The sequence below is a fragment of the Meriones unguiculatus genome, chromosome 21 (assembly GCF_030254825.1).
Source record: "Meriones unguiculatus strain TT.TT164.6M chromosome 21, Bangor_MerUng_6.1, whole genome shotgun sequence".
NCBI lineage: Eukaryota > Metazoa > Chordata > Mammalia > Rodentia > Muridae > Meriones > Meriones unguiculatus.
In genome coordinates, this window is record NC_083368.1 from 57279809 (window position 1) to 57421091 (window position 141283).

Sequence of the window (141283 nt, forward strand, 5' to 3'; positions counted from 1 at the left end):
GGTCATGGCTCGTGGGTCTCTCGGGGCCTCGGCGTGCTCGCAGGGGCGCCCGACGGCAGGCAGCGAGGCCCGGGAAACGTCCGTGGCCGGGCGGGAGCGGGCTTCCCGCTTCCGAGCCCCGCGGCCCCAAGAGGCCGGCGCCCGCCCGGGCCCCTGCGCGGCAGCGACCATGTCGGGCCGCCGCGGCCGCCATCCGCCCGCCCGGCCCCGCCGCGCCCCCACCGCCGCCGCCGCCGCGGCCCCCTCCCCGGGCCGCCCGGGCCGCGCCGGCCGGCCTCGCCATCATGGCGGCCTCCGGGCGGGGAAGCCGGGCCGTGCGTCGCGTGCGTGCCCCCTCCCTCCCCTCCCCCTCCTCGGCGGCGGCGGCGGCGGCAGAGGCGGCAGCGCTCGCCATTGCCGCTGGTGGCAGGAGGCTGCGAGGAGCCGGCGCGGTCGCAGTCTCCACGGCGCAGGCCCACGGTAGCGCAGCCGCTCTGAGGTGAGTGCCCTACCGCGCAATCTCCAGCTATTTCAGCCCCGGCGCAGCCGCAACACGCCGCCCGCCCGCCCGCCGGCCGGCCGGCCCGCCCCGCAGCCGGCGCCCCGCCGCCCCCCGGGCTCGGGGCCTGGGCCCGCGGCGGGTCCGGCCGGCCTGGGGCGGGGGGCCCGGGCCGGGCGCAGCCAAACCGCCACCCCGAGGATGCGCAGGCCGCACTAGGCCCCGGGCGTCCTGGCGGGCTCCCGAGAGCGCCGGGGTTCCGGCCTGGCGGCCTCGGGCCGGCCGGGCCGCGGCCTCCTCCGCCGCCTCCGCGCTGTGGAACCCGGGGCCCGGCCTTCCCGCCGCGGGCGGCCCGGGAGAGCGCGCCGGGCCCGGGAGGCGGGTGGGCTGCGCGGGGCGGCCGGGCGCTCGGCTCCCGGCGGCTCCCGGCGGCGCGGCGCGGCCGGGCGGGGCGCGGCTGGCTCTGGCGGGAGAGCGGCTGCAGCTCGGCCGGGCGACCTCCGCCGCTTCCCTCCCGCCGCGCCGGCGTGGGCCGCTCACCCGGGAGGACCGGGGGGCGCCGAACATGGCGCGCTGCCCACCTTCCTGCAAGTTGTGAGGAGGCGCCTGGGCGGCAGTTCCAGGAGGAGGGCGCAAAGTCCTTTTGTACGCGCCGGGAAGGAGCGACATTGTGTCTCCCTCCACGGCGGACACGGCCGCCGAGGGGGCCTGGCTTCTCCCCGGGCCTGGCGTGCTGGTCCCCGGGGCGCGGGGTGGGGGTGGCGCACCGCTCGGGAAGAACGGAGCCCCGACCGCGTCGAGACGGGGGTCCGGGATGGCCTTTTGCTCGACACCGGCCCGTGTCCCCGGGCTTTCGCGGGTTCGAGGCTTTGCCGTTGCGTGCTCCGGCGCGATGGCCCCTGTGTTCCTCACCTGTTGGGTCCTTGCTGCTGGTCCCAAACTTTGTGCGGTGCGTGTGACTGCCCCCCCAGAACTTGCGATTGTTACTCGCAGCTTAGTGTTGTTAGGGCTTCAAAGGGTTGGAGGAGCTGGGAACAGGTCACCATCTTCCCAGCCATTAAAATATCTGTCCTGATTGTTTACGTTGGAGTTGGTTATCGGTTGGGCCGAATTCTTTCAGTACTCAGAGCAAGAGTCACATTTTACTAAGCGTTTAAACGCCACGTTTTGGGAGGAAGCTAGTGGGAGTGAAACTGTCAGTTGGGACAGGGCTCTGTAGGGGAATGGGTGCAGCTTTTGTCCTTCTTGGAGTTGTCCTTTTTCCAGTCCTCAGCCGGTCCTCTTAAAAATTTATTTTTCCTTTGGTCTTGAACAGTAAGTTACTTGGCTTGTTCCTCAGGGGAAGAGAAGAGGGGAAAGTTGGAGATACTTTATATGTGTGTTGGTTTTGGTTTTGTCATTCAGTTGTGTCCTGACTCCCGAACATTGTTCGAAAGTTCTTGACCCCCTATAAGGTAGTAAGAATACGATTAGTTATGAGTACGGAAGGAAATTTATGGTCATCATGTGGAATGTGGTGTATTGACTTTGAATTTGGGTGCATATTTATTGCAGTTCATTGTGTACAGATTTTTTTTGGGGGGGTGTCAAAGAGCTTTTTGTTTTTATTTTTGGGCTGTGCTGGGGATTTGACCTAGGGCATTGGACTTGGAGACCATTTGCTGCTGAACTACACTGGCAGCCAGCCTTTGTTGTTGTGTTTGCTTGTTTGTTTGTTTTTCCTGATAAGGATTTAGACTGCTGCTTTCAGTTGTGTACTTGACCCAAACTGAAAGAAAATAATCAGATTAAGAGTCTTTTCGCCCACTTCATTTAAAGTTTTGATTTCATTATAATCTCAAACTCAACATACAGAAGGGAAGATGAATTTTTTAATTTAATTTTATTTTTTGTTTTTTTTGCCTAGTAGTGAGTGGTTCATAATCTCATTTAACCAAAACCAGTCAACTCAAGCTAGGTATTTTCACAAAAATGTTGTTCTGGGAAACTGCAGGATTATAGAACAACATTCATATATATTTCAGTGGAACCTAGATTGTGTTTTATTAAGTCATAATTATGCTAATTGAGTTAGGGAGGTGAAGGCCAACATGATTTAAATGCATGAATTGTCATTGCTGGTTTACTATATGTTTAACCAGACCTCTGGGTTGTCTGGGTTCTTGCAGTTTAGAATTACAGTTTTGTAATATCTGTATGGCCTTGGTTGTCCTTTAGCTTGCTGTATGCATCAGGCTGGCCTCAGGAGCTGCCTACCTCTGCCTTTAGAGTGATGGGATAAACATATGTACCACCGTGCCCAGCTGACATTTTTATCTTTCTGTTTTTGGACAGGATTTCTCTTCAGCTGTCCTGGATTTATTTTATAGACCAGGCTGGCCTTGAACTCGCAGAGATCTGCCTGCCTCTTCCTCCTGAGTGCTGGATTACAGGCTTGCACCACCACGCCTGGCCATTTTCATGCCTTTTATTTGCCTGAAGACATTGAGTAAATGTTGGAATAACTGAGAATGAACGTCAGTTGTTGAAGTTGGATTTTGTTTCAGGACAAAGTCAGCATAAAAAGGCATGGTGATATGTTTTTGTTTGGGATGGGGAGATAGGCTGTCAGTCTTTAGAAGCACACTCTTCAACGTCTGTGTTGCCCAGCGTCTGTTAGACAAGCGCGGTGCTCTGTGATGAAGCACACTTGCTCACCTACTCAGACTTGGAAGTGAGGGAGCTCCGAGTGCTGCTTAGATCCCAGAAGTCCACACTGCCCTCCAGACTTGAGATGCCCATCTCTCCCGAAAATGACATCTCTTACTTTAGCTGTCTGTCTGTGTAGAATGCTCATTCTATGTACACCTATGTGTATGTACGTGTGCATATAATTGGAGAGATCAGTTGCACACCAGTCTGTAGTCCGTGACTGTTAGTTGTTTGTGCTTTCATGGTTTCATTAGGACATAAGTCAGCATTTTTTTTCAGCCCAGGCTTACCAAATACAGGTTTCCACCATCCCTTTGTAAATCAGCAGTCAGAAAGGCCCGTGTTTGTAAATGCTGCGCTGTTTGGGGGCTGGTGGCATGGATCACTAGGGGAGTACACACTTGGCTTGAGCAAAGGGCTGGGTTCAGTCTCTAATTAAAAAAAAAAAAGAGAGAGAAAGAATGAGCAAACACGTTGTTTGGATCAAGTCTGGTGATTTTTGTTCCTGTGTGCTAATTTAAAAAAAAAATTTTTCTTTTATGTATGAGTATTTGGCCTGCATATGTTTGTGTGCTACTTGCATGCCTGTAGCTGGTGAAAGCCAGAAGAGGGCATCACATCCCTTAGAGCTGAAGTTACCGGTGCTTGTGACCTACCCCACAAGAGTAATGGGCTGGGAACCAAACCGGACCTCTGGGAGAGCAGGAAGTGCTCTCACTGAGCCATCTCTCCAGTCTGTTTTTGTTTGGTTGGTTTTTGAGGTAAGGATTTGTGTGTCCCTGGCTGGCTGAGAACTTGCTGTGTAGCTGAGGTTGGCACTGAACTTCTAATTCTTGCAGGGTGTAGTGGTGCGCACTTTCAATCCCAGCTCTCAGGAGGCAGCAGATCTCTGTGCGCTGGAGGCCAGCCTGGTCTACAAGGTGAGTCCAGGACAGCCAGGGCTACACAGAGAAACTGTCTTGGAAAACAGACAAACAAAAGAACTTGTAATTCTTCTGCTACCGCCTTCCAGATGCTGGGTTTAAAGGGCATGCACCTTTTTGATGGGTGAGGAAGCACTTTCAGCCACCGAGCTACGTGCTAGGTCTTCGTTAGTACTACCCATTGTTGTTCTGAGTGAACAGGCTAGGGGGAAAAGAGTAAAAGGAGTTGAGACAAACCGCCAACAGGCATTCTCAGACCACAGCTACCTTAACTGTTGGAAACTTAATCTTGTAGCAGTAAGAATGCTTTGAAGTTAATGTGATATGGTAAAAACTGGGAAAGTGAATTTTTGACTACTCCAGAAAAATAAATGGCTTACGAGTGTCTTGTGTTATCTCCCCTCAATACAGTTCAGAATTAGACTAATGTGTTTCAACCTCTTCTCAGTTTACTTTAGTTATCAAGATATCAGAGGCTTCAGTTTGTAGTCTTTATGCCTTAGCTGTCCTAATGCTTATATGACATTAAACTGCTATTGAATTGAAGAAAAACCAAAAATGTAACTTTCTGGAGATACTCAAACACATTAAAGACAAAGCAGAGCCGGTTCCATCCGGGCTACCGCGCTGCATGCTGTTCCTTAAGACGCATCTGTATCGCGCACTCATCACAGTCGCTCCGAGGATCACCCTAACTGAGCGCTCTCCTGAAGCCCAGGCTGTAGTGTGCTAAAATCCCCGCTGTTGCTGCAGTGTCAGTAGTTAACTGGGGTAGCCATATCTAATAAGGTGTGTATTTGCGGGTATGTGTGCATGCTTCGAATGATCACTGATTTGGGGTAGGGATAATATTTTTTCAAAGAAGCTCCAGGAGCTATTCTTTGTATGAGTCATCTGGTGATCTCAGCTACTTGTGGAGATTGTGTTTCTCAGTATGTAGAAGTATATAATTCAGGATTGGGCCAACAAGGTGGCTCATAAGCAGATAAGTAATACTTTTTGTTTGTTTTTTAAGTTTAGTCTAGCTGATACCCTTGGTTTCATATGTGAGTTTGATAATCTAAGATGTCTGTTGGATAAACTACCCTGGGCCTCTTCCAGAATGCTTTTGAGGAGTGAGCTTCATATGCATATACGCAAAGACTTTTTTAAGGAGCCCATGTTTTACTGTTGGCAATCGTAAGCTTTCCAGAACTTAAGTGAGCACTGCTGCTCCTGAATGTTAATGTGGTTAGGCTGGCAGCTAACCTCCAAAGAGGAGGAGGAAGTGAGGAGACTTCTGTGAAACATTGCTTAAAGCTATTTAAGCTGTAGGCCAGGACCAGGAGCAGGAAACAGCCCTATTTTTGTTTTCTGTTTAAGAGCAGGTAAGGCATACCCTCCTTGAGTGCGTCCTCACCTTAAGAGGTTTGCGTTTGTTCAACATTAAACACTGATTTCTCGGCCCACGGGAGTTACAAACCTTGGGCCTTCTCTAGGAGGAAAAGATGAGCTCAGCTCTTCTGCAAGTTGTGGAAACTGAGACAGGTTAAGATGGTGCGGGAATAGGAGTCATTTGGGGCAGGGACCATGGGGAAGGGAAAACAAATGAGGGAAGAGTGCATGTTAGGTAGGTTTGAGAAGGATGGACAGGCTAGACGGAGGCTAGCAGCAGCTGAGAAACTGGGTGGATTTTACTTGTGCTTGACATTGGATTGGGAGAGATTGGGAAGTTGGTAATCGGCCCTCACACAGTATGGGTTTTATTCTGTCGGCTTCCAGGGGCTAAGGTGGTCAGTAGATGGGGCTTGGTGGTGCTGAGTACTAAGTCCCAAGCCGGTGGATGTGCCGATCAAGCACTGGACCATTGGATAACATCCCCAGGGTTCACTGTTGTTTTAAAGATTAATGTATGAATATTGCTTTAGAGACGTCTGAGGCTTTTGGGCTCCTTCCCTCCTTCCCCCTCTTCCTCCCTCCCGTCTTTCCTTCTTTCTTAAGACGGTTTCTCTGTATAGCTTTGGCTATCCTGGACTCGCTTTGTAGACTAGGCTGGTCTTGAACTCACAGCCTGCCTCTGCCTTCCAGAGTGTTAGGATTGTAGTCAAAGGATACCAGGCGGGGATTATGTGATTTATCTGTCCATTGACTGTAAGGAGTTAAGGTCTGTGCTAAGTGGACTGATTATGATGCCTTTAAGATAGGGACTATGGAGGAAGAACAGCATCGGTGAGAGAGCCTATGTGTGTTGAGTTCTATGGGGATGGATTGTAACTCAAGGAAATTGGGGGGTGGAAGAAATTTTCATTCATCAACTAATGTCATATAGAATTGTGAAATGTACAATCAGGAGTGAGGGAAAATCTTTTTGAAAAGATTTACACGGTGTGAGTGTGTGTGCCCTATATATTTACATAAATGCCCCCAGAGGTGTCAGGTCACCTGGAACCTGTGACCCTGTGAGCCCTGCCCGGTGTAGGTGTAGGTGCTAAGACCTGAGCCCATGCTCTCTGCAGTGGTGGTAAGCACTTAGCCAGGAGTAAGGAAGAACCATAGGCAGCTTTGGGGAGCATCTCCAGTCTGAAGGTGACTGGAAGAAGAGGGAGGACTGAGGGAACCTGGAAAGGAATAATTAAACAGTTAGGAAGATGGTAAGAACAGAAGCTGAGAGGGATTGAGAGTCTCAGCCATGGAAATTCTACAGAGAATTCATTGGGATAAGCGCAGGATTTGGCATTTCAGAAGAGGTTGGGTTGATGAGATGGCTCAGCACGGAAAGGCGCTTACCCAAGCCTAACAGCCTGAGTTCAATCCCCAGGACCCACGTGGTGGAAGGGAGAGCTGGGTTGCGTGCCCCTTGTTCTACTCAGTAAATTAGTAAAAAATTTGGGAGGTAAAAAGTCTCTGTATATATATGCGTTATTTTACCCCACATCTCGTAAAACACAAATTCATCTTGAGTTTTGAAGATTTATGCTATTAGTATGTTAAATACATTCTATAAAGTTTTTATGTCTGGAGTTTAAGGATGCATTATAGCTGCGTGACTCTGAATCTTAAAATCACATGCAAAGTTTTGTGTTTGTGCCTATGGAATACTTTAAGGTTTAAGGGAAGGGCGCAGTCTCACTTTCTGAGATTCTCAGGGCTCTTGACACATAAGAGTCAGGGGCCTTTTCAGCAATGTCAGTGATGAAATCTCAGGTTAGTTGTCTGAAATAAGTTCCAGGGAGGAATTTGGGGTGGGTGTCTTATGTGAGCTTTCCTATGAAGCACCTCTAAGAGATGGCATGGGAAAACTTAGTGGGGGAGGAGGAAAACCAGGGCAAAGCTTAGGCAGCCGCAGGTCCTTTTGGTTTTTTAGTCTTAGTACTCAACTCTAGTCTTGACTGTTCACGCACAATAGACACAGCACTCTGGGGAGGGTCAGTACTATTTTAAGGGGAAAAAAAAACGATTTTAAAGGAAAATTGTGTTCAGAGGAAAAATATCCTCCCCCCCCCCCTTTTTATTTCATTTTTTGTTTGTTTTTAGAGGCAGGGTTTCTGTGTGTAGCCTTGGCTGTCCTGGGACTCATCCTATAAACCAGGTTGGCCTTGAACTCACAGAGATCTGCCTGCCTCTGCCACCTTGATTAATGGGATTAAAGGTGGTGTGTGCCATTACTGCCCAGCAAGAATTGCTCACAACAGCTAGGTTTGGTGGCACACACCTTTATTCCCAGCGCCTGGATCTCTGGATTCGAGCCCAGCCTAGTCTACAAAGTACAGGACAGCTAAGGCTACACAAAACAAAAACAAAAAAGCTGTTTATAGCTTAGAAATTTTCTAAAGTATATAATTTTTTTGGTTTAGTGATAATGGCAAGATATTTGCTCTTCTTACCTAATTTCTGTGATCATGAAATGAAATACTATTCTGTTTTGTTAGGGTTTTTTAGACATGACTGAAGAATAGAATACTTTGATATTCAAGACAGCTTAATGCTAGGACATTGCCTAGGGTTCATGTTTTTAAAGTCATGAATAGAATTTATACATTCAAACACATTTACAAATAAATATTCCAAGCTGGGTATGGTGGCACACGCCTTAAGAGGCAGACACAAGCAAATCTCTGTGGGTTTCAGGACAGCCAAGGCTATATAGAGAGGCCCTGTCTAAAAAAAAAAAAAAGACAAAAAAGTAAAGAAACAAACCAATAAATATCTGCTTGGTTCCCATAGTAGTTCATTCTGAAATTTTAGATAATTTTTACTCAAATCTTTGGCCTTTGGAGACAGTTTTTAATCAGTTCCTAGTTTCTGGGTGGTAATTTGTATACATTCATTTTACTAATTCATTCATTTGGTGGTACTGGGAGATTGAACCCAGAAGACTGTCTTTGCTAGTAGATACTTCTACCCGTAAGCCACAGCCTAGCCCCAGTCTTCACACTTGATGGCCATGCTCAAAAATAACTATTACTGGTTGACAGTACAGGCTGCCAGGCAGAAATACGGGTGAATACAAGAATAGGGGACAGATAAATAATGCTGAGTAACCTTAGAACATTTACACTCTGTACTGCTTCACTGAGTTGGTGATCAGTTTCTGTTGGCTACTTTTAAATTTGACACAGAATTCTACTTACTAGGAATGTAGTCGTATTGACTTAAATGTAAACAGTGTATACTATTTCAATCAGGGTAGTTAGCACATTCAGCACTGTGAACGTTATGTTGTAAAATTTTTCCTACCTGTTAATTATGGTGGCTGTACTATGTTGTGGAACTAGAACTTAACCCTAATTATAATTTTGAGCCTGTTAACCCACCTTTGCGTATCGTTTTTGCCACTACCTTCCTCTGGTAAGCACTCAATGTCTTCACCTCCTGCATCCTGTGAATTCATGTGGGGTTTTCGTGTGCCTGACTTATTTCACTAGCTATAACGGGTCATGCATGTTGCTGTAAAGTGGGTTATTGTGCGCCATCTCTGAGGATCCTAATAACAGAAGAACATTTTGTCTGTTAAGGGCTTCTCTCTCTCCCTCCCTCCCTCCTTCCCTCCCTCCCCTTTTCTTTCTTTCTTTCTCTAGGTAGTTTTGAAAGAAAAGTCTCAGTGATGAAGCTCCTGTATTAAGCCCACATGTCAAAGAATCAACCAGGCTCTGCTCAGGTGTACCATTTCTGAGCCAGTGTCTTGGCCAACTGTGGGCTTTGGGTATTAAATCTAAAGGAGAAATAGTCTATTGCTAATTTTGTGACTGTTGGAAGTTTTGCCTCTCCTTCATTTTTGGCTTTATAAATTTCTTCTAAATAAAAGTTATTTCTAAAATGAATTCTGAGTCTGTTATTAAAAACTATTTACTGAATGCAAAAATACATGTAATATGTATTCATTATAGAAAAGTAAAAGAAATATAACCCAACCATGTAAAGAACATTTTAATGTATTTGATTTTAATTTCTTTAATACATGTGTTTGTGTGTGAGAGAGCAAGAAAGAAGAAAAAGAGTGTATGTGTGCACATTGTGTGTGGAGAGGTCAGAGGACAACAGAGGTCAGTTCTTTGCATTATGTGGGTGTCGAGGGTCTCACTCAGGCCCTCGGACTTTGTAATAGGGCGGTTACCCATGGGCAGTGAGTGCATTAGCTCTTTCCCTAAATGCGGGTGGTACAGTGAGGGCAACTCGGAGATGCAGGGTGATACATTGTGTCCCACTCCAGACCGTCCTCAGCGGGTTGGAGAGCACCTACTTAGTTTTGCTCTGAGGTGGGTTTTTATTTGTTTTTGTTTTTTGTTTTTAACTCCTGGAGTTTTTGGGTTTGTAACTGTTTTTGTGAGCCAGCCTGGACTTAAATTCCTCGCACAGTCTCTGAATGCTGGGATTAAAGGTGCCACTATACCTGGCTTGCTGAGATATTCTTGGTGGGACAGTCCCAAGTAATTTTGTTTAATGGAATAAAGGTTAAAAAATTTCCCCAAAATTTGTATTTATCCCATTCAGTGCTGGCTGTTTGTGTTCTGGTTGCTGAGGTAAGAGTGTTTTGGAGCAAGAGTAAGAAAGATGAAAGTGAACTCTGCTAACCTAGTCTCTATCCACCTCATCAAACTCACCTGCAAACACCCTGTTTCCAGGATGGCTTCTGATGGGAACATCACATCCCAGTGTTTGCCAGTTTTACTTCGAGATCTTCTGAGTTGTTATTCCTACTGAGGAAATTAAGTATAATACTGTGGCAGCAGTATTGTAATAGAGTAGTGTTAAAGATCCATCTTTCTCCTTCTAAAAAAGCATCGTCTGTTTGGGGAGTTTAGAATTTATTTTTTCATTTACCTGCCTACCTACCAACCTTCTTACTTACGAACCTACCTCAGTGCCATCATACCCAGCTTAAAAGATTTGAAATGCACAAAATGCAAGAAATTTCGTATGTTTTTTTTTTTTCCCCAGAGTTTCTCTGTGTAGCCCTGGCTGTCCTATACTCACATTGTAGACCAGGCTGGCTTTGAACACAAAGATCTGTCTGCCTTTGCCTCTGAGTTCTGGGAGGCCAGAGGAGGGCATCAGGTTTCATTATAGGTGGTTGTGAGCCACCATGTGGGTGCTGGGAATTGAACTCAGGACCTGTGGAAGAGCAGCCGGTGCTCTTAACCACTGGGCCATCTCTCCAGCTCTTCCTTAATCTGCTCTTAACCATTGTAGTAGTCAACGCCTTACGGGTGTTTGTTTCTTTTCTTTCTGAGACAGGGTCTCTGTAGTTCTGGTGCTTCTGGAACTCCCTCTGCAGACCAGGCTGGTCAGCTGCCTTTGCTTCTCAAGAGCTGGGATTAAAGGCGTGGGCCATTACACCTGATTGCCTTTTTTCTTTGTACAAAATAGTAAGCATATTCTGGGTAAATAATTAGCTAATGTAATTGGTACCCAAAGTGGACCTAAGTATAGTCACACCTCATTCATCCATCTGTCATCTGTCTATCATGTCTGTCTGTCATCTGTCTAAATAGCAGGGTCTGTGGCTAGTCCTGGCTGTCCTGGAGCTCACTGTGACGAGGCTGGCACATTTTGTGAGGACAGGGACATAGATTAATGAGTGCATCCTTAATTTCGCTTTTTAGAGTCCTTGGCCGTGCACCTCGGTGATACAGGAGACTGTTGTTTCATACCCCAGACCTGTCTATCATGTTAGTACACAAGGCCACCAGTAGCTCAACAACCTTGTCTAGCCAGGTGCAGTCAGAATGCAGCCTCAAGGACATTTTAGTGATACAGTGTAAAGATGGCATTTGTGGGACTGGGGACAAGCTGCTTGGGTTGGTGAGTGGTAATTGTGTGGGAAGGCCCGGAGTCACCGTGCTGCATGGAGACTGTTGGATAAATGCTGTGCACTCTTAGACTAAGTGAACTTACGAAGCTCTCTTCAAAAAGTGTACATTTACTGCAACTTTTTCAAGGCCTTTGGTCTTTTAACCTTTTAGCTTAAAACAAATACATTAGCATGTGATGCACGCCTGTGATCCCAGCACTCTGGAGGCAGAGACAGGCAATGGATGTGAGTTTGAAGCAGACTGGGTCTGTGTAGTGAGTGTAAGGCTGGTCAGGGATAGCCAGTGAGATTGTAAAAACCCAAAGAAGATTACCCCTCCCCAGTACATTGAATGTGCAGTATTTTGTCTGTCCCAGTCACCTATTTTCAAATATTTCAAAACTTTGTTTAAAACTCATAGAAAGTGGGCATGGTGTCACAATCTTTTCTTTATCTTCTATGGCAGCCATAGTAGGATTGGAAGTTTAAGGTCAGCCTGAGCTACAGTGAAGTATGTATTTAGGCTGCATGAGATGCTGTCTAAATAAATTCAAACATTTCAGTCCAGAGCTGTGGCTCTCAACCTTCCTAATGCTATGATCCTTTAATACAGTTCTTCATGTTCTGGTGACCCCAACCATAAAATTATTTAATTGCTATTTCATAACTCCAATTTTGCTACTGTGTGACCCCTACAGGGTGGAAACCCACAGGTTAGGAATCCCTGCCCTAGACCTACACAGGGCTATAGTGGTCATCTGCCTCTGCCCTTTGCTCTACTTGAAGGTGCAGGCTGTCTTGTAATGACAGTGCTGCCTACTGGACCTTTTCTGAAGGACTTGCCAGAGGCTCTGAGGAGGTAGTCCTCAGAAACCTGAGCATGGTGAGGCGTTTTTTTTTGTTGTTGTTGTTGTTGTTTATTTATTTATTTATTTTGGTTGTAAAGTCTTGCTGTTGGTAAGCAGAAAATACACTGTGGACAATTTATTCCATTAGTAAAAATCTTTTGGTGTTAAGATCACATCTGATAGACTTACTACAAGACCTAAAATTGTGAAATTATGTAAATGGCCATATATCATTAGAAAAGACTTTGAGATGAAGGCATTTGGGCCACGCCCCTGCGGAGAGAGCAGAGCTGAGGGCAGAAGCAACAGCAGTTGGGCTTAAGGAAACATGGCTGCTACAAAATGGGCTTCATCTTCTCCTCCGGACTTTGGGGATATGATAGGCCTATGAAGTTAGCAAAGACCAGAGCTGGGCGTGGGGCTGTGTGCCTGCATTTCTAGCTGGTGTGGAGGCAAGATGGGGATTTTGAGGCTGGCTGAGATGAGACCTTGTCTCAGGAGTGTGGCAGCACACCTTTACACCAGCACTTGGAGGCAGAGGTGAGTTTGAGGCCAGCCTGGTCTATATATGGAGTTCTAGGCCAGCAAGAGACCCACAGTAAGACCCTGTCTCAAAGGTAACAAATCAGAAAGTAAAGCTTTGGCTTACTGAGAACAGGCTCACAGACCGGGACAGCCTGGAGAATCCTTTGCTCCGCCTCCTCGAGCTTCTCCAGAAGCCTAACCACTTCCTGCCAGAGATTCAGTTAGCCTTTGAGACCTTGAAGTGGCTGGAAATGTAATTTCAGGCTCAGGGTAGTGAAGGCACCTGCCAGGCAAGCCCAGTGATTCAAGTTCAATTCCTTGGACCCGCCTAAAGAAGTGGGCAGCTGTGGTCTCTAATCCTGCCTCCCACCAAGCACGATCCTGCCCACAAGCTCACACAGAAATATTTGTAAAGGGAATTCCTGACCCTGAAATTGGAACTTTCCCCTATTCTCTCGGGTTTCCAAAAACAAGTATTCCATTTTGTTATAAAATTGTCTCCATTCTCTAGTTCAGGTATCCTTGCATTTTTTAGCCTTCCTGGGAAGAAAAGCAAGTGTGCTGGAGAACAAAGTTGAGGAAGGACTGTATTACAAGCTTGGTGCTTTGAAAGGAAAAAAATATTTTTTTTTTCTCAGATCCAGAGAGACAAATGAGCGGGTAAAGTGATTGTAGTGTGAGCTCAAAGAGGGGTGAAGACTTCAGCTTTGAGGACCTTTTCACCTCTGAGTTCCTGAAGTTACACAATATTAGGGGTACCCAGGTCTATAGAGTAAAGGGCATTTTGAGAAGCTTCGAAGTGATTTGGATAATTCCGAGACTTGGTAAATTGGGTTGGGGCCAAGTACTGACGGGGCAGAAGCACAGGAGTTTTCCAGGCTATTATGCTTTGTAAGCCTATTCTAAGTGCCCGCATTGGGGTCCCTGTACCCGTGTGGAAGCTGGGCAGGAGGCAGAGGTGGAGTCCGTGGGTAGAGTGGCTGGCGACACTGGCCAGAACTGGCTAGCTCTGACTTCAGCAAGACACAGTAAAGTGGAGCTCACTGAGGCACCTGACCTCAGCGCTGGACCACCACATGCGCGTACACGAGCGCGCACCCCTCGACCTACATAGGCAAATGCACACATGCGCACCACGTGTTTAATGTGGGTTATAACTTGATATTTGCCATATTAAATATTGAGTGGAGGTTTCGAACATATTTGTTAATTCAAAAACACCATAGTAAGCATACAACATGTCGGAATTATTTTTATTCCTTTGGTTAAGGTATAAGAAGGTAATCAGATTACACACGCACACACACACACACACACACACACTAGTTGAGAAGTGTTTAAGAGCCTTTTTAGGTATTTGTGGATATTTTTAGATAAACACCCAAACTTAACAACATTAGCTTCTGGAGTGTGGGCTCCAATGAAGAGTATGAAATGATAACTGTGTTTATGTTAAAATCGATTTGACTGTCTTCCACTTTGAGCGGGTGGGTGGTTGCGGAGACTCTAGCTTGTCTGGCCTCTGCTTCCTGTTGCTGGATCTGCCACCAAGCCTAGCCGGAATAGGTCCTTTAACTCAGGAATGACCTCGTGTCTGATATGGGTAGTTTGGAAAACAGCCTTGTAGATCTTGCAAATATTGATACAAACATTTATTAATAGCTCTGCTATTTAATCAGATAAGGCTTATTGTAGCAGATAGAAATTTTCCAAAATTCTGTCACTTGATGTTATCATGGGCAATAAGAACCGTCGGGAGTAGCTTTACTTCTGGTTGTTGAGAAACATTCTGTCCGAAGTGTAGGATTTAGTGCTAGCATGATTTGTCAGCCATTCTATCAGAGAAAAGTGACTGTTTTTGGGGAAAGTGGCTAGTTTCCTTTGCAGCCCACATCATACTTCACCATGCTTTGGTGACCTTCTGGAGTGCTGTCAGCAAGGGCAGAAATGCTTGGTACGCATTTGTATTTTGAGCAGAGTAACTAAGAGCTATGAAGGGTGAGTGACTATTTGTAGGGTTTGGAGCCAAGTATAGTGCTGTGCTATCCTAGCACTCAGGAGGCTATGGCAGGAGGATTGCCGTGTGTTCAGGGCTACATGGTGGGTTCCAGGCCTTCATGGGCTGTCTCAAAACCCAAGCATGGCTGGTTTGTCGATACACACTTTAATATCAGCACTTGGGAGGCAATGACAGGAGATTCTCTGTAAGTTCAGTGCCACCTGGACTACTATGGAGTTCCAGGCCTGCTGGGCTTTCACTGAGAAGCCCTATCTCCAAAAGTTAAATCAATCAATAATAATGATAATAAGTTTTACTTTTTCATCAAGTGCATGCGTAAATAAAATAAACCTCTCCCCCATTACTGTGAGGATATGAAAATGTAGATTTTTCTGACATGGTACTGAGTGTTGGATTGCTCTGTTAGTCTTTACCCCACCATTGCTTCTGTGTCCTAAATGCTAATAATAGAAACGGTGGCAGAAGGGAGGCAGGAGGATCAGGAATTCAAGATCATTCTTGGTTTAAGTCTGAGGCTATCCCAGGTTGAGGCCTTGTCTTACTTTCCCTTTTCCTTCCTTCCTTCCTTCCTTCCTTCCTTCCTTCCTTCCTTCCTTCCTTCCTTCCTCCCTCCCTCCCTTCCTCCTTCCCTCCCTTTCCTTCCCTTCCTCCCTTTCCTTCCCTCCCTCCCTTTCCTTCCTTCCCTCCCTTTCCTTCCTTTTCTTCCCCTCCCCTCCTCTCACCCTCCTCCTCTCCTTTCCCCTCCCCTCTCCTACCCCATCTCCCCTCTCTCTTCAGGTCTAAGTATGTAGCCCTGGCTAGCCTCCTGCTTCAGCCGGCAAGTTGCAGAGATTACAGGCAGGCCAGCTGCCCAGCTGAAAATCCTAAGGGAAAAGTGCTTTGGGAGCGCAGCATCCCCAGTGAATCCACCACCCTAAAACAGATTTTGTTATTTCCCTTTGCTTCCCCGTTTCATATTCTCTCTCTCTCTCTCTCTTTCTGTGTGTGTTTATGCGTTGTTCATTTTGTACCTGGGATTTGGTTTTATGGATTACATAAAATTGGAAAATAGTCACAGAAAGCTGTAATCCAATTTTTGTTGCAAAGGGAAAGGAAATGAAGGAGTACCCATGTAAGACATGCCTTGTAACTGTATCATACCAAATATTGGCAGTGTGTTCTTATAGAGGCACACTGCTTCCGGGTGAGCTGTCCAGAAAGCTTCCAGCAGGCCTGGAACTCCATAGTAGTCCAGGTGGCACTGAACTTACAGAGAATCTGTCACTGCCTCCCAAGTGCTGATATTAAAGTGTGTATCTTTACCTACCATTTCGCCATAGAAGTGCCAGGTGACAGCTGTGCGTCACCGCCACACCTGGCTTGTAGGTGGGTTCTGGGGATTGAACTCCAGGCAGACTGGTGTAGCAAATAGTTTTACCCATGGAACTGTCTCCCAATCACCTCACAAAATTTTAAAGTATCCTAAGCAATATAACCAAACTTCTAGATGCTACTGTATGATGCCTCTATAAGAACACACTGCCGCACTGTAGAGGGAGAGGAGCAGCCCCTAAAGGTTGTCTGCTGTGCTAGCATGTGCGAGTCCACACACTCACCGTTCTGCACAGCAGTGCAGAAAACAGTTTTGAATCTAAGTTTTCACTTTTTCAGGAGGAATGTGAAAACTAGTTAGCTGACACCGTCTAAGTATTAAGTACTGTCTTGGTTCTATTTTTATCTAATAGGCAGGCTCTTACTAGGAGCCGAGGTTGTCCTGGAACCCTCAGAGACCCGCCTGCACCTGCCTCCTGAGTTCTGGGATTAAAGGCAAGGCTCACAGATGGCAGGCCTAAGTTTGCTTTTTTTTTTTCCCTGTTGTTGTTTTATGGGAAACTGTGAAAATGAAACAATACACATATTTCTGTGCTGTTTAAACCAGAGTATTATGTGTTGCTTATAATTTTATATTGGTAACTTGAGGTCGCTGTAGAAAGCAAATTACTGGCCTGTATTAGGACTTCCTTCAGCTGTGGTCCCTTTATGTTCACTTCTTCTGTGCACCTTTTGGTTAGAGTTGTTTTTTTATTTGTTTGTTTGTTTGTTTTCTTTGTTGTTTTTCCAGACAGGGCTTCTCTGTGTAGCCAGGCTGTCCTGGACTCACTTTGTAGACCAGGCTGGCCTCCAACTCACATCAATCCGCCTGCCTCTGCCTCCTAGAGTGCTGGGACTGCAGGCGTGCGCCACTGTGCCGGGCTTTGTTAGAGCTTTATCAGCCCACCGTGCCCCTTGGAAGAGAGAGGAGGAAGAGCATGGCACCGTTTGACTGGTTCTCTCGGTGATGGCTGTAGTGGAGAGCTGCCGGCAGCCTTGTCTCCGCGTCCTGATGACATATATCCAGCCCATACAGTCGTGCTGGTTCAGCACTGAGGGATCGAAACTGAAGATGTCTGTAGTGCTTTATACTTTATTGCGGATACTTCTGCAGCGAGAAAGAAGGCCGATTTGTTTTGACCCAAATGAGCATAGAACTAAGGGCCTAGGAAAGCTGGGTCAGCAGCTGTGGGTCGGTTTGCTGTCCATCATGGCCAGGGTCAAGCAAGAGGCCACTTAATGCCCCTTTTCCTCAGTTTGCAAACTGTATCAAAGACCATACTGAGAAAACGCCAGTGAGAAAAATGTTTTTAATTCTAATTTTCATCTTTCCTTGTCTTGGGTACTGCCCTTTTAATAATACTTAATCTGAATGGCTGCAAACTTTTACTCATCATGAATAAATTTTGGTATTTAAAAGAAATGCTACGTAAACATGTGGGCAGTTTGGGTTTCTCTAGAACTCTAGGGTAACATATTAGAAACTGATTCCCTTTAGATTTGTGGGCCTCACACATTAAACCAGCTCTACAGTGAAGTTGTTAATTTTAATTTTAGGTGGAGTTTTAGTTTTATAATCAACCACTTTCTAAAGTTCATTGCCTTTACTTTTGAAACCTGCTGTTTTGTTGTTGTTTTTTTTTTAATCTAGAAACCCAGTGTTTTCTTTATACTGCTGTACTCTTTGCCTTGATTTTATGCCATCCTAAGTTTATTTTTTAAAGTAATTCAGGATAGTTTAATGAATTAAAAAGTAAACATGGAAAATTTAACTTTTTTTTTTTTTTTTTTTGTAGCCTTGGCTGGCCTGGAACTAGATATTAGACCTGGTGGCCCTTAAACTCACAGAGAGCCACCTGCCTCCCATTTTCTTAGTGCTGGGATTGAAGGAGTGGTCTGCCTTACTCTGCAGAAATTTTAACTTTTGGTCAACCAAGGAAAGGTCAGATTTACATTTCTGATAACTGCTTGGAATTCTTGGAAATTATTTTTGTTTTATGTCATTTGGAAAGGCTTGTTTTATGAAGTAACAAAATAGGTGCTATGTGTCTGTTTTAATGTATTCAATGTGTTTTTTTTTTTTCTCCAGGTAATTTAGGTAGTACTGTTTCACATCCACATAACAAATAAGTTTGAGGGATTAAATGACTTTTCATACCAAATTGTCTGTTTTCTTTCATACTACCAGTTTCACAGTTGTGTTAGCTCAGTGTGGTTCCATTTATCACTATATAAAGTAATAGCTTCCTTTGGACATGATGGCTCACATCTGTAATTCCAGCAAGCCTGGTGCAGAGACAGGAGGATGGACACCATGTTTGAGGTCAGCTTGGTCTATCCTGGCAAGTTCCAGCCCAGCTCAGGGCTACAACAGCGAGACCCTCTGTAAGAGAAACAAAGCAGCAGCAAGTAAAGGCCTCTGGCATCGCCTGCAGTGGGACACTTTCACAGTTGTGTCTTCTGAAGTGCAGTGTGGTGTGTATGCCTGGAATACGGTACTTGGAAGGTGAAAACAGGAGGGTCCTCAGCCTGATGTCAGCCCTTAGTGTAAGAGCAAACCAAAAAGATGGCTTATGAAAGGAACTAGTGGTATGCTTTAGCCCTACAGAAGGCGATTTCATGCTGTTTAGGGGAACAAAGTGTGAGCCTGTCTGAACTCTCAAGACAAGGTAGAGTGCTCTTGAAACTTCCTGTTTGCCCCACCGTGCTCAGTTCGCCTCCCGTGTCTTTTCTGGTTTGTTTAGTTTTTGAAGCGGGCTCGCATGCTCCCTGGGTGGCCTTGTTTCCCTCTGTAACCAAGCATAACCTAAATTTGTGATCCTCCTGCCTCCACTGCCTCAGCGATGGGATTGAGTGCCGCTGTCCAGGCTTCTACAGTTTTGTGGAATGTTGAGCCCAGGGCCTGCACATGCTGGGCAAGCACTGCCAGCTGAGCCTCGTCCCATCCTGGACTGTCCTAACATTCATAAAGAAGAGCGTTTAAGCCGGCTGAGGGACTGCACGCCTGGAATTCCAGCTTCCGGAAGTGCAGGCAGGGGGGCTACATAGCAAAGCCTTGTGTCAAAAGAAAACTCGTAGACAGATTGAGTAGATGATCTAAACCAGTGTTGTGCTGCTGCTGACGAGCTAACATCCTGCGAAAGTAAGTGCAGTCTCTCACTTTTTTGATGTCCTAAACTTCCCTTCACTTTTTTTATGTACAAAGACTATGGTGAGCTCTTTCCCTGGGTAGATGGCCTTAACTAGTCATACAAGAAAGGTTGCTCAGTCAGTGCAATGATGCCTGTGTCCTTCCAGCCCTGCCACCTGGTGCCTGCAGGTGGTGGCCTGGTGACCAATGAGGGAAAAGGGCCACTCTTAATTATAGTCTTCAGAAAAGGAGTGCATGTAATTTTTTTCTCAGCTGTTTACAAAGCAGCCATCAGTTGACATCCTGCTCAGTGTTTTCCTTTAGAGGTTGACACCCCAGCCCTTCCAGAGTTCATTCCCAACTCAGAAAAGACTGTTGAGTTCATTCTTCTAGTGCCAAACAAAACCTTTGGGAGTGTGGGACGGTGGTCAGTCGCTTATCTCGTGCCGGGCCCCTGTTTCGGTCCTCATCACTGAGGAGGTGTTTGAAAAGAGACACAGCATGGAAAAAACAAACAAAGAACACAAAAATGCTTTTTTACAAAAATGCTTTTTTGCAAAAATGCTCTTACTGTCTCAGATCAAATCCTCAGGAGATCTGGCGGCTCTGACCTGAGCACAGGTGAAAGTTGACTGCTTCTCAGCAACTCTCCTGCTGCTCAGGTCATGCTCGCTCCTCAGTGCCTTCCACTGTTTCCACGCTGCCCTCCTTCCGTCTGTTCTTCCTGCACGTCACCACAGTGACCGTGAAAAGCAGACATTAGGAAGCTAGGTTGTGCTGGGTAGTCTTATGTCAGCTTGACACAGCTGACGTCATCAGAGAGGCGGGAACCTCAGCCGAGGAAATGCCTTGGGAAGACTGAGCTGTAGGCAGGGCTGGAGGGCCCAGGCATGGTGGGTGGGGCTGCCCTGGCTCCTGTAAGAAAGCAGCGCCCTCCCCAGCCTCTGCTGCTGCTCCAGTTTCCAGGTTCCTGCACAGTGTGGGTTCTTGTCCCGATTCCATCAGGGATGAACAGTGGTATGCAAGCGTAACCAAATAAACTCTTCCCAACTTCCTTTGTGGTGTTTCCTCGCAGCAGTAGAAACCCTAAGACCTAGATCATACCCTCCTGATCAAAATCTCCAAAAGACTTTCCACCTCGCTGTAAGTGAACTCTAATCTCACCTGGCCCGGAAGGTCGTGCACTTCTGATCCTGGGTGCTGCTTCTCTGGTCTCATCCACCACTCCTGTCCACATACACCATCTTTGCTGTCCTGCTGTCCACAGCAGGAACACCACCAGAAAACCAGAGTTTGGATGCCCAGAACCCATGTAAACGCTGGGTGCCACTGTAATTCCAGCCTCAGCAAGTGGAGGCAAGGGATGCCCAGTGCAAGCTGGCTGGTGAGACCAGCATGTCAGCAAGCTCTGAGTGTGACTGAGAGAGCCCACCTCCACAGGCACCAACACACACACACCTACCATCCTTTATCCTTTGCACACGTGTGTGCCTACCACTCGCACACACACAGGAAAATGGAGGGTGAGAAGAGGGGCATTCTGTTGTGACTGTAAGTGAGAGTAACTGCGGTCCTCCAGAACTGTCCTCCTTTCTTGTTGGCAGCCTGGCTAATGACAACACTAACCAGCCAGAAGGACACTCACTTCCCTCCCGGCACACTTGTGCTTCTTCCCTAGGTCCTTGTTTTCACTGCTTACATATCTTAGGTCTTTTGTTTTACAGTTTTAGATACGGTGTCCCTGTGTAGCCCTGTCTATCCTGAGCTGGCGTGCTGGGATTTGAGGCGTGGAACCCCATCCCAATCTGTCTTGGTTGTCTGAGTTCATTATCTCCAGAAGGTTGCTCTGGACCATTGAGGACACTTGACTGGACTACCTCTAGCCTCAGCGCTCGGCGTTCTGCACGCAACTGCAGTGGTATCATTCCACCCATTATTCAGCGTCTCAACTTAGCAAAGCCTGAAACCCTAGGAATGCCTGGAGTCATGGCACAACTGTAAACCTCGGGTTAGGCTAGATTATGGTGTCTCTCAGAGGTCCTGTTTACTAGTTTTCAAAGAAACTAATGTCTAGTCTTCTTTTTTCTGACTTTTATTTTTAAAATTTTATTTTTTTTATTAATTACAGTTTATTCACTTTGTATCCCAGCTGTAGCCCCCTTCCCCATTCCCTCCCAATCTCACCTTCCCTCCCTCTTCTCACATGCCCCTCTCCAAGTCCACTGATAGGGGAGGACCTCCTCCCCTTCCCTCTGACCCTAGCCTATCAGGTCTCACAGGACTGGCTGCATGGTTTTCCTCTGTGGCCTGGCAAGGCTGCTCCCCCCCTCAGGTGGAGGTGATCAAAGAGCAGGCCAATCAGTTCATGTCAGAAGCAGTCCCTGTTCCCATTACTATGGAACCCACTTGGACACTGAACTGCCTTGGGCTACATCTGTGCAGGGGTTCTAGGTTATCTCCATGTATGGTCCTGGTTGGAGTATCAGTCTCAGAAAATACACCTATCCCCAGATTTTTTGGTTCTGTTGCTCTCCTTGTAGAGCTCCTGTTCTTATCTCATTAAAATTGTTATTTTATATTTAATAGGTGTATGTGTACCTGTTTGGGTATGTGCATTCAAACGCTGGTGTCTGCAGATGCCAGAGGCATCAGTCAAATCCCCAAAATCACAGGTGGTTGTGAGCTGCCTGATGTTAGTACTGGGGCAGAACTTGGGTCTCCTGCATGAGCGTCGAGGCCAGACTCCTTCTCAAAGCTTGTGGTCCTGTTTTTCCTTTCCCCTTACCCCTTACACACAGACCTCCTCATGCCCAGGGCGCAGGTTAGAAAACAAGTTGTGTGCATACTGTAAATCAGCGGCTTGTTCCTGTTTTCACGTTAGGTTTGTTTCCTTGTCCCTAAACTTAGAAAAATAATAATCTGCGGGGATATTTATACTTCCAGAATTCAAATTAATTCTAGGTAAAGTAGTGCAGTCCTGTAATCCCATCTCACCAGCCAGGAGCTGAGAAAGGAGAATTGTGAATTTGAGGCCAGCCTAGGCTACGCAGCAAGACATGTCTGAAAATAAATGAATTTAGGTGCCTAGGGAGATGGCTCAGGGGTTAAAAGTGCTGATGCTCACAGCTCACAGCTGCACCAGCGATGGAGGAGGCACCCTTTCTCCACATCCTCGCCAGCATGCGCTGTCACCTCGCCATTAAAAACAAGGACATCATGACATTTGCAGGCAAATGGATGGAACTAGGAAAGATCATCCTGAGTGAGGTATCCCAGACCCAGATATGTACTTTTAGTCATATAGTGGACTTTAGTCATATAGAACAGTACAGACACATGACAGTGCACAGACCCCAAGACGATAAGCCGGATGGGTATCTTAGGCTTCATGTGGGCCTACAGTCGGGAGTGGGGATGTCTCTATGTTGTCTGCTTTTTGATCACTTTTCCCCTGAGGGGACTGCCCTACCAGGCCACAGAGGGAGAAGAGGAACTCAGTCCTCATGAGAATGATGAGCTGGGGTATCTGGGTAGGGGGATCCCCTATTCTGAGGAATAGGGGATGAGGGAGGGAGGATGGGACGGAGAAGAGAGGAAGGAGGCCTATGACCAAGATGTAGGTTGAATTAATTAGTTTTTTTTTTTTAAAGGATTAAAAGGCGGACAGAAGTCCACAAAAAAAAGTTTGTTACTGTTATATGTCTGGGTGTTTGGCCAGCCTGTGTTGTAGTACCCACAAAAGTCAGGAGAGGGCATCAGCTTTGGACTGACGTTAAGATGATTGTGAGCTACCTTGTGGATTCTGAGAATCAAACCTGGGCCCTCTACAAGAGCAAGGAGGGCTCTTAACCACCGCGTCTCTGGCTCGTTCTTCTGTCCTGGAAACAGGCTCTCATTCTGCAGTCTGAGCTGGCGAGGGACAGTGTGCACATGGAGCTAGCCTAACTCTGCGAGCGAGTCTTTTGCCTCTCCAGAAGTGTTGGGGTTACAGGTGTGTGTCATTGCACCCAGGAGGAGCACGAGAGCTCTCTCCTGCTGCTGACAGGAGCCTGCTGTGAGGTTTTGTGAGTTACACTTGTTCCTGTGCACGAGAGCCCCATTTTCAGATCCCCCCCTCAAGGCAGCTGTGTCGCTGTGCAGCAGTGGTGATTGGAGCAGGCTGTGCCCGGGAGGAGGAGGACACTTGTTACACCGCCAAGGTGGGCAGCTGAGGGGCGGTTTCGGTGATCGGCACCGTGTGCAGCTTTTAGCACAGGTTAGTTAAGTTCTCAGGAAAATCCAGCTTTTGGCTTTGGTATGTTAGTGATAGGACAGTCCTGGCCAGGGAGCCCAGACAGGTAACAGCAAGCAGCCATGCTCCAGCTCCCATTCTTCCGCTGCCTTTGTTCCCAGCCATCTAGAGACAGCCCCTTTCTTTGTGCTCACAGTTTTGGACATTTGATATTTTCAGTATTTTGAAAGGTGTTTTTTATATTTATTTTTAAAAATATATTGTGTGTGCATGTATGTGCCATGACACATGTGGAGGCAGAGAACAATTTTATGGGTAATTTTTCTCCTTTTACCATATGGAATCCAGGCATTGAACTCAAGTCATCAGGTTTGGTGACCTTAATCACTGGGCTGTCTCACTGGCTCTTCTTTATAACTTTAAACAAGAGCTGTTTCATCCACTTGCTCACTGGAAATCATACTCAGGGTCTTACACAAGCTAGGGGAGTACGCTTCTACTGAGCTATAGCCTCCTCCTTTGAGACTTGCTATCACTGTAGCTCAGACTGCCCTTGAGGTCACTGTGTTGCTGGAGCTGGCTTGGAACTCGGAGATCTCCTGCGGCTACGTGTTGGGATTCTGCGTGACCCGCTGAACCCAGCTAGCTTATATTTGCTGTTGTTATTATTGTTTGGTGTTGGAGCTTCATTTAGGGCATCCTGCTTGCTGGGCAAGCACCCTGCTCTTACAGCCCACTCCACTTAGGTAGGGTGTTCTTAGTAACCAGATTTGGGCAGGGCATCTTAACCTTTTTGGAACATGGAGTTATAGATGCTGTTAATCCTTTCCTCTCTGAGGAGGGTAGTACCTCCCCCTTTTAGATACTATGTGGCCCAGGCTGCCCTTGAACTCTTGGGCTTAAGCAATCCTTCTGACAAAGCCTCCTTAGGAGCTGAGACAATGGGCACCTGACAGTACTTATCAGGACTAATAGGTGATACTTTAATTCTGCCCTCAACCACCATCCTTACTTATCTTTCTGTTTATGTTTCTGTTCTACTGTGTGAACCTTCTGTGCTTACTTTAACTTCATGTTCAACACCCCATTGTGGACAGAATCTCCTGTATTATATGGCTGCAACACCTGTCATTTAAAAGTCTATGGTCTATAGCTGAAGCAGGAAATAGGTGGGCCTTGCCGCAGGCAAAAGGGATTCTGAGATTCTCCAGGCGCTTGAGATTCAGCCAGCAAGATGTGAGGAAGGTAGACGGTGGACGCCTGGTGCCTGAGCTCAGGTAACCAGCCATGTGGCAGAATGTCAATTAATATAATGTTTAAGTTATCAGCAGCTAATCAGAGAAGAGCCTGCTATATGGCCTAGGTGTCTGTAAATAATTTTCTTGAGTCTCATGAGTCGTTATTCTGGGAGCTAAGGGATGGGAGGAAAACCACTGAAACATAATTCTGTCCTATACTCTCCATAACTGTGTATGCAAAGTTGCAATGTCTTTCAAAAGCCAAGAAAATTATTGGGAATGTGCTTAAAACCTTACATTAGTAAACAACTTGTTTACTCATTCAACAAGTATTGAGTTCAAGGAATATATATGTATATATTAATATAAATTATATATTATAAATTATATATAATATAAATTATATATTACTAACATAAATATACATATTTATATTAGCAAAGATATTTAGAATGGCAAAAAGTTGGAACTAGCTGATTATTGGGGATAGGAAAGATGCTGGCTCATTTATGTCAACTTGACAATAGCTAGAGTCATTTGAAAGAAGGAACTCTCAATTGAGAGAAAATGCTTGCATAAGATCCTGCTGTAGAGTACTTTCTTACTGATGGGCGGGGCAGGCTCCACCCATTGTGGGTGGTGCTATCCCTGGGCTGGTGGACTCCCTCAGTGATGGAGTGCTAGCTAGAAATGTAAGCTGAAATAAACCTTTCCCCAGCTTGCTTTGGTCATGGCATTTCATCACAACAATAGCAACCCTAACTAAGCCAAGTTGACACTAGGATTGTGGGGTATTGTGTGACACGCCTGACCATGTTGTTTTGGGGAGGATGGTGGAAGGACGTTGGAACTTTGTGCAAGAAAAGCCATTTGTTGTTCACTGCTTGGCGAGCTGTTCTGTGGGCTTGGCTTGGAAGGTAAGAAGCTGAGGGCAATGCCCAAGATGGAGGCCTGGCTCGTGGCGTTCAGTGGGAAGTTTAAGAGCTATCAGGGCCATTTGCTAATTTGAATAAAGGTTCTGTGGTTCTGGTTATTCGGGGTGGAAGAACCAGCTGTGGATAACAAGATACCAGAACTAGTAAAGAGAGACTTCTGGAGTACTGGGCAACCGCTGCAGCTGAGAAATCAGCGGTGCTTTAGACGAAATAGCGTCGGGAGGGGAAGTCTTCTGGGAGTCAGCACACACAAGCTGTGCTCCAGAGGCAGACAAACTTAGTATGACAGTCACCCAGGTGGAACCGGCTTTGAAGTCCGGAAGGGGTCATTGAGAAGAGCTGAGGCTTGGCCTGGGAGAGGCCAGGAGAGGCCTTTGAAGGTGCAGCCTCAGTGGAAGCCGAGCTTCGCGCCGTGAAGACAGCCTGTGGTAGCCGTGCAGCCCAGCTGCAGCAGGAGAGCCAGCGTTTTGGAGACGCCAGTAGCATGGGATGACTACCAAGAACGGGCAGCCTTGGAGTGGAGCCTGCCAGAACTTAGAAGGCGAGCTGTGTGTGCTGCAGAAGAAGCCAGAGAGTGATGGGACACCCTTGGAAGAGCCGGGAGATCTTGGATGTTGAGTTATTTACACTTTTGGAGTTTTTTGTTTTGCTTTGATTTGATTGTGACTGAGCCCTGGTTCTTTCCTCTTGAAGTAAGAAAGCGTTTACTTTGTTTTTTTTTTTTGGTTTTTTTTTTTTTATAAGAGCCCACAGTTTCGAGACTTTGAATTTCAAAAGACATTGGATTTTAAAAGAGATAGGATACTTTAAAAAAAGAGACAACTTTGAATGTGTTTGAATTTGTAAAGTGTTTCAAGAGTTATTTATATTTCAATGGGAGACCTTAGGGTTGAATGAGAGAGTAAGGTTGTGGCTTCTCAGTGATGTGTTTGTGTCTAGTTGACAAGAGGTCAGTTGTGCTGGATAGTTTTGGATCAGCTTGACAAAAGCTATAGTCCTCTGAAAGGAGGGAACCTCAGCTGAGGGGAAATGCCTTCATAAGCTCCAGCTGTGGGGCAGTTACTTCACTGGTGATTGATGGGGGAGGCCCAGCCCATTGTGGGTAGCATTTGTGCCTGGGCTGGTGGTCCTGGCTCTATAATGAAGTAGACTGAGCAATCCTCCATGGCCTCTGGCATCAGCTCCCACCTTCAGGTTCCGACTGTTATCTGGAAGTGTGAGCTGAAACAGCCCTTTCTTCCCAAGTAGCTTTGATCAAAAAGTAGCTTCTATACATTCTTTCTCTCCTTATTTATCTTTTTTTTTTTTTTTGAAACAGTGTCTCTGTGTAGCCCTGGCTGTCCTGGAACTCCATCTGTGTAGACTAGGCTGGCTTTGAATGTAGAAGTCCACCTGCCTCTGTCCCCACCACTGACCCGCTTATACATTCTTTTATAAAAATTAAAGCTTAGTTGTTTGAAGGGTTTTTTTTTTTTGTTGTTGTTGTTGTTGTTTTAGTTTTTTTGTTTTTTTAACTGAACCTGGGTCCACTACAACAGCAGCAAAAGTTCTTTTAAGGGTGGAGCCAGCTGTCTTGTCATGTCAGTATCGTAGGGTCCCTACCTATAATCCCAGCACAGAGCTGCCGAGTCAGGAAGATCTGGAGTTCAAAGCTAGCCCACTGCGTTCAAGGCTAGCTCGTTTCATATAGTAAGACTCTGCTGCTGCTGCTGCTGCTGCTGCTCTTGCTGCTTCCCATTCCTCCTCTTCCTTCTCCTCTTCCTCCCCCCACACCTTTAATCCCAGCACTCAGGAAGCAGAGGCAGGTGAATTTCTGTGAGTTTGAGGCCAGAGCTACATAGTGAGATCCTGTCTCAAAAAACCAAAAAAGAGAATAAAAATAAAATCAGGCATTGAACTGTTCTTCAGAAATTAGGAAGCAGCTTTCACAGAGTGTCGATTGTGTGGTGACAGGTCCAGAGAATTGAGGCCTGCCACAGAAGCAGCCGGCCGCAGTGCCATTTCAGTGTGCAGGGTCTGAATAAAAGTGCCCTTTGTGTTGGTCTCAGACCGAGGGGCGGTGCTTGTGGCCATTTATGTTAGTTCTCCTTAATGGAAATTGAGGCAGCCTCTAATCCTCCTATCACATGACAGCTACTTATTTGATTTTTGGTAATTTGGGAGCAGCTGCAGACAATTACTGTACAAAAGGAGCCAAGCAGCTGTATTCAGATCCAGCTACCAAATGGTTGGCTGAAAACACCAAGCGTCCCTTCCATACCTTTCTAAAACAGGTAGAGCTTCAGCAACTCACCTGATTTTTTTTTTAAGTGTCTGTGTGTTTGAAAATGTGTTTTATTTTGCTTCTTTCCTTCCCTTCCTACTTCCACCCTCTCTTTCTCCTCCTCCACCCCTCCCCCTTGAGACAGGGTCTTACTGTGTATCCTAGCTGGCCTGGACTCACTGTTTGCTGACCAGGATGGAAGAGCGCACGCAGCTGTGCTGGGAGCCAGTCACCAAGTTTGATCCTAGCAAACCTCCTTCCACAGCCTTTCTCAACTAGCTACAGAGAGCTCTGGCAACTCGCTGCCTTTTAAGCACCTCTGTTTCTTTTCCTCCCCTGCCTCCTTTTATCTTTCTTCTGAGAGAGGTCTTAGTCCGTAGCTCTGGCTGGCTGGCAGGCATAGAGCTCTGCCTGCCTTTGCCTCCCAAGGGCTGGGATTGAAGGCCTGTGCTACCACAGTTGACAAGAACATATTTTTCTAATTCTTTTTACCATTGTCACAGACATTTATTGATGGGACTGTGGCAGACTCCGGCTGTGCTCTGTAATGTGGCCTGAGGGTGGCAGGTTGTCTGCCCCCTGGCTGGTGGTCAGCATTAGTTTTATTATTGTTGCTGAGCAAACTGCTGGAGAGTCTGGTGTGAAAGGCCTCAGGGGCTCGTGTGCCTGTCGCCCCTGTGTCTGCTGTCTGGTGTCCGTTGATGCCTCTGTGCCCTGCCATGTGCTTTCTGAAGCTGTTGCCTCTGCCTGTGCCTCTCCTGATTCTGGAGCCCCAAGACTGTCTCCTTCGAGATGCTGCTTATGCCCCGGCAACCCTATCCTCACAGCACTTCTTAGCCTTTGGCAATTTTTGCTAGCATGAGGTTTGTTCCTTTTTTAAAACAGCAATGCCTACTTTTTTACTGATTCGGCCTTTCAATATACACTTTAATAAAAATTGTTATGGGGCTGGGGAAATGGGTTAGCAGTTGGAGAGGGCTTGCTGGTCTTCCAGACAACTGGTGTTTGGCTCCCAGTACCCACAACATACCTCACAACAACTTGTAGCTGTAGCTTCAGGGTTCTGATACCACAATTCTGACCTCTGTGGGTACCAGCACACACACATGCAAGCAAATCCACGTGTGCAGACACACAGACACACAACTTAAAGCTATTTTAACCAAGGAGTTTAAGCATTTGTTTGTATAAAGTAGCGCAAATAATTGGGTAAGTAGGATTTTTTTTTTAAGATTTATGTATTTATTATGTATACAGTGTTCTGTCTGCACGTATGCCTGCAGGCCAGAAGAGGGCACCAGATCTCATTATAGATGGTTTTAAGGACTTAATTCCCTGTGCATTCTTTACATTTTTTTCCTTTGGCTGTGGCACCATCTAGTGCTTCAACCTTGTAGCAATACAATCTTTAAATGTTCGGATTCTCATTCTCTGAAGCATTTTGGCAATCTTTCTCTCCTCCCCATCATCTCCCCTTCCTCTCTTGTTTCTTCCTTCCCTTGAGAAAGTCTGTAACTTTTATCCATCCTCCATAGGACCCAAGATTTTAAAAAAAGACCAAAGACCAAGCTTTGCTTTTTGATACAGGTCCTGTGTGGTCAAAACTCTTGAAGTGATTTCTATGCATTATTACTTTGTAGCGTCTTTAGAAGGGAAGGTATATATTGTAGCTTCAGGCAGTTTCATACCTGCCTCTCTGTGTGGAATTCTGCATCACTGCATGCACATCATATGTGGGCCCTCACAGGGACTCCCTCTGATCATCTTCAGTTAGGCATGCTGATGCTACGCCATAGACAGCAAATGAGCTTGTCTGATGTGGTAGAGAGGGGCCGTCCAGACCCGGGGGCCTGTGCGTAAGTGGCAGTAGTCACACCTCTGAGTTACCGCTGACCACCCAGGAGGCCGTGCTCACTGCCCACTGCTCGTTTCCGGCAGATGCTGTAGACAGGCACGTGCCAGCACACCCCTTCAAAGTTCTGTTTCCTCTGCTTTTAGTCACCCCTGGTGGAAGAGTATTAGCTGGAAAGTTTCAGGCATCATTGAATCCACAGCTTTTACCTTGCCTAGGATCTGAGCAGTGACTGGGTCATTCGTCTCCTCCTCACCAGGAGTCATCCTTTGTCAGCATGGGCGGGCCGTACAGGCTGTCTTCCCGCTAGTCACGGGCTAGCCCTCTTAGGTACCGAATCAGCTGGCCAGCACCACAGCGTTTCTTTCCGGTGACTGTCATTTCCTCTATAGAAGCCCCAGAGTCTAGCAGTGGTAGAGTAAGAGGGAGGGCGGAGGGGCCAAAGAAAAGCCTCCGGCAAGTGGGATGCAACATTTGTCATAGGTGTGCATAGGAACAGACGAATATAGAGTCTGGCACCGCCCACGCTTCAGGGATCTGCTAGGCTCTCGGAGTGTGACGCCCGCAGAGACGTGCAAGCTACTCCAGTGCACCAAGAACTAGAATTACAGATGGTGGCAAGCCAGTGTGTGGGTGAAGGGAATCGAACCTGGCTCCACTGCGAAAGCAGGAAGTGCTCTTACCACTGTGCCAACCCTCAGGCCCTGGGCCACCTTTTCTTGCTTTATCAAACTTGAGCATTAGGAACTTCTCCCTGTGAGGATTACTTCACTATTCCCTTCCTGCTTTTTTTTTTTTTAAACGAACTATATTGTAATATTAACCCATTTCATCTGCATCCTTCTTCATCTAGAAAAATGGGCTCCTATCTATTTTTTTTCACCTCTCCGCTCCTTCTTGCCTCTTTGTGTAAGCTTGACCTTTACTTTTGCAGTATCATAACTTTTATATTCTGTTGGTGTCATTGGTTTTGTTTGTTTGTTTGTTTTTTAAGACAGGGTTTCCCTGGCTGTCCAGGAACTCCCTCTGTAGACCAGGCTGGCCTGGAACTCAAGAGATCCAGCTGCCTCTGCCTCCTTTAGTGCTGAGATTAAAGGTGTGCACCACCACCGCCCAGATTCATTGGTTCTTTTTAAAAGTTATATTTATATTTTGTAGGTGTGCATAGGCACACGCCATGACACAAACGTGGAAGTCAGAAGACAACTTGCAGAAGCCTGTTCTCTCGGGCCATTCTGTGGGCTCTGGGGATTGAGTTCAGGTTGCCAGGCTTAGGGCAATATCTTTTCCCACTAAGCCATCCCACCAACTTAATTTTATTTCCAGCTTGTTCTATAATTGAAGTCTGGAAAGAAAAGCAATACAACATACATGAACATGGCTTTCTTTTTTTAAATTGCAGAGCCATGTCTTCTGGGAGGATAATTCCTTTTCCTGTAAATATCCCTTTTGAAGAGAGGCTCTTGGTAGACAGGTTCTTCTGTTCTGAAATTCCACTTGCACCCAGAATTTGAAGATACATTTAGCCTTGCTTCTAGTTTCACTCTGGCTTTTTCTTTCTTTCTTTTGTGTGTGTGTGATTGTTAATTTTTCTGCTGTGGTACAAGCTTGATCTGTTACTTAGTTTCTCATGAAGCAAATCTTATTGTTGACATTAAATTTTATTGACTATTGGATATGATTTCGAGTCTACTGATGAATTTTAGGTTCCAGATGTGTCCAGGGGTTTAACTTGAGTCTCTTCCCGTGGGCACATGCTTGGATTGAGACTTTTAGACCCTTCCTGCTGATTATTGTTCTCTTTTGAAATGATAATGTTATTGATTAGACTAATGCTCTTTTATACTTTGTTATGCTTTGATTAGATTTCCTTGACTGATTTTCTCCTTTGATTTTTTTTTTTAAATACTTTTCCCTTAATCTTGTCCATTATGTGTGGATTAGGCTGAATTTAGACCCCTTAATTGACTCTTCCAAATTCCAGTAGCTCCCTAGGTGCTGTGTGCTGAGACAGTCTGTATTCTCTGCTACTGTCCTCTGGTTCTGCCTTAGCAGAAACCCACAGTTTGGGTAATAGAGGGCTTATTTGTTTGTTTATATTTTGAGGTAGGGCTTCATTATACATACCAGTGATTCTCAAGCTTTCTAATGCTATGACCCCTTAATACAGTTCATGTTGTGATGACCCTAACCATGAAATTACTTTAATTACTACTTGATAACTGTAATTTTGCTAGTTATGAATCATAATGTAAATATCTGATATGCAGATGGTCTTAGGAAGATGGTCTGTGGAAGGGTTGTTTGACCCCCCAAAGGTGTTGCAACCCACAAGTTGAGATCTAGATCTAGATCAAGCTGGCCTTAAACTTACTATGTGGCCCAGGCTGGTCTAGATCTTTATGCTTTAGCCTGCCCAGTGCAGCTGTTAGAGTTATTGCTTCCATGTCCAGCAAAGATCCTCCCTTTAAAAAACAGTGTCTGTGCATGGGCACACACCTATGAGTGTGTGTGGCGAAGAAGCTAGAAGCGTCAGATACCCTTGGAGCTGGATTCACAGCCTGAGAGCCGCCAGCGTCACTCCTGGGAACCAAGCTCTGAACTCTGGTGGTTAACCACCGAGCTACCTCTCCACTCCCCAGGATTAACTATTATTTTATTTTTATTTTTTTCTGAGATAGGGTTTCTCTGTGTAGCCTGGGCTGTCCTGGACTTGCTTTGTAGACCAGGCTGGCCTTGAACTCACAGAGATCTGCCTCATAGAGATCCACCTGTCTCTGCCTCCCGAGCGCTGGGATTACAGGCTTGTGCCACCATGTCCTGGCAGGAATAAGACTCCAGTGTGTGCTCGCTCTCACTCTTTCTCTCTCCGCCCTCCCCCTTTTGTACACTGTCACAGTTTTAGGTGTGTTCACTTTCTCACTTCGTGACTAACAGCGTCTCCCTGCTCACATGTACCATGTGGTGTCGTGAGACAAACTTTTCAGATAGCACTAAGAAAGCCTCAGAGACAATCTGGAGACGAGCTAAGAAGACAGACTCAGAGCCTGTGGGGTTGGCATCACAACTGACGGTAAGCTCATGTGCTAGGCACTAGGGTGGAGCCTGTGTTGCTCATTTCTTTTAATCTTCACATCATCCTTTGGAGGACGTGTACTATTTTCTTCTTTCTCTCGTGTTAAAAACAGTGACAGTTGTGACTTCGTGGTCAGTAACTTGTCAAGGGTTCTGAATATCTGGGTAAGAATCTGTACTATTTATTTATTATCACGGATACAGTGTTCTGCCTGCATGTATGCCTGCACCAAAGAGGGCACCAGATCTCATTATAGATGGCTTTAAGCCATGTGGCTGCTGGGAATTGAACCTAGGATCTTTGCAAGAATAGCCAGTGTTGTTAACCTCTGAGCCATCTCAGCAGGCGGTCTGTGCTCTCTTTTAAATGCGGGTTATTTATATCTTTTCCCACCCAAAGAATCTGATTCTTAGAGGATAAAAGCTGAAGTGCTTTCCTAAAATTGACTTGGAGGGAGAGGGCGTTGGAGAGTTGGCTCAGTTCTGCTCTTGCAGAGGACCTGGGTTCAATTTCCAGCAACCACATGGTGGCTCATGCTGCCCATAAATGCATCTCCAGGGCATCCAACACCCATCTTCTGGCTTCCAAGGGCACCAGGCAGACATGTGGTACACACACACATTCATGCAAGCAAAACACTGACACATGTGATATAAAATAAATCTTTTTTTTTTTTCTTTTGAGACAGGAACTCACTTTGTAGACCAGGCTGGCCTCACAGAGATCTGCCTGCTTCTGCCTCCAAAGTGCTGAGATAAAGGGTGTGTTCTGCCACTCCTGGCCCAAAACAAATAAATCTTAAGATTGACTTAGGATGGACTGTTCCCTGCTTCATTTTTTCTCTGTGTTAAATAAACACGAAGTGGAGATCCGATCCAGCGATATGTGTTATTCATAACTGACTCAGATAGTATTCATGGTTTTGTGAAAACGCTGAAAGCAGTGCTTGTAAGTACTCCATTTCTGGTTCAGAGATGCCAGAAATGCCTCTTCCTTTGCTTTTTAGAGAAGCTGGCGGATGAGATGGGGAGGTGGGAAGAGAAGAGGCACCAGGCAGAAGTGATAAGCCTGTGAAGCAGACAGCCCTATTGATTGATGCTGCAAGCTGCATTCTGGAGCAAAGAATTGAAATCCATTATGCTGAGCATAGCGTTCAAGTCCCTTGAAGAGCAGTTTGGATGCCCTCTAATCCCAAATCATTTGAAAACATTGCCGGGTACCCAGAATTCTAAAGTGCAGTTTGCTCAGACCACACAGTGAAATCAATAGAAAAATCACACTGTATTGGCATCTTTCTCTTCGTACTGTGTTTAGTTGTATGACTTGGTGTGTTGTGTTGTATTTAGATAGGTACCAACAAGGGGCCTAGGGTATATCTCTTGTATACTTCTGGAAAACTCACAACAAAGTTAGGAAAAAAGTTTCAAAGTTTCAAACTTTCTTTCAAAATATATTGCAAGAACAGTATAAAAGAAGAATTTTATATAAATAATCACAGTCTTTGTGCATTGTTGTATGTTGCTGTTAAAATTTACTATCATTTAGTAATGCTGCTGTTAGTCCTAAACAGCTGTATACCCAAATCACCACACAGAGCCTGGGATTTATTTAATTAGCCTAGATCACAATGCTGGGCAATAGCTGTTCCAAACCTCCAAGGCCATTAGTTGCCTCACATTTAGATTTTCCACATTATACTGGCTTTTAGTGATATATTACAACCAGTCCATCTCTCCATGTAGGTCCAAGATCTCTTGCCTCTCCTTTCCCAGCTCTCTCCTGCCCTTTTCTCCTCCTCTGCCCCCTACCTTTCTGTCCTCTGGCTCCTCCCTCTCTTCCTGCTTCCTTTTCATTGTTCAACATTGCTTTATTTTGGATGTTTACACAAAGTTGAGACAGGTCATGCTTAGAATAAGTATCACAATACAATGTCCGGATTGAAACCAGAGAGTGAGGGAGAGAAATCAGCATTTGAATGAACAAGGGCAAGGTGTATACATTTCAAAAGAACATTACACCAACAGTGCATAAAGGTATAAAGGTTATTTCTGCCTATGTATGGTTGTCATTTGTTTTGGTAAATTCTAGATATGCAGTGCTGTAGACTGCGACGACAGTTTACATTGTATTTGCATTAGTGTGTATGAGAGGTGATGCTAGCATCTGAACCTTCAGCAGCAGGTCAGAACTTCAGACACATGTTTATTGGCATACTCAGTCCAGCAGCTTTACCTTCATGAGCTTATTCTTTTTTTCTGTCAGAAAGTCTTTTTTTTTTCCCCCTTAGTCTAGAAGTGGCAGAGAGCAGAACTCACAACCGGCTAGATCACATGTGACTTAGCACACAAGCCTCAGCCCCAGACTTTTTAGGTCTGCTTTCCACTTTAGCTCAAAGGCCAGAGAGCCAATCTGTGGTAGATCCAAAATGCTTTGATAAATACCTTTCTTCCTTCAGGGCTAGCCCTCCTCTCCCTGCCACTGCCACAGCCACCATAAATGTTAAGAATTTATTTTAATAGTTATCAATAATGTACCTTAAAGAAAAGATAAGGGCTTGGTTTTATTTTGCTGTGAGAGTACTCACTTATTCCTTTTTGGTTTTTCGAGACAGGGTTTCTCTGCATAGCCCTGGCTTTCCTGTACTAACTCTGTAGAGCTCTGGCCTGGAATTCACAGAAATCTACCTGCCTCTGCCGGGATTAAGGGTGTGTGCCACCACGCCCCGGTACTCATTTATTCTTTATTCGGAGGAACTTACACTGGAGTGAGAGTTGCTCGTGTTTTGACTTTCACATGTGGTAAAGCGACACGACTAAGTCTTCGGTGCACAGTGCAGGGTGTTCAGCACATCCATGCTACTGTACGCCCAAACCTGCAGAACTCCCGACGCGGCTCTGCGTCCGCAAGCGCCGTCAGCCCCTGGCAGCTGCTGGTCTAGACTGTTCCAGCTGCTTTGTACAGATGGGCTCCAGGCCGGAGGTGGCGAGCCATCCCCAGAACCCTGGGTGAAAGGAGAGCCCCACCCCTGGGGCAGCCGTATCCCCTCCCCCATCGTTTATGTACAGGCGTAAATAAAATAAAACCCAAATGGACTCACACATTTGTCTTCGTGACCAGCATATTTTACTGAGCAAATTGTCTTCACATTTTACCCACATGTGTGTCCAAATTTCAAAAAACAAACAAACAAAAACTAGTTTCAAGTAGAACAGGTTCAAATGTACAGCAAAATTCAGTCCATGGTGGCAGGGTTTCCTGTCAGTCCTCTGCCCTCAGTACAGTGTGCACTCCCTCGTCAGCATCCTGGGCATGGCAGTGCATGGATGCCTGCCTGCTCATGAGTGTGTGCTGGCTGGCATCGTTCTGGGAGTTTGCACAGGTCATAGTGGCACGAAGAGTGGTTTCAGGTCAGTGAGAATCACCTGTGCTCTGCCTGTCCATCCTTCCTTCCCCCAGCCCCTGAAAGTCACCACGCCCTCTACTGTCGGCGGAAGTTGGCCTTTTCTAGGCCAGATAGCTGCAGTCATCCAGTGTTCGGCCCTTCACCTAGTAATGTCAGTTATCTTATGTCTTGGGAACTCAACCCCACTCCCTCTTGACAGGTCCTGCTGTAAAGCCCTGGCTCACCTGGAATTTGATGTGTAGACCAGGCTAGCACCAGACTAAACTCAGAGGTAGGATGCTCTTGTCATCCCGAAGTGCCAGGATATAGGTGTGTGCCACCACACCTGCCTCTTTTTGTCTGTTTTTTTGAGACAGGGTTTTTCTGCGTAGCCCTCTCTCTGTCAGTCCTGCTGGCCTTGAATTCCTAGAGGTCTGCCTGCCTCTGCCAAGTGCTGAGGTTAGAGGCATGTCACAGCCCAGCTTTTTTTTTTTTTTTTTTTTTTTTTGGTGCTGAAGAATATTTCATTGTACAGATGAGCACAGGTTTTGTGTGCAGTCACTTTGTGGCCGCACCCAGGTTCCAGGAGTTGCAGATGAAGCTGCTGTCAATGTTTGTGTGCAGATTGTCGCATAGGTGAAGGTTGTTGACTCCTTTGGCTAAATACGGAGGACTGTAATTATGGGATCATAGGTAAATGTGTTTGTTCAGTTTGTGAGAAACTGCTAGCCTGTCTTTGAAAGGGACTATTCCAGCAGTGGGTGAGGGTTTCTGTAGCAAACCCTTAACAGCATTCACTGTTGCCATTTTGGAATGTTTTGAAGTGATTTCACTGCCTGTTCTGGGCCTGTCTTAGGTTCTTGACAGTGCCTCCATATTGTGTGGCCTCGCGGGGGGAGGTGTGAGCAAATGTCTGTTCACTCCAGGGGGGCACTGCTGAGACCAGAGAAATGACCCACCAAGCCTGGCATGCTGAGCCAGTTGAGTGTGCTGGGGCCACTCACGGGACTTTGCGACAGGCCAGGCTGCTGAAGGGTCACCGCTCCACCGAGCGGCCACTGAGTATGGGCGATGGATTCATGAAAGCGCAGCCTGCGGGGGTCCTCAGCACTTCCCGCTGCTCCTGACCTCCTGGGGGGCTGGGAGCCTCCTGCATCTTCTGGGTTCCTTGAGCTTCAGCAGTTGTGGCTTGGGAGCACCCTGAGCCGTACAGGAGGGAACGTTGAATCAGAGGAAAAAGCTACCTGATATCTAATCTGTTCAAAGAGCAAAAGGCTTATTGTTTGTTTTTTTAACATGTGGGGGTGTTGTCTGCATGTGTGTTGTGTGCTACCCCCAGATGACAAAAGAGAGTTACGTCTCTGGAGCTGTAGTCACAGAAGTTGGTAACTCCCAACCACTTGTGGGTGACTGGAGCTGAACCCTGGTCCTCTGGAAGAACAGCTCGTGCCGTTCTTCAGCCCTGAACAATAGTTTTTATTTGAATAAAGCCTATGAATTTGAGGCTAGCCTGGTCTACGTACTAAGTTTCAGGCCAGACAAGGATAATGAGACCCCGTCTCAAAAAAATACAATGTTGAAGCAGTGGTGCAAGCCTGTAATCCCAACACTCCGGGTGGTGGAGGCAGGCGCATCTCCAGCCTGGTCTATAGAGCAAGTCCAGGACAGCCAAGGCTACACAGAGAAACCCTGTCTCAGAAGATCAACCGTGTGTGTGTGTGTGTGTGTGTGTGTGTGTGTGTGTACACGTGTGTACGTGTACTGTTGAATCTACAGAGGCTAATTGTTTTTTGAGGCAGTCTCTCTATGTAGTCCCAGGACTTGCTATGTAGACCAGGCTAGCCCCACACTCACAGAGCTCTGCCTGCACCTGCCTCCTGAGTGCTGGTGTTGATTGAGCGCAACGCCGCTCCCGGCTGGGCCTTGTCTTTCTGTCCATGGGTACGCATTAGCCCTTTATGTGTTCAGGGCTTTGCGTGAGAGTTGTGTGGTTTTCCTCAGGTATTTTCTGAGGGTGGAAATTCAAGGGATTATTGTACAACATGGTGGCTACAGATTAGGATGATGTGTCATACTGTTGAAAATGCTAAGACTGAAGTTAAATGCTTTCATTCCCAAAATGGTGCCTGTGTGAGGTCGTGTGTGCGGAAGTAGCTAAATTTTGCCAGTCTGTGATGTGTGTACACTTTCAAATGTCATCTGTACATGATAAATACATAGTTTTATCTGACTATTTGAAATAAAAATAAGAATTGAAGAGTTCACAGTATCTCCTGATGGTTGCAGGCCTATGCTCCCTGACCCCAGCAGACACCCAAGACTGCCGAGCGCTAAGCTGAGAGCCAAGCCTGCTCACTCACCGTGGCCGCCGTTTGTAGCTGCTTCCCTCCACCTTCGTGTAGCCTGTGCACATTTTGACTTAGACCCTGGTAGTTCCCATTCAGGAGGCATTAATAGAAGTGAAATTATGTTTAACTCCAAGTTCTACTTGGCCGTTGTAGAAATGTAAGCAAACGCTTGCTTATTTCTGTCTCCACCGTGAATTCACAACCTACTTGCTGTTGGGTCCAGGACTCTGCTTGATTACGTACATGCGGACACTCATGCCATCCAAAAACAGTTGTTTTTTTTCCTTCCTAGAGACACACACTTCCTCTGCTTTCCCCTTCGCCCCTCCCCTCTCTCTTCCTCTCCCTTCTCCCTTCTCTTCTTATTTTGTTGTCTCTGGTCTTACTGTATAAGCTACGAGTTCCAATCTGCTGTTGAAGAGAGGAGACATCCTTGTCCTGCTCCTGCTGTTAGTGGGAAAACTTCTAGATTTCCACTGTAAGGATGATGGCTATAGGCCTTTTGGGAGCTGGTCTTTATCAAGTGGAAGAAACCCCCGCTATTGCTAATTTGCATTGTTTTCCTTTTTAAGGTGGAATGCTATGTGGTTCGTATGTGTCGCATTTTGCTTCCCATTCACCCATCGATGGACACTTGGTAGCTTCCACCTTTTGGCTGTTGTGAGAACGCTGCTGTGAACATGGGTGCGCGCATAGCGCTTTGAGACTCTGCCTTCAGTTTTTCTGGGTAAGTATCAGTTGTCGCCTGATCACATGGTAGTTCCACTTTAAAAACCTTGTGGGAGCCAAGACTCAGAATTTCACAGTGGAGGCTGTTCACTGCACTAATGTCTGTAACAACAAACATCTGGAAGCAGCTTTGCGTCATCAGCAGGTGGCTGGTTACATAAATTACATAGATTGCAGCACATCTGTACAATAAAGTATTCTAGAGATACTTAAAAATGATGTGGTAGGTCAGTGTTTTAATATCTCTAAATATATTGTAAAGTGAGAAGGACAAACACGGTGTCGATGTAATTGGGTTTATTTTTTAAGTCTGTGTGCACGTGTGCTCCGTCTTCCCCTCACAGTGACCTGGTGGAAGGAGGGAGCAGAGACCGTGTGTGACAGGAGAGTGACCCCTGCCCCACAGTGCTGCTTGCCCTCAGGGCTTATGGACGCAGCTCTGAACACAGCACAGTTCAAGTGCTGTTCTCCTTTATCTTTGAAATGCAAAAATAATCCTAACTTTCACTTACTAAGTATTTTTTTTAATCACCATATCAAATGCTAGTTGCTGGGCTATTTTATATGGTTTTTTGTTACACATGTATCAAGGATATTTAGTGTTATTGTAGTGAAATTTTATAAAAGTTATTTCACATAAAATTATTCTATTTTTTCATCATTTTAATTTTTCGAACCTTGGTCATATAATAATAAAACAATAAAATCAGAGGTTTGTTAACGTTTCTCTGCTCCTTAAAAAAAAAACCAACAAAAACCCCTTATTTTAAGCATTGTGTCCCATTGTCCATTGACCCTCCTCCTCCTCGTTTTCCTAGCAGTGATCTTCATGGAGGAACACGGAGTGACGCAGACTGAGCACATGGCTACCATAGAAGCCCACGCGGTGGCCCAGCAGGTGCAGCAGGTCCACGTGGCCACCTACACTGAGCACAGCATGCTAAGTGCTGACGAGGACTCCCCCTCCTCCCCCGAGGACACGTCCTACGATGACTCGGACATCCTCAACTCCACGGCAGCTGACGAGGTAACGGCCCACCTGGCTGCTGCAGGTAATGTTTGCACTGGAAGCTCTCTTCTTACCTTAACTTGTGGATTCATGCCTATCGGAAGAGCCTGGGATTCAAGCACTCTCACGTTTCTTTTCATCATTTTTTTTTTTCAGTGCTGGGGATCAAACCCAGGGCCTCGCATATCCTAGGCAAGTACTCTACCACTGAGCTACATCCCAAGCCCTTCATCACAGTTTTTAAGCCTGCATCTCCAACTTTAGCCTGCTCTGTGAGAGTTGAGTTCTGGGGTCACTTGTGGCTAGTGTTACGGCATTGGTTCTCTTCCATTCTGACAGTGTTTTGGTTTTTACTGGGGCATTTGTTCTAGTCACATTAAATGTAAGGGCTGACATAGTTAGATTTTAATATTTTCAAAGTTAAATATATTCTAGTGTTGGCTTTTCTTTCCCTTTGTCCTGGGATAAACCCCAGGCTTTCGCATGCTAGACCAGAGTCCCGCCCTGAATGGTGCATCTCAGCCCTAGCTGCTCCAGTGAGAGTGGGTTTCCAGGCCGTGTGGCACTTTATCCCTCTTAGGATTTCAGGGCTCTACAAGTAATCGTGTCATTCTCCGGCTCATTTGGTAATTCTTCTCTCTGAGGGGCTGTGGGTGAGTCTGCTGTTAGTGATGGTTCTAGTGCGTGTTGGCTACTCTTCATGCGCCAGTTCCATGGAAATGAACGTTGTGTGGTGTGCTTGGAAAATAATTTGGGGCCTAAGATGCTATGCTGGACATGGTTTCTGTTTGGTTCTGTTAGGTAGTATCAAATCACTAATGATCCTTATTTGACTCGGTCCATTTTTTTTTTTTTTTTTAATGGGTTTGAAGTTTTCCAGGATACCAAGTAACTTAAAAGCTGGCTGTGTTTTGTATTAGTCTCTGTACATTGTGCATTTAGCATCATGGTGAGGAGACACTTACAAACTCTCCCAGGGTGGGCTTAGTGTTCTTTTTTAGGAAAAAGTGGGCAGGAAAGTAGTTATCAGGGAAGGCCACAGCACTACAATTTAAAACTGTGTGCGGTGGAGAAGAGGAGCCTAAATAATGTCACTCACTGATTACCCACTGTACCATTTCTGGAACGATAAACTTAAAAGATAAGGGGGGAGCTGGGGCTATAGTTCGGTGATAGAGGGCTTTGCCTAGGCAGCATGTGCAAGGCACTGGGTTTCCGTGTTTGTAACATTCTGTGAAGTGTCTCTGCTTCCCAGAAGAGGGCATCCTAACAATGCATCCAGGCCAACTTCTCCCTGGAGGAAGATGCTTTGAGAGAAGCTTTGCCTTGCCACTGTGCTGCATTGTCACGGTGTGAGGATGATGCCAGTGTAGCTGAGACTCAGTCAGGGCTTGAACACCTGCCTAGCATGTGTGAGGCCCTGGGTTCAGTTCCCAAGAGGAGTGAGCAAAAGACTTGAGCTGCCTAGGTATAATGGCAGTGTCTGGCAGCCGAGGCAGGAGAAACGCCTGAGCCCAGCTGCTCAGGAGCAGCCTACACAACACAAGGAGACCTTTGTCCCCAAAACAAACAACAAAACAGAAGAACGGGGAAGGACTGAAGTCTTTCGTTTGTCCAGTGTGAAAACAGGCCCATCAAATCCAATGAGCTGCCACCAAGGAGTTAGAATTAGATAGACCACAAGGTGTAGATTCTTGACCAAGCTGTCACTGGTGGCAGGTTATTTATTGGCGCAGGGAAGTGTCAGGGAGAGGGCATTTCAGACCAAGGAAGTCTCCTAGGCGAGAAGGCCATTGTGGCTGAGCTTTGTGAGCCAAAGAGAAGACAGTGCAGAGGGCTGACACAAGTCTAACCACTTGGGTCTTAGAGCTCTGCAGGATGAAGATTTATACACAGAGCTGGGTGTAGAGGCACACACGCTTGTAATTACAGTAAACAGAAGAGAATTTGCAGAGTTGCCGGGGCCCTGATTAACTGCCGGGCGTATGATTGAGCCTAACTGCTCGCACTTGCCGTTGGCTGGAGACTCTTTCTAGACTAGTCAAATGACCGTTCATAACGTGTCGCCTATCAGACATGTTTCTAATTTTCTTCAGTCCAGACAGCTATGGATCAGTGTTGATTCAAAGGGAACAAAAGTTAAGAAGGGCCTTGGGAGCTGGCCTTGACAGCAAAGTGCTGTCTGTGTGAGCATGAGGACCTGAGTGTGAGCCGTGAGCCCTGGAGTCCGGGTGGGGAGCTAGGCATGGCAGCCGTCACTTACAACCCCAGCACCAGGGACAGAGATGGCAGACGCTGGAGCCTTCCAGCTGGCCAGCCTAGACCAGGTGGTACTCTTCAGGCAAACAGGTGGGTAAGCTTCCAAGGAACACACGTGGATCCTGTGCATGCAGGCATACACACACACATACACATGCATGGGCACAGGGTGATCAGCTGTTTCTATAGGAGTCTCCAGTGTCAGTTTCGCAGGGCTTCATGTTTTGTCTTTTTAGATTTATGAGTGTTTTGCTGTGTGTGTGTGTGTGTGTGTGTGTGCGCGTGCGTGCGTGTGTGCCACATATGTCCTTGGTGCCCACAGAAGTTAAAGTATTGGATCTCTCTGGTCCTGTAGTTACGGCTGTTTGTGACTGCCATGTGGGTGCTGGAGACAGTGGTGGATCCCCTGGACCACAAGAGCTCTTAACTGTTGAACCATCTCTCCAGCCCCCATTTTTCTTTATTTTAAAGAAAATTGAACTTTTTCTCTGATAGAAGTAGAAAAGAATTCACATGTTCTTGTCACAGTTGGGATCTTGAAAATGAGGTTTCATGAGTTGTCTGACAAGTATAAAATCTTGACTCTTGAAAAACCGTGACGTTGGACTATAGAAAAGTGTCAAGGCCACCATCTCACACACACACACACACACACGCGCGCACGCGCACGCGCACGCACGCACGCACACGCACGCACACACACGCACGCACACACACACGCACACACACGCACGCACGCGCACACGCACACGCACACGCACACACACACACACACACACACGCACACGCACACACACACACACACACACACACACGCACACACACGCTTGCTCCCCGTGTCATCAGCTGCTCTTTGACATGCCCCCTCCTACCATGTGCTCCCCAGAGAGCTCAGTTTGCTGAGCTGGAAGTAATCACCTTAGCCCACTGAGCCATCTTCTGGGAACCCACCTTGTTTGATTGTTGTTGTTTGGTTTGATTTTTTTTTTTTTTCCCAGACAGGGTTTCTCTGTGTAGCCCTGGGCATCCTGGAACTCAGAGATCTATCTGCCTCTGCCTCCCCAAAGTTCTGGGATTAAGGCATGCACCACCATGCCTGGCCAATTTATTTATTTGTTCATTCACACATTCATTTGGAAATAAACATTATAGATGCAGTTGAAACATTAGTGTTGGGGCTAGAGAGTTGGCTCAGTGGTTAAGATCACTGGCTGCTCTTCCAGAGGACCTGGGTTCAATTCCCAGCATCCACACGGCAGGTCACAACTGTCCGTAACTCCAGTCCCATGGAATCTGACACTCTCACCAGATATAGACACGGGGAAAACACCAATGCACATAAAAAAAGAAAAAAGAAACTTTAGTGTTCCCCATACTCCAGACTCAGAGGTCTCCCTGCCTCTGCTTCTCACACATGCTGGGGTTGAGGGCGTGCACAGCCATGCCTGGCTAATTCGTTCATTCCTTTGTCTGTTTACCCGTCTCTTTGGAAGTAAGCATTGCAGATGCAGTTGAAACTTGTGAGGTGTCTTCCCCCCCCGGGGGGGGGCAGTGTCTGGCTGTCTGGCTGGTCCTCCCCCCTCAGCTTCTGCGCGCTGGTGGTAGAGGTATGCAGACTCATGTCCAGCTAGCATACCTCCTCCTAACCTTGTTTTTATCCTTCTGCTGAGGCCACAAGTATTCTGCGTTCCTTTATTCCCTTCAGTTTCTTTGCATTTTCGCTGTGTGTGCATGTATCCGTAAATAGAGTTGCCATTGTTCTGCATGCTTTAAATTTTAGGTTAATGATACCATTCTGAACTTTTGTTTCTGTTTAGCATTTTATTTATTTAGCATTGATTTTCTATAAAAAGTTTAAAAACAAATTGTTTAAAGCTGAGCATGGTAATGCAAACCTTTAATCCCCATCACTTGAGAGACAGGGGCAGGCAGGTCTCAGTGAGCTTAAGGCCAGCTTGATCTGCATAGTAAATTCCAGACCAACCAGGCCTCGTGGTGAGACCCTGTCTCACACCAAGCAAACAAAATGTGTATTGTTGTTGTATGATGGCTTCTACCTGCGCTCCAGGGATCTGAACCCCAGTCATGCTTGCAGGGTGAGTGCCTTTCCTTACTAAGCCATCTTCCTGACCCTTCCTTTATTAAAGTGTGTGTGTGCGCGCGCGTTTCATGGGAAAAAGAAAAAAGAAAATGCTGTGGAAGGATTTTTTGAAATGGTGCTCGTGAAATATTTTTATCTTCAGTGATGTGTCGGGTAGCACGCGAGTGTGCTGCCTGCAGAGCCGGGAGAGGGCAACTTCTTGGAGCTGGAACAAGCAGTTGTGAGCACTTCAGCGTGGGTGCTGGGAACATAAGTAGGGCTGAGGCTGAGTCCTCTGAAGAGGAGTGTGTGCTCTCAAGCACAGAGCCGTCTGTGTAGCTCAGTCTGGCCTCGAACTCTCAATCCTTTTGCCTCAGTCTCTCTAGTGCTTAGATTTCCACAAGTGGATTTGACACACTGCGTGAAGGTATCCAGGAGGGGAGTTGAGGGACCAAAGATAGTCATGTTTTCAGCGTATTGAACATTGCCAAACCAGGCGCTAACTCGCATCCCTGGCGGGGTGTGCTGGAGCACTGACCCTCATCCTGCACTTGCTATGTCCGGCCTCTTCTTCCTACCCAGCCGGGTGTTTGTTAGGCAGTATTGGCTTGAATGGCCTGTCCAGAGTTGAGGGTCACAGTCAGCGCCATGTCTTTGATAGTCTAGTCTTCTCCCCCTTGTCAATGACAGTTATGTCCCACAGTCTGCGCGACCCCAGCTTCGGGCTGTGTGAAAGGCTGGGCGCTTCCTTGGTATTTTCTAAGGCGCTTTGCCTATTCCTGGCCCTTGTGTTTACATTTAAATAATAGGATTAGTGTATGCAGCCCTAAAGTCAGCTTCAGGGGGATTCATATTTGCATTTAAAAAGCCGTCAGATGAGGGACCCACAAGCTTCGTCTGCGCGGCCAAACTTGAGAATCCAAGTTCAGGGAGAAACTGAACATGGATATTCACACACCACATGCGTGTCCTCACACACACCACAAAAATCAGCAAACCCTTACAAACATTGGTGAGTCTAGCCGATGAGGAACCTGCGGAAGTGTCTGAGGGTATTATGTCGGCGTTTGCAGTTTACTTTGAAGTGCGCCAAGAAACAGACAGAGTCGGTGTGTGTAGTGAGAGGTTAAAATTCTTTCAGCTTTCTTTGTGCACTTAAAGCTTTTTATGATAAAATCTTTAATTCTGACAGTTCAGTAGCAAGAGAGTGGTAAAACCAACCTGGTACTTTAAAATGTTCAAAGAATTTGAGTAGACATCTCTCATGAAAAGATACCCAGTGTCACAGGAAACACGGTGAGATGAAGCCGTGCGCCTAAGAGAGTGGCCGTCACCAAAGTTAACAAAAGATGACAAGCATTGGCAAGACTGCCAGCAGTTGGTCCTTTGTGCACAATGTGGGGAGATAAACAGTGCTGCTGTAAGAAGGATGAGGAATTTTCTCCAGGAAGACCTACTTCTAAGTAACCAAATGAACTGCATCCCAAAGAGACATTGGGGCCTCCTACACGATGGCCAGTCTGTGAGAACAACTGAGATGTCTTTCTGTGAAAGAAAGGCCAGAGGAACTCACACCCATACACACACAACACAGCCTTGAGAGGGGGACTCTTGCTGGATGTGACAGCATAGGCCAAGCGAACAGGACTAATAAATAGGTCATAGTAACAGGACTAATAGTTACAGAAGGACTGGTGCTGTGGACTTCCACCTTGTGGACTTGAAACATAAACATAGGCGAATGTTGTCAGGGTGAAGGGGAGGAGGGCTGGAACTGCTGTCAGCAGGTAATTTCAGGGCTGGGATATAGCGCAGTGGTTAAAGCCGCTAGTGATAGAGCCAGAGTGCTTGCCCAGCCCAGCATGCACCAGAGCAGGAGGAGGACTAAGGAAGTGGGGAGAGAGCAGTCCTGACGACAGACAAGCTGGGAATGATAGCACATACCTGTTAATCTCAGGAGACAGCAGGGGTTCAGGAGTTGAAGGCCACCTTGGTTACTTAATGACTCTAAGCTCAGCCTGTCCAACATGGGACTCAGAGAAAGCTGGAAGGAGGCGAAGGAGGCTGATTTCAGTTAGGTAAGACATAAGTTGTAGAGGTCTGCACACTGTGAATGCACTAGAGAATACTGTTTGCACACAGAATTGTGTTCAGAATGGATCTTACGCTCAAATAGTACCAGCTTTATAATAAAGTGTTGGGGGCAGTAGAGGTAAGATTTTGCCTTTGCAGCTAGTTGAGTACAATGGTGCCTGTAATCCCAACAGTTGGAAAGCAGAGGCAGGAGGATCGCTTTAAGTTCCAGGCTAGTCTGGGTTATATAGTAAGACCCTGGGAAAAGAAAAAGAGAAACAATCCCTACCATATGTTTATGATGGAGTGAGCCGTTCCTCTGGCTTTTGCTTGCTCTAGGGTTTGTCAGAGGTTCTTCAGCAAGGCTGTGATAGCCTTGAGCAGCCTGCAGACAGAGAAGCCTGTCTAGAACTGTGGAGAGGCTCACTACAGCTCACCCATTTAGAGTGCACACGGGAATGTATTGTTAACAATTTCAGTTTCGTCTAAGCCTTCTATAGGGTTGGCAAGAAAGGATAAAGGTCAAATGCTGTCTTAACCCTGAGGTATCAAAACTGCAATAGTAATTCCTTAGAATTGCCCTTCCCAAAAATCCCCAAGACCTTTACGAGGTAGTTTCAGGACAGCTATGCCAGCTTTATTAACATTTTCCATTGGAGTGAGGAAGTGTTTGTCTCCTTGGCCAGGCTCCATTTATCGTCGGCACCTGTGGCTGCTGTCTTCTTTCATGCCACAAGGTCCAGTTTGGTTGCTAGTCTTCCGGATGGCCCTTTATGGGTGATGGGAGTGTGCCAGGTTCTCGAAGTTCTCCTAGTTCCTTAACATGTTGGAGTCTTGGATTAGTGAGAGGCCCAGGAACGAGAGGTGCGGTGTCAAGCCCTTAGCTTGTTTCAGTGTGGGCAGGGCTCTCTCTCAGTGCTGGGGTATTTCCTGGTACCTTTGAAAACCCTGTCCCAACAGTGTGGGCATGCTAGCGAAACAAAGCACAGCCTCATGCAGAGGCAGGGTATGCGGTGGGAAGGTGGGAACCATTTGCTTCTTAAAGGACTGATATAAACGTGGTTCTTGGGAAACGGTATTAAAGAACATAGATAATGTCATAAGCATTCTGGTCTCACTGATAGTGTGTTCTTTTCTGTCTTGTACCCTTGCAGGCTCCTGCCTAATCTCACCACATACTTACCATTTCAGGTCCTGTGGGAATGGCGGCTGCTGCTGCTGTGGCAACAGGGAAGAAACGGAAGCGGCCTCACGTGTTTGAGTCTAACCCGTCTATCCGTAAGAGGCAGCAGACACGCTTGCTTCGGTGAGGGCTGGCTTACCCTTCTGGCTGTTCACCCACCTCCTGTGTGGGCGTCAGCTAGAGCACGCTTTACTGTACTCCTCGAACCACGACAGGGTTAGGCTTGGAATCACTTCCACAAAACTAAACTGATGAAAATCTAGAAAATAGGATGTAATAGATGTATAATATTGACCAGCTGTGGTGGCACACATCCTTAATCCCAGCATTTGGGAGGCAGAGGCAGGTGGATCTCAGTCTGAGTTCAAGGCCAGTCTGGTCTTGAGTCCTGTCCAGTGAGTTCTAGGACAACCAAGGCTACACAGGGTGATAGTGTCTCAAAACAAGGAAGGAAGAAAGGCCACATTAATTCATCCAGGGAAGTTTGTGTGCCTGCTGTGTTCCAGGTCGTACTCTAGACATTGGGAGTATAACACTGAACAGTAAAGAAGCCCCTTAAAGAATTTATATTCTGAAAGAGAGAGAAAGAAAACAAACACACCCTATGCTTGTTAAGTCTCAAGCCGTGGGACAGTGGCTAAGGTGCCTATTAAATATATCAGAGCCAGTCTGCTGCCATGTTCTCCCAGCATCCCTCAGTCCATACCTATTACAGGGTATGGATGGCACACCCTGCCCCTACCCTAAACTCCTCCCGCCCAGGGACTGGACTGCCCTTCTGTGTATATATGATTCAGCCATTTTAGCTCTGCCACTCCCTTGGTCAGTCTCTTGGTCCAGGCTGCCCGTCTTGATCAGCAGCTCCTTCCCCTCCTCCTTTCCTCACATGGCTCAGGGTCATGTCCACTATGGACTCTCCCGGATGTCTCTGCCTCTGGCTATGCTCTCCCTTTTCATCTACAGTTATCATCTCCTCCACCAGACCTAGGGCATTCATGTCCTTTTATTTCCTTTTCTCATGCAGTATTAAATGAGAATAGACAATTGTGGGGAGCAAAGAGATGAGAGAAAATATTTCAGGAGGTCAAAGAACATAATTGTTCCTCTGTTATTCAAAGAATGGTCTGAGAAATCCTATTGTTGAGGTAGCCTTTGCCCAGAGCTGGAAGGAGCTGAAAGAGGGACCATGTTCGTGTCATTTCAGACAGAGGGAGTTATTAAAAGCCAAGGTAGTCCGTTTATTTATTTATTTTTAATTTTTATTTTTGAGACAGGATTTCACTATGTAACTCTGGCTGTCCTGCATTCTATATAGACCAGGCTGGCCTTGAACTCAGAGAGAACTGCCTGCCTCTGTCTCTCAGTGCTGGGGTTAAATGTGTGTGCCACCACACCCAGTTAAGGTGGTCATTGGAAAAAGGCAGCCAGGGAGAGCCTGAGAGGAGTGATGAGAGGAGAGAGGAGAGCAAACCCTAGTCCTGTCAGGTCAGCAAGCTGAACGGTGGTTCCTGCTCATGCTCCCAGCTCTCAGGAAACTCAGGGTCATGGGTTTCAAGCTAGCCTGGCCTACACACCAAGACACTGTTTCAAGAAAGAGCAGAGAGGATTGGAGGCAGTGAATATCAGCCTTCGTTTGAGAAATGCTGCTGGATTTCCTGTTTGCTATTGTGAAATGTAGGGTGACCCCGCTGCCTCAGAGGGAAAGGGCAGGTGTCTATTGCTCCCACCCTATCTTCTCACTTTACATCAGAGAGTTTGCTTTCTGTGGTTGCAGTGACCGCCATGGTAAACCATAGTACAAAATGTTGAATGGAAAGTTCTAAAATAAATAAGTTTCAAATAATTTTACTAAGTATCTTACTATAATTTGAATATTTTTATTTTAAGATTTTCATTTAATTATTTTGCCTGTGTGTATGTGTGCACTCTGTAAGTGTCTGGGCTCACACAGGCTACAAGAGGGGCTTGTGTGCCTGCCTGGGTTTATGTGTGCTTGACCAGGCCAAAGGGGTTGAGTTCCTTGAAGCTGGAGTTGGGTTTGTGAGCCACCTGGTGGTATGCCAGGAATCAAGCCCAGGTCCTCTGAAGAGTCGGCTCTCCAGCCTCTGTTATAATTGTGTTTAGGGGTAGCCGCTGTTCGTCTCTTACTGTACTTAGCTTATGAAGTAAACGCTCATTGGGATGGATGTGTAGGAAAAAACACAGTGTGCAAAGGGTTTAATTTTATCTCAACTTAGAGATAACCAGTTGGGGGTGTGGACCAGACTCCCATAGATAAGTGCAGCTACTACAGAAACTCCTTCTCTCCTCATTTGCAAAGCACTATGGGTTTGTGCTCTAGTTTCTTTCCATAGCTGTGATAAAATACTCCGACCAAAAGCAGTGTAGGGGAAGAAAGTGCTTTCATCATTACTCTCCGGGTCAAGTGAGGGAAGGCAGAGCAGGAACTGGGCAGAGACCCTGAGGAGTGCTGCTTGCGCGCTCCCTTGCAGGCTTTGTGGATCTGTTTTGTGTCCTTGGGTTTGCTTTTTTATTTGCTCTTATTGCTGCTGTTTTCTGTGTAGACAGGCTGGCCTCCGCTGAGGAAAGTCTGCCTGCCTTGGGATGAGGGTGTGCACTGCCACACCACTCGCAGGCTTATAACTACCCTCTGACATCACCTGGGGATTGTGCTGTTGGCCAGGGCCTGGGCCCTCCTGTATCAGTTAGCCGCAAGATAGCTTCCTTCCTGTAGGTTGTGCCTTTCGCCAGTTGAAGCTAACTAGGGCAGCGTGTCATTTCACAGCAGTGGTGTAGTGGCACTCACCTGCAACCCCGGCTCGTGGAGGGCCGAGACAGAGGAGGAGCTTCATTCAGACCAGCCTGGGCTACAGGAGACCCTGCCTCAAAGATGAGCCAGCGAGGGCTGGAGAGATGGCTCAGCGGTTAAGAGCACTGGCTGCTCTTCCAGAGGACCCGGGTTTAATTCCCAGCACCCACATGGTGGCTCCCAACCACCTGCAGTGAGATCTCCAAAGCAGCAGTTCTTTCCCCTGCATTCATCTATTTTGTGTGTAGTTTGGGGTGTGTGTGTGTGTGTGCAGAGTCACGGCACCTTGTCTGGAGACCAGAGCACAGCTTGTTGGCTGGTTCTTCCATTCTCTCGTCAGGGTCTCAGGGTTAGCCGCGTGCACCTTTACCGCTGAGCTCACCACACTGACCCACAACAGTTAGTCACGGTATCTTTTTGGATAAAATATATGAATGTGAGATGAATAGTGACTATCAAAATAAAGACATTTGTTGCTTGGGCCACCTTTGTTATAGAGACAGCAAGTCTGTGAGTGACATCTCAGCAGTCATCCTTAAAGCTGCCAATAGAAATATTGGTGTTGACACTGGGTTGGTGTAGTATTGCACCTTTGTCCCAGCACTCAGAGACAGAGGCAGGTGGAGCTCTGTGAGTTCCAGGCCTGCCTTGTCTATATAGTGAGTTCTAGGACAACTGGAGTTTTGTAGAGGACCTGCCTCCCAAAAACTAATAAAAAGAAGCTGTGACTTGCTGTATTAAATGTTGTCGTGTCTGCATCCCAAGGCATAAGCCCCGTACGTCCAGGTGATGGGCTTCAGAGAACACGAACACACTTCCTCTGACAGGATCCCACTCCCTCCTCCCCCCCTTCATACTTGACGGGAGAGACCCTCACAGGCATCTCGTGAAGTATGACGGGTCTCTCCCGTCATGTGTCTGCCGCGGACAGCATGGTGCCCCCCTGTAATGGTGTGTTCCATCTGCTCAGGAAACTGCGGGCCACGCTGGATGAGTACACCACGCGAGTGGGCCAGCAGGCCATTGTTCTGTGCATCTCGCCCTCCAAGCCCAACCCCGTGTTCAAGGTGTTCGGGGCAGCGCCCTTGGAGAATGTGGTAAGTGAGCTGGGTGCCCGCGCGCGGCCTTTGCTTTGTGTAGAGTTGTGAGTTTTACAGTGCTCAAGGACGGAAGGGGCCACCGACTGGTCTTCAGCGCTTTATGCAGCTTGAAGCTAAGAGGGTCGGCTTGGGGCGGTGGTCGAGAGGCGCCTCGGTGATGGTGTTCTTTCGCAGCCAGAGCAGATGGTTGGTCTTTGTTAAACCTGGCTTGACGCTTGACTCCGTGGCCAGAGCTGTTTCATGCAGGTGCCGTTCTGTGTAAGAAGCCAGTGCAGGGCTGAGGATGGCGCCAGCTGCTAGAGCCCTTGGCCAGTGCACAGTGTTGGGTTCCATCCTAGGCACGTGACCAGTTGTCCTGGTGCACGCCTGTATAGCATTCTGGAGGGAGGCAGGCCAACAGTTTTAGATGCACTGATTTTAGGAGACTGAAAATGAGCTTTGTGGGTGGGGAGTTGGGGGGTGGGGGGTGCATCTCCGAATTGAGAGATGAGAAGAATTGAAACAGCAGCTTTATGATTGTGGGAAATCTGCTTTATTAAGCAAGCTTAACTGGGGGTGCTGTTTTCACCGAAATCTCGTTGCAAATTACTCTAGAACATACTATCAGCATTTGTAAAATTTATTTTATGTGCATGAGCATGAAGGTGTCCGATCCCTTGACATTGGGAACTGTCGTTACAGACAGTTGTGGGCTGCCATGTGGGTTCTGGGAATTGAACCCTGGGAGGGCAGCCCGTGCTCTTACCTACTGAGCCATCTCTGCAGCCCCATCTGTCAGCATTAAGGAATTATATAGCAGTTTTAAGTTTAGCAAAGCCCCAGAAGCTGCCTTCTCAGATGTATAAGTGGTGTACTTGGCACAGGCTGACGTAGCGACAGTAACGCGGTGTGTCCCGACTTTGAATACCAGGTATCACCGCCACAGTCAAGTGTTTTTGCACCGTTTTCATTCCTCCTGTGGGTCGGCACACATGAATTCAGCTTGATAACCTAAGTGCAAAAAACCTAGACTTAGAGAAGTCAGGCTTTGTTCCATCCCCCAAGCCCTTTTGTGGATTAGAAGCATAAAAACCCAGAAAATAGAAGCCTTTTGTAAGACTTGATAGTGCCAAACACTTACGTCTTAATACACGTACCGTTGCGGATGTTTGACACTTCTCTTTGTATTAGTGTAAAACTGAATCAGCCAAGTCAGCGTGCGTCTGGTGTTTGGACTGTTTCTCTTTCATGCCCTTAGCCCTCCTAGCTGGAGGGTTCGGTAGCTTTGGACCTTGGCCTGGTTACTGCTGTTCAGGTTGGTGAGGTAGAGTATGGGCTCTTTCTCTTTCGAGCCTCACAATGAGACGCCAGAAAGGAAGTGAGTTCAGTGAGCAGAAAACATTATTGGAACTTCTTGCCAAAATTAATTTTGTTTCTCTGCCCTCACGAGAATGCCTAAGGCCTGCAAACAGCTTAATTTCCCATCCTGTCTAGTCATATCTTCATAATCCCTGGCTTTGTTCTCCCTGGAGACACCCTCACCGCCGTGTGTACTCCAAGTGAAGAAGCCCTGCTGCTGGTTCTGGGTGCCAGGTTCACCCTCTTCCTGCTTATGACAGTGTGCACACGCCCTGTGCTGCCAGGCCGGGAGCTTCTGCTGTCCTGACCCTTCTCCATACAGTGGTGAGGAATAGTCAGGGCTGCAGAGCTGGGCTGACGGGTAGAGGCAGCGCGGCTTGGACGCTGACCATCTCCAGGGATCACCTGAAGGGAGGACAGGCTGAGCAGCGGGCTCCCCGGCCTTCGGCCTTGCAAGCAATGCTGGCTGCTGTGGGCACTCGGGTGGACTGGCTGTCTCTGGCTTTGTCTGGGTCTGCTCAGTCCAGAGCCCTAAGCACTTGGATCTCCATCTATGTGGTACCTGGCTGTCTCGAGAAATAGCAGCAGTTTCACACCCATAGGAAGTCCTCAGATCTGGGAAATGACTTTGACAGTTAGCTGTCACATTAGATGTGGCCTGGGAAACGCAGACTGAGAAAATAGGACTTTTTACCGCACAATTTCTGTAGAATGTTTCCCATGGGATCCTTCCTACTGTTTGTTACCTAAAATTTCATCATCTTTTCACTTGGTTCTGTGCAGTGTGTGTCTTTGGGGCCAGTGGGTGTTTTCACCCTCTGCTTGGAGGACTGTTTGTTCTTGGGGCGTGGCAGTGGTGGGGGAGGCCAGCCCCGCCTCCTCCTTGTTGCCTGGCACCGGCCTTCGCTGGCTGTTGACATCTTAATTCCCGGCAGGTGCGGAAGTACAAGAGCATGATCCTGGAGGACCTGGAGTCAGCGCTGGCAGAGCACGCCCCCGCGCCGCAGGAAGTTAACTCGGAGCTGCCGCCCCTCACCATCGACGGCATTCCAGTCTCTGTGGACAAAATGACCCAGGTACGGGGCGGGGCGTGAGGAGACACGCAGGCAGGCAGGCAGATGGCAGGCCTCCCTTGCTGCTCTCGCCTTGTCTCTGCTGATGTGGCCAGAACGTGAGGCAGACTCGTGTGCGACAGCCGTGGAGAGCCTCCTGAGGGCGCACACACATGTGTGACCCTCCTCTCTGCTGACAAGCTCTCTCCTTCGACCCGGGTCTCTGTGCTCGGGAAGGAGACTCTCAGCTTGGGATTAGTTTGACCTGAGACTGTTGGGAGTTTGAGGCAGGGTTTCTCTATGTAGCCTTGGCTGAACTGGAACTTGCTATGTAGACCAGCCTGCCCTCAGACTCCGAGCAGCTGCCTCAGCCTGCAAGTGCTGGCACTAAAGGCGGGTTCCACCACGCCTGGCTTATTTCCCAACTTTTCTTTTTGGTCTGTTTCTCCAGGTAGAATTTTAGAGCAATGACTTGTTATTCTGTATTGCTGTTCAGTTCAGCTGCCCAGCACCTAAAACAGCACGCCATCTAAACAATGGTGCCATCTAAACATGGCACAGTGGTCAGCTGTGCCCTGAATGGGTCTGAACCTGAGGCTTGATGAGAAGTAACGCTGCAGTTTATAAAGATGAGGCTAGCCGAGGTCGCAGCACCTGAAGATGGGTACAGGAGAATCACAAGGGTTCAGGACTAGCCTGGAGTACACAAAGCTATAAACCTAAACGATGATCTTGTGATTATTGGAGACACTGAAGGGTAGTTCAGTGATTATTCAGAAAGAATGGCAGACTCCATCCTTTCATAGTCGGTGTTGTATTCTACTGCTGCTGCCATTCTGCGTGGTTGGTTTTAAGGGTCCGCTCTGCCTCGGTCATAGAGTGTGTGTAAAGCCAGCTGAACCTCTGGTGTAAGATGCTAGGGTGGGCCCCTCTTCTATATGCGTTTTTCTCCCTCGCTGCCACATTTGAGGTCTTCGTTGAAATGGTTCAAGGTTCTGATGATGAAAACATGCCAGAGTGCTGATTTTCACAAAGAGCAGCCAATAGCCACAGAGATTGGAGCAAAGTGTTCCTGTTTGGAAAGGAAAACATGGGAACCTCAGTAACCCCCACCATGTGCCACACGCTTGGTAGGCGGAGGGTGGTGCAGGGACAGATACCAGGGAAGCTGACGCTTCATGCCAGCGAGACACAGAGACTGCCGTACGCCTGCGTGTTTGCCCTCGTTCAGTCCTCTCTGCCTTCTCACTACAGTTGAGGGTCGAGACTAGAGCTTGACAAGTAGTTTCACATGCTGCAGCATCTTGGTAAAGGAGCCCAGTGAGCTAGTAAGGGCACTCACCACCACACCCCATGACCTGGATCCAGGCTCTAGAGTCCAGGTGGCGGAAGGAGGGAACTGGCCCCCGAAAGTTGTGCTTTGGCTTTCTCAGGTGCTCTGGTAAAGCCGTCCACACTGAATAAATAAGCATTTAAAAATTACCTGAGGAGGAATAAACAGGGTGATAAAAGACCAGCCCTAATTAAGTGGAAAGTTCACAGCATTAAGAAAGTACTTGGATACTGGTTTTTTTCTCCCTCTGCCTTTTCTTTTGTTTCCTTTATATACTTTCACCTTATGCTGAGCCAAATGCCTCTCTATTTCAAATGGTTTGAGCCCTTTCCCTTTTAATAGTCACGAAAGGAGTGTTTCATTTCAGACTAACCCTGGCTAGACAGGAGGCGTGGGGAGGAGCACTTGCACACACTGTCCGTGAGCATGTAAACCGGCAGATTTTCTAGAAGGCAGGCTGGTCGCGTGGGCAAAGCTGAAAGTATGTGTGTGCGGCCCTGGGCAGCGAGCTCAGCATCTCGCCCGGCCTCGGTTCTCAGCCACTGCGCTCTCAGTGGCCTGCCTGTGCCTTCAGCTCCAGCCCTTACAGCTTCTGCAGTACTTAAGCTCATGTGCTGTCCACACAGATGTGTGCACATAACTGAAGATAAAAAGTGTAAAAGGTGTGGGTTGCTCACCAGCGAAGCAGCAGTGTTTGTTTGCTGTCTGTGACAGCATTGCTTACAACAGGAAAGGCTTGACAGTATAGAGCCTAACTAGTGGTTAAATTGTAACAGGAATGCTGACTACATGGGAGGAGGCTGGCCGTGGCCCAAGATGACACGGTTACTTACTACTCTGTGACCTATTGGGTACTTAAAGGAGTGTTCTCTCTTGCAGCAGAGTAGTGCCTGTGATGCATAGCAAACAGCTTGCCACATTGCATTTCTTATATACTTAATTTTAGGAGGTTAGGGCTTTACTATTTTAATTTATTTTCTTAGGCTAGATTTTTTTTTTTCTTTTTGTAAGTCAGAGAACACTAAGTTAGAGCTGATTGACTTCATTTTCCAAAATGTGTAAAGTCCCTAAGAATGTGCATCAAAATTAAGTGATTAAAGGCCTGGAGAGATGGCTCAGAGGTTAAGAGCACTGTCTACTCTTTCAGAGGTCCTGAGTTCAATTCCTGCAACCACATGGTGGCTCACAACCATCTATAGTGAGATCTGGTGCCCCCTTCTGATAGAGTGCCCCCACTCTATCTACACATGCAGATAGAGTGCTCATATGTATAAATAAAAATTAAGTGATTAGTAAGTCATGGTGACATCAGGATGGTTATCATTTTCTTTGTTAATAATTATGGATATTTATTTATTTATTTATTTATTTATTTATTTTTAGGGTGCAGATTTTATATTTTTGCTCTGTTTTAACCGAAGATCATTTTTCTTCGTTATGTTAGGATGAAAATGTCATGAACTCTTTACCACTTTGGATTTCTATTGTGTTGGGAGGTACACTATTCTCCTTACAGGGGCACATCATTTGTTCTCGTTATCTCATGAGACGGAGAGAGCGAGAGAGTTTGAGCTCTATTTTGGAGTCTAGAAAGCAGAACCTAGATGTGACTCCAGGTATAAAGCAAGTGTGACCGAGTGTTAGCTCTGGCTTTCAGACCATATGGGTGTAAGTGACGGTCTTGAGGTGATCAAGTCCTGGGAAACTGGGTTGCAGTTCAGACAGGGTCCGTTAGCTGCACTTTAGGATGCGGACGTGACTCGCATTCTACGGAGCTAACGGTAGGTGCCTGCTACGGGCCTGAGCTGTGTTCTGGGTCATCCAAGGAGCCAGTTAAGGCTGGCCTGGTGTTAGCTTTGTTGATTCTCTGCAGATTAGATAGTTTACCTGTTTTTGTAAACACACTACGATGTATTAACTCTGGGCCTCACTTTTGTGAGCCTTCCTGCCTGATAAAGTTGTAGAAAATGAAAATTGGGTATTGTGGAAGAAGGCGCTTTGGAAACTAACCACCGCACAATCTTATTATCCCTATTAGCTTTTGCAAAATTGCCTTTTTTATACTTAATGTTAGGAGACTAAGGTGTTTTGTTTTGTTGTTTGTTTGTTTGTTTTTGGCTTTTCGAGACAGGGTCTCTCTCTGTAGCTCTGGCTGTCCTGGACTCCCTTTGTAGACCAGGCTGGCCTCAAACTCACAGAGCTCCTCCTGCCTCTGCCTCTCTGAGTGCTGGGATTACAGGCGTGTGTAACCACGCCCGGCTGGGTTTACTATTTTTTATTTCTTCTCAAAGGCTTTGTTTTGAGAGAGGGTCTCACTGTGTAGCCCTGCCATGCCTGGAATTTGCTATGTAGATCAGGCTGGCCTCAAGCTGACAGAAACTCACCTGTTCCTGCCTTCTCCGTGCTGGAGGTAAAAGCATGAGCCACCACAGCCAGTTGAGTTGACTTTATTTTTAACTGGGGAGGAGAGAGAGAGAGAGAGAGAGAGAGAGAGAGAGAGAATGAGAATATACAGAAGACAGTATCTTCACCTAGGGTCCTCTACAAGAGCATTCTTAACTGCTAAACTGGCTCCTCAGCCCCTGCCCCCTCTAGACAGTGAAAATTGCCTCGTGCAGATGGGCGGGAGTGACAGGACTACGTTGACCGGAGCTGGCTTCCCCTGTGCTCAGGAGGTGCAGCTGTGGTGGAGCCTTGCTGCTCTTGTGCTTTGGGTTTTTCTCATGTTGGTACTGTTGTTTTAAGTGTGTATTTCTCGGCCGAGTATGGTGGTGGGCATCTGGAGGTGAAGGAAGGAGGACCAGAAGTTTGAGTTCAAGGCCAGCCTTAGCTGCTCAGCAAGTTTGCAGACAACCTGGGCAATATGAGACCTCGTCATGAAAAACCAACACATATACAACAAGAAGAAAAAGAAATAGAATTCTTTCTCAATCACTCTTCCTGAAGGTAGAAATAAGGTTTAGCAGAATCATCCATTTGGGGAGTGGGGTAGGTTCTATGTTGCCAAGAGTAGTTTTGAACTTTTTTGTTTGTTTGTTTTTTAAGCCGGGTCTCACTGTGCAGCTCTGGCTGTCCTAGAACTCACTATGTGGCCAGGCTGACCTTGAACTCACAGAATTGTCTCTGTCTCCAGGTTTTAGAATTAAAGGTAGTATATGTCATCATGCCCGGAAAGGCATGAGCTTCCTCCCCTGCCCCCGACTATCTAGCATCTATCTGTTTACCTGGCTACCTACCTACCTACCTACCTACGTGACATTCTGTCTGCATGTGTGCCTGAGCACCAGATCTTATTGATTATAGATAATAATAACCACCATGTAGGTGCTGGGAATTGAACTCCGGGCCTTTGGAAGAACAGTGTTCTTAACTTCAGCCATCTCTCCAGCCCCAAGTCTTGGACTTTTGAGCTCAAGCGGTTCTCCTGTCTCAGCCTCCCAAGTAGCAGACTGTAGCTGTGCACACAGCCTCTAATCCAGCACTTGGGAGGCAGGAGCAAAGCAGGTGGATCTCCCAATTTGAGGACAGCCTGGTCTGCATAGTGAATTCCAAGCCCGCAGAGCTGCATGGTGGGGAGGGGAGAGCAGCTCTCTGCTGCAGCTGACTGGGATAGGACTTCTGGATCCTGGAGGCTGTACAGTGTAGCAGAGCCATCTGAAAAGATAGAGTAGTCGTCTCCTGTGGAAGGAATTACAGAGTCCTCTCTGCACAGCCTACCCAGTATTCACCCAGCTAGTTCACTCGCTCCTCTGTCCCATGGTTTTTCCTGCCACTCCTTGAACTTGCGGGCCTCCTTCCACTTCCCTGGGGCCGTCTTTCTTGCACTGACAGTCCTTGGGGGTGATGCAGCTGGGCAGTGATTAGCTGGTGTCAGGAGGCCTTCCCAAACGTTCCGCACAGCAGCTCACCTGTGTTCCCTGGTTCAGTCTTCTGTCAGGGGTGTTTGATGGTTTTATTTTGTTTTGATGAAGCATGGGTCTGGTCCTTCCTACACAAGGAGTAGAAAACATTATGCTGGGTGAAATTAAGGGAAATGAACACATGACCTCACAAAATGAGGCATTCTCCAATAGGTGAAGCCCTAGTGATAAAAGTAGAGTGAAGGTTACCGGACGGGAGAGGGTTTTAGCAGAGTGCCTGTTTGGGATGATAATGAAGATTCTGGAAATAATGTTGATGGTAATATGACACAGTGAGTGCACTAAAGTCTACAGCGTGTTCGGGTAGTAGGTCTGGGTCACATGTAGACAGTTTAAAAAGGGGAGGCAGGGAGCTGCCTTAAATGTGTACAGCATGTTCGGGGGTAGTAGATCCGGGTCACATGTAGATGGTTTAAAGGGCAGGGAGCTGCCGTAAATACTGGCTCACCTGGCGGATGGAAGGCCTCAATGTGGATTTTCCCTCCAGTCTGAATCTTTGTGGCTGGGGCTCAGAGAACTGTAGTTTTGCTGTCCACTGCTCCAAGCTTCCTCTCTGCGCAGAGCAGGCTTCCTCTTTTGTGGGTGCAGTGTTGTGTAACTCAGGCAGTTGGCACTGAACTCCAGGACGCCCTCCTGTCTCTGACTCCCAAATGCTAGGATGCAGAACTGTGTCCCCACACCCAGGTGGCTTTTCAGGGTGTAGCCGTGCAGCCGTGCTGTGCTGTATGCACTGTCAGTAGAGGGGACGGGTACAGTGCCGTGGTGGAGGGCTCGCCCAGCAGGCACCGTGTCCAAGCTGCGGTGCTGCCAGGAGGAAGAGAGACGGGCAGGCGGGCAGGCTTCCTCGGTGGCCTCCACCTGGCTGGGGAAACGCCTAGATTCAAATACTAGAATCCGTGTGTGTGTGTGTGAGAGAGAGAGAGAGAGAGAATGAGAGAGAGTGCATGTGTGTGTGAAACATGCACAGAGACATCTTTTTAAAAGAATAGGTAGGCAGAAAAATACATGGTATAGGGCCAACAAGTTAGCTCAGCAGGTGAAGGCACTTGCCTCCAAGCCTTAACCAACCGAAGTCCATCCTAGGACTCAGGTAGAAGGTGAAAAACCAATACTCATACCATGGCTTGCATGGCAGACAAATAAAAAATAAATAGTAATTTTTAAAGTGTGGTGCACACTGGGCATGATAGGGAATTAATATGCAGAACAAATTAATGTTTCTTTCAAGTTAATAAGAAAAAGCAGGCAAAAGAACAAACAACCAGTAAATATATTTTTTTAAAAATTTCAACTCACTAGTAATAAAAATAAAAATAGGGAGCTATTTCCTCCATATCAGATAAGCCCAAACCAGAGAGCTCAGTAGTTAACAGGAAAGAAAGAAGTTAAGGAAATATGGGGCCACCTGGCTGAAGAGATGGCTCAGCCTTAAGAGCACTTGCTGTTCGCTCAGGGGTCTGGGTTCAGCTCCTAGCACTTAGATGTTAGCTTGCAGTCTGCAGGCACTCCCGTTCTGGGGAACCCAAAGCCTTCTTCTGGCGTCTGTGTGTGGGCGTGCATGTAGTGCAGACATAATTGCAGACAGAACACTGTACACATAAAATAAAATAAAATTAATAAGAACAAAAACAGGCCAGTGTGGAACAGTGAGTGCTGTCACTGTGGGTGGGAAGGAGGTGTCTGTCAGAGTTGAGTGTGTACCTTTAGCCAGCACCGTTTCTTCTTAAGAAGATCCACACACAGCAGACATGGTGGTGCATGCTTTCAGCCCATTACTCAGGAGGCAGAAGCAGGCAAATCTCTTTGAGTGTGGGGACGAAGAAGCGGGTCAGGAGGAGAGGAAAAAGATGGCAGCCCAAACTCCCTAGAGCCCTTAAATACCTGTCCGTAGAGGAGCGCTTCAGTAGCAGCTGTTAGAGAGGAAGAAATGAGCACAGTTGTACAGAGAGGTGCATAAGGAAGATGCCAGACAGAAAGAAACCTCATCAATCACGTACAAGACAGCAATATTTGATTTTTCTCTAATAACACAGACCTGCCTTTCTAACAGACATTAATATAAGTGGGTAGAATTTGGTGTGGGGAAGCTGCATTAATCTACGGCTTCTGGACGGGAGACTGAAATTGCTAGGCAGGCTGGCCTCTTACTGTGTGGTTTACAAGAGTAGACAGCAGACGGCAGAGGCTACCAACCCGAGAGCAAGAAAAGGTGAGACTCGAAGGGCAGAGTTCCTGTGAGAACTGCAAGCATCAGTGTGACTGTCTAAAGAGATCATTGAACGAGTGTCTCCCTCTGCCAGTCCTTGGCTTCACTCCCTCTGCAGTTACGGCTTCACACTGGCTCTTCCATGTTTTCTGTGGCAGTGTGTTTTGAGTGGGGAGGTAGTGAGCCTGAGAAGAGCCAGTGTTCAAGAGATGCCAGTGTTTCTTCTGTTGGCAATTGTAGGCAACTATATTCCTCGTAAGGATTAGCCACTTTCATCATCTCTAAACAAAGGGCGGTAGTACAGACAGTCCAGCTGCTGAGCAAGGAAATCATTGGGCTTTAATTCTCTAGTGCCCTCGAAATATAGTTGGACATAACTGGACTGTGAACTTGGAAGTTCCTCATTTCAAATTCAAATAACAATACCTGGCTGGTGTTAATTTCAGAGAGTTAAGGGCTTGTCCCACAAGTGTGAGGACCTGAGTTCAAATCCCCAGAACCACATGAAGTCAGGCTTGGTGATGCAGGTCTATAATCCCAACTCTTTACAGAGAGATTGGAGGCAGAGAGAGCCAGAGTCACAGGCAGCGCGCCTGGTGGATGCAGTGGGTAACAAGAGTGAGGCCTTTTCTCAAAGTGAAAAGGGAGGATCTTCATCCCAGGTCGTCCTTTGTCCTTCACACAGATGTCTTCTGTCATCAGTCATGCACAGAGAGATAAAAAATAATCTCCAGTTTACGTTCTCTGCCACAGCATAATTTTCTTGTAGACTGTAGAAGTCTGACCTTTCTGCATGGTTTAAAATGTGCTACTTTCTCTTTAAGTTCGCTTCACAGTTGTCCACAGTGTATATAGAAGAATCACTACAGATACCCAAATCCACAGGTGTGCACATTCTTACAGAAAACGGTACATAGTACTTGTATGAGATCTATCTGAATCCATATACTGTCAGTTCTCTCTGCATTACCTATAATACCACCTAATACAATGTAAATGCCACATAAGCAATTATCTAGGAAATAACTACAGAAAAGATCAGTTGGTACAAGTGACTTCTTTTTTTAACCCTGAGTATTTGCTTCACAGTTGGTTGAACCTGCAGATACATGACTCACACATACTGATTTGTGTGACTGATTGTATCCTCTGACCACTTCAGTAGAAGGTTAGGAGACATCCTGACTTGAAAGTTCTTTTCTTACAATTGAGCCTAAATACCAGAGAGGGGCCTCAGAAATCCCTGGTGTGAAGACAGAAGGAATGAGGAACATGTGGAATTCGAGACTGTGTTGATGATAACACATTTGCTAGACAGCAGGAAATAACTGCGTTTACAGATGGCATGTTTTCGGGATGGTAAGAACTACTGTTTCATTTAGGTGCTTTAGCCTTCTGTTACCTATCCGGATACTAGATTGAAACCCATCCCTCGACTATACTAGTGAAGTGTCCTACCACGTAGAGCCATGTCTCCAGCCCTTCAGGTAGGCTGGTTAGCGTTGTAGAAAATCTTTTCTTTGAAAACCATCTCTAGTGTGTATGTGTTTGGCGTGTCTGTGACTGGATGTCACGTAGTCCAGGCTGCTCTGGAACTTGCTATGTAGCTAAGATTGACCTTGAACTGATCTGCTTCCACCTCCCATGTGCTGGGATTACAGACATAGGCCACCGTGCCCATGCCCAGTTTAGTTGCCACCGTGTGCGCGCGCGCGCGCGCGCGCACTTTGCCTCCATGTGCACATGTCCGCACCACGTGCATGCAGAGCCTGCAGATATCAGAAGAGGGCGCCATAACTGGGGCAGCATTTAACAGAGCTACCATGAGGGTTCGAGGAATTAAAGGGGCTCCTCTGGAAGAGCAGCCGTCGTTCCTCACTGCCAGCCCTCTTTCCAGCTCCTATGCTCCTATACTCCTTACTTTTAATTGCTACTGACCCTTTTCTCTCCGTTTGAACTCTGGAAGGAGCAGCATTTTCTATTGTGCTGGCTTGCAGTAACTTTCCTGGCTCACCTAGGCCTCTAGGCTCAAGGAGACCTAAGTCAGAATGAGAGCAGCCAGGCAGGCTTATCCCAGCCAATTAAAGGACAGCCTGAGAAGGAAGACCCTGTTGATTGTCTCCCTGTGGGCCACAGCCAAGCCTTCCTTAACAAGCACATTGAGACCTTGCTCTCCCAGGCTCTAGGGCCAGTAATTAACCCAACTGGCAGTGAAGGCCCAGAGTTAAATTCTGGAAAGGAATTATTCAACTCTTTCTATGCCGGACAGCTGATAACTGATTTTCCACTTAGAGACCCTTTCTGGTCAGGGGCCATACCTGTAGTCCCAGCACTGAGGAGGCTGAGACAGGGAACCTAAAGTTCAAAGCTAGACTGAGTTATATAAGAATCTTCTCTGTACTTATCATTATTATTATCATTATTATTATTGGCTTTGAGAGAGAGAGAAGGTCTCTTGGTCTTTTGAAAAGTCTTAGCATTTATTTGGGACAGTTTAAAAGTAGTCTCCTTTTGGGGCTGGTTATTAATGAGACTAAAAGGGGAACTTTTAAGTTTGTAGTGTCAGTTTATTTCATTTGTGCTTTTGAGACAGCTGTTGTTTTGTAAGTGGAGAAATATAAAGTATATTTAGGCCCTTTTCTGTTCTGTGTATCTGAGGCTTGAGAAAACACTCAAGAAACTAGGATAAAGGGGAGAATGACTTTCTTAAAATGGCTGGAGGAGTGACCCCTGAGCAGCTGATAGCATGGGTTTGCAAATGGCACATCTCTGTTAGCCTGCTGTGTGACCCTCAGGGCGAGTATACATGGGGTGTGCAACACCATAGCCTGCAGGACTGAGACCACGGTGGAAGCGTGGTCTGCACAGGGTTAACCAGGCATGTCTTTATTACGTAAGCATGGATAATTGGTATTCATGGGCCCCTACTGTATAACAGGTTATATTGTCTTCTGTGTTTATTAGAAGAAGAACTAAAAGTACACCCGGTGGATACATTCTCCCATATCAAAGTGTTGACATACTCATTCGTAACTAATCCCCACCCTTTCTGCATTTCCTTTTAGTTACAGGTATAGCCTGTACAGGTCCTTGAGTCTGACTTTTTGCTCCAAATACTTCTCTCCTGGTTTTAGGGTGCAGAGGCAGCACAGATGTGTTCTTGGTGGGTGCAGGATACTGCCCTCTGCAAGATCTAAGATTTTAACGTGATAAACTGCTTTTCTTGGCTCAAATCATCCTTGCTGAAGAATATTCATAGCACAGAACTACTGTCTCTCTACAAGTGTGCACTGGTTCCCACGCCAAGAAAGAAGTATGTCAGTTGGTGATGGTTTAAGCCTGACTTGGTCTCCGTTAGCTTTGCAAAGCAAGCTGAGTAAAGCATTCAAACATAGACAAGTTGCTGCATCTACCTCTGAGACCTGTATACACTGGCCTAGCTTCCAGGGAAGTTGCTAGAAGTAATCTGGGGTTATTTTCACCTTGGGTACTGAAAGAGCATTTTCTCACATACCTTATAAGCATCCATCTCTTCGTGGATGTCCCCACCTTTTGAGGTTTGTGCTGTTTTTCACTCCATTCTCTGGAAGTACTGCTCTGGAGTCATCTGAGTTACAGACAGGCTGCTGCTCACTTTCATCCTTCTGTCTTCTACTTGACTACGGCCTCCAGAGCAGGGTCGACAGCCCCTTAACACAGGCCTGTTAGTCGGCTGATGGAAGTCATAGATGGAAAAGAAGCCCTACTGCAGCAGTGTCTCGGGGAGCGGAGGCCAAGTTTGGAGGTGGGCATCGCTGCCTCTAAGAGCAGGTCTGCAAAGTGCAGTTTTGAAGGTCCTCTTAACCAACAGCTGTCTCCTCCTCAGTCACCCACAGAGCAGAAGTAGCTGTAGGGAGCAATGGGCTCTCAGCAGTCACAGCTGGAAAGCTCTGACACTGTAAAGAAGGCTCTTTGTCATGGCCGTGGGGTACGGTGAGGGCGCAGGCACAGCCCGGGTGCCGGGTGCCGGGTGCCGGTCCTGAGGTCCCTGTGCTGACCCTGCTCTTCTCTCCAGGCTCAGCTTCGTGCATTCATCCCAGAGATGCTCAAGTACTCCACGGGCCGGGGGAAGCCTGGCTGGGGGAAAGAGAGCTGCAAGCCTGTCTGGTGGCCAGAGGACATCCCGTGGGCCAATGTCCGCAGTGACGTCCGCACAGAAGAGCAAAAGCAGAGGGTAAGTTTCTCTCGGTTGCCCAGCCTGCATTCTGTCACTGCCTACAAAGTCTCAGAACATTTAAAGGAGTCAGCCCTGCCCCGCCAAAGGATTTGCAGTGTTTTCTGGTGTATGGTCCTTCCTGTTCATTATCCCATCACTCTATACAGAAAGATCAGGAAAGACTGAATTTACGCTTCGTTTCCTCATAGCTACTTTAAGCCAGAGAAATTTAAAGTTGGAATATTAGTCCTTTGAAAACTTAGAAATGGTCTAATGTCTGATGAGCAAGAATCACCGCTGAGTGTGGTCTGGTGGCACACTCCGTAACTGCAGCTCTCAGGAGGCTGAAACGAGCATCTCTAGTTCAAGGCCAGCTTGGACAACAAAAATAATCACTGGTGAGGAGCTAGAGAGATAGATAGTGGTTAAGAGTGCTTGCTGGTCTTCAGAAGACCTGAGTTCAGCTCCTAGCACTCATGTTGGGTGGCTCACAACACATGTAACTCTAGCTCCAGGGATCCGACACTCTCTTCTGGCCGCCGTGGACACCGTCACACATGTGGGACACACACAGATATGCTTCCATGCATACGTACATACCTGTATACATAGGAAAAAATTGGAAGGAGTCAGGAGTCACTATTGAAGTCACTGTGGGGTTAGAGGGGAAGTGTGCCAGCCTGTTAGTTACAGCACTTTGACTGAACTAGGTAACATTCCTTCCTTTTTCTATACACCTGTTTGGTTTTGTCTGGAAGTTTATTAAGAGGCTTACTATACACTTCTTGGTCAGGGTGTTATTTCTTGTGAGAAATTTGAGAGTTTGGATCAGACCTTAGGAGGAAGGCTGGAGAAACCGTCAGTTTCTTTGTTCCAGGATAATTCTGTGGAAATCCTAAGAGGTGTGATGAATACAGGTCGGTTATTCCATAGCTCCTAGATAGCAAAGCTCTGTGGCTTATTGTGCTTTCTTGTCTTTTGGTGACAGGTTTCGTGGACCCAGGCACTACGGACCATAGTTAAAAATTGTTACAAGCAGCACGGGCGGGAGGACCTCTTATACGCTTTTGAAGACCAGCAAACGCAAACCCAGGCCGCCGCCACACACAGCATCGCCCACCTGGTGCCCTCGCAGACCGTGGTGCAGACCTTCAGCAACCCTGACGGCACCGTGTCGCTCATCCAGGTGAGAGGCCGCGGCCGGGCACGCCACCTCGCACCCGCTGCCCCCGAGCATCACGCAGCTGCTCTGCTCTCTGGGTCTGCGTTCCGTTTATCTTCTCATTTCATTTTATTGTGGCGCGGGGAAGGGGACCAGCGGTCTCACCCAGGGAAGGTGCCCGGCCACATGGCCACATCTCATCTCCAGCCTTTGAGCCATAGTTTACAGTGGCTGCATTTTGTTTAATTCAGAGCTATGAGTAGCTTCTGGGACACTTCCAAGCAAAGCACCAGAAAAAACAGAGAGGAGGGTTTGGGGGGGAAAGGAGAGAGGGAGGGAGGAAGAAGGAGAGCACAGGCCAGGGAGATGCCTCTCCTGAGGTGCGGCTCTGTGGTTGACAGGTGAGGAGTCTGAAGTCGGGCGGGTCAGTGCAGCGTTGGCTGGTGCACCAAGCGCTGGGGTAGAGTCCCAGCACTCTGCTGATGCTGCTTTGGTTACAGTACATTCGGGAACTGAGATGATTTTAGTAAATCCCTTCATGTCAGAAGGCGTGTTCTGCTGCATTTGGGTTCGGAGAGTTTGGCTTGTGTGTAAGGGCCAGGCAGGGGTCTACCCGCTGACACTTACCTTCTGGCTTCCATAGGTTGGTACGGGGGCGACAGTGGCCACACTGGCTGATGCCTCAGAGCTGCCAACCACAGTCACTGTTGCCCAAGTGAATTACTCTGCTGTGGCTGATGGAGAGGTAAGAAAAGGGTTTCTGTGCCCCTGTTGAAATAGTGCGAGAGTAAGGAAGGAGGACAGGCCCAGAAGATGAGCAGCAGCCTTGTGTTACCTCAGCCGTTTAGTGTCAATCAGACCTGACAGTTTGTAGATATTAATTGTAACAGTTAAAATTCATGGATCACTACAACCCAAACCGACCTGTTGGAAACTTGGAATTTCACACGTGTAATACAGTATTTTGTATAAAACACAGTAAAAACAATTATTTCTTCAATACTTTTACAAAAAAGGCCATTTGAGGGCTCCCATGCTATGCATAGGCAAGCCAAGAAGTTGCAGAGAAAAAGAGGTTGTTGTTCAGAGAACGCGGTACCAATTACACGGACGTTTAGAACTTAGCGTTAAAGCTGTAAAAGCAAACTGTGTGTTGATTTTAAGGTACGTAATTTATTTAAAGTGCAGTTGGCTCAAGAACTGATTCTGTTGTACAGTGGCCACCAGTGGATACTGGTCTTGTTGAGTTCATTGAATGTCAGAAAAATAGAATGATAACTGGTGATAATGGTATATTTAATTCCACTGGACAAAGATTTTAAAAACCACCAAAGTACAAAGACATTAAAGATGTGAATTTAAAGCTTGACACCAGCACGTGTAATGGGTTTGGAATTGCATGCCATACTTTGGTAGGTTTTTAATAAATGCCAGTTCAGCTGAAATACAGAAAATAGAGGCGCACACTCTCCACCTACACATTCAGTGAATGACTGTCGAGCAGACACACACAGGAAACTACGCTCGTCCCTAAGGGACCATGGCAAGCCAGCAAGCACTGGGAGAAGAGGGGTCCCGGTGTGGTGCAGGGAGTTTGCTTCTGAGTGCCTTCCAGAGGAATAATAGCCCTGGATCCGGGCCACAGGCATGCAAGCAAAAGCAAAGGATTCAGGATGGGAGCGTGTCTCATACAAAGATGCAAGCAGTCCATGCCCTGAGTTTTGAAGACATGACATGGCTACTGTGGCTCACGCTAGCTAGACAGAGAGGAGCCACCATTTGAAAGGCCTCAGCACAGTGAGTTACCGTCAGCAAGGCAGTAGGACATCTGAATCGCTTTACCTCCTGGGCTCAGAGCCCTCTCTGGAGGGTCTCTTGACACATGAGCATGCAGGCACATTCAGTTACCCACAGGAAGGGAAGAGCGACAGGCTCAAGCCAGCGCGGCCACGGAAAGCACTGCCTAGAAGTAGGTGGTGCCAAGTCTGCCCTCTGCCTCCCATCCAAATCCAACGAGTTTTCTTCGCTTCCCCCCCCATCCATCTTTCCCTGCCTCCTTCCCTTCCGGTCTTTCTTGACAAGGTCTTGCTGTGTAGCCCAGGCTGACCTGGAATGTAGGAACCTCCTGAATGCTGGGATTATAGGCTTGTGTTGCCATACTTATTTCAGTGATTTCTCTGATGTGCTTCCAGAACTTTTGGATACAGACAAAATCAGATGCAAATTTATTTTAATTTGTTTATTCTATGTATGAGTGTTCTGTATTTCTGCACCAGAAGAGGCCACCAGATCTCATTACAGATGGTTGTGAGCCACCATGTGATTGCTGGGAATTGAGCTCAGGACCTTTGGAAGAACAGCCAGTGCTCTTAACCTCTGACCATCTCTCCAGCCTCAGATTCAAGTTGAACAGTCCTTTTGCACAAAACAGAGCGAGCTGAAACCCTGCCCAACACTCTATAGGTCATGTTCTGTGCACCCATGTGGCTGAAAACAGTAGAGTTACGCTTTAATTCTTGACTATCCTTGTCCTTTCTGCCTCAGGTGGAACAAAATTGGGCCACTTTACAGGGAGGTGAAATGACCATCCAGACGACGCAAGCATCAGAGGCCACCCAGGCAGTAGCATCGCTGGCAGAAGCCGCTGTGGCAGCTTCTCAGGAGATGCAACAAGGAGCCACTGTCACCATGGCGCTCAACAGGTGGAGGCAGGGGTGGGGTGAATGGGATTGCAGGTCTGTCCTCAGCGCTGCAGCCACAGCTCACAGGGACACCGTCGAGCTCATAAGACCCTGTAGGCTGCGTCGGTGGCTTTCTGCAGCCGTGGGATGGAGCTCCCAGGGCTTGTGCACTTTAGGCAGACATTCTAATACCGAGCTACAGTACTGTGCTTTCTGATCGGCCCTCACCAGGAAAAACTGAGCTTTCTATTCAGGAATATTTAGGAAGGGCACACTACAGGAAGAGAGAGGCCTTTTCCAAAACAGAATTGCATGCTGCCTTCTGGCTACTGCCTACGGACTATTGACAGGAAAGGTTGTCCCCATTTCATTCTTTTTTTTTTTTTTTTAATTACACTTTATTCACTTTGTATCCCCCCATAAGCCCCTTCCTCCTCCCCTCCCAATCCCACCTTCCCTCCCCCTTCTTCATGCATGCCCCTCCCCAAGTCCACTGATAGGGGAGGTCCCCCTCTCCTTCCTTCTGATCTTAGTCTATCAGGTCTCATCAGGAGTGGCTGCATTGTCATCTTCTGTGGCCTGGTAAGGCTGCTCCCCCCTGAGAGGGAGGTGATCAAAGAACAGGCCAGTCAGTTCGTATCAGAGACAGTCCCTGTTCCCATAACTATGGAACCCACTTGGACACTGAACTGCCGTGGGCTACATCTGTGCAGGGGTTCTAGGTTATCTCCATGCATGGTACTTGGTTGGAGTATCAGTCTCTGGAAAGACCCCTGTGCTCAGATTTTCTGTTTCTGTTGCTCTCCTTGTGGAGCTCCTGTCTTGTCCAAATCTTACAATTTCCCACTTCTTTTATAAGATTCCATGCACACTGCCTAACAGTTGGCCCTAAGTCTGAGCATCTGCTTTAATAGTCTGCAGGGCAGAGCCTTTCAGAGGCCCTCTGTGGCAGGTTCCTAACTTGTTTCCTGTTTTCTTCTATTCTGATGTCCATCCTCTTTGCCTTTGGGATGGGGATTGAGCATTTTAGTCAAAATCCTCCCTCTTGATCCCATTTTATTCTTTATTCTTGGCACTATTTTATTTTCAGCAAACCCAGGAATTTTTACTAACAGGGACCTTAAAGTCACTCTGCCCTGTCACTTGCTAGCTGGCTGATCCATTTACTTAAGCTGTCAGCACCCAGGCTTTCTTTTTCTATAGACTGACAGTAATTCCTGCCTTGAGGAAGTGTTGTGAGAACTGAAGAAATCTCTTGCGGTGAGATCCTTGGATCAGTGCCCAACATGTGGTCAGGGCTGCTGCTAATCGTGTGTGCAGCCATTAGTGTCACACGGCCTTGACCTCCGTGGCGAGCCAGCACTCTGACTAGGTGTTGTAGAGAAGCACACAGTCTTTGCTCTCACAGAAACCCTGCTCTTACTGAGGAGACTGATTTCAGTGAGCCACCTAAGAGGTGGTGCCAGAAAGTTCCTGACTGGTAAATTGTGGGTTCTGACAGCGAGCACCATAGAAATCCAGAGAGGGATCTACCTTCCCGGAATATAGAAATCAGCTGACATGTAGAGTGGAAACACCTTTTTTTTTTTTTGTTATTAAACTGCCTTTTTAAAAAAAGTTTAGGTTGGGATGGCTGGAGAGGGTAAGTGCATTTGTGTGCGGTGTGCTGTATGAGGCTGTCCAATGTGGCGGTGAGGGTTCTGAGGTCACATAGACTTCTGGTTTGAATCCCAGCTAAACCATGTGTTAGCCATTTGCCCCTAGAAACTTAAACCCTAGTCTTAGTTTCCTCTCTGTTACTGTAGGGTAATGCTCATGAACAGACTCAAACCAGCGAGACCATGTGCACAAAACTCTTATAGGCATGCCAGCCTGTTCATGGTAACACTTACGGAATTAAATCTGTCTTCTTTCCTTTCTTCACCTCCCCCCTTCCCTTTCTGCCTCTCTTCCTTTTTCACCTTCCTCTCCCCTCTCTTTCTTTTGGGGATTCTCACTGTGTACCCTGGCTGGCCTTGAATGTGGTGATCCTCCTGGCCTAGGCTCCTGAGTACTACAGTTGTAGGTGTGGGCCACCGTGCTCATCTTACTTAAATTACGCTTCAAGGCGCTATGGGGCTAGACCAGTGGGAGAGCCTGATGTGTGTGAGGCCCAGGGTTCAAGCTGTGTTTTAAGATTGGACTAGTCAGAATTGATGGTAGTGGGGCATGCTCTAAAACCAGTCCAGAGCTCAGCTGAGCTTCGCTAAAGCTTGGAAACCAGTGATTGTGAAGGAAGTCATGGCTAAGACATGGTTGGTCAGACTCCATGACTGAGACACAGGCCTGTGCTCACCTATGTCCTCTCACACTTACTGTGAATCTCTGCAGCCCACTGACAAGTGTACTCTTCAGAACCACTCAGATAAACTTGCTGAGAGCAGGAAGAACCCCCACCTCCAGCCTGGTGCCCCTACTGCTCCTTTCTGGGTAACAAGCCGTCACTATAGATGCACCTGACTCCCAGCGAGCTGTGGTGCCCTGGGAACCTGCTCAGAGTGGAAAATCTGAAGCGTTCTCTGGCTCCCTTTGCTTCGAGGATAAGCTGTGTCTAAGGGCAGTGAGCACAGTGGCATCCCCTGAGGGCTTGTTAGCAGAGCTCAGATGCAGCTGAGGCTCTGCCGTGTTTACTCCAGAAAGGAGAGTGTGCTTCTCTGTGGCTTGAGGGAGGAGCGAGGAGATGTTGAAATCTGTTTGCAATCACATAGTCCAGTACCCCAGAGTGTCCTGGGTGATGTGTTACAACTTCCGACAGAAGCCAAGCCGGCCAGCAAAGCTGTAACCTCCCGGGTGGACGGCTTTGGCAGGAGGGTTGGTCTAAGACAGTCCCTTACTGAGTGAGTCACTGTGCGTGAGACACAGCAGAACCCTTTATTCCCACAGAACTCACTGTTGAAAGACGTCTTGATAAAAATACAGAGATTTTGGGTCTTTGTTGCTATGGTAACAAGGTTATGTCATCATCTGCCCCGGTCTCTGGTTCAGGTGCAGAGGCACAAGCCTGCTTCTCTAGAACCACCTGCACCCTGCTGCACTGTAGACAGCAGGTGCAGTGCGGACGCAGGATGAGAAGGGCGAAGCGAGCTGTGGGGAAGGCAGATGGGGCCCAGGAAGGCACAGGTGCCTTCCTCCACCAGAGGGGAAGGGCTGGGACAGCTGCAGGACAGACCTGCTTTGCAAGTACACTAGAAAGACTTTTTACAGCAAGTCAGGCCAGGCCCAGGGCTGCACGGTCTCAGTCAGGACAGGGCCAGGGTTGCAGGGTCTCAGCCCACCCTGGCATTGTAACAACCCAAAGGGGCTCCGCGAAAGTGTCTAGTACTAGAAGTTCAAAGCTATGTTCATGGAACAAATGAAGAGCAGAGCATCACTCACACACGCCAGAAACAAAGCAACTAACCAGCGCTTTAGCCTTGATGTGCAGCTGGGAAAGGAAGTGATACCATCGTACCTAACAACTTTGACGCTTCGCTTCATTGCTCAGGTTCTTCTGTGCCTGCAGGCCCTCCTAACCAGACTGCAGAGATGCTTCTCAAGGCCCCAGTGCCCCTGCACAGAGACACGTGCTAGGATTTGTGCACTGGCCTGCGTTTGCCTTAAGAGAAACCTACTTTGCGTTGTTTCCTGTGTCCACTGAGAGTATGAGGAGCTGGCCGTTTCTCTCCAGGGAACTTCGAATGTCCCCTTCTTTAGCTGAAGAGACTGCTTTAAAAAGACACGAAAAAGAACACGTTTGGCTGGAGGGGTGGCTTAGGGGTTAAGAGCACTGACTGCTCTTCCAAAGGTCCTGAGTTCAATCCCAGCACCCACATGGTGGCTCCCCACCATCTGTAGTGAGATCTGGCGTCCTCTGCTGGCGGCAGGCAGAGCACCGAGCATGGCGGAGCACAGCCTTGCCTCAGCGCTCAGAGGCTGGAGATTGACGAGAAGTTCCAGGTCAGCCAGGGCTGCGCACCAGCAAAGCCCTGTCTCAAATAAACAAGACAGCAAGGGCAGGAAGAAGGAGGGGGGAAAAGTAAACCATATTTTAAAATAAAGTTCATTCTTTTTTTTTTATTTTTAACTGATAACAAATAAACATGTTTACAGGAAGTGTTGTGACGTTTAAAACATTCTTACATGTTTTCTGTAAGCTGAAAATACCACTACAGATATTATTAAGATACAGTGTTGTCTTAGCATATGGCTTGACATTGATCTACTAACGTGGGGTGGTGACATAGCATGTCCTTACCTACAGTAGGTAAGGACTGTGCTCTCCTGTGGAGTGTATGCTTAGTCCCAGCAGGCAGAGGCAGAGGCAGGCAGGTCTCTGAGTTCCAGCAGCCACACAAGCGAACCCTGTCTGGGGGTAGATACTAGGTATCTACAGCTAAAAGGCTGATGGGGACTTGGAGATAGCTTAGTTAGTGGCGTGCTGGGCAGCAGGGAGCTGGGCCCTCATGCCCAGCCACAGAGTGCGCAGCTTGCCTTTGCATCTCAGCAACTCGGGAGGCAGAGACAGCAGATTCCTGGGGCTCGCTGGCCAGCCAGCCTCACCTCATGGGTGAGCTCTGGGCCAATGAGAGACCCTGCCTCAAAAAAAAAAAAAAGGGTCTCTGGCCAACACATGTACACTGATGGGAACCATTCTGGTTTGAAAATGGATTTTGACTAAATTTTTAGAGTAGTAGCTTAGGAACGTTTTAAGCCATATTTTTCGTTGTTCTTGTTTTTTTGAGACTGGGCTTCTCTGTGTAGTCTTGTCTGTCCTGGAATTCACTCTAAATGAGGCAGGCCTGGAACTCACAGCGATCCACCTGCCTCTGCTTCCCAAGTGATGAAATTAAAAGCATGTGCCACCACCAACCGTATTTACTTTTTTAAGTAATTAAAAACAATTTTTTAGATGCATTTATTTTATGTGAGTTAGTATTTTGTGTGCATGTATGTAAAATGCCACATGCATGCCTGGTTCTATTGGAAGTCAGAGAACTTGAGTTCCAAAAGCAAATTTTGTACAAAGGGGAGAATCTTGTGTCTGTTGGGCCTGCCTGTCTGCCCTGGGGAATTACTCTACTCGTTGCTTGATCTGTTGAGCTTCTTAGATGAAAAGGATTGTATTTAATAGGGTGTGCATTGGCGCAGTCTGAGATGTGCCTACACCAGCAGTTCCTACTCACCAGTCCCCACTGGAGCCTGCTTGTTTGCTTGCTTGTTTGTTTGTTTGTTTTTCCAGACAGGGTCTCTTTGTAGTCCTGGCTGGCCTCGAACTCAGATCCGCTTTCCTCTGCCTCCTGAGTGCTGGGATTAAAGGCCTGTGCCACTACATCCAGCTGCAAGAGGACACTTTTAATGGTGCAACGCCTGTAGACTCTGCATGCTCAATTCTGATATTCCCTCAGAAACCCAAGTTGTCAGCTGATATCTGAATTCCTGTGGGTTGTTTGTTTTGTTTTTAACATTACTGCAATTTAGATGCTAAATTTTAGTCTTAACATCTTTAGGAATTTTCTTCCTTATTGGCACATTAAAATAATAGTATATTTTACAGTTTATGACATTACCGAGTCAAGAAAAACAAATGCTCATTTCTATGGGAGAAGCAGATAGCGAGGAGAAGGGAAAATGGCACCCAAACTGTGGCAGCAAGTGCTTGCTTTAAACAGAGGTCTCTGCTCTGGGCAGCGCTGGCATTGCAGGGAAGCGAGTTTATAAAATTTCGTCAAATTTCACAAGTCTGGACTCACTGCAGTGGCTTCCAATGCTAAGGCTCCATTTTTAGTGCTGTCTACATTGCATGTAAGTGAGGCAAGATTGGTAGTCAGCCATTGCCTCGCGTTTGAAAGGTGTGTGTGTAAACTGTGGTGCTGTTTAATATTGGTCAGATAGCAAGTCCAGGTCGCTGACTCCTCAGGCTATCATCCTCTTTGGCGTAAAAGGACAGCTTCTGATGGTCTGCCTAATGTTACCATAAAGAGAAAAAGAAAACCTTGACCTTGACAGCCAGACAGTTTTGTGTAATATGGATGAGAGCTTCCACTTTGGTTTGCAGACACTCATTTGGTACCAATAAGAAAGGACTGATAGTGAGCGCCTTCTGTCATCACTCACTCATTCTCTCGGTTTAAAGAAAACTGCATGTTAGCTTTGGAAGGATGTAAGGCTCTAGCTGTTTATTATCGGTGAAATTGCTCTTGGCTCTAACCCATTAGCCCTTGTGTGTAGCACCCAGGGAGCCCAAAGGGCCAGAGTCACCTTGCATTTCGCGCCCTGACTCACCTTGCATTTCCCCGTCTGTCCTGTTCTGTGCCCACAGTGAAGCCGCTGCTCATGCTGTCGCCACACTGGCTGAAGCCACCTTACAAGGCGGGGGACAGATAGTCCTGTCTGGGGAAACCGCAGCCGCCGTCGGAGCACTTACCGGAGTCCAAGATGCTAATGGTAAAAGATGATGAATATTTTATCGAATGTATTCCCTGTTTCCACTTAAACCTTCCTGATAGAGCTGGCAGCAAACCCTTTAGAAAGAGGTTGAGATGGGTGGAGTTTTTGGCAGTTGTTGCCTGGGAAAATCTAGGGGCCTCGGATTCCTTTCACTAATGGGATTCTTGAGATTCTCTGAAGGAAAGTGCCACAATAATGGCTACTTAATCATAGTACTTTTAAGAAATTAGCTGTTTTGCTAAGAGGAGACTTGCTGAGACATAACTTCAGAATTTGCTGTGGGGCATCTCCCTCCTTTACTGTCCTGGAGGATAGGGTAGGTTGTTGATCTTGACTGCAGCAGAGACCCCCCGGGGAGGGTGGAATGTGCTGACTCCATCCAGAGAGACACAGCCATGTCACCTGTTCCAGGGTAGACAGCAGCCTGTGATGAAGGCACTCTTCTGTGGGGGCCTGTGGGTTCTGCTTCTTGTTATATGTGGCCTTCTCACAGACAGCTGGATTTATCCAGTAACAAGGCCCCACCCTGCCCTTCTTTCCTAGCTCTTTGTCTTCGTGGATATTGGTGACTATCCTGAATAAACAAAAGGGATAAAGTTCATAGAAATATGGTGGCACAAACTTATGGGTCCAGCCCGGCTCTTTGGATCTCCTTTAGTAGGCTCTGGGAGTCAGTAGCCAGGACCTGAGCTTCTCAGGGAAGTGCCTCAGAAGTCTGCCTGGGTCAAAGAGGAGGACCAGCCTGATCTGTGAGACTGTGTATGATGTTTCTTTAATTCAGCAAGACAAATTAAGTTTCTATGACATGGGAGAAATTGTTATTTAAAAGGGCAAATAGATAATATCTTTTGGGGTTGGTTGGTTTGTTTGGGAGGGGGGGTTGTTGTGTGGTTTCAGTTTTTGGAAACAGAGTTTCTCTGTGTAGCCCTGGCTGTCCTGGACTCACTTTGTAGACCAGGCTGGCCTCGAACTCAGAGATCCACCTGCCTCTGCCTCCCGAGGGCTGGGATTACGGGGTGCACCACTGTGCCTGGCTAGGCAACAGCTTTTTATTTAGGCAGAAAGTTCTTTAGTGGCATTAAATGCCTGAAAGAGATGTGTTAGCTGGGCGTAGCAGGCAGACATTTAATCCCAGCAGCAGGGAAGCAGCAGGCAGATCTGAGTTCAAGGACGGCCAAGACTAGAGAGAGAGGTGGGTTTCTAGCACTATTTATTTTAAATACCCTGTAGGTCAGGGGAGTCTTTGGGGAAGACTACGTGTCCTCCTTTGCAGTAGGAGAAAGTTCTGTCACTTCTGAGGGTCATTTTCCCAAAAAAAGAAACAAATTACATGCTGCAGCCTCTGTCTGTATTCTGAGGCTGACGTGCTTTCTAACAGTACCCTGGGTAAAGAGAGGGTTGCATTTACTCTGGAATACTGCAGGACAGAGACCATCTTACATCTGTGAGTGCAGGCAGGCCACAGTGGACCTGGAGACCTTACAGAAGAGCTCCGCCCAGGACGCTGTCTATTTCTTCCTCCTCTGCTTGCTGAGCGGAAGGCAGGCTGCCTGGACGCGTGGCCTTCTTCTAAAGTACAGTTGCTGTTGCTCTCCGTGGAACTGCTAGAATACTTGGATTCATAGGAGAGTTTGTTAGCCATCCCAGGGACTTGATATGTTGGGAGAGAGCTGGCTGCTTTAGGGTTCCGGCTCCACCCAGGCACACCTTTAGAGTGACAGCCTACAGAGAGCTCTAAGGATGCCTGGGTCCGTCAGACAGTCTTGATGGGCCATATAATAGAGTTTTAATCACCTTCTCTGCTCTTCAATGCTAGAATGACTCTTTCTTAGTAGTTCTCATGTTCTTGCTGTGTTCTTAATAAGGAAACATTTGTAGCCTCCACCCTAAGAGCCGAGCATAGTGACCCATGCCTGTCCTTAGTCCTCCTCGGCAGACTGAGAATGGAGGGTGCTCATGCTCATGAGGTACAGATCACGGGAAGAATGTAGTCTCAAAAATGAATTTTTAAAGATTAATTTCAAAGATTTAATTAAAAAGAAAAAGGAGCTATTAGTCCCCAGGCGTGGGGGCGCACACCTGTAATCCCAGCACTCTGGAGGCAGACACGGGTGGATCTCCATGAGTTCCACAAAGTGAATCTAGGACAGCCTGATCTACACAGAGAAACCTTGTCTTGGAAAACAAGTGCTCAGCAAAGTCAGGACTTTTAACTTGGACTTGTCCCTTTCTCATTGTGGATTCTCTGTATCAAACTAAATTAGTGTCTTATACTTCATCTCGGTGATTTTAGGCAGTCATTTTTATCTGCTCTTGGGGATCCAAACTGTCCTGACGTTTCTTCTGTGTTGACTCTTTCACCTCAAATGATAGAGGGTTTGCTGTGGATTAGACCTGCGAGTTCCGCCCTCATCCACTAACGGTAGCTGGCCAGATCAGCAAGGGTTCTCCTCAGTTTTCACATCCTTGATACTTGTGTAGTGATAAACTTGAAGCATCTGCCAGTAAACCAACAGATTTCTTTTGTTTTTAAATCAGAAAGAATTATCAGGAAGAATCTAATTTGGCAGAATAAAGTCCTACTTAAAAGAATAGAACTGACTTGGAAATGGACACTTCTTGGGGAAAATGCATACACTCTAGGACAATATAAAGAACAATCCAGACAAAAGATGGTTCTTCTCAGAGCAATTCAGATACGGTCTCAGGCTTGAAGAGGAGTCTGTGGGGCAAATCTAGCAGGAGTGGGTCAGCCACAGAATTTGACGGAGTAAAGTAACCTCAGTGATTAGTTAGGGCATTGAGAGTTTAAAGTGTTATCTATAAGACAGTGTTGAAGGTCATGACCCGGGCATTACAGTTTTAGGTCATCAAGGCAAGCTGGCCAGTGCCCTGCCCACCCATATGCCCTGAAGACATAGCCTTTTCTTTTTGGGTGCCAACGCTGTCCCAACACGACATGAAGTTGGAGCCCTAGGATCACTTGATTCTGTCTCTCTTCTAACGCTTTGCCTTTTAGCCTGCTCATTTCCCTTCACTGTACCGCCCTCTTCTCCGCTAGGCCCCTGATCCCCTGTGCTCCTAGGACTCACAGCCTCCACCGCCAGGAGATACGGGCGCTGACAGGGAGGGGCGGTGCTTATGGACCTTTTCTCCTTCTTCCTAATTTGCAGCAAAAATAACAAAAGGGTTGTGTTGACTCCTAGTTATATCGGGCAGCCTCTGCTTTCAGATGAAAAATGTCATGATACATTTAGGTATCTTTCCTTCCTAAAAACAAGATGAGGCCGAGCAAAGCAGGTGACTGAGTTGCTAGGTACCCATGCTTCTTCCTAGAACCGGTCTGTGTCTCAAAATTTTTAAATTACTTGACCCTCTTCCTAGTGATCCAGAAGAAAAAAAAAAAAGGACAAAGAGCATTTGCTCTGGCCTTTGGTTGTGGTTGGTTGGTTTGTTTGTTTTCCATTTTTTTTTCATGGGGGTTATTTTTGGTTTTTCCTTGATTATAAAATTATTCGTAATTCCACAAAATATAATATTGATTTTGGGGTTTGGTTTTTGTTTTTTAAATCTAGCCTTTTCTATCTGTTCAAAAAAAAAAGTTTTCAAATTAAATAAGATTGTATTGTCAGTATTATTTTGTAATTCATTTTGAATACCTTAACCATTTTCATGTCATTAAGTAATTTTTGAAAAGGTCATTTTATAATGTGTGGTAATATTTCCATCATCTTACCCATAATTAGACAGAGAGCCTCCTGTTATGGATAATTTAACTTACTAATAGTATTTTTTTTTTTAACAATAAAATAATACAGTTTGTGCTTGTTCAAGATTTTGCACACCCTTACTTAGTATTTGCTGCCTTTGCTGTGCGTGCTTGCTCTCTGCACTGGGGCTGCTGGCCTGCTGCTTTACATCGCACTGAATGTTAGCATGTTTTTACCTATTTTAGGACAGGTGAGAAGTTCCGTCTCATCTAATTTGTATTTTAGTTAGTAATATGTGTTCCCCTTTTTCATCCTTTTTTAAGGTCTCATTATGTAGTCCAGGCTGGCCTCAAACTCAGAGGTGATCCTCCCATGTCACCCCCTTACTCACTGGGATTGCAGGCATGAATGAACAGCAACAGCTCGCTCATGCTTCCATCAGCCTCTGTGCACTTGTGTATCTCGTGTTCTGTCCCTTTTCCCTGGTATATTTGTTAGCCCTCATAATGTTCGTTGACATGTGTGTACATGTGTGTTGTTTGTTATTGATTTAGAAAAGTTTGATTTTGTTTGTTTTTATGTTCACAGAGTTTTTGCTTTGTTGTTGTTGTGTTACTCTGAGATTGGTGTGTTCTCCAGGCTGGTGTTGGAGTCATGGTGCGCTTGCCCTGGTCTCCCGAGCGCTGGCCTGACAACGTGTGTGCCACCATGCCTGGCTGTTCTTATGCCCAGTGGGTCTGTTCTTGTCCGGTTGGGTTTGGTTTTTTCAAGACAGGGTTTCTCTGTGTAGCTCTGGCTGTCTTAGAACTCACTCTGTAGAGCAGGCTGGCCTCAACTGAGGGATCCACATGCCTCTGCCTCCCAAGTGCTGGGATTAAAGACATGTTCTAGCCCAGCCTAGCCTAATATGGTCTTGATTTTTTTTTTTTTGAGTACTATGAAATATCTTAAATTTATTTTACTCTGTGGTATTAGGCAGAAATCTACTTTGGTATTTTCCATCCATTGGTATCACAATATTTGATATTATCATTCTGTGAAAGACCCATTTTTAAGATTGAATAGAAAAAATTAGAAATCTGAAGAGTGAGCTTTACATTAGTTTTCCAAGAGGAAAGTTCTCCAAGAGAAAATAACTTTTCTTTCTACCTCTCCGCCGCAGACCTCCTCGCAGCACTCCTGCGTTGTCCCGGTTAAGCCTTGGGCTCCCAGTCTTTCCCGGTGCTCTGAGAGGAGGAGAATGGCCGAGAGACTGTTTGCCATGAAAGCTGATGGCAAGGCCTTGACAGTGTCTTACAGAGCAGCTGCTCTCATTCACCTTTGGGCCACAGAGCCTGCTTTGCCACAGCTGAGCCCGGAAGCAGTTCCCTACTTTGGGTTTTCCTTCAGACTCTGCCAGAGTCTTGCTGTGCTACAAGCATGAGTCTATTTACTGGCCATCCTGCTGCCAGTCTTTGCCAAAGCAAAGGTTTCCAGCCCTGTAGAACATGGCTCTTCCTATCTCTTCCTCACCGAGTATCACCTCAAATTTTGTCATTTCTGGTCTCCACTGACCTCTTTATACTTGTGCTGTTTTGGGACAGGGACTCTCTACAGAGCCTGATTATCCTGGAAGCCACTGTGTAGACCAGGCTAGCCTCAAACTCACAGAGATTAAGGCATGCACCACCATGGTCCTCATTACTTTTAAAATCCCCACTTTAAGTTTGAACCTCTTGAGAATGTGGTTCACTGGTGGAGAGACTGACGTGTACAGGACGTAGAACGGAAAGGAAAGGAGAGAAAAGAAAAAGTGATTGTTTTCTCTTAGCATGAAGGTTGACAGAAAGGATGGTCAGAACAAGTGGAAGGTTCTGAGAAAGGAGCAGGTTCTCGGGTGAGGGCAGTAAAGATGGCGTTGCTTGACGCTCCTGCTGTGGGGTTTGCTACTGTCCTCGTAGGGCTGTTGTTCTCAGCTCAGTGACAGTCATGAGAGCACCTTTCCCTCCTGAGCAGCCCTGTCCCTCTGCAGAGCTCAGTGACAGTGATGGCACAATCAGTAGTCCTAAAGGGTGACATCTTTCAATTTTTTGTCAGTATCACCATCATCCACTATTATTAGTGATTCTCTAGCTCCTGAAGAAATAAAACACAAGATCTTATTCTGATCAACCATAGATATCTCCTTCTCCCTCCTGTGCCGCTCACTGGTATATGTTGACCTGCTCAAAAGAGAGCCAACAGAGATGCACAGTAACTCAGGAGGTGTCGGTCAGGGCTTGTTGACATGCCATTCCTTTCTGCACTTTTCACTCTTTCACTTGGTATTAATTGAAATTTAAGGAAATTTTAAATGGAATACATTTGGGGGCTAGTGAGATGGCTCAGTGCGTGAAAGCACTTCCTGTGCAGTCCTGATGACCTGAATTCCATCCCCTGACCCATGTGGATACTGAGCACCATAAAGTTGTCTTCTGGCATGGTGGCACTCACCTTGACTCTCAGAGGCAGGAGGATTTGGGAGTTGGAGGTCGGTCTGGTCTACATGTTGAATTCCAAGACTGGACTAAACAGAGAAAGCTTGTCTTACAGAAAGAAAATGTAATTATATTTTATATGATGCCATTTTAACTGACCAAACGTGACGCGTGCTGTGTCGCCAGGGCTTGAAGAAGCCCAGAGCAGCTGTTTCTTGCGTGTGTTCTCAATCCTGGGATTTGCTTGCTGCAGCCTTATTTGCCGGCCCCACAGGGAATCACTGGCTGCCCTGAGCTTTTCTCCACGGACACCTTGCTGCTGTCCAGGGAAGAAATGAAGGCACTTGGACAGGCAGACCAAGCAGGGCACTGCCTGGTGTGCAAGGAAGAGCGAGGACAGATCATTTCTAGTGCCGCCACTTCCACCGGGGAGTTACAGCGCGTGCGCACAGAGCGGCAGAGAGCTGGGACATGAGGCGTGCAGTGCCGGGGCCCAGAGAAAGGCAAGGTGGCGCGGGGTGGGGGCTGCACAGGAGTTCACAGCATGGGCAGCAGCTGCAGAGTGCTGCCGCCTTGTCCTCCAGCCTGCCAAGAAAGCAAAAGCAGCTTTCTTTACACACCAGTTCTCCTCTGTAAAAGCGGAGACATGCCGCCCCTCACACCAGAGAGTAGCACCTGTGTCTCGCTGGCCTGCTGCCAAACCCTGAACACCCGTGCTCCTCCTCGCTGTTGCTGGCCCTGCTGCAGCCCTGGTAGGTGACCAGGCTCTGTCTGTATTGCACTACTCTCAGCCTCACAGCCTGCAACATGCCTCACTTGTCCTGCCGTGCAGAGCAGACGTTCACTGTGGGCATGAGCTGCTAAGGGGACACAGCACTGCAGCCCTGAGCAGCAGCGTTCTTTCCTGTTCCCCTCACTGCCTCTTCCCACCCGCCCATCCTAGGACGTAAAGAAGGTGGAAACAATGAGGCCACACTCTTCACCACTTCTCACACAGCCTTAGCAGAGGCAGATAAATACATAACGTCTCCCGCTGCGCTCGCAGCCGGGGCAGCAGCAGGGCCTACATTCCCGCTGCGAAGTCTGAGGCAGAAGTGTCAGGGGAGCCCAGGCATTTGGGCAGCTTGAACAAGGTAGTGTGTCTTTAAAAAAACCAAAAAACATAAGTACAGCTTTACTATCTGATGTGGTAGCTGTTATCTGTGTGGCCATTTAAGTGAAAGTAAAGTACAATTAAAAGTTAGGATTTTACTCAGTGACAGCAATCGTTTCAAGTGGTAATTGGTCACTTGTGGTCTGAGCTCCTGAATTTTCAGTCATAGGTTATTCACAGTTAAATTCATGTAAGAACCTACATCTAGTGACCACGAGAGTAGACTAAATCTGCCAGCTTAACATCACTGGAAAAGTGTCTTTTGGATGGCCTCATTGTGACAGCCATAGTAAAAAAGACCGGTGGTCTCCTCCTGGCAGGTATGTCCTTCCACAGGGGGTTGGACCACATGAATCTTGTGAGCTTTGTCTCTCGATGACCTTCATAGCCCTCAGGCATCATGACTCCGCATTTCTTTTTTTAAAAAGAAAGCCACATGTGTTACTCCAGTGATGTGATGCTGAGTGCAGACTGGCAGGAGGCTCTCTAGAGCTGCCCTGTTTTTATGTGCAACAGAGTCCTAAGTGGGAAAGCCTGCGGCAGAGACGCTGGAGTACCTGGACCTCTTCCTCGTCTGTGTACTCGTGACACAGGCCACTTGCTTAGACTCCTCACGCAGGTGCAAGTCCTTCCTTGCGGCCATAGGTCCTGTAGACAGGCATCCTAACAGAGTCACAGTGGTTCCCAAAACCAAGTGGGGAGAGCCCGAAGGGCCAGGAGTCTGAAAGTACCATTGTCCTGCATGCATTCCAGCTGGCAGCACAACGCAGGTCAGGAAGCTGTACTGTGGACTCTCATAAAGCACAGAAGAGTCGGTCCTCCATATCGTGGGTGGTGCTCTGGCCTTTGAAAGGGACAGTGTGGTGGTGAGTCTTCACCCCTGAAGCCTCTCCCTTCCCTTCTGCGACTCTGGAATAGCTCTCTATAGGAGGGAACAGTTTTCCTAACTCCCAGTCCCTCTCATCCAGGGAGGTGCAGTAAAGGCCCTAGTTAAGGGGCAGCAGAAACCTTTGTCACACTCTTTTTAGTGCCTGGGGCATCCTAGCTGCCCACACTTAGCCCTGTGGCAGGAACCACCATTATCGTAGGAACAACTCCTGAGATGGGAAGGGAGCCAACAGTCTACGTAAGGAGGCCTTTGTAGGGAACTGTGGTGTAGCCCTCAGGCTGCTGAGTTGGTCTTCTCAGAGCTCCTGGCCTTCCTATTGCCCGGATGTACCCCACAACTGGCAGGGTTTCTTTTTTTAATTTGTTTATTCATTATCTTATGTGCATTGGTGGTTTGATTGTACATATGTCTGTATGAGACTGTCGGATCCTCTGGAACAGACTGCTGGGAGCTGCCGTGTGGGTGCTGGGAATTGAACCCGGGTCCTCTGGAAGAGCAGACAGTGCTCCTAACCGCTGAGTCACCTCTCAGGCCTTGGAAGCGTTTCTACGGCAGCATTTTCTGGTCCTTACTTTGCCTCATGCAAAGGCAGTGTGTTACAGACTCCTTCACAGGTAGTGGTGCCTTTTGCAAGGTCGCCTGTCCTCAGTGTAGGTGTAGCACATCTTCTAGCATGGCCTGGGGTCCTGCCTGTAATGTCAGCAGAGAGGCTGAGGCCAGGGTAGACCACAGAGCAAGTTCTGGACCTGCCTGGGGTGCACACGCAGCAGGACCGTGCTAGCGGGAGTTAGGGAATAGGGGAAGGAAAGGGAGAGAAGGAAAACGAGAAGAATACTCTCATCTTTGTCTTAAAGATGGTAGACTCCAAGGGTGCACTGAGGGCCTTCGGGGTAAAAGGTGGCCCGTTAGGCCTTGCCTCTGTTTACAGTGCTCCTCTGAGCTGTGCCTTCAAATGTGCTGCTGCCATGTTAAAAGCTAGATGCCTTCCATTGGGGTCCTCAGCACCACAAAAGGAATTCACACACCCCCACCAACCAGCTTGGCACACCTTCACCTGTCTGCTCTGAGGGTTAGTTAGGTACACCCTCACCTGCTCTGCTCTGGTGGTTAGGTGGAACTGGGCGCATTCTGAGCAGACCTCCGGAGAGTCCCGTCCTCTGGCAGGTGGATGCCTCTGAACAGTGCGCCCCAGTGTCCTTGGGCCAGCGTGTTTGTGCACAGTGCCACCTCAGGTTCCCGGTGTCGGTACAGGAACGTCAGGCTGCAGTTTCTCCTGGGTCTAACACCTGGTAACCAAATCAGAGTCTTGGTGCTGTCATTAAAGCCAATACCAAACCAAGAGACTAGTTGAACAAATGTAGTTGGAGTCATTTCTGTTCGATTCATGGTTGGAAATAGTTTGCCCTCTTTTTTTTCCCACATTCTTGGAGGTCTAGTTAGGCGTGTTAAAGGGGCATTAGCTACTGTTCAAACAGGGACCCACATTATCATAATAGGACAAGCTTTGGGAGAATAAAGTTTTTAAAGGTCTCATAAGAAAGGGCCTTCCTCTTTTACTTTATGCTTCTGTTGGGCTTTTGAAGGAATGTCAGCATACTGTTATTAACCCTAATAGCTTTCACATCACAGCTGGGATGCTTTGGGCCTTCTGACTCTCATGTTACCTGGGTAAATACAGGATTCACTTTCCTGCTTGCCGCTACGCCATTTGCTTAATCATGAGCAAATGTGCAGAGCCAGCAGCAGCCTGGAAGAAGTGCTCTGAACAGGATAAACATGCGCCCTTTTGTGGGTGCTCTTCGTCTCCTGCCCGAGAAGGGTATCAGGTGAAGGGGAGGTTGTGGCCGGAGTCGGTAAATGAATGTCTAAGAGGCACCTGCTTCAGTTGGTAGATCCGCTTTCCTGGGCCTCCCCCTGTGCATCTGCTCCTGACAAAGCTGCTTTTCTCCTCCTGTTAGTCAGAGTGAGAGCACAGGCCCAACAACGAGACACAACTATCTGTGACTTTATAATTACACCAAGTCTTCATTATCAGAAGGGCCCCAGTTTAGAGATTTTCAGAGCCTAAATGGGGTTTTCAAAGTGAAATTGAGTTATAAAATTCTTTGCTGTTATACAGCCAGCAATTGGATCTGAGAATCACTAAAGTATGGGAACTGAGACATTAAGCCTGAGCAGTGCAACAAAGGCAGTGCTATCAGATTGGCTCGAGAGAGCCAGTGTGAGCGAGTTCTGGCTGCCCAGTGCAGCTTCTCCACGGGGCTCAGCACGCACTGTCAGGTGTACCTCACACACCGCCACTGGGAGCACGGGTGCCGTTTCTCCTGTAGAGCCTAAGGGGCCGGGGGGCGTCCAGGTGAGTTGCCAGGCTGGGGTGGGAGAAAACTGCAACCTAAAACAAGGGAATGTCCAGGAGATAGACTTCAGGCCAACACAGAGCCTCCGTTTCCAGACTGAGTTTCCATCCGAACAAAGGCCGTTCTTCGTGTGTGTGTGTGTGTGTGTGTGTCTGATGAACAAAGGCCGTTCTTGTGTGTGTCTGTGTCTGTGTGACTGATGAACACCTATGATGTGGAATTGGCATAGTAGCAACTCTAGAAAGACGTTGTATCCCAGCTACTTAAGTTAACTGAAGTGAAATAAAATTTAAAATGCAGTTCCGTAGTCACCTTCCATAGCCGCTGTGTTAGCCAGCATGCAGACCAGACATGTCTTGTCATGGGACAGGACATTAGTCTGAACTTGAAATGTCCTGGCTGCTGGCTGCTTTAGGAATCCTTGAACTATCTGGTCCAGTCTTGATGGAAGAAGAAAAAGGAGTATCTGAGTGTTTAGAACAGCTTCTAGTCATGCCACCTAGACTGTGTCCTCCGGTCTTGTTGGTTGGTTGGTTGGTTGGTTGGTTGGTTGGTTGGTTGGTTTTTGGAAACAGGGTTTCTCTATGTAAGTCTGGCTGTCCCGTAACTCAATTCACAGAGTCCTCCTGCCTCTGTCTCCTCAGTGCTGGGATTAAAGGCGTGTGCCAGCACTGCCCAGCTCCTTTTTTTTTTTTTTTTTTTTTTTCTTTAATTTGCCTTCAAGAATTTCTCCATTATCCTCACAAAAGGAAGGAAAAAAATACTGAATTATGCTAGTGAGGAAGGGATTTGGTTTTAGGAATTCCTAGTTTCTGTTGGTGATGATGCTTGGTTGGTTTTGGTTTGAGGATTTTTGAGACAGGGCTTCTCTGTGTAGCCTTGGCTGTCATGGACTCACTTTGAAGGCTGGGTTGGCCCTGAACTCACAGCGATCTACCTCCCTCTGCCTCCCTGAGTGCTGGGATTTGTTTTAAGACAGGCTCACTGTGCATTCCTGGCTGTCCTGAAACTCACAGAGATCACTTGTCTCTGCCTCCCTAGGCTGAGATTCATGGCATGGCCACCATAGCCAATACAAATGAATGTCTATTTTCAGTTCATGCTCTCCCTGGCCTTCTCTTCCCTTATGGCCCAGCTATGAGAACTAAAACCTTCTTTTTTGATAAACAGTCTCTAACGAGAGGCCACGGGAAACTCGGGCCAGATATGTGTGTGGATTGTTCACAGTGTAGATAGCGTGAGGCGCGGGCAGTGGTCCTGGGAGGCAGAAAGTAGGTGGTTGGCCCCTTCCCTCCCCAGAGGACCAAGCCATAAGTGGCTTTTAATCTGGCTTCCTCCTCTTCTCTGTTGCCCGTAGCCTTGACTCTTGGGAGAAAGCTCATATGAAATGAACACTATTACTTCAAATTTAGCCAGTATCTTTTTTTTTTTTTCTAACTTACCTTTAATAAATGTACTGTTATTTAAGCAGCAATTGGCCCTGATAGTCAGAAGTAGCCTGTGGGTTTTATAAATGTCATCAACTCTTAGTTGTCACATCCAGATTATCTCTCGTGTAGATTGCTTGTGACACATTTTAAATCCTTGAGCAGTCTCTAAGCAGGCCTGTGTAAGCCTAGACTGTCCCCCCTCTCCCCACCCAGCTGCTAGGTGCTCGGGACATACAAATTGGTCTTCATAGTAGCTTAAGGAAGACATAATTAGGAAGGTAGAAACCACGTCATAACTGCTCCTTCAGGTCAGAGGTGAGCGGATCCTGCCCTTCCTGTGACTAAGAGCTGGCTGCAGCTCTTTTGTGGACACGCACTGTTGCTAGTGAGTTGGTGTGTGAACTGAGCTAAGTTGGTTGCGTGTCTCCCAGACCACACGAGTGAGCGGGAAGTGGGCAGCTGCCGCTGTGGCAGGGTCTGTGTCTTTTAACAGTTGTGTGTTCTCATCAGGCCTCTTTATGGCAGAGTCTGGAGGTTGCAAGTGGATCCTGGCGAGAAGGCTGCAGGTGGGTTCGTCTTTGGGGCGAGAAGGAAGCAGCTGAGGTGCAGCAGCTGCAGCGCTGCCGTCCTGGCTGTGCCTCCCCGAGGATGGCCTCGCCCCACTGCAGCACGCCCAGCTCCCGTCCGAGGGGCTCTAGTCACTGTTGGTGTGTGCTGTCTCTAGTGGTGGTGGTCTTTTCTGTTGATTGGCTGGAGTTCTTTTTATGAAGAACTTGTCCCGGAGACAAGTTGGCTGTGCGAGTACAGTTCAGATGAGAGAGCATGGCTGGTCAAGATGAACTTCACTAGTCTTGGCGAATACACGGACTCCAAGATGGCGCCAGGCCTACCGGTGAAGAAGAAACCTTTAGATGTCAAATGGGGGGCCGCTGTGCTAGACATTGTGCGGGACTCCCCTAAAGGCATCGCTGGAGCATTTCAGAGACGTCACTGCGACAAGAACATCAGTGAGAAGAAAGGAAGCATCGCTGGCTGGACTGGCACTGGCGGCCTACGTGCTTTTCACTCCTGCCATTCTTCCGGAGAGCTCAGACCTGAACGGCAGCCCTTACAGCCCCTGAGGAGCGACGGACAGTGTCCAGTGTGCTCTCGGGACCATGCTCACTTTTCCTGACTCCTGTGTGGGGCACTGGACTCCTGAGAATTAACACCCAATAAAAAGTGACTGGTTTTAAAAAAAAAAAAGATGAGGCTTTAATGCGGTAGATGTCTTTCTGTGTGACTGTCAGGCCCTGGAACGGTCCCGCTCCACACCATGCTTCACTCTGGGTGAGCTGCCACTCCTCATGTCTGCATTAAAGCTTGGCTTGGGAGCGGCACTCGAGCCACTGACTGTGGGTTTGTGGCCCGAGTCTTCTCTGAGTTGGAGCACAACCTCCTAAGCGGAGAGTGTGTGTGCTGCACAGTGAACCCAAAGGCTTGTTCCTAATTCCACTTTCAGACAAGCCTTTCTGGTCAGTCAGCAAGGAGTTTGTTTAGTTCAGCCCGCATTGGGGTTCAGTCTCCAGGATGGTGAACGGCGGGGTCTCTGATACCAAAGCATTTGGTGTCTCATTTCATGGTGTTCTGAGCATCTCCAGGGTGTTCAGGAGAAAGTCATGATTTTATATTTCCAAGATACCTTTAGATACATTTACTAAGAAGTAAAAATAAAATAACATTTGATTTGTGGGAAAGGGGCAAGAGGAGTTTCTCGGTAGTCTTCAAAAGGCTAAGGATAGAGTGACATTTTCCAGCTGCTCAGCACTGCTGGGAGCATCACTGCCAGGAGCATCACTGCCAGGGTCTCTGGGCGCACTGAGAGGGCCTCAGAGGGTTTGTGCTCCTTAAATCCCCCAGGTGCCTCAGGCTTGGCACACAAAGGGAAGGCTGACTGCCCATGCTCCCCTGCTGTGGCGGGGCTGCCTGGCCTCTTCTTTGGTTTGAGGTTGGTGTCTTCATGGCCTTCCTTTCTTACCTCTGTCCATCTTCTCATTTGCTCCTTTTTTGGACCTCAGCCTCTGCCTCCTGTCCACCTGCTGGGCTGTCTTCCATATCTGACTCTGCTCCCAGGTAAGCAGGCCTGTGATTCCCGTGCTGGCCCCTTCTGTAGACATCAGCCACTGGTGTGTTTTTCCAAGAGCTCCCTCTCCTTGAATGTTCTGGCCCTTAAGGACTTGGCACTTTGTCCATCCTAGGTTCTCTGCAAGAACAATCGCTATGACGTGTGAGCCCTCTCCAGCACTTTCTCATTTTTCTCCTCTCTGGCCATAGACTTAATTCGCCACTTAGTCAGTGTTCTTGCCCCACCTGTGTTCACCTTCATGTTAATGAACCTCAGAAGACATTGTAGCCTCACACCTCAGTCGGTTGTGGCGCCTCATGCCTCCAGTTGCAGCACCACTCAGGAGGCTGAGGCAGGAGACTTGCTGAGTATAAGGCCAGCCTGTGCCAGAGAGGGAATTCCAGCCAAGGCTACCATGTGAAACTTTAAAAAAGTAAAAGAAAAAACCTCACACCAACTGTTGTCTTTATTTTGTTTACCTATATTTTTCCTCTCATGACAGTCAATATTCTCCCAACTAGAGGTACTTGCACAGCCAACTCACAAGGCCTTTGCACTGATTGATTAAGTTACAGCAAACAACAATTCCCAAAGGTTTCCTAGCTTGGAAGGCTAATGAAAGGCCCATTCTTCCAAAAGCTGTCTGTCCTGCCCTATCTTGTCGTGGGGTGGGGGAGGGCAAGCTGAAGCGCTGGGCGGCCAGGCATCCTGAGGCCTCTGCTTGCTTCCTGTCTGCCTGCTCACTTCTGAGGTGTAGAGGCTGCTGTCACACCACACCTGTCACTCAGGTGGGACACATTTATTTCAGTGCTAGGGACTGAATCCATGGCTTCTGTGTGTCGGGCGGGCGTCTACCGCCCGGCCCCAGCCCTGGTCCTGTGGGTAGCCTCCATAACCCGAGTTAGCGGTTTCCCAGGATGGCGAGCTCTCCAGGGCACGGGGTCGGTGCTGCCTCAGCTGCCTCCGAGGACTGCAGTGTTGCCGAGCATGGCTGGGGGGCGCATGGGAGGCTGCCGAGCATGCATGATGCCGTGCTTTAGCAAACCTGTCTTCCAGGCCCCCGCAGATGCTGTGCCCTTCCCACTTGCCTGCTGTTTGCTGGGAGCAGTCACCTGCCCCGCAGCCCAAGCTAGACTCCTCATTCAGGGCCACCTGAAAATGCAGCTGACCGCTGCTGGAGACCTACTGTGTGCCAAGGGTTTCCTTTGTCAGCGTGTCTGGTTTGGTTTTCTCCTGTAATCAGTAATCATTTTACATGTGAGGAAGCTAAGGCCCACAGGTGCTCAGTGACAGAATTCACACGCGTCTTCGTGACCAAGAACGCTTTAATGGGAGTAAGCCAGCCTGCGGAGTAAAATCGTGCTCCTATGACCAGCCCCAGACTCCCACGGAGCATCTCCACCTCGATGCTGTGATGAAGAGCGAAGGGAAGGGCTTCTGAGGGCAAGGCCGGAACGAGCGGAGAACCTCCGCTGTGGTAGTGTGCCCAGGGGCAACGCCCGCCGTGCTCAGGCTGGCGGCAGGCCTGTCACCGACTGACCGAGCATTCTTCTGCACGCAGACACGGGCACGACTGGGGCAGGGCGGGTCCACGCGCACCTGGTGTTGCCTGAGTGCCGGAGTCTGTGACGTCAGAGGAGGCAGCTGTGTCCTCCATCACCTGGGAAAGATGCGGGGGGGAGGGGGCGAGGGGGCTGTCGAGAGAGTCTGGCGTGACCTGCGGGACCAAGCTGGAAAGGAGATGAGCTTGAGCAAGTGCGTGTGGTACCCAGGGCGTGTCGAGAGAACAAACTTGGTTGTGATGGAGTGATCGTGTAGGGAGCTTGTGCAAAAGTTTATGCTTGCTCAAGATTCAGCCAACCTAGGCAGAGTGGTTACGAAACCTCAGCACTCGGGAAGCCATGGCAGCAGGATCGAGAGTTGGAGACCATCCTGGGCTGAAGTGCTGAGGTGACACGGAAGTATCTGGAAGTGAGCATCACAGTGCTTGACCCGAGGTCCTTAGGCTGGGTTGTCAGCGCTCCAACTAGAGTACTTTTCACCCAGTCCCAGAGGACCTTTACGCCTGGACCATCAGAAAAGCCGGGACAGCTCCTTGGGCGGCAGGAAAGAGTCAGACAGATTTTGGAAAGGGATTCATATGGCGGAAGTGATGAAAGACGAAGATCTTAAAGAGGACATTTCTGAACATGGAGCAGAGGCTGCTGGGAAACACAGCAAGGCAGAGCTTACGTTGTTGAAGACAGAGATATCTTCAAGTTTAATTCGCCTCAGCAACTGAAGAAGAAAGCTTAGCTTTTAACTTTAGTGGATGTAAGGTTTGGGTTTTGATTTGGGGGGGTAGTTGCTTGTTTTGTTTCATTTTTAAAGTTTCTGAAAACTGGAGATTCGGAGTTGGAATGGGATAAATTATTGCTGACAGTGAAATGGTAGAGGCTGAGTTCCGGTTTGCTTTTGAAAGGAGAGTTTGGGGCTGGAGACCTGACTGAGCATTTAGGGGTGCTCTCTGTCCTCCCGAAAATTCCACTCGCGTCAGCTCCCAGCTGCCTGCATGGAAGGCCAGCTCCTAGGGACCCGATGCCCTCTTCTGGCTTCCGAGCGAGCCTGCACTCATGTCACCCACTCACACGGGTGTGCACACATGCATGACTAAAATTAATAAATAAATATACACGTATTTACTAAAGGAAGGGGAGTTGACAGGGCTCGGAGATCGACTGGCTGTGAATGAGCGTGGTGAGGCCGTGAGAGGCCTGGCCCAAGCAGGACGAGCTTGCCGGAGGCTGGTGAGGAGGGAGGGGAAGACCTACGCTCTGCTCTGCCGTCTGCTCAACAGTGGCACCCAGCAGATTTCAGGCTTCACTTGAGAGGAAATGTGCCCCTGGGGCTAACACTTTCCCTAGGGAGTTTGCACACCCTGGCAATTGACCTTTCTGAGCTCCCTTGCCCCTCTGTTCTCCTTTCCAGCAGGCAGGGCTGCCATGATGAGCCATGAAGCCTGGAGAGGCAGCAGTGACCTCTAAGGACACCGCCCTCACCAGGGTGCTAGGTGTCGGGGGGATTGTGGTGTATGGAAGGTCTTCCGGATCCAAACCCAAGCCTGGATATGTAGCTTCATAAACCGTGTGTGTGAGCATGCGTGGGGGGCGGGGGGGGCAGGCGTGCTGCAGCAGACTCGAGCCAGTGTGTTTACCTGTTTGGTTGGTTGATTTAGAGACGGAGGCTGCGTGCCAGAGAGTCACGCACTGCCTGACCTGGCTCTGTGGGCTGGCAGTTGATTTTGACATTGAGACAGGGTCTCCCCATGTAGCCCAGGCTGGCCTCCAAGGTCCTCCTGCCACCACCCCCAGTAGCAGTGGGTGTTGTGTGTATGTGGGTCCAAGAGCTGCTTGTTGGAGTCAGTTCCCCCCTTGCATCCTGTGGGTCCTGGAGATTGAAGTCAGGTTGTTAGGTTTGGTGGTGAGCACCTTTATCTACCGAGCTGTCTGGCTTGCCCTTGTTTTTCACTAAACTTTTCAGGGGGGGGTCCTCATTTTGTGGCCCTGGCTGGCCTAGTACAAGCTCTGCAGACAAGATTGACCCCAAATGCAAAAAGTCACCTGTTTCTGTCTCCCAAGTGCCTGGATTGGTTAAGCGTTGTGCACTTGGGCATCATATCTGTGATCAGAACTTGTGGAAGGCTGAATAAGGTAGGAAGAGTGCCATGTGTTTGAGGCTAGCCTAAAATGTTGAATGTAAATCAGTTTAGATTTGCTAAACTCTCAGTGTTGGTGTGGCTTTGACCTTGTGGAGCACTAAGGTCTTTAGAACACTGTGCCTCTGCCCTCCTAGTATGTCCAGGGCTGTGCTGGAGGAATGCTCATTTTTGAAGAGGTGCCATATTGCATCCTGCTCTAGGATCCTACACAAATCAAGGGCCGAGACACACACACACACAACACACACACACACACCGAAGAATCTTGTTACCAGGACTGTCCTGTCTCCCAGAAAGGAAGAGGAACTTCAGGCCCTTAAAGTAGAACATGAGGGCTTCCTGCTGCTTAATCAGTTGGAATGACCCAGAATACAAGCTTGGATTAGCATGTGCCTCTAGATTAGGGCTAATCAGGGCAGGCTGAGCAGATGCAGGCCAGCCCCAGCGTGATTACTGCGCCTCCGCATGTAATCACCTCTCCTCCAAGGGCAGCACCCCACTTCATGTGCCCTGGGTTTCAAAGCCTCGGTCCCTCCCCCACTCTGTGGACATCAGGGCTGCTGGGTCAGAGACACTGAGGAGATTTAACCTAATCCCATGTCAGAATGCCTGCATGTGTGTGTGTGAGGCAGCGATCTTGACATCTCACAGAAAGGTGCTGGCGGCTCTGTGTTGGGTGGACGTGGACGGAGCTTGTGTAGGAAAGGGTGGGTCGGGCTTGACTGGGGCTGTGCACTGACCCTGCGTGCGGAGTTGCTCTCTCCGGAAAGCCTTAAACTCACCTTTCAGTTAAAGCAGCTTTGTGCAGAACTCATTTTATGCTCAGTTGTAGAGGCCAAATTGGCTCCTTCCCTGAGTGAAATCCACCAAATGCAGTCTGTACAGAATTATTTTATTCGGATAAGTCTTGGGTGTGATAGTTTTACTTTGTTTTTATTTTAGGAGAAAATGTGTCAGTGTTTATCCCATGCTGGCCTTGGACTCCAGGCCTTCCTGACTGCTGAGGTCACACGCTTGAACATTTAGCAGTGACTGTACACTTGAATGTTCATTTGTAAGTGTGGGAGACATGCTGAGCGCTGTTTGCTATTAGGTCCCCAGTGACAGGTGTGGCCCCTTCCTAAGCAATGTGCAGTTGGGCTGGAGACCAGGCATGCGGGCAGTGCTGTGTCGGGCCGCTCTTAGAGGGCCGGGCAGCACCACGGTGCCGGGGAAGAGGACCCGAAGCACTGGAGGGTGGAGCCTGGAGGGAGAGAAGGGGTCCGGGATGGTTGGCACAGAAGTCAAGGTGCGGCAGGCGTGGCTGTGCCGGAGTGGGGTAGCACGCACATCTGGCCTCGGCAGGCTGGCGCACAGTGGGTGCTGCCTGTATTCCCAGCACTTGGCTCGAGGAGGTTCAGAACCAGTTTATGCTCCAGAACAAGAAAATAGACGAGAGCGAATCGCGAGACCCTTGAGCGCCATGGCAGAGCGTCTTAGCTGTGCTTTAGGTTTGGGGTGCGTTATTGATCATGGTCTAAGTGTTACACTCTGGGCGAAGCAGCATAGTCTAAATGAAAAATAATTCCTGCGGCAAGGAAGGCTGAGTGGAAGGAATTGACTCAGCATTTAGAAGCCCTTTGCAATGGTTGAGAAGAAGCAGGACCGCTTCCAACTGAAGCCACGGCCTGTTCCTCCCCAGCCGTCGCCGGCTTCTCCCCGTCACACACAGCTCTTCCCAGCCTGCCTCTCCGGAGGCTGCACTGACCTTGCCTTTGTTTTGTTAACACACCCTTACAGTGGAGTCAGTAAAACAAGACTCTCAGGCCCTGCTGCATGTCCCATCAAATGTCTATCCAGAAATTGACCAAACGGATCTCCTAGGAAATGCTCACACGAAAGACTGTGGAATAAGATTTTCTTTTGCATTAATTTCCTTTGGTTTGGACTTTTTCCCCACTTGGGCAGGCGCACACATATGCATGCCATCAAGTGTGTGTGATGGTCAGAAGACAGCTTGGGAGTCCCAGCTCTCCATCATGTGGGTCCCGGGCTCGAGCTCAGGTCATCAGGCTTCTTTCCGGTTAAGATAAGGCCTCATTATTTGCCTTGGCCAGCCTAGAGCTCACTGTGTGGATCAGGCTTGCTTCCAACTCACAGATGTCTGCCCACCTTTGCTTCCCAGGCGTGGCCTGACATCTCTCTTTTGGATTCATTTTTAGTCTCGAGGACTCCCTGGCAGCCCTCAAGCGAGTGGTTGCCTCCACTCGCAGTGTCACGGCTGATGAAGCCAACCCAAGGATGGTACCATGGAGAGTCGCACAGGGCCGGGGTAGGGAGGACTCAGATCTGCGACCACTCCTGTGGCAGGCGGCAGGTTGAGCTGCTGGGTAGGCAGATAGCCAGTCTGGGCATTTGAAAATAGACTATGCCCAGAAGCAAAAATACCATGCTGTCCTATAACTACAGTGCTTCAACTACTGTATTTAAAATTTGGAATGCCACCCCCCCTTAAAAAAAAAGTGACTTTAAAAGTGCAGTACCATATTTGTGGATGATTTGGTATCTGTGTTTGTTTATAACCACATAAAAATTGTCCACTGTCAAAACAAATGTGTTAGTGTATTTCATTTTTGTCCTTTTGTAGTGCTTGCCTGGTATAGTAGAGGAGGGTGTCTGCTTGCTTCCAGGAAGGAGGGGTCTCCCTGGGTAGCTCGGGCTGCCCCCAGCTTGTTCTGTAGCCCGCCTGTTGACCCTCTGAAATGACAAGCCTGAGATGACTCCAGGCCTGTAACCTCAACAGGTGTTAAATTAACTGAAAAGCCCTTCCCTGTCCACCGGAACCCTACTGCCAACCGGAAAATGAGGCCTGAGGCCGACGCACTCAGTTGTGTGGCCCACGTTAACTGGAAACGGGTCACCCTCTCTGAGACTCCAGGCTGCCTCCTTCATCTCGTGGTTGTGCTCTGACTAATGATGGTGTTGAGAGATAGTTGGGGTGTGTTGGTTTTGATGTTGCTTTTTAGTTAATTCTAACCAGTTGTGCCTGGCTTTAATCCTTCTGGTGGCTTCTGGTGCTCAGGCCCAGCCCTGCCTCTTGCCTCACTCCCATTCGCCCCTTTCAGGGTCTCCAAAGCCCATGCAACTGTCATCTGAGGTTTCTGTGCTAATATGAACACATTTTCCAAGCTTCCTGAGAAAGTGTCTGTAGGCAGCCAGAGTCTGTAGTCATAGCTGAAGTTGTGTTGTGTGTCCTTCATACAGATCATTTTAGCTGGGTATAGAATTCTAGGCTGAAAGTGATTCTGGGATGTTTGAACCAAAATTCTTGAAGGCATGGCTTCATCATTTTAGCTTCTAGGTTTGCCATGATGTCTGTTATTATTTTTGTGTCCAGTTTTTTTGCATGAACGCTGACCCCTGCTTCATTCTGCCTAGAATCATTTGGGGTTTTGCTGTCTCCCTTGTGCTTGGAGATGTGTCTGGGTGTCTAGATCCTTGGCTGTCTCTTGTGCCAGGCACATCAAGTGGCCTTTCCATGCCAAACTCATTTTTCAGTAATAGAAGTTGGCTTGTGTATCTTAATTTCTCTACTTTGTAATTTTTTCTAGTCTCTGGAAATTTTCTTGGTTATCATATAACCTTTGTAATGTGTTTTATTTATTGAACTTTTTACTTTTAAATTACTTTTGCATATTTTTTCTAGTTGGTTGTAAGATTTTGGAGTTGTCTGAGGTTTTGGTTGTTGCTGCTGTTGTGTTTGTGGGACAGGTCCTCACTGTGTAGTGCAGACTGGTTTCCAGCTCCCGTCTTGGCCTTCTGAGAGCTAGTACTACAAACACAACCCCTCACAGGTTTGGGGGTCTGAGGTCTGAGTGGTTGGTTGGTCTGGGTGGCTGCTGCTGCTGTTTTTGGTGTTAGGAATCTAACGTAGAATCTCTTACATGCCAGACAAGTCTTCACTGAGCTATACCCTCCCAGCTCTATGTGTTATATTTCTGTAAAGGAGCCCCCCGTGCCATTGCTTAGGCTAGCCTGGAACTCCTGAGCTCAAGTGATCTTCCTGTCTCAGATTACAAGTATAGATAGGTGTGTAGGGTTGAGTGTATGTTTTGTGGTGTGTGTGTGTGTGTGTGTGTGTGTGTGTGTGTTTTCCCATTCTAAGACAATAACTTGAGGATACCAAATGAACTTTGACGGCATTTGCTCTGTTTTCTCCCAAAGTTGTTCTTGTCATTGTGTAGCTCTGTGCCCTTTAAGTGTGCCCCATCAGAATGCTGCTTCACAGGTTGTATAGGGCAGAGCTAGCTGACCTGTGGACAGGAGAGGTAGTGCTAAAACAGGCCCTTCCGCTCACCTGATCTCACGATAGGCATGTTCTCAGATCTTCTGTCACAGTGGTCTGGGTGTTAAGGTTTGGTGTACCTGCCTACTGACCCAGGCAGTTAAACACTGATTTTCCACCAGTTCTTGAGAGCAGCTGTCTCCATCTTCCTGGAGGGTCTGGGCCTCCACAGCATGAATCCGTGCGGCAGGGGCCACAGCTGCCCGCACTGACCATCAGACCATTCCTTTCCTTTGTGGCCTGCAAAGCCAGCCCTTCCCTGTCCACCGGAACCCTACTTCCAACAGGAAACAAGGCCGATGCACTCAGTTGTTTGGCCCACGTTAACTGGAAACGGGTCACCCTCTCTGAGACTCCAGGCTGCCCCCTTCTCGTGGTTCTGCTCTGACTAATGATGGTGTTGAGAGACAGTTGGGGTGTGTTGGTTTTGTTGTTGCTTTTTAGTTCATTCTAAAACTTTTAATTAAAAGATTGTACCAGTTTGTGAAATTCTAAAAATAGGAGACAAATGGGCCAGTTTGGTTTAGTGTCTTTATTGGCTCTGGAGGTGAAAGCCATAGAAGGGCTAGTGGCCAGACAGCAGGGCCAGGACACAGGAACGTGGGTTTGGCTGTTTCTCAGAGCCGCACAGCCCGCAGAGCAGCCCAGCCGAGCCGTTGCTGGAAGGGGGCTGCTGCAGGGTGAGAAGACTCACGCTTGCTGGGCTGTGCCTCCCAAAGAGAGAAGGGTGTCCACAGTGTCCCCACAGCTCTTTCCTGAGGCTGAGGAGTGAGATTGACGGCCAGCTGCCATGGCACATGCTTACAGTCTGAGCACTTGGGAGGCTGAGGCAATAGGATCAAGAGTTCAAGACCAGCCTGGGCTACACAACAAGACCTTCCCTCTAACAGAAGGAAAGAAAGGGAAGGGAGAGAGAAGCTGAGGCTGGTTGTACCTGGAGGCAGGTAAGTGGCTGACCTGGGGCTGGCAGGCCACGAGTCCCTGGAGAACCAGAGCCCCAGAGCCAGCCACCCCAGCCAGCCCCGCGGTCCCGAGAGCTGCCCGCCCACAGCCTTGCTTTCTCTCTCCAGGCCTGGTCCAGATCCCTGTGAGCATGTACCAGACTGTGGTAACCAGCCTCGCCCAGGGCAACGGGCCCGTGCAGGTGGCCATGGCCCCAGTGACCACCCGGATAGCGGACAGCGCGGTCACCATGGACGGCCAGGCTGTGGAGGTGGTGACATTGGAACAGTGACACGGAGGGCTATCATGGCATCATTTTCTAGTCTACTTCAGGATTTTATACACGTTTGCAGAGGTGCAATCAAATGGAATCAAGTCCCTGGACTTGGAAGAAACGTTTTGGTACCCTTTTTTAAGAAGGAAAAGGCGGCAGGTTTTGGAATCACCTTTTTTAAAGCACCGATCTGGTGGAGTGGAACAACACCGATTTCACTGTCCCAAAAAGCCAAATGTGGCCGGACTTCTTTGTGCGGAATGTGTGTGTACTTCCGTGTGTAGGAGTGAGTGTGGATATACGTATATGTGTACATATGGACACACACATTTACATATATGTATAGAGTATATATGTACATACATACGTATGAACCCCGCATGGAATTATCTGTTGAAATCAAGGTGAACTGCGGAAGCGGTAGCCCACCCAGTCTCGTGTTGGAGGGTGCACGGCCAGACACAGTCACCGGGTTTCCTTCGCAGCAGGGTCGTGCATTGAGCTACTGAGAGCCCAGCAGAGGCGCCGGCCCTTCACCAGAGCTGCCTCGGCCGCAGAGCTCCGCAGACGCCGCGGGAAGGCGCCGGAGCGTCCAGAGCGAGCGGCCCCCGCCAGCAGGGCACTGTCCAGGCCCCCGGTGCTGCCCTTGCCGCAGGCACTGCCCTGCGGGCTCCTGGCAGGGGCCAGACCGTCCCAGCCTCCGCTCCTCCCTCCCCGGACCTCCGGCTCACACAAAGCTTGCTCTGGCTGTGAGGTCAGCCCTGAGTCGGCCCTGTTACGAACTGAGGGTAACAGTAGTGGGACTGAGCAGGCGGGTGTGCGTGCGTGTGTGCGTGCGTGTATGTGTGTGTGTGCGCGCACTCGTGTGAGATGGGGAGAGAGCGGGAACAGTGTAGGAGAGCAGGAAGGAGGGAGAAAACTTGACAGCAGGTGCGCCTGTGGGAACCATGTTCTCCAGTCGTGTTTAGCTGCGCGTAAACAAGAGACTGCCACACACGGACCTGTGCCCGGAGAAGGCTGGCCATTGCAGATGTGTCAGGAAGAAGGGCCTACTCCAGGCCCCAGGACTGTCCCCAGGCCCATCCTGGCGGCGCCAGCCTGGGCAGCGCCCTGCCCTCGGGGTGGATGGATGGCAGCGAGCCAGCGGCCTTTGGTGCAGTGAGCAGCCGTGAGCCCCGAGGCCGAGGCCGCCTGACCTCGACCAGCCAATCTCTGCTCCTCGAGCGTGTACAGGGCTCCTCCTCCCCTCGTGTGCTCGTGTATTTAATGTGGTGTTTTGGTTTTTTGTTTTTTAATGAGACATTAAAAGACTCTTCATGTCTTGCTCGGCCTTTGAGAAACGTTTCCAATTCTTAACTTCACTTGTTTTATAGAAAACTAGACAACGTTCTTTGTATGTTCTTTCTGTACGTGATAAGGGAGGAGCAGGACATTTACACTTGAGCGTCCTGGTTCTACTTGTTATTTTTTTAATTATTTTTATCATATTGTGAAGCTGTTGAGGGGCTGTACGGTCTGTGCTCCTTTGTGGTGAAATAACCTTCCAATAGTTTGAGAAATCGCCAAGAAAAGAAGCGAGACGCCAGTAGCAGGGCATGGATTGTGTTGTTCTCCCCTCTGTGGAAACTGCCTCATTCAATAAATAGTTTGGATGTGGTGACAAACACTGCCCCTCTGTGTGGCCTGGCCTCTGGGCTGCAGGGCTCTTTCGGGGGTGGGGGCTCACTGTCACCTACAACAGGCGTGCCCTAGAGGGCAGGTCTTTGCGCTGGACCACACCCGGGCTGCAGCGGGGACCCCCAGGCCCCACGGTCTGTTTTCTGTCCCATGCTGTCTGGGCAGTCGCTCTTCGGGAAGCCTCGGGTGGCTTGAAGGCTCTGCTCTGCCCCTGAGCTAGGCATTTGCTTGACCCATACTGAAGTCTAGGTGATGGTGGTCCCCGGCATCTGTGGAGGGTTCCCTGGTAAGTATGTCTGATACAGGAGGTGCCCTCAGAGCGAAAGGCCCAAGACCTGAGCTGCTTTTGTGTCCTCCCTTCTTGGTTACCCACACGCCCGGGCACACACCTCAGGTTTCGTGTGGCAACTGCCAATGTCACAGCAGCCACACCCTCACTCAGGCCCTTCCCAGAAGCCTCTGGGTCCTCTTCCTAGTGCCAGCTTCATCCCACCCTTGAATGCCCCCTCTCTGCCGTTTCCGTTGATAGACGGCTCAGTAGACTGGAGTAAGGGGATACGGAGACCTGCTTTCCTTGAGGCTTGACCCTGGCTCCCAGCTGCCTGCCTCTCTCCCTTTCTGCACAGTGGTACGCCTCCACCCGTGTTCTCCAGAGAGAATGGGCCAGAGGCAGGAGCTACGGCTACCAGAGCACAGCTTGCCTGCAGACCTCAGGGCCAGCTCCCCGGGTCTTCCTGCCAGCCGGACCCAGGCGGCGCCCTCCAGAGTCCCCGTGAATGGGGAGGCCTGGTTCTGTTGGCAGGTGAAAATTCAGCCTGTGGTCTGCAGGCATGCCACGCCTGTGGCTCAGTCCCAGAGGGTCTGCTGTTGAGAGCATGTCATGGGTGGCAGAGCATGGATGGTCCCAGGAGCTGGCCTGGCAGGGAAGAGCGTGCTGCGCCCAGTGACCTGATGCTCACGCGAGAGAGCTGATTCCCTGGAGTTGCCCTCTGACCTCCGCATGTATGGCGTGACACTTGTGCGAGCACATGCACACACACAGAGCACTGTCTGAAAACAAGTTGGCAGTTGTCTGTGAGCAGTGAGAGGGGCTGGGGCTGCGGCTCAGGGAAGGAGCGCCTGCCCGGAACTCGCAGGGCGCTTGGTCCAGTCTTCCCGTGAATGAGAAAGTGAGGAGAAGGTGAGTCACGGAAGGCTGCTGCAGCCGGGCGTGGTGACCAGGAGCAGAGCAAGCGGGCTGGGTTGTCCTTCAGGAGCCCGAGCTGGTGGGAACCAGGAGCCCCGTGTCTGGGAACGCTTGGTGCTCAGGGAGCTCCGGTGTGTCCTGCTGCTGCTGTGACCCCCAGCAAGAACAGCCCAGGACATTCCAGACACGCCCCCCCCCCCCCCAGCCAGCGCTGGGCCACCCGGGCACCAGCCCCAGGGTTTTCACAAGGTCACTGTCAGTGTGGCCCCAATGGCAGCTCTCAAAGCAAGAGGGAGCTGAGAGCCGGTGGGAGCCGGAGGGCCGGCCCACACCTTATATCCCAGCACTCGGGAGACTAATCTGAGCTCTGTGAGTTCAAGGCCAGCCTGGTCTACAGAGCTAGTTCCAGGACAGCCAGGGCTATACAGAGAGACCCTGTCTTGACAAAAACAAAAACAAACAACCCTCCAGAAGGCCTAGAGCTGCGGTTCTCTCAACCTGCGGGTTGAGACCTCTTGGTTTCAACTGGCCCTTTCACAGGGTCACCAAGGACGATCAGAAAGCACAGACATTTTCACTGTGATTCATAACAGAAGCAAAGTTACAGTTATGAAATAGCAACAAAATACTTTCCTGGTTGGGGTCACCACGCTGTAACAAACTATATATTTAACTTGGCGAAACAATTTAACTGGGGCCTACCAGGTGTGAGGGCCTCGGGCATCACCGCAGCACTTGGGAGGCTGAAGCAGAATTGCCAGGGGCGGAGGACAGTTCCGCGTGCACACTTCCAGGCAGGCCAGCCTGCTGAGTGCTTCTGAATTTATGTACAGCGGGCCAGGCATGGTGGTGCACACCTTTGATCCCAGCACTCAGGAGGCAGAGGCAGGAGGCTGTTGGTGAGTTCAAGGCCAGGTCTTATACAGTGAGTTCCAGGACAGCCTGCGCTAGGTACAAAGACAAAAACAATAACAAGAAAGGCTACTAAGTACAGTCTGAGCTTCATGAGACCTTGTCTCAAAAAAGAAAGATGCTAAAAAAGTTACTAATACTAGGGCAGGAGAGATGGTTCAGTGCTTAAGAGCAGAAGCTGCTCTTCCGGAAAACCAGGGTTCAATTCCCAGCACCCACATGTCAACTCAAAACTAATCAGGGCTGGAGAGATGGCTCAGTGGTTAAGAGCACTGGCTGCTCTTCCAGAGGTCCTGAGTTCAATTCCCAGCAACCACATAGGGGCTCACAACCATCTGCAGTGAGATCTGCTGCCCTCCTCTGGTGAGCAGGTGTACATGCAGGAAGGATATTGTATAAATAATTAAATCTTAAAAACAAAAAAATCCTCATGTAGACATACATGCGAGCAAAACACCAATGTAAATAAATAAATCATTAAAAATATCAACTAATTGAAATGTTTAATAATAATGTTTAATGAGGCTGGGAGGGCAGCACAGGGCAGCACACACCTAGAATCCCAGCAGAGGCAGGCGGATCTCTGTGTTCCAGGCCCCTGCTGTAGAGCGAGTTCAGAACAGCCAGGGCTACACAGAGAAACCCTGTCTCAAAGCCAAACTGCACAGTAGGGTTCTGTATAAACAGGTTTGGCTAGCCGAGAACCAGCGGACCAGCAGTGCCTTGAGCTCAGCCTTGCCCATGGACCATCCTCATGTCCTGAGCCAGGCCTGTGAGTGCGCGGTCTCTCTTCCATATGCGTCAGCAGGGGCCGGTACGGCACATTCGTTTTCCAGTGCTTTCTTAGCCATAAATGTGGGGGGCCCAAACATCCATTTTTCTTCCTTAACATTTTTACACACAGTGTTAGCACTGTTAAATAATCTGGTGTTTAAAAAAAAAAATGTTGATTTAATTCATGTTCTGCAAAAGCAAAAGGGCCTGATGGCAGAGTTTGTTGTCTTTAAAAGCCCCAGGACCCCCTCAAGCACCAAACCGGGAGGCCCAGCCAGACCTGGACAGTCACTGGACTGTGAGGTCAGCTGCGGCTAAGCCCCAGGCTTGACCTGGCTTGAGGAAGACAACGTTAGCTTTGAGGACAGCCGAAACAGCGCCCAGGCCTTTTTTTTACCTGAGGGCAAAAGCCTAGCCGGGAGCTGGAGAGATGGCCCAGTGGTTGGCAGTCAGTCTGGCTGTTCAGTTACCAGTTTACAATCGCCTTTAATCCCAGCTCCAGGTGGACACACACACACACAGCCACACGAGTACAAATAAAATGAAAAATTCAAGTGCCTTTCCAGAGGCCGGGAGAGGCCCAGGCCAAGAGGCACCCAGCAGGGATCTCTTCCAAAGGCTCCTCCTCAGCTTTCACTGAGCTGGCTCCTGCAGCCCCGAGCACTGTCTGCAGGGGCCGGGGGAGGGCCTGGGCTGAACATCCGGCCTGGCTTTCCTTTCCCTCATATGATCGGTCTCAAGCACCCCTGCCCTCCAGCCGAGACTGGACGAAAAGATGCCGAGGCTAGCCCACCCGAGGAGGACCGGCCTCTGCGGGGCCGCTCATTCCACCCGCTTCACTTGGAGGCTCGGGCTCGGCAGCCACATGCTTGAACTCCGTGACATGCCCGCTGTGGCCCACTGGGATGCAGCCAGAGTCGAAACCCGGGAGGAGACAACCGTCAAGGCGGGAGCGTGACACCAGTGGCAGCACCAGGAGCCCGCTGGTTCGAGCGGAGCCTCTGGGGCCTGTAATCGGTAGATTAGGGTCTTAGGACAACACTGCGGCCCCTAAACCCCCGTGCCCACCAGCCCCGGCACCTCTTAACTTCATGATAGAAAGAAGCCCCTCTCATGTACTGCTGAGCTCAGTGGTTGTCGCACTTCATAAAGCTGCACACAATCCAGTGTTAGAACATTTTTTATTTTTTCAGTAAGAGGCCACATGCAAATGCTTTCCCCCCAAAAAAAAATGACTTGGAGCAGGTTACATAAAAGATGCACGCATTCAGGTTTCAGTAGGAGAGCAACATGAATGAGAAAGCGGAGACCAGAGGACACACATTTGCCAACCTGGGTCAACCTTGGTGAAATAATGGTTCCATTGACCGGTCATTAGAGAGCAAATAGCGTCACTGGTTCAAAAGTGACAGGGAACATTTTAAGAAAAAGCCAGCGAGCCGGTGCACACGCCTTTAATCCCAGCACTCTGGAGGCAGAGGCAGGAGGGTCTCTGGGACTTTGAGCCTATCGAAAAATAAAAAAAGCTAGGTGTGGTGGTCCAAAGCTGTAATCCAGGTACTTGGTTGGTGAAGGCCTGAAGATCGGGACTTTAAGGCCAGCCTCAGCAATATAATGAGTTGGAAGCCAGCCTGGGCTACATAAGACTTTACCTTGTAAAGCAAACATTGAAATCCAATGTTTTGTTTTGTTTTGTTTTGTTTTGTTTTGTTTTTTTCTAGGATTTATTTATTACATAGACAGTGTTCTGCCTGCACGCCAGAAGGGGGCACCAGATCTCATTATAGACGGCTATGAGCCACCACATGGTTGCTGGGAATCAAACTCAGGACCTCTGGAAGAGCAGCCAGTGCTCTTAACCTCTGAGCCACCTCTACAGCCCAGAAATCCAAAGTCCTACTATTTTTCAACAGGGTCTCAGTAGTCCTCAACAGCCTGAAACTCACTGTGTGGAATGCTGGCCTCCACTTGAAAAGACCCATCTGCCTCCTGAGCGCTGGGTTAAACGTGGGCCCCACACCCGGCCCAAGACTCTTCCATGTTTTGTAGCTAGGGAATAGCTTTATTTCCTTAGGATTTGAAAACCTTGTGCAGGGCTGGAGAGATGGCTCAGAGGTTAAGAGCACTGTCTGCCCTTCCAGAGGTCTTGAGTTCAATTCCCAGGGACCACATGGTGGCTCACAGCCATCTGTAATGAGATCTGGTGCCCTCTTTTGGTGTGCAGGTGTACATGCAGGCAGAGCATTGTGTACATAATAAATAATAAATCTTAAAACATTCTGTTTGTTTGTTTGTTTGTTTGTTTTTTGCAGAGTTCCCAGCATGTGCATGGTGGCTGACAATCTAAAGAAAGAAAACCTTGAGCATTCTTTTAAAACACTTCACTTGGGGGCTGGAGAGGTGGCTCAGAGGTTAAGAGCACTGGCTGCTCTTCCAGAGGATCTGAGTTCAATTCCCAGCAACCACATGACAGCTCATGGCTGTCTGTGACTCCAGTTCCAGGGGATCTGACACCCTCACATAGACATACACACAGGCAAAACACCAATGCATGCAAAAATAAACCTTAAAAAAACAAAACAAACAAACAAAAACAACACCTCCCTTGCAAGGACATTCTGTAAAGGGCTAAATGAAAGGCTAAACTCCCAAGGTGTCTGAAAATGCCCCTTCCATTGTGACTCTGGGAAGGAGAGACAGAAGGGGGCAAAGATGGTGAGTAAGTCAGCCATCCATAGGGCTGTGTTGTGGGTTATTAATATTTATTATTGACTTATCTTTTAGTTAATCAGGGGTGATTCCTAAACTAGCTGTATACCAAATCCCCACCCAGAGGCCAGCATTTATTTAGTTAACCTAGAACACAATGCTGGGCAATAGTTACTCCATCCTCGACCTCCAAGCCCACATAACTTCCTCCCATTCAGATTTCCCACATTATACTTGCTTTCAGTCATGTCTTAGGGCCCATTCATCTCTCCTGGTGGTTCTAGGTCATTTCTCAGATCTCTCAACTTTCCTCCCTCTCCATTCCTTCTTCTCCCCTCCGGGGCAGGATGTCTCACCCTATTCCCTCCATTGCTCAGCATTGGCTGGTGGTTTTATTGACAATACAGAGAACAAATGGTGGCATGTTTACACAAACTTGAGACAGCTGATGCTTAGAGTAAACATCACAATGCAAGGTCTGGATTGACACCAGAGAGTGGGGTAGAGAAATCAGCATTTGAATGCACAAGGGTGAACTGTATACATTCCACAAGAACATTATACCAACTGGGCTGCAACAGGAAGTGATGCAGGGTTCCCTCCTTTCCTGGGAGATAAGGTGAGGATGAAGGGTCCTTCCTGAACCAGAACCCAGGTTCTCAGGAGAAACACGAGCCTAGACGGCTGCAAAACTTGCTTCCAGGGAGCCTTCTTGGAATGCATCTAAGACCTTCAAAGATGCTCTTTCTTTTGGTCTTAAGTGCGTAAAGATTTCTGCCAATAGCCAGGCGGGGTGGCACATGCCCTTAATCCCAGCATTCTGGGAGGCAGAGGCAGGTGGATCTCTGTGAGTTCAAGGCCAGCCTGGTCTACAAAGTGAGCCCAGGACAGCCAAGGGTACACAGAGAAACCTTCTCTAAATATATATATATATATATATATATATATATATATATATATATATATATTCTACCCCCTTTCCTTCCTCCTCCCCACCACCCTCTGCCCCCAGTCCTGGAGGCTCTGGACCAGGAAGAGCGAATATATTCTACCCCCTTTCCTTCCTCCTCCCCACCACCCTCTGCCCCCAGTCCTGGAGGCTCTGGACCAGGAAGAGCGAAGTGCACGAGGCAGACACTGCACACTCCCAACACCGGAGGAGCCTGCCTTCCTCCGAGGGGCAGTCCCTGTAACTGGACTCTGGCTTGAGACTAAAGCTATCAATTGGAAAAGAGGTGGTGGGGCGTGTTAACAATTGTGGGATTCATTCCAAATGTCCTTGAAGGACCAAGAAGAGGGCGTCAATGAAGCACAGTAAAGCAGTTTCTGCGAGAAAATATTCTGCGTCTAAATCCACCAGATCAAGATGCCTTTTAAGTCCATAAACAGAAGGTACCTCAGGGTAACAAAGTCTCCGTGTTTCCGAATAACTGAGACACACGTCTAGCCTCCTGAAAGGACAAGCCCCACCCACCCCAACCACCTCACCCTGTGAGTGCCGGGAGAACCTCTGGCGGCAGCCCCCAACCCCAACAATGTCTGCTGACACTCCTGGTCCTCAGGGTGCTGCTCCTCTCCCCTCCAGGACAGGGCGCCTGGGGCTGAGGGAGCACACGCGGGAGAACCAGTTGGCAGAGGTGGGCATGAGCTCAGGGTGGGAAGCCGCTTCCACTACCTGCCAGCCAGACTCTTATCTCAGGAACGCTGGCAGAGCTGCTGCAGGAGGATGCCTTTGTAGTCCAGGACGGAGCCACCTTCAGCCGGAGGCTCAGCTCACAGTGCAGTGTGAGAAGGCACAGAGCCCTAGGAGGCTCTCGCCTCCCCACCCCACCAGCACACACTTGGAGAATAAGCCACCGCAGGAGGCCGGGCTCTGGAACCTGGGGTGCTGAGGCCCCACTGCATAAGAAACTGGCCTCGACGCAGTTTTGCTGTCAACAGGCCCAGCCACACCGCTCCGCATGGAGGCCAGCCACCACTGCCACAGCCCAGCTCTCTGTGAGGCCATCTTTGTGAGCAGAGAGCTGGCATCCTTCTAGAGCCACCAAGGCTCCACCCACCAGCAAGAGCGTCCTGGTGCAGAGGGCCCCGACAGCCTTTCTTGTCTTGAGGCAACTGTGAAGGCCTCCACTTCCTCTCTTTTCTAGGTTAGCTTTTCCTGGAGACTTGTCTACATTATACTTCCAGAACAGCGCTCTTCACGAAAAGCAAAAGCTAAGGCGTATTTTCTTTCCCGTGCTAGGGCTTGAACCTATGATCTCATCAGTACTAGGCAAGCCCTACCACAGAGTGACACCTCCAAAGCCAGAAGATATGTTTAGATATCTCTTCAAATGGACTGACAATAAAGTCAGTCACTCCCAAAAGCCCCCTAGGCACAGACGCTGCCGCTGTACTGGTCCAAACCAAAGGCCCTTTCTGAAGATGCCAGGACCTGATGGAGCCCCAGGGACACTCGCTCACGGCCTCTGGTGCTGTCCCCATGACTACGTGCTCTGCCACAGTCTCCTTCACGGGCTCACAGTGTCTCCCAAGGTCCCGCCCTTGTGCAATTGATTTTCCCCTACCCTCCCTCTGGCTCGGTCCTTGTTCTCGGATGTCAGCGTGCTGGTTGTAACCTGACAGCTACTCCATTCTCGCCCTTGGCTGATGTTGGTTTTTTGTTTGGTTTGGTTTGGTTTAGTTTTTTGAGACAGGGTTTCTCTGGGTAGCGCTGGACTCACTTTATAGACCAGGCTGGCCTCGAACTCACAGAGATCTCCTGCCCCTGCCTCCCTGAGGACTGGGATTACAGGCCTGTGCCACACCACTCAGCTGACACTATTTTTAAAAACAAGGCCTTACTCTGTAGCCCAGGCTGCCTGGAAGTTAAAATCCTCCTGCCTCAGCCTGCCAACTCTGCCGGCGTGCCCGGCTTCTACTGACAGGCTCAGATTATTGCATTATAGCGTGCCGAGCAGCACCTGCGCCCTCTGCCGTGATGCCAGCGGCTCCTCTCCCGTGGTCAAGATACCAGACATGCCTCCAGGTTCCCTTTCGCATCTCCCACAGGGGTGACACTGGCCTCCAGTGCTGCGCTGTCCCGTGCCAGGCTGATGTGTGGCCTGTGTGCTCTACCCGTGTCAAATGGCTGAGCCAGTCCAGGCGGACCGCATCCTGCGGGCGTCCTGCCACACGGCCAGCTGCTCCTCTGCAGCCTGGTCTCTCTCCGCCAAGGCCCGGGTTGGATAGTCTATCCTCAGCAGCCACAGGACCAGCTCAGTCCGAAGCCAGGCTGAGCCCATCTGTGTGGGGCTCCCTCACCCCACAGCCTCCCTGGCCAGCGTGAGACCCTCGCCTGGCCCGCTCCCACCCAGCTAAATGCGGTGGAAGGCCCAGAAACACACCCTCTGCCGTGAGCAGCAGGGAGGCGTCCGTAGACTAGAGCCTCTGCCTGGGGGTTGGAAGGTCCCTGACTGGGGACACTAACCCGAGCTTCAGGAGGTGGCAGGCTCCAGCTCCGGAGGGTCACCTCTGGGAGCCCTTATCCTTAGCCCTCAGGTCAGAGCCACCTGCCATCCCTGGCCCTGGGACACAAGGTCACTTTGGAAGGTCAAAGCCAAGAAGGCCTTCCTGTGAGAGCTACCCATGAGGAATGCCTTGGTCTGTGGGAACAAGAACCCAAGAAACGACCAGGAGCTGAGATGGACGCACGGGTTCAAGAGATCCCAGGGCCTCCTTCACCCAGGAAGAGGCAAAGTGTGGAAGTGAGAGGACACCCCATCAGTGAGTGCTGGCCTAGCACGCACCGAGGTACACACAAACTGGGGGTGATGACTCCTTTGTCTAGTCCAGTGCTGCAAGAAGAGCATCTGTAACTTAACTGTGAGTGGAGAAGGGGCCCTGGGGGCTGTTTGTAAGATGCCTGCAGTGCACTGTGAGGACCCGAGTTTGGATTCCAGTGGGAAAAGGCCAGGTGCGGCGCTGTAACCCTAACCCCACGCATTAGGAGCCAAGGCAAGCAGATCCTCCAGCTTCTGTTCGGCCAGCTAGCCAGTGAGGGCCAGCTTCCGTGAGATCCTGTCTCAATCCAGAGGCCATCATAGCCGGGCGTGGCGGCACAAGCCTTTCATCCCAGCCCTCCGGAGGCAGAGGCAGGCGGCTCTCTGTGAGTTCCAGGCCAGCCTGGTCTACAAAGAGAGTTCCAGGACAGCCAGGGCTACTCAGAGAAACCGTGTCTGGAAAAGAGACAGCGTGCATCATGGTGACTTGGTGGGCAAAGGCACTTGGCCTAACACCCTGACTTTGATCCCCAGAACCTACTGGGGGTCAGAGAATGACTGGCTGCTCTTCCAGAGGTCCGGAGTTCAATTCCCAGCACCCACATGGTGGCTCACAAGCATCTATAGTGAGATCTGCTGCCCTCTTCTGGCGTGCAGAGGTACATGCAGCCAGAACACTGTCTACATAATTTTTTTTTAAATGTGAAACACACATATTGCACACAAAAGTAGGACGGAAAGCACCAGGCCCCCTCCTGACCTTTGGGGGAGGGACATGCGAGGGGCCCCTGCCTTCAGCCTGGAGACAGCCCTGAAGCACAGGAAGCTAAGTGAGAGGCCATCAGCGCCACGGCAGGCTGCCAGCACCGGGTATAGCCAGGTAAGGCCCCCGGCTTAGGGGGCGGGGCTGGCAGGACAGCTTAGCCACAGTTAGTGGCGTGGGCACACGACCAAGGTGGCGACTGCCCGAGTGTACTCCTTGGGGGCACTCCCCGCCACCCCCGACAGCACAGCCTTCAGGTACAGCGGTTTGACCCGCAAAGGCAAAGGGGCCCCTAGCAGGCCAGCACCCAGCACCCTCTGGGAGAACTCAGTGTCCAGGTGTCACCTTCGCTCCCCCACGCCCGGCCCAGCCCACAGCACACGCTCCTCATGCAGCAAGCATGTTTGTCTGTTTGGCTCCCCCCCTCCTTGGTTTTTCAAGACAGGCTTTTGTTGATTATTAATATTTATTATTGATTTACCTTTTAGAGACAGCATTTATTCCTAAACCAGCTGTACACCCAAATCCCCACACAGAGACCAGCATTTATTTAGTTAACCTAGAGCCCATTGCTGGGCAATAGTTACTCCATCCTCGACCTCCAAGCCCACATAGCTTCCTCCCATTCAGATCTCCCACATTATACTTGCTTTCAGTCATGTCTTAGGGCCCATTCATCTCTCCTGGTGGTTCTAGGTCATTTCTCAGATCTCTCAACTTTCCTCCCTCTCCATTCCTTCTTCTCCCCTCCGGGGCAGGATGTCCCACCCTATTCCCTCCATTGCTCAGCATCAGCTGGTTGTTTTATTGACAATACAGAGAACAAATGGTGGCATGTTTACACAAACTTGAGACAGCTGATGCTTAGAGTAAACACCACAATGCAAGGTCTGGATTGACACCAGAGAGTGGGGTAGAGAAATCAGCATTTGAATGCACAAGGGTGAACTGTATACATTCCACAAGAACATTATACCAGCAGGGTTTCTCTGTGTAGCGCTGGCTGTCCTGAAACTTGATTTGTAGACCGGGCTGGCTTTGAACTCAGAGATCTGCCTGTGTCTGCCTCCCAAATGCTGGCTTAAAGGCCACTATGCCCAGTTAAAAGGCCAAAGCCCCCTTACTTCTTCTTCGGTGCTAACCCATCAAGGTTCCAGAGTGGCTTCGTCCTTGCCTGCTTTTCCAGTTCCCACACCAGCAATCTTGGAACCCTAGAAGCTGTGCAGCAAGGCCAGAAGAAACAGGGTTCTGACTTGTGCAGAGCACTCGCGGCACTGCCGCCGGTAGCCCCGGCTGAACCTTGCACACCAACTGCAGCGGTTTCCTATCCACCGGACACTGAGACCAGGAGCCACGAGCGCCCTTCAGTCAAGTCACTGCTAAGCCATGTGCGCAGGGCTACAGAGCCCGCCTCCCTGACAGTCCATCCCATGCCGTCATGCCCGTCGCCCGGTGGTCTACCCCACTGCCCTCCAGAATTAACCCCTGTGCCCTCCATGACCCTCTTTTTACTTTGCTCTGTTTTGGTTTTTTAATGGTTTTTTAAGACAGGGTTTCTCTGTGTAGCCCTGGCTGTCCTGGATTCACTTTGTAGACCAGGCTGGCCTCGAACTCAGAGTGCCACCTGCCTCTGCCTCCCGAGTGCTGGTACTACAGGCATGCAGCACCACACATGGCTGTGTTTTCGTGTTTTGTTTTGTTTTTGAGGCAAGGATTCTCTGTGTAGTCCTGGCTGTTCTGGAACTCATTTTGTAGAGGAGGCTGACCTCTGCCTCAAGTACTGGGACCAAAGGCCTGCATTCTCCCTCCCCACCCCCAGGCCTGTTTTGTTTTGAGGCAGGGTCTTGCTATGCAGCCTAGGACAGTTTCTATCAGTCACCTGGTTGGGCACGCGGCACACATCAAACAAAACAAAAAACCCTGGGGGAGCAGAGGAAGATGATGCAGCCAGCCCTGATGAGACCTGACAGGCTAGGGTCAGGCAGAAGGGGAGGAGGACCCCCCATCAGTGGCCTAGGAAAAGGGTATAGGGGGAGAGGGAGGGAGGGTGGGACTGGGAGGAGACGAGGGGGGACTGCAGCTGGGTTACAAAGTGAATAAACTGTAATAAATAAATACATACATAAAATTAAATTTCAAAACCCACCCAACCCTGCTTGCCTGAGGGCACACACCTGCAACCCCAGCAGTCGGGAGGTGGGGACAGAGGGCTCTTGAGTCTGAGCTGCACGGCAAGACCCTGCCACAAAAAAAAAAAACAAATTTAGTGTCCCTCCGTCTAACAAACACTATAAATAGACGGAGGCCCCCGCCAAGGGGAAGAAATGGGTACAGATGTAGACACTAGCTGATTAACGGTGAGATCCTTTCAACGCTGACCGAGACGGCCGGCCTCAGCCGAGCGGCCCTGCAGCCAGGTCTGCGGCACGGGCAGAAAGATGCACCGCCCAGAAGCAAAGCCAGAATGGGCACTTGGACCTCAATGCCCCTTCCTCGACCAAGCTTGGGATTCCCACCACCCCACGGTGAGGCCATCCTGGAGGAGGCGAGCCCAAGCCCTCTCTTCAGGCCCTGAGGACCAGGAGCGCAGCTTCCCAGCTGACTCGAAGACTTGTGACCCGGGGGGGGGGGGCGCAGGGAGACACTAGGAGCCACTTCCAGCTGCGCCCGCCCTCCGCCACTGCCTGGCGCTCTGGGGACCAGAGTCCTCTCCTTCCTGGTGTGGCAGGCTCCAGCGAGGTGCAGTCCCTCCTTCGGCCGCTCAGCACTTACACCAGAGTTGGCAAGTCTAGAACCACCGGGTCCCATTACCTTACCGGTGTGAGTTCTACCATTGCCAAAAATGGTGGGAGGCCTCCAGCAGGCAGCCCGGGGAGCCTGTGCTGAAGAAGAGGCTGTCAGGGTGGTTCCAGGGGGAACGCCATGCCATTGGACCACGGGCCTCCTGCTCCAGTGCAGAAGCCCCTCCAGCCCCACAGTCCCCGAGTGGGGGTGCTGCGCAGTAGAGGAGCCGGGGCTTGCCAATGGGTGCGCTCTAAGCCGGGGAGTCCCTTGCCTGGTAACCAGCTACCGCCGCCCCAGGTGGCATCCTGCTTAATCCTTCCCCAGCTGCCCAACCCCACAGGGAGGGAGGTAGAAGTCAGTGCACACAGCCACAGGCAAGCCACCGCTGGGCCTGCGGTCTCCCTGAGGCCGGGGAGTAGGCACCTCGGCTGAGAGGCTGAGACCCTCTGTGGAGAGCACAGGCAGCCACGCATGGCCCATCCACGCAGCACCCTCCCAGAACCCCACTCATGCTCGCACACACACGCTAGGGTGCACACAGACACACACAGTGGCACACCTGCAGCCTTCAAGGAACTCACCCCAAAGCCAGCATACTCCTTTGCCCCCACATCACCTGTGGATTCATTTCCCGACAGGAGAGCGGCCCAGGGAAGATGCTGCTGGCTCCGCGGCCAGCGACTACAAAGCCACCGCCCCTCTGCCCAACCTGCTCTGCACGGTGGAGGCAGGAAGGGCAGAGGCTGGGCACTGCCAGTGGCCTGCGCCAGAGCTGTGGGCCACCCCTGTGGCCTCGGTACCAAATTCAGGGCTGGGGTGATGTGCTCTGCCAGGAGAGGCCTTGAGCCTTAGAGTGGGGGACCTGTGTGGATCCAAGCGGGACCTGGGTGTCCGGGTCCCACATCTCCCAAAGGCAACCTGTTTTCATTGTGTCACAAAACGTTGAGGAAAGCCACTGGTGGGCCGAGTGGGCCAGTCCCTTCACTTCCATGCTGTCCCCACCCCCGACTGCTCAACCTTGGGCCAGAGCGGAGCAGCCCCCGCCAGCTGCGATCAATGGAGCCAGATCGCATTTCCTCCAGCCTGAGGACTGCAGAGCTGGGGCAGGGACCCGGATAATGGCCTGGATTGAATAAGCAAATGGAGTGGTGGGGGAAGGGCGAAAGTCTGAAAAATCCACTGCACAGGGACTCGGGGGAGCCGCTGGCCCAGGCAGCCCCAATAGCAGGCACCGAGGCAGGGGTCTGCCCAAGAGGCAGCACGGACCCCTAGGAGCCACCGTGCCTGAAAAAACACCGAAAATGCATAGCAGAATGGTTCCCAGGTGGATTAAACCTCACCAACAGCCCTGGTGTCCACTGAGAAGGTAAATCCTTCAGCAGTGTCCCAGCAAGCCAGGGAGAAACCGGTCCTGCTTGACGGGAGAGCCCTCCACCCTCCCTCACCAGCACAGTCCCCAGGAAGCTGGCTCTCCCGAGCCCAGGCAGCCGTGGCCTCCACTCACCGGCAGCCACAACCGGTGAACTGGCTCCTTGGGAACCAGAAAGCTGTGGCCAGAGGGCACCCTCTGGGAACCTGGGCCTCGGAGGTGCAGGGCCCTGAGCCGGAAGAACGCATCCGAGCGGCCACACCAAAGCCTCCACTGCGGCTAGTGTGGGGCAGAAGGATCACCCAGGCTCTGAGGACTGCCTTGGCTGGGGGTGGGCAGGGAGTCAGCCCAGATAGGTCCCTGAGCGGTGGGCAGAAGGGACTCAGCCTCAGGTAGGGAGTGAAACCACCCGCCAGAGGCCCCGCGACAGGGGACCGGGGCCTACAGAGGCAAGACCCGGAACAGGCCTCACAGGGCAGGGTGAGGGCTCTTCCCATCCTTTCCCCCGGGTGCCCAGGCCTGCTGCACAGGGCCACTAACATCACACCCGGAGGTTCATGGGAGCCTCCTGTGTCTGGCAGAGCAGGGGGAATGTCCCGACCATCCACCAGGTCCCCACACTCCTAAGCAGGGGTCCTGGACCTCCACTACACTCCTGAGGAACAGCCAACTGGACTGGTTGATCCTAACTTCCAGATCCTAACTTCCTAACATCCACACATTGCCCTGGCCCAGCCCTCCCCTCTCCAGCCTGGCAGCCTAAACCACCGGGCAGTAACTGGACTGGGTCAGTAGCCCTGGCCTGAGGATCCCCAGGGAGCAGGGGCCAGCCCCATGACCAAATGGCCACCAAATGGACAGCGGACCAGGTCAGCCACTCACCTGTCCTGCTGCTGCTCACAGGGCTTCCCCCAAGAGCCCAGGTCCTGACCGTCCTCACCTTGGAGAGCAGGGACGGGGGAGGGCCTGAGGGTGTAAGCAGTCTCCACCAGGGGAGGCAGCGGGCAGTGGTGACGGAGGAGCCATACTGACAGCACTCCACTCCTCAGGAGCCTTTAGCCTGGCTCTCTCCCCAAGGCCTCTATTTCTCCGTCCGAAATATAGCAACTCCCACCCCGCGTGGCTGTGGGAAATCAGAGATGCCTTATGCGATGGCACTCACACATGCGGCGGCTTAGGGCCAGCGGGTCCCTGGGAAGCCAAGGACACAGGAAGCCACCACTAGGCTTGTGGCTGTGAGGGTCACCGCTGAGCCTTCCCCAGACCCTGCCCAGCACAGCAATGTCAAAGCCCACCACTTGCCCTCCCTCGTCTCTGGCCAGAGGTGAGCCCCTCAGCGGCAGGCTTTAGGGGACACCAGCCCTCGCAAGCCACATAGGCTGGGCACAGGAAAACCCCACTGCCTGAAGTGGCTTCCCCGGAACCCCATGGCAGAGGGCTAGGCCCCATTCTGCCAGGAGAGGCCTCACCTCAGGGGTGTGCTGAGCCAAGCGGGGCACTCCTCACTCATGGCATCACAGAAGCAGGCCTTACAGATGGTGACCCCCACCCCCACCCCGGCAGCTCCATCTGTTGGCCCGGCTCGGATTGCCCAGCTCTGCCTGCACTCTGGCCCCAGGCAGTGTAAGGCGATCTGCTGGCCACCAGGATAGGGCTGAGCCCTCGGCCAGCATCAAGCCAGATGGGCCCGGGAGCTGGGGGGCAGCGGAGCCCAGGGGTGCAGGGGAAGTGGCCGTGGCCGCAGCAGCCCGCTTTTCCCATATTGGCACTGCACATGATTGCTCAGAGCGGAGAGACAAGCAAAAATGTGCTAGTGCCAAAATCGGCCAAGCAGATGGCACCGGAACGGAGGAGACCCCTGCACCCCAGAAGCAGCGCCGTCCGTCCGGGCGGAAGGGCGAGGCGCTCCGAGGCCCGAGAGGATCTGTCTCTGCTCTGTTTATGGCCCTTCGGTAATTCACTGACCGAGACTGCTCACAGTGAATTCTACCAGTGCCATACACAGAACAGGAGTCGCAGTCTCCGGCCGGGGCCTCTCCCGGAGGCCTGCCCCCTCGCTGTCACCCACAGCTCCACAGCACTCCTCAGCTTGCTTCAGCGGCTCCATGTTGACTATTACCCCAAACTGACCTTCAGGCGACAGGACGAGGAGAAGGACCGAGCTCTTGGATTTGCGGAGGGCAGCGGAGAGGTTTCTGTCCCGGCCCGGGGCTCCCATCCCTCTATCATCACCCAGACAAGCCATCTTTTCACCAAGGTCAGCAGGCAGCTTCCAGGCCCTCATGACCTAGTGTGCTGAGCCTCCCCTCAGGCAGAGACAAGGCTCCTCCCTGAGCCCAGAGCCCAGAGCCCAGCAGCCCCAGCCTGCCCTGTGACACAAGCCCAGGCCCATAAGTCAAGACTGCAAAATGCCCCTGCTGGGCACCTTTGCAGTTTGCCAGGCCAGGACCAAGGCAGGAGGCTCCATCACACCCATGGCAGCTTGGAAGGCGCTCCCGTGACCTGTCTCTGGCAAGGGCCTGTGGAGGCAGCTTCTGGAAGGCCCTGAGTACCCTGGAGGAAGGCGGGGCCGCAGAGCCGAGGGGGCAGGACAGTTGCATCAGCGGTTGCCACAGCGGCTGCCACGAGAGAAGGCACGGTGAAGGCCCTCGCCTCTGGTGCCAGGTGCCTGGGGACGCAGGGGAGGGGGTAAGTCTCTCTGGAGCTGGTGCCCAGGATGTGAGGGCTGGAGACTGCAGAGCTCAGCCTACGCGAGGCCAGCCTGAAGCCACTGGAAGGGTCAGACCATCTCGGAATCCCTGTCAGCCCCCATGCCAAACCCCAGTCCTGGCTTGATAACATCCTTGTGTGGCCCTGACAAAACTCACTATCGGCAGACTCTGGACCTCCAGCCCACCTCCCCAGAGGCCATCTCAGCTTCTTGAGGTCCCTCAGTTTCTCCCACCATAATTCTTAGAACCTGGGGGTTGAGGGTGAGGCCACGGGTGGGTCAAGCAGAGGCAAGCAGCTGTAGGTATCAGCGTGGTTTAGAGTGTCTATCAGAACCCTCAAGCAGCCCCTTGAAATGTGATTCACGGGGCCCACCTGGAAATCTACCATTTACTATGATCCTGGAGAATGGGAAGGAGAAGCTGCTCGGAGCTGAGAAATTCCTTTCCCAGAGGGCTCAGGATATTTAGAAAACAGAATTCTTCCCCCCCCCACACACCCATTTCTATGGAGCAGGGGAGTAACCCTGATGGAGGAGCTTTGGGGGAAGCTGAGGAACAGTGAAGGTTCCTCCTGAGAACCGGGCCGGAGCGCCAGGGAGGAAAAAGCACCGTAAGAAGACAAGAGCCGGGTGGGCCCACGGCCTGGGCATGCCCACCCTTCCAACTGCCCTTCCTCCTCAGAAACTGAAGGGATGGAGAGCAGGGGGCAGCTTACAGCGCCATTGCCCTCAGCATCCAGCTCCGTCAGCGGGGTGAGGCTCCTCCCTCCGCCTGGCCCCTCCTAATTCAAATGCGGCAGGAGATAATGCCGCAGTGCCCAGCAGGGCCACACCCATGTCCACAGCCGGTCTACCCAACAGACACGGGCCTAATCGCTGGACCTTCGTTGGAGTGAACCTGGCCTGGGTCAGAGGACTAGGACGTCCTCGGTCTCCTGAAGTGGGGATGCTCAGGTCCTCCCCAAAGGAGCCAGGCTGGCAGGGCCTCTGAAGGCCCCTTTTGCTGTTCTTGTAGGTCAGAGCCTGACCTTGAGATTAAAAGCTAATAAATCCTCTTTTGGCCACAGGAAGAGGCTGTCTCCCAGCCTGGTAGGTGAGAACAATTAAAGGCGCATCAGAGCTGGTGTGACAGGGTGGTGAGGCTAGGTGTCTGTCCTCAGGGGGCCGTGTCCCTCAGCCTCGTGTCCCTCAGCCTCGGGCGGGGTCTCCTGCCCCAGCCCCTCCCGAGCGCCACTGGGATCCTCACACGCTCGGAGGATTCACCCTCGCCCACAGCACCTCGTCCCTCCCCATGGCTCTCAGCACCCGAAGCTCTCCACGAGCCCCTCAGCTCCTGCTGTCCTGCCCTGTAACCCAGCTGTCCCGACCAACCTTCACGCAGCGACTCGGAGGCCCCGTGGCGAGTGTTGGCGGCGGCGCTCGGCCCGGCCCGGCCCGGCCCGTCCGTGCCTCATCGAATGCCCCAAGCCTGGGGCGCCAGGCGTGGCCTCGGCGGGCTCCGGCCGATCGATGCGGTGCAGCCTCCCAGGCGCGCAGCGAAACCCGACGTGCGCGGCGCAAGGACGCTGGAAAACAAGAATAAACGAAATTCTCACAGCAGAGACCGGTCCAGGGAAGCCGCTGCCTCTCGGCCACTTCCCCTCCCCGTAGGACCCCGTCACCGCCGACAGGGTGGCCGGCAGCTCGGACAGGACTCGGACGGTGGGCTGGGGTGCCGCGAGCCCCGACCCGGCCTCCGGGAAGCCGGCTTTGCCCGGGGTGTGCGTGATGGGAAGAGGGCGGTGAGGCTGGGCGGAGCTGGTGCCCCGGGGGGACCGCAGTGCCCGGGGGTCAGCAAAGCGGGCGGGGAGCCTGCTCGGCCCTGGCACAGCCGACGGGCAGGGGCGGCTGGGCGGCTGCCCCGCCCTGTCCCCTCCCCGTCCCCCACTCCTTCCCCCACCGTTCCCTCCTGTCCCCCACCTAACCACGGTCGCTTCCCCAGCGCCGGAGGGTCGTGCGCTGTGGGAGCTAGTGCAAAGGGTTCAGCCGGGCCGCGTCCTCCCATCGGAGACACCGCGAAGACCGGCCCAGCGCGCTCCGGGCAGGCCCCGGACCGGTCCCCCCGTGCTGCGGCCGGAGGACAGCCGGGGAGGCCGGCCTTCCCCGGGGACTGGGCGGGGCGGGCCCCGGGCCGCGGAAGCCGCGGAGGAGGCAGCTCGGCGCCGCTGCCCGGGCCCTGCACTTCCTCCCGGGCCCGCCAGGGCGGCGAGCCGCGCACCCCAGGCCGAATTCCTCCGGGGGCGCCGCCGCGGCGGGGGTTCGCGCGCCCCGCTCGCCTCCCCGGGGCCGCCCGCCGCCCGCCCGGGGCCTCGCCGAGCCGCGTCACCCCGAAGGCCGCGCCGCGCCTGCCCCGGCCCCGCCCCGCACTCACCTGCGCGGCTCCCGGGCCCGCGGCTCCGCTCGGGGTCCTCGGCGAGGCGCGGGGCGGAGGCGGCGGCCCGGGGCGGAGAGGGCCCCACGGACGGCACCGCGCGCGCCGGGCCCAGCGCAGGGCGGCCCCGCGGAGGAGGCGCGGGGCGCGGGGCCGGCGGGGGAACAAAGGGGAGCGGGCCGGGGCGCGCGCTTCCTGGGTGTCGGGTGACCGGGCCGGGAGGGCGGCCGGGCCGGGGAGGGGCCGCGGCCACGCGGCGACGGGCGGGCGGGGCGGCGCGGCCACCGGGCCCCGGGGCGGCCGGACGGCGCCGGGGGCGGCCGGGCACGGAGCTGCGGGCCCGGGCCCGGGGGCTCGACGGAGTGCGGCCCGAGCGAGCCGGGGCGGGTTTTAGCGCCCCCCGCGCCGCGCCATTGGCTCAGGTGCGGCGGGGCGGGGGAGGGGCGGGAGGCGGACCGAGATGATTCACCTTGACTGCGCCTCCGGTTGGTGCGCGTCGCCGGGCCCGCCCGCCGGGGCTGCGGAGACACCGGGAGCCCCGCCCGCCCGCGCGCCCCGCCGCCGGCTGCGGCCCCGAGGGCTCCGGCCGCCCACCCTGGGGCCGGGATGCCGAGGGCCGCGGTCGCCCCGACGACCCCCACCAGCCGAGGCGCCGGCGGCTGGGCGACCCGGGCTGGGGGAGGGGACGCGCGCCCTGGACGGCTCCCCGCATCTCCTCGGAGGACTGGGCGCCGGCCCGTTCGGCCTCGGTGGGCTCAGGCAGCCCCGAGGCCACAGAGCTGGGGTGGCGCTGCGGGCCCAGCCCCCGTCCGGCCACCCCCGCGCGGCTCCGAGGCGTACAGGTGTCCGCGCCGCCGCCTCGGGGAACAAAGAGCGCCTGTCCCGGAGGGGGAGGGGCGGGGCCGCCCCCAGACCCGCTGGGGCGCCCCTTCCCGCCGCCGCCGCACGGGCTCCCGGGGGTCCCCGCGGCCCCTCGGCCGGGCTGCCATCCCGGGGCCTTCAGGGAGGGGACAGGTACCCCGCCGTCCCCGCCGAGGCGGCCTCCCTCCCAGTCCCCTCCCCGCGGCTGCCCAGACGGCCACGACAGTTCAAAACCAGATTAAAATAAAACGTTAATCCGCCTTCCTCCCTTCAGCTCCGGGTGCGGCCGGCGGAGCGGGCGGGTGCGGCACCCGGGAGGCGCTGAGGCCGGCGGGGGCGGGGAGGCTCGGCCGCGGCCGCCTGACCCCAGGCTCTGGCCGAGCCGGCCCGAGGGACACCGCGCACCCGGACCCTCCACGCGCCCGGCTCCGGCGAGCCGCGCTTCCGCCGCGGGGGCGGGGGCGGCCTCCCCGCGGGCCCGGCCGGGGCCCACCCGTGGACGCCACGCCGCCCGCCGGGGAGCAGCAGACCCCGGCTCCCTCGGCCGCCGCGCGCCTTTATGGCCGCGCCCGCGCCCGCCCCGCCCGGGCCGCCCACCTGCTGTCGAGAACCGGACACCGCGCGGGGCCGCCGTCGGGGCGCACGGGCGGGGCGCGCGCGGATCCGGTTTCCGCCTTTCTCAGGCTGAAAGCCGAGCCCCGAGCCGGCCGCCCCCTGGCGCCCGCGACCCCCAGCCTCGCTGGGAGGGGCGGTGAAACCGCACCCGAGGCGCTCATGCATCTTTTAGACGGCAGGCCCGGCCGGTAACTGGAGCCGGCCGCGTGGCGAGGGGCGGCCCCCGGGGACCCGATACCCCGGATCGCTTACCGCGCGGGCCCCGGGCGCACTCGGCTCCGTGGCTCCGCGCGCCCGACGGCTGCGCGCCCGCCAGCTGCGCGCTGCCCACCCGGGGCCCCGCCCTCTCGGGACCGAGCCCTGCGCGCCGCGGCGCCCCGTCCGGACCCGGATCGGGCCCTGCTCGGTGTCCCCTCAGACCCCCGCCCGACCGGTGCCCAGACCTGGGAAGACCCTCGGCTCGCCCTGGCGGCCCGTGCGCCCCTCGGGGCGGCCCTCGGCTGGGCTGTTTTTGTGGGCGTCTGAGCCGCTCGACGCGCCGGTCCTGTGGGCCTCGCGAGCGCCCCAGCCAGGCTCTCTGCACCTGCGGGAGCTGTTCTCCCGTTCGCGGCGACAGCAGCAGCATCCCCACCGGGGAGCCGCGCCCCGGTTCGGCCACGGGCCCGGGCCCCGAGCTGCGGGGCGGAGGGCGGACGGGAGAGCGGGGCACTCGCCCCCGGAGGGAAGGGGACCCTCGCGGGAACCCACGCGGCGCGGAAGGGCCTGTAATCTCTGCCGCGGAGGCTCCTGCAGGAGCATGCCGCGAAGGCCGGCCTGGGTGCGGGCCGCCTTCCTGCCGCCATGAACTAAGTGACTTAAATCAGCCAAATAGGAGCTATATGTGGCCTTAGCTTGGAAGTTCCCTGGACATTCAAAGAGAAACGCAAAGGGCGCACCAGTTCCCGTTTGTGAAAAATACGTGTAGACGAGCGCGGTGACGTTAGAACGTCAGCTCTTTAGGTGCCAAAGAGTCGAAGGATTTTGAGATCTTCTGTGCTTTTGTGATTTCTTTATTTATCTGCGTGTTTTCTAGGCTATTCCAAGCGAATTGTGTTGACCCTTTAGTTAAAAAGGAAACTCGGAAGTTGAATTTCTACAAACCCAGCCTGTTTGGGGGTCTCGGGGCTCCCCGAACAGTGTGGGTTCCGGAACCGTCGCCCCGAGCGGGGGCTGGGGGAGGGGAGAGGAGCTGGGCCTCGTGGCTCGGCTGCTCGGGTCGCTCTCCATCCCCTGGAGACGGCCTAGCTGAGCTCCAGCTCTATGCAGCCTTGATCTTCACCCCGCGGTCTCCAGCCCGAGCCAGGCCAGGCTGGCGCGGACGGAGGACCCCGGTGGGTACCGAGGACGGACACCGAACGGGGAGGATGCGCCACAGAGGACGCCAGGCTCCGCAGAGGGCATCTCTGCACGCCGCTCAGCTGGAACGGGGCTCCTCGCCAGCACCCGGGAAGAATCCTCGTGGGACCCCTCCCCCAGCCCTGAAGAGAAAGCCACGCAGCAGGTTCCCCGGCCCTGGGCTCGGAAACCTGGAGGTCTACAGTCGGTTTCTGTTTGCCGGTTGGGGGAGACTGGCCCCCTGCAGCCCTCATAGATTATCCAAAGGTCGATGGCTCACATATTGCCCTGGCTCCGTGCCAGGCTTCAGGCCCTAAATCCAAAGCAGAATTTTTATTTTTTGCTTTGTCTTGTTTTGTTTTTCAAGACAGGGTTTCTCTGTGTGGCCCCGACTGTCCTGCACTCTGTAGGCCAGGCTGGCTTCGAACTCACAGAGACCCGCCTGCCTCTGTCTCCTGAGTGCTGAGATCCAAAGCAGGATTTAATTGCGCTAAATAATTTGCCCCCAAACCGTGCAAACGCGGCGTTTTGTTTCGTTTTTTTCGTTTTGGGAACTTTGGAAGCGTTAGCTCATAAATGCCCCAAATTAAAAACAACAATCTGCACTATTTGTGAATCCGTTAATTTTTGGGGGATGGCGTGGTGGCACACACCTACAATCCCAGCACTTGGGAAGCAGAGGCGGGAGGGTCACCACAAGCTCCAGGCTTGCCAGGAACTTGAAACCTTGCCCCACCACGGGGGCGGGGTCCCTGCACTTCGTGACCATTCTGAGACTCGGTTTCTCCGTCTGTGAATTGGGAGCCCAGTCAGAGGAGTGCAGTGAACATCGAATTGGGGAGCGTGTTTGTAAGCCCCTGTTTCTCCGTAAGGCCGGCTTTTTCGGCGGCCTGTTTTGGTTTGGGCCTGCGGTCACGCGCTCTTAGAGCTCTGAGGATGCGGCGGCCCTCGTTCCGGGTCACGGCCCCGCTCACTTTCCCGCGTGCCTCCGTGGGGCCGTGCACTCCGCCGCGCCGAGCCCTGGTGCTGTCAGCCCAGCGCGCTCGCGGTGCTGTCTCTGGCATCTCCGCCTGGTCAGCGGCCCCTCAGACCCCCAGGGCTTCGGGGGTTGAAGGTGCCGTTCTGCTTCGCGCTGGAGCTTGGGAGGAGGGGAGGAGGGGGGGCTGTGTGGTCCAGTCTCGTTGCTGTTTCTCTCTCTCTCTCTCTCTCTCTCTCTCTCTCTCTCTCTCTCTCTCTCTCTCTCTCTCTCTCTCTCTCTCTCTCTCTCCTCTCTCTCTGTCTCCCTCTCTGCAGATGAATGACCCACGCCCAGGAGGTAGTCCGAAATGCGGACAGGGTGGAGAGCAGCGTCCGCGGTTGGCACAGCGGCCCAGGGCTCTTTCCTGGGCGCGGGGCGCGGGAGGGCACTCGGGGGTGGGCATTAAGGTGCCCCGAGGGACCCGCCCGGTGGGGCTGGCTCCGGGGAGCTAGGCCAGGAGCCCCTGCACAGAAAGGTCACCACGGTCTTGGGGCGCACGCGGGGCCTCCCGGGGAGACGGGGCTGGGCAGCGGCGGGCGAGGCGGGGAGGGAAGCCGCCGTGTGCCGCAGCAAAGCGGCCTCCGGCGGGAGAGGCCCTCTCCCAGGGCGCTGCCGCGGCCGGCTGCGGTCGGCGGGCGACCCCGAGGCCCCGCCCGGGGAAGGCCGCCGGGGTCCGCGGCGCGCTCAGGGCGGAGCCCGCCTGCTCCCCGCCTCCCCTCCCGGGGCCGGTGGGGGGCGCCCCCTCCGCCTGCCGCGCCTGGCTGCCGAGGGTGGCCCCGGGTCTGGGTAGGGCAGCAGAGGGGGGGTCTCCCCGGGAGGCTCTCCGCGGCGCGGCCGGGGGCAGCTCACACCCGCCGCTGCCCTGCGGGCCCCGCTCGGCGCCTGGCTCAGCAGGACCCCAGCCCGGGCCTCGCCCCTTCAGGGGCCGCTGCAGGCTTCTTCCCGTTCCCGCAGGCGCGGGCTGCGCACAACTTCCACAGCTGCAAGCCGGGCGCTGACGCAGCCCGGGATTAGGTCTGCTCCCCCTTCTCCAGCTGAGGAGTGTGCGGTAGCCGTGGGGCGGACAGATGGGTGTCCCAAGACACTGACAGTGCAGGGACTGGCCTTGCGGGAGCCTTGCTGCGCTTGTTCACGCGTAGACTCTTGACCCCAGCTGAGAAGGGCGAGGCATTGTGCCTCCTTTGCAAACGGGGAAACTGAGGCTCACGGGAGTGAGTTGCGTTGCTCAAAGGCCAGCAAGTGAGGCTCCCACTGCGAGCCTCCTGGTGTGGAACCAAAGATGCCTGCTAATTAAATTATCGCGGTCCCCGGGAGCCGAATCTGTACGCTCACATTGTCCTGCAGGCGTGAGGACACCTGTTGAAGATGCCCTAACCGCCGCTGCGGACTCGCGGCTCTGGAAACTTCCAGCCGCAGCTGACGGTGGGGGTAGCTGCCGCGGAAGGGCCAGCAAACTCAAACAGCCAGGCAGTGGCCGCTAGCCTCCTCCTGGGGCTGAATAGTCCCCTGTGGAACCCCTGCTGTATGGACACACACACACACACACACACACAGCAAGGCCTGGGAGCTCTTCCTCTTGCTTTCTCTCACACTGCAGTTGTTCCTTGGCCCCAGGTCCTGGGCTCACTTTCATTGTCCGTGTTGCGGGGGGAGAGATGCCCACCTCACTTCACTGTGTCTCAGCCCTAGGCCGAAGCTAGCTGATGGGGTCTCTTCAAGGAAGCGATTTCCACAAATCCCTGAAGTGTGTCCTGGGCAGTCATCTCCCAGCACCCCGCCTTGGCCCCATGAATGATTTAGCAGCTTGGGGCCTGTAGCTCACGGCTCCCCACGCGGTGATGGATGTTTTCTGCTCTAATGGGGAGGACAGGGCAGAGGCCTCCGGGGGAGACTGGCCGTGGAAGTGAGTCTCCATCTGGCTCCACGGCCCTCTGTTTGGGGTCTCACTGATGGTCAGCCAGCTAATTGCCCCAGGAAGTACGAGAAAGGGCCTGAGCCCAGCTCGCTGTCCCCAGGCCAGAGGGACCACATTCACCTCAGAGCAAGATTTACCCTCCCTAACCATCAGAGAAAAGACTCACATCAGTGCTGATCACATGCACACACACATTCGCACACACGCATGCACGCTCTCCCGCACCAACCTAGCTGTGCACGCTTGCACACACACACACACACACACACACACACACACCCGCTGTTTTCACGATCCCTCTCAGGAAGTCCATCACTGTGCTCCACCTAAGTCTTTCCTGCTCCCCTAGAGGCTCGTCTTTCTCAGACTCCGTCTGGAAGCAGCAGGGAACAGCTGGTCATTACTCGCCATATGCTGGCCCTCCGAGCACACGTGCCACGCTCTCGGTCGGTCCCTCGCTGAGTCCCCTCGCCTCTAAACTTGAGCAACCCCAGTTTCCCCAGTCCTGCTAGCCTTTCTGGCAGCGACATCGTTTGTGCAGGGCCGGGGCGGTGAGAGGGCTCCCGGGCAGGGGCTCTTCCGGCTGGCTCTGCTCCGGTTGGCTCTGCCTACCTCGGGCAGCTGTGGCTGTAAGAAGAGTCACCTGTTTCACTTGTCCTGCTCAAAGCAGCTTCCCCCTGGCCTCTCTCCAGAGACAGCCCCCTGGCTAGGGCGTTTTCTCTGATGGTTCCACATGACAGTGTGAGCCCCAGGGTGACATCCATGTTTGTGGAGGCCGTGGGACAGAGTGGGTAAGGCTCGGGTTTTGTTCAGATGGTTTTGATGAGGTATAGTTTACACATAAGAAACTGAATCAAATGTAAAGGATCAAGATACAGAACATGGGGCTGGGGGCTGTCAGTCTGTAAAGGCTGTGGGCAAGCCTGAGGTCCCCAGCACCCACAGAGGGCAGGCTCAAAGCAGTGGTGGCCTATATCTTTATTCCCAGCACTCAGGAGGCCGGGCAGGCAGATCTCTGAGTTCAAGGCCGGCCTGGTCTACAAAGAGAGTCCCCAGGACAGCCAGGGCTACACAGAGAAACCCTGTCTTAAAAATAAATAAATAAATAAATAAATAAATAAAATAAAATAAATAAAAAAAGCAGGGCTCATCCAGGTATGGGAGCTTAGCCTTTAATCCCAGCATTTGGGAGGCAGAGTAAGGCATGTCTCTATAAATTTACACAGCAAGTTCCAGGCCAGGCAGGGCTACATAGTAAGACTCTCCCCCCTCCTTCTGAGACAGGGTCTCACTATGTGACTCTGGCTGTCTTGGAACTCACTATGTAGACCCTACTGGCCTTGAACTCACAGAGGTCCTCCTGCCTCTCTTTCCTGAGGGCTTGGGTTAAAGGTGTGTGTCACTAAGAGACCCTATCTTAGAGAGAAAGGGAGAGGGCCCGGCTTGGTGCTCCTCGCTGAAGCTCCCTGCTGTCTGAAGCTCACTGCTGATCACCCTCGCCACCTGGTCATCTTCTGGTTCGGTTCCATGAGACCATGCTTCAAGAAGAAGCCGGAGAGTGACGGCAGAAGTCACCCGACACGAGTCTTCGGCATCCGCGTGACCCGAGAGCAAACCTGCACACTCGCATGCGCGTGCATACACAGCACTTGTGTGCAGTTTCTGTAAGCTCCGTACAGAGCCTTCCAGGCTGGGAGATGGCTCGGCTGGCAAAGGGCTTGCTGCCCCGAAGGAGCTCTGAAACCTGAGTCAGATCTGTGGACCCCGGGTTAAAACCCAGATGAGCTGGGCGTGCTGGCTCATGACTAAGGGCACCGTTTGGGAAGCAGGGGCAGGTGGATCTCGGGGCAACCCTGCTCCTACAGCAAGGCTCCAGGGACGGATGGTGGGGGCAGGGCGCCAGACCTGGTAAGTCAGAACACCTGAGATCAGTCCCTGGCACCCAGGAAAAGGGAGAAGGAACCAATTGTCCTACAGCTTACTATGTAGCTCAGGCTAGCCCCAAACTTATAGTAATCCTCCTGCCTCATTTCCCAAGTGCTGTCTGATTATAGGTGTAAGCTGTGCTTGGCTTCATCCTGGACATCTGTCTTTTTCTTCAGCCCACTGCAGGCATGAAGACCTGGCACTGGGCTCGTGATCAGACCTCAGCATTTGCTCACTCCTCAAGCTCACTCAGAGGGCACCAGGAAGGAGCTCAGCCCCGGATTCCTCGATCCCAGTTAGGAAAACGTCCCTCTTCTCCACAGGCTGATTCACAGGAGTCACGCAGCTGGTGGCAGCCCTGAGGTGTGGCAAGAACTTTGGTGTTAGGTAAACATGTTTTGGTTTTAATCCCAGGTGTGGGATACGGGGCTGCTCCAGACTGTGGACTATTTGCTCTGTGTGCTCCAGCAGCAGCGTGATTCTGCCAGCTGAAGATGGTTAATTCTGGGGCGTCTGGAGAGGGAATGAAAAGAGCAGAGCCCCAAGAGAGGGGCTGTGCTGTTCTCCTGCTGCCTGCTGCTCCTGCTGGCTTGTCAAGCGGTCCTGAGAAAACAGACGTCGACATCCTGACAAGACAAAGAAACTCACCCCCCTAATCAGCAGGAAGTAGTCTAAAGAGGACTATCCCTGTTTCCCCTCCAACCTTCTTTCTCTCCTACCTAGTGTTGGGGTGTGGTAGGGATTAGGATGGGAAAGGGTTGGAAAAGAGGTAGAGGTATGAGGACCCAATAAATTAGTGAAAGTAAACACATCTGTCCTGAGGCCTGAAACAGAGTTCCTCTCTCTCTGGCTTTGCCTTGTCCTTGAGGAGACTCATCAGAGCCCCAGCTCTCCTGTCTGGGTGAGGGGCCCCACTGCTCTGCTGGGTTCCGGGGGGGCAGGGGGGGAGCTTTGGTTCTCACTGTGACAGAAGCTATTTGAGGAAGGTAAGGTTTATATTTGTTTGGTTTTTCCAGACAGGGTTTCTCTATGTAGCCTTGGTTGTCCTGGACTCCCTTTGTAGACCAGGCTGGCCTCAAGCACAGAGACCCACCTTCCTCTGCCTCCAGTCGGAGTAATGTTTTTGTGGAATGTATACAATTTACCCTTGTTCATTCAAATGCTGATTTCTCTACCCCACTCTCTGGTTTCAATCCAGACATTGCATTGTGATGTTTATTCTAAGCATCAGCTGTCTCAAGTTTGTGTAAACATGCCACCATTTGTTCTCTGTATTGTCAATAAAACAACCAGCCAATGCTGAGCAATGGAGAGGATAGGGTGGGATATCCTGGCCAGAGGGGAGGAGAAGGAAGCGAGTGGGAGGAGTAGGAGAGCAAGAATCAGCAGGACAGGACTTGGAACCTTGAGGAGAGATGAACCAGACCTAAGACATGACTAAAAGCAAGTATAATGTGGGAAATCTGAATGGGAGGAAGCTATGTGGGCTTGGAGGTCGAGGATGGAGTAATCATTGCCCACCATTGTACTCTAGGTTAATTAAATAAATCCTGTCTCTGTGTGGTGATTTGGGTATACAGCTGGTTTAGGAATAACCGCTGTTTAACTAAAAAATAAATCAACAATAAATATTAATAACCCACAGCAGCCTCCCGGGTGCTGGGATGAAGGACACGGTGGCCCACTGTGCCCGGCTGGTACGGTTTACTTGGTCTCACAGTTCACAGGGACACAGTCCAAAACGGTAGGAAAGGCATGAAAGCAGCCCGAGGGCAGCGGGAGGCCGTGGCTGTGGCCTCACAGTGGTGACCAGGAAGCAGAGCCAGAGGCAGCTGTTCCCAGTGCCCATGCTGCCCCTGGCATCTTCACAACTTGTGGGAACAGCATTAGCAGCTGGAGACCAAGAGGACAGACACAGGAGCGTCTGGGGGACATTCCAGATTCAAGCCATGAGAAGGAAGGTTTGACCCTGGCTCTGACTGACCTGACTTAGAACTGTCTTCCTGTGATGGCACTGAGCGTGCCTGTGGCCCTTCAGGTAGCCCTCAGCCTTGCAGCTAGAAAACCAAGCTATGGCACCCCAGGACCCTGCTCGAAATCCCTGCACCTTATACTTCCCTGAAAAAAACAAAACAAAACAAAAAAAAAAAAAACAGACTCTGGGCCACGGTGGCGGACACCTTTCATCCAGCATGTGGGAGGCCAAGGCAGGAGCATCACTGAGTTCCAGACAGCTAGGGCTACACAGAGAAACCCTGTCTTAGAAAAAAAAAAAAAAAAAAAAAAAAAAAAAAATCCAGACTCAAGGTGTAATTACTGCCTCAAGGCCAAGAGCTTGCCTGGTCCGGGCATGGAGTGGGCACGTGGGTCTTTTGGTTTTGCAGTTCTGTTACCAAACGCAGGGGCAAGACAACTCCTCCACAACAGAACTTGTGTTTTTAGAGGCAGGGTTTTCCTGTGTGTGCCCAAGCTGGCCTTAAACTTGTTATATATAGCCCAAGATCTGCATGAGCTTGGAATCCTCCTGCCTCTGCTTCCTGAGTGCTGAGTTAAAGGTGTGAGTACCACACTGGATATTCACGTTAAATGTTTGATGAAGGGTGAATGGTGCCATTTGATAACAGACACTGGGTGTACATAATCCAATCCAGAAAATTTAAAATCCTAGGAGAGGCCTGGTGCGGTGGCGCATGGGCAGGGGCATCTCTGTGAGTTCAAAGTCAGCAGGGCTATGTAGAGAAACGCCGGCTCACAAAACAAACACGCACTTGGTCATGGTGACGCATGCCTTTAGTCCCAGCCCTCAGGAGGCAGAGGCAAGTGGAGCTCTGTAAGTTCAAGGCCAGCCTGGTCTACAGAGCGAGTTCCAGAACAGCCAGGGCTACACAGAGAAACCCTGTCTTAAAAATAAAACCACAAACAACAACAAAAAACAAATCTGGGGAGGGAAATTGCCCCTCTAGGGTGGATATGCCTTTTGTCATCTTTATGTGAGAAGAGTTCTCTGCAGATCTAATGATCGGGCCACTCCTCTAGGAAGGACTAGAGACAGGATTTGGCTGAACACAGAGAGTGCGGGGTCCCCGGAGGCTATGACTTGTATCCGGGCAGTTAGGCAGCCTGGGACTCCACTGTCCATAGGCCTCCAGTGGCCTCCCTGCCTGTGTCAGTCGTGCGCGTTGGTCACAAAACGGTGGATTCCAGCCTCCGGTCTGCGCCTTCAGTCCAATACTGGCCTGTCACAGGTCCCCTCTGTCACAGGGATCTTCCTGCAGAGGATAACAGTGGCCGACTCACCTCAGGAGACTCTGCTTCCCTGGGAACAGGTTGGGTTCTTGTGTTAAGGGATGATGCTGTCCTTTCTACCCGTGGGTGTGGGCGCCTGTGTACGTGCGTGTGCATGCGTGTGCACGCGCAGATAACACCAGGAACCAGGCTCCTCCTGCAGAAGGATGGCTGCAGCGGGAGAAGGCCTCGTCACACCTTTCCTCTCAACTCTGGGCCCCAGCCGGGCCTGAGCAGGGATCTGTCATTTCCTTCACGCCCGGGGGAAGGGACAGATGAAGTCCTGAGTGGCACCAAGGAGCAGGTCAGAACCGATCTCTGCTGGCCTCCTGGCTAGCTCACCCTCTCCCTCAGCTTCCAAGGGCAGGGCTAGTGTGTGCCCTTCAGGGGACAGTCAGGCTTGTCAGCAATGATCTGAGCCTGTCAGTGCAGGCCTTAGTCCCTTTGAGTCCTGAGTCCACAGCCAGCCTGGTCTACAGAGTGAGTTCAGAACAGCCAACGCTACACAGAGAAACCCAGAGAGGGAGAAAAAAAAAATAATTTAGCACACCTGGAATCCCAGTACTTGAGAGGCAGAGGCAGGTGGATTTCTGAGTTCCAGGGAAGCCAGGGCTACACAGAGAAACCCTGCCTTGAAAAACAAACAAATAAATATTGAATTAAATAAAAAAAAAAATCAGTAATCTGTGGAGAGTTTCCTTTAGCACCTCACGCTGAAACGGGACCCTCCTGCCTCTTGTCCCTGCCAATGGGAGCCTCCCATAGTTACTGAGTCACTAAGGACTGTGCAGCCTCCGGCACACCACTCCAACTGTGGAAGCTCCTGTGTGGAGAGCCCAGAGGGTTTGCTCAGTCAGGCCTGAGATGCTGGGGCCTGAGGCACCCTGCCATCTCATTCTGGGCCTAGGAGCAGAAGCTCACTTCTGGGGCCTCAGGAATGAGGGTCCCTCGCCCCTGCTGTGGTGGGCAGACCAGATTCATTCAGGGGTCCTGAATTTTAGTTCTCCCTTTTGTTTAATTTTTCCTTCAGAACTGGTGCTCGGAGCTCGCTGACACCGTGCGGAACCACCCCGCTAGATGAGGCCACAGCAAACAGTATCAGCCCCAGAAATCCACGGGTTCCTGGGCCTCACGGCTTCCTTCTATAGCCATGTTGTTGGGCTTTGTCTGTTGTTTTGTTTTTTGAGACAGGGTCTCTGTGTAGCCCTGGCTGGCCTACAACCCACAGAGACCAACCTGTCCCTGCCTCCCACTGATAAGCGGAAGGTCTTTGTCACCATGCCCACCAGTAACGTTGACTGTGTTTTGTTTGTTTTGTTTTTTCGTTTGTTTTTTGTTTTCCAAGACAGGGCTTCTCTGTGTAGCCCTGGCTGTTCTGTACCCTCTTGGTAGACCAGGCTGGCCTTGAACTCACAGAGATCCACCCAGCCTCTGCCTCCTGAGTGCTGGGATTACAGCTGTGCATCATGCCCAGCTATTTGTTTTTCTTTTATTTACTTTTGTTTATTTACTTTGGGAGGGGCACACAGATGTTACAGAGACAGGAGGTCACTGACAGGTCAGTCTTGGCCTGAACCCAGGTGGCCTTCTTGGCGTAGGCTCTGCCATGGTGGGTCTCACTCTAGCCTGCACTGGCCCTTCAAGGGCAGTTCTGCAAACCACCACACTGAGGTCAGCCTTGAACTTCTGATCCTGCTCCTCCACCTGCTGACTGCTGGGATTCTAGGCACCTGTCAGCACATCCCACGTGAGAACTTTCCATGCAATTTTGTCGGCAGTGGATCCGGATGTGAAGAGAGCTGTCCGGTGACAGACAGAAGACAGGCTGGACATGGGGAGCAGAAGGAAGGGCAAGAGGTGGCTGAGGGTCCTGGAATGGGGGGGGGCTGGGCTGGGGAGAGAGAGCACAGACTTCCGGGGAGGCAGGCTTCCAGAGCAGGTGCTAATGCTATAGGCCTGAGCCTGAGTGGCGTGTGAGGGCATCGCTGTGAGCAGGGAGGGTCTGTCCACTCCCTGACTCCTGACCTCGGCCGGTACTCCATCCCCTGGCCAGCGGGTGGGTCGTAGCAACAGCTTCAGAGGTGTGTGTGCTCGCCTGCTTACCTGGCTCAGGCCCTGACCTCAGCTCCCAGCACCAGAAAGGGAGGGAGGGAGGGAGGGAGGGGCTGAGACCCCCACTGAGGCAGTGGGGAGGAGTGGGGCCATCTGTGTGGCTAGCCCAGCTAAGAAAGGCAGTGGCTAGCGCCCTAGACGCCGGCAGCCGGGTGCCATGGGGCGCCCCATGTGGCTCTCGGTCAGGACAGGCTCCCTCCTCCTCACAGGGGCGGGAGGAGCGCCGGCTGCCCAGTCAGCAGCGAGGGCCGCCCCTGGCCCGCAGGCCCCGGTCCTCAAGAGGTGGATGCGGAGTTTGGGGAGGTCCCGGGAGGGCACAGGTGAGCGCAGCGATCGCCGCCTGCGGGACTTCCTGGGCGGGCAGTGGGGGAGGCGGAGCTGGGCGGGGCGGGGCGGCCCAGCCAGGCCTCCATCTTGGGCTCCAGCGTCCACCCTCCCTGAGCTGGGGAAGGGCTCCGGGTCTCTTCCGCAGAGGAGCCGACGGCTGTGCGCCCGGGTTTACCGCGGAGAGAGCGTGAAGGTGCGCCAGGCGTTCGCTGCGCCCACCTGCTCCCAGCATTAACGTGCCCCTCCGCTGGGCCAGCCAACGGCGCCAACGACAAAGGAAGTGGATTTTGAGGCTGACGGAGTCTGGGCACGGAACTCCACGACAGGCGTGTCCCCTCCAGGTGCTGCCCTCCCCATCCACCCGCCCCCCAAAGCAGAGGGCGTGGAGTGTCATCGGGCGCTGGGAGGCCCCAGTCCCCACACTCAGCCTTTGCCTGTGGCTCGGCGCAGGCCCGAGGGACAGGAAGCAGGGCTTGGGAGGGCTGTGGGCGCTAGTCTCGGTCACTGGGCTGGGGACCACAGGTTTTCCCACCTCAGGGCCAGGGCGCCACTGCCCCTGATGCAGGAACCGAGTCTGAGAGACGGGAAGGAGGCGTGTAGCAGCTGGCCAGGCTCTCTGCTGTTCCACCTTCCCCGCTGTCTTGGGGCTCGCTGGACACACCTCCCTCTCGGAGCACCAAGGGATGTTGTAGGAAGCTGCTGCCAGCTCTGGTGCTGGGGGCCTGCCAGCCTGATGTCTAGAAGGGCTTTTCTCTGAGCAAGGGGTGCCCACATTCGTGTGCCTCCGCCTTGACCGCCTTCCTGCGTCTGGTCCCCTGCGGAGGGGTATGGAGCCTCGGCCTCCCGGAGGCTGTCTGCAGGATCCACACAGATGGGTGTTTGCCCCACAACCTGCCTGTGAGCAATGCTTGAAGGCCTTCTCCCCACCAGGACCAGAGCAGATGGCGGTGCCGAGGGACTGTGCCTCTGGAGCACCCGGAGGCTGCTGTCCCTTCTCAGTACCTGCCCAGGCTCTTCCCCTGGCCGTTCATCTCTTTCCCTGACCATAAACCAGCCGAGAATCCAGGGTTCTCTGTGCTCTGAGAGCGTTCTAGAAAATGACCAAGTCCTTGGGCCTGGTGTGGGAGCCTTAGCATCCAGCCCCTGCTCAGAAGCGCAGAAGTCAATGGCCCGGGCTTCCTGTCTGAAGTGCAGCCTGTCTGGTGGGGACCTGGCTCCGAGCTAGGCGGCAGTGAACCAAACTATAAAACTGCTTACTTGCACCTGTGACGAAAGCCGCACCTGGCGTCACGAGTGCGTGTGACAGTGTAGACACGTGTGCGCCCCTGCGGCTGCTTTGGCCGCGCCTTGCGTGACCCTTTACTGTGCAGAGCCCAGGTAACCTTGCTGAAGCACTGCCCTGCTCTGCTCTTGTTCATCTTTAGGGACAGGCTGATATGCCTTAGGTGGGCTGGATCTAAGATGGCTGCCAGAGCCACCACCCTGCAACCTCTGGCTGTTAGAACCCACCACCACAGCCGGCCGCCGCTGGGTCACCGGGAAGCCGACCTCCAACCCTGAGCCGGCTGATTACCACAGAGACAAAGATCTTCCTGCCTCTACTTCCCCAGCGCTGGGAGAACTGGCGCCTACCTCCATGCCCAGTCTTACAAGCCTCAGACAGAAACCAAGGCCTCATATCTGCTAGGCACGCTCTCTCCTGAGTTACACCCCAGCCCTCTCTCACTCGGTAATTTCCTGGTTCCCCAACAAGCCAAGACATCACCTCAGCCAATAAGAAAATTCTTATCTCTGTACCCATTTTGTTACTGGTCCCACGATTCCCAGAGAGAAATGACCCAGTCTGGGTTCAAACATTGGCCCTAGTTCCCTGAGAACCTCAAAGCTACTCATGAGAAAACTTCAAACCTGCTTCTCAAGCTGGCACGTTGGCACACACCTTTAACCCCAGCACTTGGGATTAAAGGTGAGAGTGTCTCTGTGAGTTCAAGGCCAGCCGGGCCTACGTAGTGGGTTACTAGAGAGCCTGGACTTTATGGAGGGACCCTGTCTCAAATAAACCACTGTGTAGTAGTTCAAGTCACGGTGCCTGGGGTTGACCACTCTCTTGCTCCACAGCCAGGCCTCCTGAACACTTCTCCACCCCTCTTCTTCCTCCCGTCCCCAATACTGTACCCTTGTGTGGTGACCTCTGACCTCTGTCCTTTCTGGCATAGTGACAGGGCTGCTCCCTTCCCTTATATTCCACTCTCGGGTCTGCAGGACGGAGGAGTCGGAAAGCAAACACTTCTCTGTTCCATTTTCAGCAGACTCCTCCCAGCGGCGGCATCTGGTGGCTGCAGCTCCCCAGGAGGCTCCCTGGGCTGCCCTGTGAGGGACTGTCTTCCCAGGCTCCCATGAGGGACTGGCTTTGTGTGCTTTGTGCTGTGACAGAATACTTGAGCCCGGGGAATCTACGAACTACAGATCTACCACTTACACATCTGGAGGCTGCAAATCCAAGGTTGGGGGACCCTGCACCGGGAGCCTTCGAGCTGGGCCCCCCACGGTGCAGAGCAGAGGCCAGTGTCCACACGCGAGGGTGTGACCTGAAACCCTTTCCTTGGACATTTGTCATGCATGGTATCTCCGCTGCATGCTTTCTGGAGGACACACAAACCCTCAGCAGGGACAGCCCATTTGGTGCAACTGTGGCCATCCTGCTCCAGCTGAGGGGAGCCTGTGGGAGTCAGAGCACTCCTGTTAAGAGGGTTTTGGGGATTGAACTCAGGAACTCAGGTCCTCAGACTTCTCAGCCACCTCCCTTGGCTGTCAAGCCACCTTGCCTGCCCTGCCTCGCCTGCATGAAGCTGCAGCTTGGTATTCTGCAGGCTGGCCCTGGGCTGGTCTGTCTGGCATTTCCTGCGTGTTCCTTGTTAGGTCCTCTGACGTCTCCAGGTGACTGCCCCAAGGTCTGCTGGGTTTTCCTGGCATCCTGTCAGGGCTGCTCTCGAGGTCTCACTTGCCGTGTGGTCGATGGCATCACCCTGATATGCTGGGAAGCACTTCAGGACTATGAAAATATCCTGCTTCTCATGAAAACTTGAACTTGCCTGTGCTTTTCTTCATTCTTGCAGTGCCCAGGGCCCCAGGCAGGCCAAGCAGCTCTCTATTGCCCAGTGGCATGCCCAGCCCTCATTTGTTTCTTTCGAGCAGCCCAGACTCATGGACTGGGCCCACTCAGTAGACTCTCATACCCTCATTTGTTGACGCCCAGTATCTCTCCAGATGCAGACCCCTCCCCTGGAGCCCATCACCTGTAGCTCTGGGCATATCCTTATTTTCCAAGGGCTGTTCTTAATGCTTATTTGCACATATGTCGTCCTGGGTCTAGGATCAGCCATTGCTCCAAGATGTGTTGGGTCCTTTTACTGCCAAAGAAACCAACCTGGGGCTCTGGAGGGATGGCTTCTTCACTAAGCACTGGCTGCTCTTCCAGAGGACCAGGGTTCAATTCTCAGTACCCACACAGCAGCTCACAACTGTCTGTAACTCCAGTTCCAATTGTACCAACACTCTCTGGCCTCCATGGACATACGTGTGGGCAAAACACCCATGTGCATAAAATAAAAATCTCTACCTAGAGGCGGTGGTGCACACCTGTCGTCTCAGCACTGGAGAGGCAGAGGCAGGTGAATCTCTGAGTTCGAGGCCAGCCTGGTCTACAGGGCAAGTTTCATGGGGGAGCTCCCTGTTGTCATGCTTCAGCTATTGTCAGGAGATTGTCAGGCCTGTTTTTGAGGGAGGGGGAGAGAAGGGGAGGGAGGAGGGGAGGGAAAGGGAGAGGAGGAGAGGGAGAGGGGGAGAGAGAGGGTTGGGGATTGAAAACAAGGCCTCAAACATGTTAGGCAAGCCTTCTGTCCGCTGAGCTGAAGCCTTGGCCTCTCATTTTAGACACTGAAACCAGCAATTCAATTATTTTAAAGGATCTGTGTCCATGGCCTTATTCTGCAAGTGCTATGTGGTGCTCCAGAACACACCGCAGGTCTGTCTGTCTGTCTGTCTGTCTGTCTCTCTGTCTCTCTCTCTCTCTCTTTCTTTCACACACACACACACACACATACACACACACACACACACACACAGAGCCCATCCTTGACTAACTGCACCAAGAAGGAAGGAAGACCAGATCTCAAGGAGGCCAATAGCCCTGAAGGAGCTTTGGAGAAAAACTGTCAACATCTTCTCCACACTGGAGGGCAACCAAGACCCAGGCAGTGTTCCTGTCTGAGGAGACAGAATTCCTTGGGGATCTGCGTGCCCCTGCTGTTTCCCGAGTGGCCTGAGCTCTGTTCTGTAAGCAGCTCAAGCAGTGTGCTGCACGCCCGTAACACACCCGTAAGCTCATTGCTCAGAGGGCTGAGGTGCACGAGAAGGACCAGCCTGGGCTACTTTACGAGCCTCTGTCTCAGAAAAAGAAAAGGGTCTCAGCAGAAGGCCCGGGTCAGGCGAGGAGGCAGCGTCTGTTCTCAGGCTATTTCTATGTGGCAGCGGGGAGGGGGCTGGCCAGCTGGGTGAGCACTGGGTGGGGGGGGGCAGATGCAGGAGTCCTGCTCTCCTTCCAGCTTGTGGGTTCCGAGGACCCCCTTTGTGAGAAAAGCCACTTCACCAGCCCCAAAAGTAAAGTGTTGTAGGTACTCTGGCTGTGTGTGTCTAGGATCAGGATGACACAGATATCTGAGGCCAGGGCTCTCATCCGACTGCTCTCCTTCAGCAGAGGAAGCATTTCCTCTGCCTCAACATTTTCTCCACCATCCCTCGCTGGCAGGAATGTGGGCTGCAGTCAGAGTTGCCGGTCCAGAAAGCCGAGAGGAGGGCTGCCAGGATCGCTGCCCTGCCAGCTGGTGGCAAATTATTCATGGGGCATGAGCCTGGTGGATGGAGCCAGACCTGTGACCTTGGGGGAGCGTGTGGGTGACAGGTGACACAGGGCACTGCCCTCCACGCCCTTTGGGTCACCTACGCTTCATCCTTTTGGCAGCAAGGCCAGGTACAGGCAGGCAGACTAACGAACTGAGCCCTGGGAGGAAACTGAGGCCCAGCCCTGGGGAGGGGGAGGGGAGGCCTGTACCTGGGGACAAGGGAGCATCTCTCCTCTGCCTCATCTTGAGGCACTGTCCAGGCACTTGGACACTGTCCAGGGTGGAAGCAGGGGCCAGAACCATGATCATTTCCCTTGCAAAAGTGAAATTCAAATGGGAGCTGACATCACATCACGGTCCCGGGAGACCTCGGGGCACATGAGTGCCTGGAGGCTGCGGGGACAGGGCGCTGGCCAGCACCGGGCGCTCCTGCCTGGCTCCTCCTCTCTCCTGGAGCCGGGGCTGGTCATTTTCCTGGCTGTTGCTGGGGCCAGAGGTGACCGTGGGCTTTGGGCCAACCCTAGGCTCCGTGTCTCCGGGACCTTCTTGTGGACCAGTGGGGGAGGCTGAGATGGCTGCTTGGCTACCGTGAGCGCATGAATTAATGATGGCCACCGATCCTGCTGGCCCCGTGCCCTGTTTCCAGGGTAGGGTGGTAATGTGAACCCAGGTGCTCGTGCGCCAGCCTCCCCTGCGCGCTGAAGGGGCCGAGAGCCAGGCTTGCCCTCAGGATACACTGAGGCGCACACAGGGCCTCCAGCTGAGCACTGTCCTAGAGAGCGGTCCCTGGACTGCAAGAGGGAGGGAGGATCCCGGAGGCCGGGGGACACCTTTACCGGGTGCAGGGTCCCTCTGGGCTGGGTCTCCCTCCCTTCTTATTAGGTCCTCTCTGAACCGAGGGTCAGGGCATACTGACCAAGCAGGCATGGAAGAAGAGGGGGCTCCGGAGCCGGCAGGGCTTTCCTCTGACCTGCCCGGCTGCAGGCCGCTCCCCTCCCCTGCCTGGGCAGGGCCCAGGCCGATCCCCCCCCAATACTCCCGAAGCAGCTCTGGGCGCCCCAGCCTGAGCCTCCAGCAGCTGCCCTTAGTACCAAACCATGCTTTCCCTCGGAGCCCTGTAATTCTCCCCTGGCAGATAAGGCGCCCTTACATGACCACATAACACACCGGAGAAAAATACCCCCAGGAACTAGGTCACAGGTGAGGGAAGGGAGAGGCCTGGGTGGAGGAAAGCCCTGGGGTGGGGGTGGGGTGCATCTTAGGTGGAGCAGGTGGGGGGGGGCAGACTGAGGAAGTGGGGTACAAAAGGGCCAGCGGGCAAGCCTGCTCCTCAGCCTAGGCGTCCGAGCTGGCCACCTCAGAAGGACCATGGCTCGTGTCGCAGTGTGGGCCGACCTTCCCACCAGAGGCGCTGAGAGGCGGGGCTGCCCACCCCACCCGCGTCGCCAGCTGAGGTGGCCGGGTGCAGCTGGAGGGCAGTTTATTGCTCTGAACTGCGTCGTAACCATTAGTCTCTCGGTGGTAGGAAGCAAACAAACCGTGATCTCAGCGCGGCCGGCGAACGCTCACTGCTGGGCTGCAACCCACAAACTAAAATTTACTTGCCCTGGCGGTGGCATGGGAAGAGGGGTCACTTAGGGGGATGAGTTCTCTTCAGGCTGGGAAGAGAGGTTGCTGTGCAGAGAGGCTTGGCCGTCCCCACGTCCTCTGGCTTCTGTGGGGCTCTGAGTCAGCTGCCTCCAGGACTGCTCTCAAAGCAGACCTCCAGGGCTGGCAAGCCGCTCAGGGCAAAGGGGGCTGCTGAGCCTGATGGCAAATCCCCGGGACCCCCAGGGTCCAGGGGGAAGAATTTTGCCAAAGCTTCAAAAAGAAGGCTACGACGGGGTTTCAGCGCAACCAGGGTGCCCTTCTCTGGTTGAAGTTTTCACGAGGGCTTAGAATTTCAGCCTCCGCCCTGTTGCCAGGTCCCAGACGTGAGCCTGCCGCAGCTGGCTGGCCCCACTCCACTGCCTCGCTCAGGGCTGCCCAGAAACACCAGCCGGGCACAGGAGACCGATAGCAGCTGTGCATATCAGTGACAAGCAGACGGGTGATGGGGGCTGAGGCTCTGGAGCAGGACAGGGACACAATCTGCCTAAAAGGTCCCTGTCAGGAGCCCGGCCTAGCAGGCAAAGCCTCTGAGAATTAGGCAGGAGTGGAGCAGTCCTGAGGCCCTGTGGCCAGTGAGGGGTGGCACCTGTGAGGGGCAGGGCCTGCTCCCTCATTCGCTGACAGTCAGGCCTCTCTGCCTGCTCCTGATGGCCTGGGCCGGGCCGCCCCCCTCATTCTGCCCTCGCTTCAGGATCATTCATAGTTCAGGTCTTGGGGTCAAGTGTTCCCTTTCTACCCTGGCGCTGAAGCTCTC

General features: G+C 51.0%; 1 protein-coding gene across 12 annotated transcripts; it reads left to right on the top strand.

The window, feature by feature from the left end:
• Positions 1-329: 329 nt before the first annotated feature.
• Nrf1 (nuclear respiratory factor 1) lies at positions 330-100830 on the top strand. 12 transcript variants are annotated; one of them, XM_060373850.1, is made up of 14 exons: positions 1278-1427; positions 2813-4089; positions 39133-39287; positions 40108-40341; positions 40455-40490; positions 47902-48016; positions 51673-51799; positions 54076-54216; positions 65706-65864; positions 66835-67032; positions 67652-67753; positions 69553-69710; positions 76027-76151; positions 99345-100830. In XM_060373850.1, exons 4-14 carry the CDS (start codon positions 40119-40121, stop codon positions 99506-99508), a joined length of 1548 nt encoding a protein of 515 aa, XP_060229833.1. In that variant the 5' UTR covers positions 1278-1427; positions 2813-4089; positions 39133-39287; positions 40108-40118; the 3' UTR covers positions 99509-100830. The 12 variants fall into 12 exon arrangements, with proteins under 12 accessions (XP_021496980.1, XP_060229836.1, XP_021496982.1 ...); XM_021641305.2 differs by lacking the exons at positions 1278-1427; positions 2813-4089 and adding an exon at positions 330-478; XM_060373853.1 differs by lacking the exons at positions 1278-1427; positions 2813-4089; positions 40455-40490 and adding exons at positions 330-478; positions 88660-88719.
• Positions 100831-141283: the final 40453 nt, after the last annotated feature.

What these genes read in the sequence shown, in the direction of transcription:
- Nrf1 (XM_060373853.1), top strand. Translation starts at nt 40,119, where the DNA reads ATGGAGGAACACGGAGTGACGCAGACTGAGCACATGGCTACCATAGAA. An exon ending in GGCCCACCTGGCTGCTGCAG is followed by an intron (nt 40,342 to 47,901) that starts GTAATGTTTGCA and finishes TTACCATTTCAG; the next exon opens with GTCCTGTGGGAATGGCGGCT. An exon ending in GGCGAGAAGGCTGCAGGTGG is followed by an intron (nt 88,720 to 99,344) that starts GTTCGTCTTTGG and finishes TTCTCTCTCCAG; the next exon opens with GCCTGGTCCAGATCCCTGTG.